We start from the raw sequence: 144,179 nt of genomic DNA, 5'->3' as shown, positions 1-144,179 counted from the left end.
GGAGAACAGCGGCCCTGACCGATCTTTTGAAAGGAAAAAAATCAGTAATGGTTTGGTGGAACACTCAGGCAGAAGAAGCCTTTCAGTCCATGAAGTTGGCCCTGTGTGGACAGCCGGTCCTCATCAGCCCCAACTTCAAGGAAACCTTCATTGTACAGACAGATGCCTCGGAGGTAGGCCTAGGGGCGATATTGTCACAAAAAGTGAATGGTGAAGAGCACCCGGTCACCTACTTCAGTAGAAAACTTATCCCGGCAGAGAAATACTATAGCGTGGTGGAGAAAGAGTGTTTGGCTATTAAGTGGGCCTTGGAATCGTTACGTTATTACTTACTCGGGCGTCAGTTCCACTTGGTAACGGACCACTCACCCTTGGTATGGATGAAGAACGCCAAGGAGAGGAATGCGCGAGTCACCAGGTGGTTTCTGTCACTGCAAAATTTCAGTTTCTCTGTAGAACATCACCCTGGAAAGTCGTAGGCAAATGCGGATGTCCTGTCCTGGGCACCCTGTATGGTGACAAATGTTCAACCCCACAAGTTTGAACAGAGGGGGAGGAATATGTGAGGCAGTGACGGGGATCGTATACGAGGGACGGTATATATCCCCCAGAGTGTGTACAGAGACCTATTAAACCTGTTGAAGTGCACTGCAGTCACAGACACACCTGCTGCTGCAATGCAGGAATGAAGGTGAGCATTGATCTGGTCAGGCTATCTGGCTAAGGCAGATTAAGTAAAACCCGGCAGGGCCTTCATTTCTTGGAGGAGGCTACAGGAAGGCAGTGGGGCGGACTCCTTTCTCCAACCCGGGTTTTCCAGTGGCTCTTGCCACAGGTCCTTTAAAAAAAACCTGCATTAAGGATTAGTGTTGTTTAGTGTTGGGACCTGCTAGGAACATAGCAGGAAAGCTTGGCAGACCTGTGTGTAGCTGAACCTACACCTGGGAAGGCTCTGCACCCGTCAGGCTCTGAGCAGCCCGGCGTGGCCGTTGCCCATGGCAACCATTGTTATGGACTTATGTTAACCTGGCTGTGAACCGGAGGACTTTCTGTTTTAACCGCGAGTGCTGAATAAAAGCTGCTTATGTTGGACTTGCTTGGGTCACTGCCTCAGTTACTGCACGGTGTGAACACCGCCGCCTTACAAACCTTAACTGGCCATGTGGTGTGCGACACATCATCAGACACATGCATACAATGCTGAAAAGACATGGGAACAGCATGGGGAAGACCTCTGGAAGCATCTCTGACTCCTAGGTCACTGCCTAAAAGTGTGCCCAACATAAGTGATCCTTGGCATATGCAAAGATGCCTTCCGCCATGCACCTGTCGTTGCAGACTTGCAACAATCACTGTCCACGTCCTTGTCCCAGTGCAGCGTTCATTTGTCCCTACTCCATTCCTTGGAGAGCAAGTGCAAGTATTCAGCCAGCCACCCACCCACCCACAGGCTGCAATACTATACTGCAAAATTTTTGACAGCTGCTTGCGCTTGAAATGTGGCCTTTTAGGTTCGTGGAGGCGGAAGCTGTCCACAATCTTATGGCGGCGGCAACCGGGTATCTATACTCGGTCCCCAGCCACCACTATTTGTCCCGGTGTAGTCTCCGCCTTCCACAAGCACGAGTCCTACAACATTACCCGTGCCCGCCCCAGTGAACTTAATGGGAAGGACCTCCTACACACAAACACGTATTCAAGTGAATGTGACCAGGGATGATACGGAGCCAGTCCACAGCTTTTTTTGCTGAGAGTTGTATTTCACCACAGCCATATTCTTTAGCTTGGTGAAAGAACTTGGGAAACCATATCTACTCCAGCTGTCATTTCTCCCAGGAAGTCCTCTAAAGCTGCTTGCACTTGAAATGTGGCCTTTTAGGCTCGTGGAGGCGGAAGCTTTTCACAACCTCATGCCGGCGGCGGATGGATGTCCAAACTCGGTCCCCAGCCGCCACTATTTCTCCCGGTATCGTCTCCACCTTCCACAAGCACGAGTCCTACAACATTACCCATGCCCGCCCCAGTGAACTTAATGGGAAGGACCACCGACCACCTACCCACAAACACGTGTTCAAGTGAATTTGACCAGGGATGGTACGGAGCCAGTCCACAGCTTTTTTAAATGAGAGTTGTATTTCACCACAGCCGTATTCTTTAGCTTGGTGAAAGAACTTGGGAAACCATATCTACTCCAGCTGTCATTTCTCCCAGGAAGTCCTCTAAAGCTGCTTGCACTTGAAATGTGGCCTTTTAGGCTCGTGGAGGCAGAAGCTTTTCACAACCTCATGCCGGCGGCGGATGGATGTCCATACTCGGTCCCCAGCTGCCACTATTTCTCCCGGTATCGTCTCCGCCTTCCACAAGCACGGGTCCCACAACATTACCCGTGCCCTCCCCAGTGCACTTACTGGGAAGGACCGCCTAACCACAAACACGTGGACAGGTGAATGTGGCCAGGGATGGTACGGAGCCAGTCCACATTAAAAATGCAGCCATAGAGTGAAGTGGAACCTTCCCACAGATTTTTCTTAGTCAGGGCTGCTTCTCATCAGGGTTGGATGGGCCCACCAGAGAATCCTCAGGTGGGCCCTGGCTTCTCCATCAGGAGAGTTCATGATAGGCACAAACTTTGCAGCTGCTATGGGGCTCTTCAGCGGGGGAGAAAGGTGGGCCCTCAGAATCAAATCCTCTGGTGGGCCCAATGTTTTTCAGTCTGACACTGCTTCTCAGTGAGAGTTGTATTTCACCACTGCCATATTCTTTAGCTCGGTGAAAGGACTGGCATAGAGGGAATCTGTATCTACTCTGGGTGTCATTTCTCCCAGGAAGTCCTCTAATGCAGCTTGTTGCAAAAGCAATAGCAGCCTGTCCGACATCAGCTCGCACTTGTCAGTGGTGCTTCAACACACAAACATCTTTCTTTGCGCCTTTAATTTCATGACTACAGAGTTGGGCAATGGCCTGATCTGCAATGTGGTTTGAGAAATAACATGCATAAGCACATCCAATCCACATTAAAAAAGCAGACATAGAGTGTCCGGGAACCTTCCCACACACTTTTCTTAGCCAGGGCTGCTTCTCGGCAGGGTTGGACGGGCGCACCAGAGAACCGGAGACTCCTCCGGTGGGCCCTAGCTTCTCCTTCAGGAGAGTTCATAGTGCCGAGGTGAGGCCATGATGATGATAGAGGCCAACATCTGCTTAGTTTTTTGTCACTTGGAATGCAAGCGCAAGTATGCAGCCAGCCTCCCATCTACCCACAGGCCGCAAAACTAAACTGCCAGATTTCTGGGCAGCTGCTTGCACTTGAAATGTGGCCTTTTAGGCTCATGGAGGTGGAAGCTGTACACAACCTCATGGCGGCGGCGGCCGGGTGTCCATACTCAGTCCCCATCCACCACTATTTCTCCCGGTATTGTCTCCGCCTTCTACAAGCGCTGGTACCTGAACATTACTGCTGGTACTTTTCTGTGGGAATCTGCTTGCCTCCTATCAGCCTGGAATATTTCCAGTAAACTATGGTATGACGCCATGGTATTAGCACTCCCTCAGCATCTTCCCAAACTTTGCACTCCTTGTGAGAGTACCCCGCGCCTCAGGGCCTGTGCGATGGGAGGGGCTGAGAAAATTCTCCCAGAACTTTGACAGTGTTCCCTTGCCTCTGCTGGATTGGGGTTGTGTCTCTCTCGCCTGTAGTCCTTGGTTGTCCAACGAACTGTGACCTCTGCCGCCAGCGTTTTCAGATGGAAATTTTTTTAATAGTTCTGCAACAAGGGCCTTCTGGTACTGCCCCATTTTTGTAGACCTGTCCACCTCAGGAATAAGAGATATAAAGTTCTCCTTGCAGTGTGGGTCTAGAAGTGTCACCAACCAGTAATGACTGTCACCCAAAATTTTGAGAACGCGAGGGTCATGGGAAAGGCAGCATAACATAAACTCAGCCATGCGTGCCAGACTGCCAACAGGCAAGACTTCCGTGTCCAAGAGGGTGACTGGCCATGCTCTCCTCCTCCTCTCTGTCCTCAGGCCATCCACGCTGAACAGACGGTATGACAGTTGTGCTGGTAGTACCATCTATAGCGCATGAAACTAGCTCCTGTTCTTCCCCCTCCTCCTCTTCCTCATTGTCACGCAATCCACGTTGGGATGAGATGAGGCTGGGCTGTGTGTAATCACCCTGTATGGTTCCTTGCTCCATCTCATCGTGCTCCGCCTGCAATGCATCCTCTTTGATTGTGAGCAGAGAGCGCTTCAGAAGACAGAGAAACACGATGGTGACGCTAATTATGCCGTCATCGCTGGTGGTGGTCAGGCTGGTCGTTTTGCTACCCCTGCTGATGCTGGCCTGGCAGGTGGTGCAAATGGCCTTTTTGGGGTTATCGGCAGAGTCTTTAAAAAACAACCAAACTCAGGAAGACCTAACAGTTGTACTGGCAACTTCCTTCGTGTTGGTGTTACGGGGAACGGTTGCCTGCCTTCTGTCTGCAGCCACCACACTGCTTCTTCCTGCCTGGGGTGCTCTGCCTCCCTCCCCCTGTGTGCTGCTCTCCTCACTCTGCATGTCCTCCTGCCAGGTTGGGTCAGTTACTATATCATCCACCACCTTGTCTTCCACTTCCGCACTCTGGTCCTCTTCCTGACTTTCTGGCAATTATGTCTCATCATCGTCCACCTCTTGTGACACTTTCCCACCGTCGCCTTCCTGTGACCGTGGCTGCTCAAATATTTGGCCATTGCTACATGCGATCTCCTCTTGCACCGCTTCAAGTGGACCGGGCAAGAGGCCCAAATCTATAAATGGAAAAGTGAACAGCTCTTCAGAGTGTCCAAGTGTGGGATCAGTTGTCTCTGGGCACTTAGCATGGTGGGAGGAAGGAGGTTCAGCGTGAGGAATATGCGGTCCAGACGCACAACTACTGAGACTTGACAGTGTGGAAGACAAGGTGTTGGTGGTGGTGGCTAAGTGACTGGAAGCATTATCTGCTATCCAACCAATAACCTTTTCACAATGCTCTGTGTTCAATAGTGGTGCTCTGCGGTCCCCTATTAATTGGGACAGGAAGGTCGAGCGAGTAGATGTGGGTGTTTGTTGTGGCACAATTTCAGCTTGCCCACGGTGTTCTCTGGATTGCTTTTTAAGCAAATAATAAGGATTAAGATCCAAAAAAAATATTCCTGGCCCCTGAGACCTGGGCCTATTTTTAGGCTATATACACTGCAGTCTGCTATATACCCTGCCTGCCTATATACACTGCCTGCCTGATATCTCTGCAGATGGATTAGTCTTCAGAAGGACTGTTTGTTGAAATGGATATGTGTTTCTACAGTAATATAGTTTGGTACACCTACACTAACTAGAAACAAGCAAATCTCTCCCTAGCTCAGCAGCACCTATCCCTACACTGTCTGATTCCGGAGTGACTGTGACGAGCATGGCGGCGCCAGGTCTGATATAGCCCTGATGACGCTGTGCGGCCAGCTAATGACTGTAATGCCACAATCAACATGACTCCGGCATTACAGTGAGTGGCAGACAATCCCTGCATGTTCATTGGCTCTGTAAAGAGCGCCAAACATGCAGGGAGGGGACCCGAGCTCCCGCTTCGCAACTCCGGAAATACTCAGCGAGCGCAGAGCATCTCGAGCAGTGAGATGCTCGGGCGAGTACCGAGCAGTAGCGAGCATGGTCACTCATCACTAATGATAACCTGTGTGGTAGATCGGCTCACTTGGTTGCACATAGAGGTAGACACAGGAACACTGTCTCTTTAAAGGGAAGGTGCCATAAAAAAAAAAATTAAAGTATTAATGTTTTCATTTTTTTTAAAAATATTATCATTTGTTTTTAACGAAGTGAAATATGAAAAATAATTTTAAAAGGTTTGGTATTTCCACTTTTAAACACTAGGGGGAGCAACTGCTGAAATTTGCCATGAAAACCTAGTGTATAACTAGCTCACATTACGACTGCAGTAAATTGGGGCTGGATCTGCTCACATGTGTGTGACCTCACTCCCCTCCTCTCCTTTTGGGTATTTGTAACAGGATAAGAGAGGATGAAGTTTAGGATCACAGTGTGGAGCCATTTTGTTGGTGACTGGCAGTGATACTGACAAGTACAGTGTCACAGAGGACACTGACCGGCAGCACCGATTCTGTTAGATGATGCTGGGATTAGATACGTGGATACTTCCGATGGGGAGAGCATTCTACTGTATGGAGTCCAATGGGGAGTGTGATCTACTGTATGGAGTCCGATGAGGAGTGCGATCTACTGTATGGAGTCCGATGGGGAGTGCGATCTACTTTATGGAGTCCGATGGGGAGTGCGATCTACTGTATGGAGGCCGATGGGAAGTGCGATTCTCTACTGTATGGAGGCCGATGGGGAGTGCATTCTACTATATGGGGTATTTTATATTTTAAGTAACAGTGCGGTCATCTGCTGAGGTTCTCCTACATGTACTATTAGGGTGCACCACCGTAGTTGTAATCAAGGTTACTTGGTTAGGGGCCCACTCAGAAGTTTCACCATCCCAAAACCCTAGCTACACTTCCGGCGACACCACTCCGTCCACTTCTATGGGAACAGTGGTGTAATGTGTGACCCACGCTCCATCCACCATATTACTAATCCCATAGAAGTGGACCGAGTGGGGTCACACATTACACCACTGCTCCCTTAGAAATGTGTAACCTTGCTCAGTCCACTTCTAAGGGAGCAGGGGTGTAATAGAATAAACGTCCAGTATATATAGAATTTCACAGTAATACATACTACATATAATAAACTTGCACCCTTTAGTGCCTTTTATGTAGCACTAAAGGGTGTTTACCCTAATAAATGGAAAAAAAAACATGTATCGCGTATGATGATGGGATTAAATACACTGGTCTGGGGAGTATCGTGCATTTTGTTGGGGGCTGCAAGTGATACTGACAAGTACAGTGTGACAGAGGACGGCCGGTAGCACTGATTCTGATAGTTGGTGCTGCTCGTTGTATCATAAACTGGGGTTAGATTTGTGGAGTGTATCACGTGTATGATTAGATACGCTTAGAGTAGCACATGCTGAGAGTAGATACAGGGCTAGGTGTAACGTATCACATTATGGGATTAAATATTGAGCTCAGTGGAGTGTGTCACTCAGGATGGGATTAGATACACAACAGCTAATGTATGGGGCAGGGTCACACATTTCTATAGGAGCGGTGGTGTAATGTGTGACCCCGCTCAATCCACTTTTATAGGAGCAGTGGTGTAATGTGTGATCCTGCTACGTCCACTTCTATGGGTATATATAGTATATATATATATATATATATATATATATATATATATATATGGCCCCATCATCATCCTCCTCCTCCTGGTATATGGCCCCCATCATCATCATCCTCCGAATATATGGCCCCCATCATCATCCTCCTCCTCCTGGTATATGGCCCCCATCATCATCCTCCTCCTCCTGGTATATGGACCCCATCATCATCCTCCTCCTCCTGGCATATGGCCCCCATCATCCTCCTCCTCCTCCTGGTATATGGCCCCCATCATCATCCCCCTCCTGGTATATGGCCCCCATCATCATCCTCCTCCTCCTGGTATATGGCCCCCATCATCATCCCCCTCCTGGTATATGGCCCCCATCATCATCCTCTTGGTATATGGCCTCCATCATCATCCTCCTCTTTCTGGTATATGGCCCCATCATACTCCTCCTTATATATGGCCCCATAATCTTCACCCTCCTCCTTATATATGGCCCCATGATCATCCTCCTCCTCCTTGTATATGGCCCCATGATCATCCTCTTCCTCCTTATATATGGTCCCATGATCATCCACCTCCTCCTTATAAATGGCCCCATGATCATCCTCCTCCGCCTTATATATGGCCCCATGATCATACTCCTCCTCCTTATATATGGCCCCATGATCATCCTCATCCTAATTATATATGGCCCCATGATTATCCTCCTCCTCCTGATATATGGCCTCATGATCATCCTCCTCCTGGTATATGACCCCATGATCCTCCTCCTTATACAGTATATGGCCCCATGATCATCCTCCTCCTGGTATATGGCCCCATTATCATCCTCCTCCTGGTATATGGCCCCATGATCATCCTCCTCCTGGTATATGCCCCCACGATCATCTTCCTCCTTATATATGGCCCCATGATCAACTTCCTTCTGGTATATATGGCTTCATATGTTCAATAAAATAAAAAACACTTGCACTTACCTTCCCGGCGATTCGACGCAGAGGTGCGTCCTGTTAAGTGTGCTCAGGGCAAGGCAGATGGATGATCTGCTTGCTGTGCCCTGAAAGGTAGGCGGTGATAGTAGCCTGTAGTGTCATACTGACAGGCTGAGATCACCGCTGGCCACCGCCGCCGCCGCCCAGCACGTACTCACCCAGAGACCTCTGCCACCGCATACTCACCCCGGGACCTCCGCCGCCTGGGACCTCCGCTGCCTGGCTGCTCCTGATTGTCATCACAGGCACTCAACAGTGCGTGCGATGACAGGGGGAAAATGAAGCCCACGCTTACAATAAAATGGCTGCGAGCTCCTCTCACAACTATGAACTGGGCAGCTCAGGGGGTGTGCCCAGGTCACAGCTAGAGGCAGAAGGAGCGGCCTCTAATGTAAGAAATAGGGTCGGTATCCGACTCCTGTCTCTTATGGCCAGGGGCTGCCGTAACTGAGGTGTGTAAGATGCTGTTTAGCTTCTTACATATCCCCCAAATAAAAATGGCAGCCCCCAGTGGCCAATGTAAAATTTAATAAATAAAAAACTAATAAAGTGATACATTTAATTTTGTATTAAAAATAATTGATTACATAATCCAAAAATTTGAATACAAAATTGAAAATCGTGCCACCTTCCCTTTAAATCTTCTGTGGTTTATTAAGAGTACTGCATAAACTACAGCAACGTTATCAAAACAAACACGGCCTTCCCAGCATAACAGGAAAAGCAAAACATAATGTATGGCACAGTCCTTGTTGCTACGTGTAACTGCCCACTGCAGGAACAAACAATTCAATGTTTAGCTTGTCTTCACATGACAATACAGTTCCAGAGCTTGTGAATCCAGGCCCACCCCACAGAAAATGCTCTAAAGGCTGGGAATTTATCCTCTGAGTTCCTCCCTTTCTACAGGTGTTTAATCACCCTAGCACTCAAGGTGGCTGATTAACCCCCTTTTATACTTCGTGTGCTGGAACACTTTTTTTATGCTTGTATTACTGGAGCTAACAAACTCAGCGCTGTACATCTTCCCTCCAGTACTTTGCCAGTGACTTTGTCACACCTGGTAAGAACCAACAGCCCATTTAATAATACAGTGCACTGACAGAAAATTCATGTTGTTTAAAATAAAAAAAAACTTTCCAAAAGTAACCTCATTAGGCTATGCGCACATGTTTTTTTCAGACAGAAGCTCTGCAAAAAAAATTTCCTGAAGCTTTTTTGTCTTGAAAAAATCAGCAGTTCTGCTTGTGATGAAGCAGCCGGCGCTGTGCAAAACAGTGACTCAAACTGACAGTGTCACTGTTAGAGGTAACATTATCCTGCTGTGACGAATGATGTGCCATATATTTCATATTAACATGCTTGCTGAAATCAAAGGAGTCTAAATGTGGACTGCATTTGGTAGTACTGTTGCCTGCCAGACTGGTACCAGTGGTGGTGGTGATGGTACCTCTGCTGCTGCTAGCGCCTCCCACATTCTTAGCTGTAGTAAGGGTTTTTTTTCCTTTTACTCTATCCTGTTTATTGCAATTGCCACTTTTTTTTACCATTTTACCATACATTTTCTCCAGCACTATCTTTTTAACCTGAATTATTCAATGTCGACAACACCATATTACTGATCAATTGCACCAAGTCTGGGACTGCTGCTGACACCTCTTCTCTCTTTCCCCTTATCACTGAATCTTTTTCTTATTTCCAGACTACTCCTCTCATTTTTTTCACTGCTGCAGTTAAACAACACATTGCTGACTGTCTGGAGTATTTATCTAATGTTTTAGGGCTTTCTTTTGCTATCTCTAGTGCTGAGCTGTGAGCGAGGCTGTGTGCACACGATGCGTTTTTCATGCATTTCCGCTGTGGAATTTCCGCAGCGGAAACGCATCAAAAACGCATGGTAATCCGCACCCCATGGTCCCCAATGGCATTCCGCAATGTCAATGCACATGCTGCAGATTTTTCCGCGGCGTTTCTGCAGCGCTCATAAATCCGCAGCATGTTCATTAATTTTGCGGAAGCGCAGCGGAAGCGCCGCCATTGACTTGCATTGAGACGCATATAATCCGTGTCTGTACATTTGTACAAGCGGATAATATGCGTTTCAATGTGCGTATGGTACGCAGTTCTGGAGGAGAGAAGACTCTCATCCAGACCTGGGTACCATTGTACCTGTAAAAAAAGGAATAAAATAAAAAATAAAGTTTATATTCACCTGTCCGGCGGCCCCTGCAGCGCTTCTCCTTCCAGGACTTGAGATGACGTCGCGGTCATGTGACCGCAGGCTGTCTCGCGAGAGCCCGGCAACCAGGAAGAAGCCAGGACGAGCGCGACAGCACACGCGGTGGGGCATCGGAGGTAAGTATAGCTTTATTTTTTTATTTTTACGGTCACACTATATAAATCCATGCCGGTTGCATGGATTTATATAGTGTGACCTAGTTGTCAAGCACTTTCCAAGTGATGCTATCGCCTGGAAAGTGCTTGTCAGTCTGCATGCGGAAACACATGCGTTAACGCATGTGGATACGCATGTGAATCCGCATGTATTCTGCAGGAAAAACGCATGCACAATCTGCTTGCGTTTTTTCTGCCAGGGAGATGCAGAAATGCTGCAGAAATTTTCTGCTTCATTTCTGCATCGTGGGCACTTAGCCCAACAGTATTCTCACTATCCTAAAATCACCCTAAGGCCACGGCCCCACTATCAGTATTTGGCCAGTATTCGATCAGTATTTTTTTTCAGGAGTGGGAGACAAAACCAGGAGTGGGTGATAAATGCAGAATTGGTGACTTGTTTCTATTACACCTTTTCCTCACCTGGTTTTGGCTCCCACTCCTGAGAAAAAGTACTGACCGAATACTGACCAAATACTGATAGTGGGGCAGGGGTTGTGGCCTTAGCCTGTGCATTTTTTGCCGCAATTTTCCAAAAATGTAGTAAAAACAAATCAATTTTACCCTGATTTTGAAAATTTCTTACAAAAACTGCATCAGAAATGTATCGTGTAAACACAGCTTGATATTGCTGTTGCATTGCCTGCCTAGCCTTTTGACAGGTTATGATAGTCACTCCTATTGGTTGTGCTATACATTGTGATGTGACTACTGTAAAAGTATTATGGGGAAACCTATGTGGTTGCGCCTAAGGTTAGGTCAGCCTATTGTGACTGATGCAATCTTCTGCAGTGTGAAAAAGGCAGTGGGCAATTTTTAGCAATTCTCTTAAATTGAGATGCAAATTGTTTGAATTCGCTGGGACCTATTGGTGTACCGCCAATTGGCGACAGGCCACGCCACTGCTATGGGGCACATGAGCCGTAGCAGCCCCATAGCAGCTGCAGCGGGCCCTCCGGTCCCCTGGCCCCGTCTCCGCCTGTTAGCACCCGCACTACTAAGCCGCCCGCCCGCACAGAATGATGGGGATGGAAGAGTCTGCTGACACTCCCTCCTCCATCATCATTACTCGTGCTCTCGGCCGTAAATGATGATGGAGGAGGGTGCGTCAGCAGACGGAATGCATTATATTGTATGCCGGACCATGGGGGTGCATTATATTATATGCAGGACCATGGAGGGTGCATTATATTGTATTAAGGGCCATGGGGGTGCATTATATTGTATGGAGGACCATGGGGGTACTCTATATTGTATGGAGGACCATAGGGGTGCATTATACTGTATGGAGGACCATGGGAGTGCAATATATTGTATGGAGGACCACGGGGTACACTATATTGTATGGAGGACCATAGGGGTGCATTATACTGTATGGAGGATCATGGGGGTGCATTATACTGTATAGAAGACCATTGGGGTGCATTATATTGTGTGGAGGACCATTGGGGTGCATTATACTGTATGGAGGATGATGGGGGTGTATTATACTGTATGGAAGAGCATGGGAGTGCATTATGCTGTATGGAGAATCATGGGGATGCATTATGCTGCATGGAGGACCATGGGGGTGCATTATGCTGTAGGGAGGACCATGGGGGTACATTATACTGTATGCAGGACCATAGGATGCATTATATTGTATTCAGGACCATGGGTATGCATTATATTGTATGGAGGACCTTGGGGAGTGCATTATATTGTATGCAGGACCATGGGGGTGCATTATATTGTATGGAGGACCATGGGGGTACATTATATTGTATGGAGGACCATGGGGGGTGCATTATATTGTATGCAGAACCATGGGGGTACATTATATTGTATGGAGGACCATGGGGGTACATTATATTGTATGGAAGACCATGGGGGGTGCATTATATTGTATGCAGGACCATGGGGGTGCATCATATTGTATGGAGGCCATGGGGGTACATTATATTGTATGGAGGACCATGGGGAGTGCACTATATTTAATGGAGGACCATGGGGAGAGCATTATATTTTATGGAGGACCATGGGGAGAGCATTATATTCTATGGAGGACCATGGGGAGTGCATTATACTATATGGAGGATTATGGGGGGCGCATTATACTATATGGAAGGCTATGTGGGGCCATTATACTGTATGCAAGCAATTATACAGTGTGAAGGTTTGTGTGCGGTCCATCATACTGTGTGGGGGCCACTATACTGTTTGGAGGGCTAATGCAGTCCATTATACTGTATGTAGGCCCATTATAGTGCATGGAGAGCTGTGTGGGGGTCACAGTTGGGGGATTATACTGTGTTGGGGTCACCATACTTTGCCTTGGGGGGTTGAGGTGGGGTACGGTAGGGTCTTTATACTGTGCATGTGGAGGAATTCACCATGGGGGTATCATACTATGTTTGGAGGGCATTTTTGTTTTCATCATACTTTATGGGGGCAATGAAAGAGGAATCTAGGACTTCAGCAGGAGGAACATTATTATGTAAAGGCCAGAAAGTTGTGAGATATGCTCTTCTGTGGCCCCGATGATTATTACATTTTTTTTTGGGGGGGGGGCAATTAGAACTTCTGTGAATTTCAAAAAATTTGCATCAAAATCAAATCAATTCTATAGTTTCTAATAATCATATGTTACACGCACGCCGCTAGGTAGGTTCAGATAGGACGAGACAGGTTTCTTTGGAATCTTGGGGGAACCGTTACTCAGCTGCAGCTTCTCTCAGGCACACGATAGATTCAATTGCTGACCAGGCATATATGACAAGAGTCTTTTTCAACAGTTTAACAGTGGAATTTAATCTGAAGCACGGCCAGTGCAATTCAGGGATATTACAGCAACAATCTTCATTACAGTACGGTCTGAGTTTCTTGAGCAATCGGCTCCAGTAACAATACAGTACTTTCTTTACAAGGCACAGTATTACAGTCTCTTCAGCAGCATAATGCAGCATACTTCTATGCATACACAACCATGGGCTTTTCCTTCACAAGGACACAATAGTACACAGCATTCTTTATCCTACATGGAGATGGAGGGGGGGAGGGTTTGATGAGGGAGATGATCCCTGTGACACAATTCCTTGCAGTCCTTATCTCCCTGCCCGATAATACTCTGCACTGTTAGTTCAGGGAGTTGATCGGACCTGAGTTTAGTCTCTCTTCTGATCTGAATCCTGTTCAGTTGCCTTCTGTCAGATATAGATAACACACCACCTTTCTCTTCGGCTTCAGCCAGACTACAATAACAAGTTCCCCATAATCACCCTGGGGCTCTGCTAAAATACTCCCTGTCTCCTGTGACTGTGTTAACCCCTCTAATTGCAGGATGCTTCTGAAGCACAATACTTCCTGTCTCCTGTGCTTGTGTTATTTGTAACAGTTGCTGGATGCTTTTGAAGAAACAGCACTACTTTTGCATGTAACGCATACTATAGTATTCTGTGCCAGGTGTAATGAACATTAGCTTCCTGTGCTTTGAGGTTGTGTTAAACTTGTGCTCAGCATCTAATCTAAAGAAAGACCAGCAGTACAAAGTACAGGGATGTAAAGAAAGAGGGCAGTAGTCGTGAGCAGTGATAAGACAGAAGGACTGTTGTCAGGCACTGTTTTCCTTAGCAAATAAATGTAGCAACAGCAAATAGATGTAGCATCAGCAGGACATAAACATGTAAATGAATTGCAAGAGACAGTGGAGTTATGGATATTCCACTAACTTCTTGTATGTGACGCGCCCCTGGGCCTGAGTCGCGCAGCGTTGCGCACGCAGGAGCCTACCCGGAGCCGGATCTGATAGGGGTAGTAGTCTCGTGGCGGTGACCCGGTCCGTGCCCAGGGAGTCAAGCTGAGTGGCAGAGTTTAGCAGAAGATGGTACGGTGTTCGACTACGCCACCCGTTGAATGCGGCTATGAGGCCGCCGCTGCAGGGCAGACCGCTGAGGCCGGTGGTACGATTGTGCAGCGTAGATGGTATAACCCCCAACGGGAGGGGTATGGCCTCAGGGCAGCCGACGTGTTTGAAGGGGGTAGCAGAATAGCATGCAGGTAGCAGGAACCACTCAGAGACGGTGCGGTGTAGTTCAGGGTCTTTACTGATGACAAAGGTAGACCCTCCCGGAGTACTGGCTAGCGATCGGGGCCTGGTCAGTCCGTGAGCAGATGGGATCTCCCCTGGCCAGGCGGAGTTGTAGGCCTCCCCAACTAATTGTACTCTTCTGGCTACCTTGCTAGAGGCGGGTAAAAGTAGCCCACGTCCCTGAGTGTACCGTGTGGTGCTCACCCGTATGGCCGGTGACTCGGGGCCTTCTGGTAGCTTCCGCTCCACGACGGCGGTGCTGGTCCCTTGCGTGTGACCGTGCCTTCGGGTTTCTTGGCCAGAGGACCTGAAATCCCCTGCCGGTCGGTTTCTGCTGCTGGGTAAGGATTAGTCCCCACAGCCTCGGACTCCGGGTCCGGTGAGAACTCTTCAATCAGGGCGAGCTCTACAGCTTCCAGCCCCTGACTCCTTTTAGCACTGCTCCCACTGAGCTCCTGATTAGAGATGAGCGTTGTTCTACTCGAACTGTTCGCCAATCTCAAATTCGAGCTGTTTTGGGCGGTGTTCGAGCCGGTCGGCGAACACGAACAATTTGAGAAAAATTCGGCTGTTCGAGGTTATGTTCGATAACTGTTCGTGCACCAAAATCATAACTGGATTTTTTCTCAGTAATGATGAAAATTAATGTTAATACGCAGTTTGAGTGTACAGCGGGGCGGGGGGAGGGGCAGGGGATGGATCTCTGCAGGAACAATGAAGATCTCCATTTTTTTTTCTCTTTCCCGCATTTGCAGTGGGGAGGTGCAATCTGTCAGCCTATCAGCAGCGCACACACGGAGCGAAGTGCTTTTTTTCACACAAGCAAGGGCATGTGTGATTGGCAGTGTATGTCACATGTCCTTGCCCTATAAGACCAAGCCATTTTCCCCGTCGCCACCATTTTCTCACTGCTGCAGCTGCGTGTTAGACGGCTCCGCTGTTGCTGTGTGCGCTATACCTTGTTAATTTCAAGCCAATTTTCGCACAAATATACAGATAGCTTGGGAGTAGGGAATAGTTGTGATTGCAGTCCTTTTAAGGACTAGGTTACAGCATTTCCTACGACTTTTATCAGGCAGGTCTGTGCTCTTAAATAGATAGATTGTGGGAGTAAAGACTAATTGTAATTGGAGTCCTTTTCAGGACTAGGTTACATCAGTTCCTATCAGTTTTTGCCAGGCAGGTCTGTGCCAGTGCTGTGCAAGTTTTTTTCACAGCATTTGGCTGAATCTAGCAAAGCTAATCCTTTTTGGCCTATTGCAGAGTGTGTTAGTCAGTGGAGTAGCCTATCTGTGTTGCAAGATATACCACCTGTGTATAGAATACCAATTTTTTTACTGCACCTAGTGAAGTAAAATCTTTTGGGCATAGCATCATTCTATTAGTCCATCTATACTGACCTCCATCAGGTTGCAAACTGAATATAATTTTTTTCTGCATCTAGCTCTGAAAAAATATTTGGGCTTCTAGCGGTGTGTGGGACTTGGTCTATTAGTCCATCTATACTGACCTCCATCAGGTTGCAAATTAAAAATAATTTTTTTCTGCATCTAGCTCTGAAAAAATATTTGGGCTTCTAGCAGTGTGTGGGACTTGGTCTATTAGTCCATCTATACTGACCTCCATCAGGTTGCAAATTAAAAATAATTTTTTTCTTCATTTATCTCTGAAAAAATATTTGGGCTTCTAGCAGCGTGTGGGACTTGTTCTATTAGTCCATCTATACTGACCTCCATCAGGTTGCAAATTAAAAATAATTTTTTTCTGCATCTAGCTCTGAAAAAATATTTGGGCTTCTAGCAGTGTGTGGGACTTGGTCTATTAGTCCATCTATACTGACCTCCATCAGGTTGCAAATTAAAAATAATTTTTTTCTGCATCTAGCTCTGAAAAAATATTTGGGCTTCTAGCAGTGTGTGGGACTTGGTCTATTAGTCCATCTATACTGACCTCCATCAGGTTGCAAATTGAATAAAAAAAATTTCTGCATCTAGCTCTGAAAAAATATTTGGGCTTCTAGCGGTGTGTGGGACTTGGTCTATTAGTCCATCTATACTGACCTCCATCAGGTTGCAAATTAAAAATAATTTTTTTCTGCATCTAGCTCTGAAAAAATATTTGGGCTTCTAGCAGTGTGTGGGACTTGGTCTATTAGTCCATCTATACTGACCTCCATCAGGTTGCAAATTAAAAATAATTTTTTTCTTCATTTAGCTCTGAAAAAATATTTGGGCTTCTAGCAGTGTGTGGGACTTGTTCTATTAGTCCTTCTATACTGACGTCCAGCAGGTTGCAAATTGAATATAATTTTTTTCTGCATCTAGCTCTGAAAAAATATTTGGGCTTCTAGCGGTGTGTGGGACTTGGTCTATTAGTCCATCTATACTGACCTCCATCAGGTTGCAAATTAAAAATAATTTTTTTCTGCATCTAGCTCTGAAAAAATATTTGGGCTTCTAGCAGTGTGTGGGACTTGGTCTATTAGTCCATCTATACTGACCTCCATCAGGTTGCAAATTAAAAATAATTTTTTTCTGCATCTAGCTCTGAAAAAATATTTGGGCTTCTAGCAGTGTGTGGGACTTGGTCTATTAGTCCATCTATACTGACCTCCATCAGGTTGCAAATTAAAAATAATTTTTTTCTGCATCTAGCTCTGAAAAAATATTTGGGCTTCTAGCAGTGTGTGGGACTTGGTCTATTAGTCCATCTATACTGACCTCCATCAGGTTGCAAATTGAATAAAAAAATTTTCTGCATCTAGCTCTGAAAAAATATTTGGGCTTCTAGCGGTGTGTGGGACTTGGTCTATTAGTCCATCTATACTGACCTCCATCAGGTTGCAAATTAAAAATAATTTTTTTCTGCATCTAACCCAGCCAATAGTTTTGGCCTAATACCACAGTTTGGCCACTCAGCTCTGCTCGGTTACCATCCATTGTTTTTTTGTGCAAACAACTCCAGAGTTGTGAATTAGTTAACCACCAAAATGAGTGGAAAAAGGCCTGCTGCTGGTGGAAAGGGGAATAGGCGTGTTGGGAAGGGGAAAAAAGGTTGTGTCCGTGGGGTAGGTGCAGAAGAAAGACCATCTTCCAGCCAAACTAAAATGTCTACTTCTTTTAGCGGACAATGTGATAAGATCCCTTTCTTACGGCCACGCCAATCGCTACAAATTCCAGATGAGGCACAAAAACAGCAGGTGCTTCAACGGATATCAAGTGCTCCTTTAAGTGGGCTCTCCTCCACATCAACTTCAACATCACAAATACTCCAGTCCTCAAAGGTGTCACCCAAATCGCACTTGCTTCCTCACAGCTCCCAAATCTCCAGCTGCCCGTCTGAGTATGAGGTAGAACAGATGGTTGAGTCTGCAGAGCTGTTTACTCATACTATAGCCTGGGAATCAGAGGTCGACTCCAGCGCTTCTGTGAATCCAGACGAGGAAATGATCTGCACTGATGCCCAGAATCTTTATGAGTCGGATCCAGGACCAGACGCAGAAGGTTCTGACCATAATGTAGACCCTCATTCCCAAACTGTAACTCCTGTTGGTGGAGACAATGAGGAAGACGATGATAAGACTCAAATACCTGATTGGAGCGACAACTTTAGTTTTTTGTCAGGGCAGGAACAGGTTGGCTCTGAGGACGACGGGTGTGATAACGCACAGGGTGATGATGATGAGGTCAGAGATCCCACTTACTGTCAACCCACAGTCAGCCAAGAGATGAGGTCAGCAGAGGAGGTGGAGGAAGATGCTAGTGACGACGAGGTCAGGTTGCGCCTTCCTGGACAGAGACGTAGTACTGGAAGCACGTCAACAACTGCATCCTCAAACACAACTCTGCCTCTCACCACAAGTCGTGGTGGCTCTTCAGGTCGCATGGGTGCTAAGCCTTGCATAGCCTGGGCATTTTTTCAGATCGATAAAGATGACCCAACTCGTGTTATCTGTAACATTTGTCAGCAAAAGCTAAGTAGAGGCCAAAAAATACATAGTTTGAGTACTTCATGCATGAACCGGCACATGGACATGAAGCATAAGTTGCAGTGGGAAGCTCAGTGTGCTACAATGCGGTCTAGCCGGCCGGGCCAACCACCGTCTGCCATATCTTGTGCATCCGCGGCCTCTTCATCCTCTGTGACTGGGGGGACAGCAGTCACACCTGTTTTGGGGCGCAGACCTGCCACCTCTTTACCCGCAACAGCCAGCGTGATTGGCAGGTCATCATTTTCTTTGGAGGTGGTAACACCAGCTGGTCTTGAGCGCTGTCCGACATCGATAGCACCACCTTTGGATCAAGGCAACCTAACATGTCCGCCTGCATCTTCCTCACAGACCGGCAGTTTGCCGGGGACACCCTTATCAACCCCGTCTAAGCACAATAGCCAGCCCTCGGTCCCTCAGATGTGGACAAGTAAAAGACCATTTCCTCCTAGCCATGAGAAAGCTAAGAGGTTGAATTTCACCATCTGCAAGCTCTTGGCTACAGAAATGCTGCCTTTCCGCCTGGTGGACACAGAGGATTTTCGAGACCTTATGTCCGTCGCAGTGCCCCAGTACCAGATGCCCAGTCGGCACTACTTCTCAAAGAAAGGTGTGCCTGCGCTCCACCAGCATGTCGCACACAACATCACCGCTTCTTTGAGAAACTCTGTGTGTGACAGGGTGCATTTCACCACAGAAACTTGGACGAGTAGGCATGGACAGGGGCGTTACATGTCGCTGACTGGGCACTGGGTAACTATGGTGACAGCAGGACAAGGGGCTGCTGTCCAAGTCTTGCCGTCCCCACGAGTTGTGCGTCAATCCTCTTTATGTCATTTTTCCTCCACTGCTTCTGCCTCCTCAACCTCCTCTCGGTCTTCCACCTGCACCCAAAGCCTGTCTGGTCATGCCACAAGCTTTCTAACTGCGCAGAAGGGATCCTGCACACCTCCTTACTATGCTGGCAGTAGGGCTCAACGTCATCAGGCGGTTTTTACATTGAAATGTCTGGGAAATGTGAGTCACACAGCTGAGGAGTTGTGGTCAGCTCTGGAGAACCAATTTCATGAATGGTTGTCTCCACTGGACCTGAAACCAGGGAAGGCCGTGTGCGACAATGCTGCAAACCTGGGTGCGGCCCTTCGCCGGGGCAATGTCACACACGTGCCTTGTATGGCTCACGTGTTGAACCTGGTTGTCCAGCAATTTTTAGCCCACTATCCCAGACTAGATGGCCTTCTGCAGAGGGCACGGTCGCTGTGTGCTCACTTCCGCCGTTCGCATCCCGCAGCTCAGCGACTTACATCTCTACAGAAGTCGTTGGGCCTGCCACTTCACCGGCTAAAATGCGATGTGCCTACCCGGTGGAATTCAACTCTGCACATGTTGCAGCGACTGTGGCAGCACCGACAAGCCCTGGTGCAATACGTTCTGACGTATAGCCTGGGCCAACGAGATTCAGAGGTGGGGCAAATCACGCTGGAAGAGTGGTCTCAGATCAGGGACCTATGCACCCTTCTGCACAGTTTTGAAATGGCGACGAAGATGTTTAGTGCTGACGATGCCATTATCAGCATGACTATTCCGGTGATTTACATGCTGGAGCACATGTTAAACAGAATTCGGAGTCAGGTGGTGGCACAAGAGGAGGTGGAGGAAGTAGAGGAGGAGGAGTTGTATGCGGAAGGGCTAACATCTGCAAGGTCCAGACGGTCGGCAGCACCAAGGCGGCAGGCATGTGAGGGTGGGGGAGATGGTTTAACCAGGGCGCATGGTAGCAGCCAAACTAGTGAGGAAGGTGCAGGAGCCCAGGAAGAAGTGGAGGACGAACTGATGGAAGACTCATCAGATGAGGGAGACCTTGATCACATTTCTGTTGTGCGAGGTTGGGGGGAGAGGACAGAGGAAGGAAGCATGATTGTTACCTCGCCACCAACACAACAGGGACTTGGTGCTCCTGGATGCGCAACACACATGAGTGCCTTCTTGCTGCACTACCTGCAACATGACCCTCGAATTGTGAGAATTAGAAATAATCCTGACTACTGTGTTGCCACACTGTTAGATCCCCGGTACAAAAGTAAATTTGCAGAAATTATTCCTGCCATAGAAAGGGATGCACGCATGCAGGAGTATCAGCAGAGACTGTTGCAGAATCTTACATGTGCTTTTCCACAAAATACCAGTGGTGCACGTAGTGAATCTCACAGTTCCAACTTGCCAACCGTGGGACCGTCAAGTGTTCAGCACTCAAACCGTAACAGAACCACAGTATCTGCTGGTAACATCAATTTTGCGGAATCATTTAACCACTTTTTTAGCCCATCCTTTGCAAGGCCACAGGAGACAAGAAGTCTGACACATAGTCAACGCCTAGAGACGATGGTACAGGAGTATCTCCAAGTAAACATTGAAGCCACGACTGTGTCACTGGACCCTTGCTCTTTTTGGGCTTCCAATCTGGATAAATGGCCGGAGCTAGCCACTTACGCCTTGGAGATCTTGTCATGCCCCGCAGCCAGCAGTGTGTTCAGCGCTGCTGGTGGTGTGCTGACAGATAAGCGCACGCGGCTCTCCACTGATAATGTAGACAGACTCACGTTCATAAAGATGAACAAATCATGGATCCGAAACGACTTTTCTACCCCTGTGTCATCCTGGGGAGAGTAAAAGCTTGATGATTGGTTAAAATCACCCTACCAACCGTTTTAAGCTTTCAAATTACTAATCATGTTTATCTGTATCTTGACTGGAAAATAATTTGGGCTTTGTAGCAGTGTGCAGCACTGATCCTATTAGGCCATCTATAATAAGCTTCACCAGATTTAAAATTAAAAATAATTTTTAGCTGCATCTAGCCCGGAAAATAATTTTGGGGCTCCGAGATGCGCAAGACACATAAGTGCCTTCTTGCTGCACTACCTGCAGCATGACCTTCATATTGTCAGAATTCGAAGTAATCATGACTACTGGGTTGCCACACTCTTAGATCCCCCAAACTTTTCGATCAACCTTTTCATTTTAATAAAGACCAAAAAAATGGTCATTTTTGAAATTATAAGCATTAGCAGGTTGTTAGAAACTGAAATCAAACAGTTTTCAACTCAAAACTTTATTCTAGGTGATGTTACATTTTCACATAGGACCCCTTGTTCGAAAGGAGCTTCTGAACTCTCTCGTCCATTGAATTTGTCAGGTTTTGGATGGTTTCTGCTTCAATTGTTTTGCATGAGGACAGAATACCCTCCCAGAGCTGTTGCTTAGATGTGAACTGCCTCCCGCCATCATAGACACTCCTTTTAATGATGCTCCAAAGGTTCTGAATGGGGTAGAGGTCAGGGGAGCATGGGAGTCACACCATAAGTTTGTCCCCTTTTATGTCCATATCAGCCAGAGATGCAGATGTTTTATGTGCAGCATGAGATGGTGCATTATCATGCAGAAAAATGATCTTGCTGTGAAATACACGGTTCTTCTTCTTGAACCATGGCAGGAAGTGCTGTTTGAGAAAATCCACATACATTATGGAGTTCATCTTTAGCGCCTTCAGGGATCCTAAAGGGGCCGACAATCTCTCTCCCCATGATTCCAGCCCAAAACATTACTCCACCTCCTCCTTGTTGGCGCTGTAGCCGTGTTTGCGTGGGGTGTCCATCAACCAGCCATCCTCCACTCCATTCATCTGGACCATCGAGCGCTGCACGGCACTCATCCGTGAACAAAACAGTTTTGAAATCAGTCTTCATGTAATGTTTGGCCCACTGGAGCCGTTTCTGCTTGTGTGAAGTGGATAGAGGAGGTCGACAGGATGGCGTATGCACAGCTGCAAACCTCTGAAGGACCCTGCATCTTGTTGTTCGGGGGACGTTGGAGGCACAAGCAGCTTCAAAAACTTGTCTGCTGCTATGACAAGGCTTTTTTGCCGCTGCTCTTTCAACCTGACGTAATTGCCTGTAGGAAAGAGTCCTCAATTTGCCCTTATCAGCACGCACACGTGTGTACTGTGAATCAGCTACATACTTCTTGATTGCCAAGACACTTTATCCTGATCATCGCACAATGTTGATTGTAGTCATGCCTTGACCTAAACACTCCACAATTTGTTGCTTCTCAGCAGCCGACACATCCTTTTTCTTTCCCATTTTGGCAGAAAATGTAGGCTGCTTAATAATGTGAGAGAGCCTTCTTAAGTAGTCTTGCCTTTCATTGGACACACCTGCCAAACTAATTAGCACAGGTGTCTGCAATTGCTTACAGTGATATAAAGAGCCCTGACACACATCACCATCAATGAGTTTAACTGACAAACAAACAAATTCTTCCCTTATCACTCCTAAACACTTTTTGCATAATAATTTGGAACGCGGTGTACATGTGCTTTTCCACAAAACACCAGTGGTTCACGTAGTGAATCTTACAGTTCTAACTTGCCAACCGTGGTCTGTATGGAATTGTTCAATAAAGGGCCCAAAATTAAGATAACATAGATGGGAGAGGTCTCTATGAATAGGAATTCCTAAGTATTTGATACCCTGTGAGGGCCAGGCAAAGGGAAAGTTGGACTGGATGGAATCCTATATGGATTTAGGGAGGGAGACATCGAGGGCCTCAGACTTCGCTGCATTGATTTTAAAATTTTACCATGTAACAAAGTGATCTATTTCAGCCATAACAGCAGGGATGGATATATGTGATTGAGTGATATATACTAGGACATCATCAGCAAATAGAGAGCACTTGTACTCGGTGCCTCCCACCTCAATCCACCTAATATTGGGGTTATGGCGAATTGATGAGAGCAGGTGCTCCGTCACTAGGATGTATAAGAGAGGGGACAGAGGACATCCCTGCCTTGTCCCATTGGTGATTGTGAAAGGTGATGAAAATGTTCTGACGCACCCCCTGGGCCTTGGGACACCCGGAGCCGGACCCTTTTTGGTGGATGCTGGTGGTTGTAGACTTCGTGGCGGCGATCCGGTTCCGTGGCTCAGGGCGGTCAAACCAGTGGCGGAACTATTTATGTGGTTTTGATGTTTAAATGTCCGACTACGCCACCCGTGGATTGCGGTCAGAGTGAACCGCCGCTACAGGGCAGACCGCTAAGGCTGGTGTTGTGGGTGCAGCAGAGCGTAGCATAACTCCCCACGGGAGGAGTATAGCCTCAGGGCAGTGTATGCGGAGGATGGGGGTGATGGTGCAGGGCAGCAGCAGTAACGACACGGAGTCAGTGATGCAGTTCAGGGCCTTTACTCACACTCACAATTCTTATTATCCAGACCACGTCTGCAGGTAACGGCTGCCCACGTCGTACTGTGCTCACCAGGTGAGGGGCTCAGACAACTCCCAGATAACTTTGGAGCGCTTCACAGGACCCCCTTTGTGTGTCCTTTGTCTGGCCTTTCTTACCAACACTTCTGTCCGGCTGCCTCGGGCCTCCTCTTGGTAAACTTGGCGCCAGTTTCCCTGACCCTATGTGGTGCCTTCCTAGCGGGTGGAGCAAGGGGCTGCGCCACATAAAATGTCAGAGCCTCCGGTTTCTAGCTGAGGGTCGTTTCCTGCCTCCACTAGTTCGGGGACCGGTCTCCCCCTTTGGCCTGACCCCTCCACGCAGGTGGATTCGGGCGTGCGGTGGCGACTCGCCCGTCCGCACCCCTGGGATCCCTTCATTCCTCGTTCCTGGAGCCTTCTCCGCTCCTCTTCCTTCCTTCTCCCTCTTGCAGGCCTGGGCCTCTGTTACTAGGCCCGCCTCCGGAGCAGAGCTCATGCAGAGCCCCTGCTCCCTGCCACTTCTGCTCAGACTTCTCTGCACTGAACTAAGATGGTGCCCACCTTTTATACTCCCTTCTCAATGCACCCAGGAACTGCTTCCTCCCTGCTCCTGCACTGCAGGGTTCCCCTTCCTCAGTGTTCCCTCCCCCCACTCCAGCCAGGGACAGGGACTGTCGTGCCCATCTCAGGGGCATATTGGTCGCCCTGCCCCACGGCAATGTGGTGTAATGCATGCAGGTGTCGGGTCCTGATCCACACTCCATCCTTATCTGAGAGTGAGATATCACACCTCTGGGTGAGGTGCAATACGTCTGTAGCAACCGAGCCCTCGGTGCTACAGTTCCATTTATCTTCAGCCTAGGTGACGTATTGTGATACAGGGCCGTGATTTTGGCTATCAAAGGGTCCCCTAGACCCCTACCCCAAGCTTTTTAAGAGAATCATATATGGCGTGCCAGGAGACTCTATGGAATGCTTTCTCAGCATCCAACGAGAGTATCTACTTACAAATTTTTAACTGCATCTAGCCCAGGAAATACTTTGTGCCTAGTAGCAGTGTCTGCTAGTCAGCGGATTATCCCGGCTGTTAAGCAAGCTACACCACCTGTAGTTTGGACACTTAATTTTTTCAAAGGAAATGCTTCGGGACCACGGGATACTTAGTGAAGAGCATCAGGAGGCACCCCAAGGCATAGGGGCTGGGACTGGCACTAGGATGCCTTGCGGTGGACAGCCGAGCTCGATCCTTATAAAAGCTTTTTAACTGCAGCAGCTTTAGTGGACGCTACTGGAGCTGGAATTACGCGGCTGCTGGCATGAGACTTGCCCTCCAATAGATCCTTGTAAATGGATTTAAAGTGTATTCATTCAAATTAGAGGGACAATTTAAATTAAAAAGCTTAGAGCTGCCTCCACCACAGGGGGGCTCTCTCGACCCACCAGCGGACAGGCACCAGTATTGGGAGAGGGGGGCTGGCCGTCAGGGTTCACCGCGGCTCTGGCACAAACCCGGCGACACGGAGGTGGCACGGGCAGGAGCGGACTGGCCGTCTCGGCTTCTCACTTTTTGGATTTTAGAAGGGCATGACATGCCTATATCTGTGTCTCCCCCTCCTTTTACTCCTCCACCTCTTTTCTTTTCGCATGACTATATGTACTTGTCACTTTTCCATGTGTTAGTTGTGTCTTCTGAGCAGTTTGTCAGCTTTTGGACACCTTTGAAGGTGTTTTCTATGTGTTTCTATGTGTTTTTGTTTGCCTGCCATTGGTTTTAACGGTGTTCGAAGGTGTTCGACGAACAGTTCGACGAACAGTTCGGCGAACACACGGGTGTTCGACGAACCGAACCGAACTCGAACACTACGGGGGTGGCTCAACACTACTCCTGATCTTTCTTTCCTATAGCTGCTCCTCTCCAGACCAGACTATGTCTCTGTCTGGGACTCCTCTTCTCCTCTTTCTCTTCTAACCCTGCCTCAGCCCCAGTCTTATATAGGGGAAGTTCTTCCCCTCCCAGGACTGGGCAGGAGGTGTGGCATGCATAGGATTCCTGGCCAGGAGACCTCCCACCTGCTCTCAGACGTAATATTGCTATTACTGTGGAAACCAGACCCCTGGGGTGCCACATTCCCCCCTAGTTAAATTTAGTACTCCGGGACTAAACATACTTTTGTAAACATAACAAGTTATAAACAGAAACAGTACAATAAAGAAAAACACATTAGGATGGTCACGGCGTGTCCGCAACCGGGTGCAGTTTTTGAAGAAAACAAGTGTGTCCATTCCACCAAAGAACAGGGAGCCGTAACCAGGTAGGGGTCTGTCCTGCCCCGAGTCTTTAACAGTCTTTAGTCCGTTCCTGGGTTACGCTCCAAACATATGTACAAAGGATTCCGGATAATCCATAAACGACACCTATAAAATAACTAGAAATACACAATTATTCACAAGCAACAATAAACAGGTAAATACAAATAAAACAGTTTGAGCACTTTAAATCCTCCAACGTACGGGCAACTGGCCTCTAGTGACCCTAGTAGACCTACGGAGCTGACTGACTGGTCCTGAGTTACAGGGTGTAGGGGCTGTCAAAGGTAAACTGGGCAGCTGTCTACGAGCTCTTTGGCTCACTAGGGGCACGGCTGGCTCACTATAAGCAGAGGGTTGATCCTCCTGGTCTGCTTGTGTGGGGTCTTCTGCCTCCTGGACCGGCTGCTCTTCCAGCTCTACCTGTTTCTCCGTAGGTACTTGAGATGCTGGTTGGAGGAAGGTGAGGACGGGTACCACAACAGCGCCATTGACTTGAGTCCAAGACCGAGGGAAGTCTCCGAGCACAGTACTGACCATATCTTCCCTTTCCTCTGCGGGTCGAGGGTCTTCCTGTTCTTCTTCAGGGTTCCGTAGCTGTTCGGGACACTTCTTCAGGTGATCTCGGGATACAATGGCTGTGGTTTCTCCTCCATCCTTATTGATTGTGCAGACTTTCGGGTTCTCATGGCTTGAGGGCAGTACAGTGTACGGGTCCTTCTCCCACTGGTCGTCCAACTTGTGGAGCCGTCTCTTCCTCTTCAAGACCTGCTCTCCAGGTACCAGGGGAACAGCGGGAGCATACTGGTTGTAAGTCTTCTCCTGTCTTTCTCTAGCTTGACAGAGACTTCGCTCCACGCTCTCCTGTACTTTCCGGTACTGCTGCTGCCTCTCTGTGTCCCAGTCTGCTTCTGGTGAAGTGTCCTCGGGTGTCAGGACTCCCATATCCAGGTCAACAGGCAGCTTACCAGGTCTTGCTCTCATTAGGTAAGCCGGGGTACAGTTGGTAGAACCTACAGGGATGTGGTTGTATAGGTCCACCAGATCAGGCAGTTTCTCAGGCCACTGACTGCGTTCTTCCAGGGGCAATGTTTTCAAAAGGTCTATCACCACCTGGTTCATTTTCTCGCAGAGTCCATTGGTTTGTGGATGATAGGGTGTTGTTCTTATCTTCCGGCAGCCATACAGAGTGCAGAACTCCTGGAAGACCTCCGCTTCAAAGGCAGGTCCCTGGTCCGTCAGCACCTGCTCTGGGTATCCGTGTGGACGGCAGAAGTGCTGCTGGAAGGCTCTAGCTGCTGTTTGAGCCGTTAAGTCCTTGACGGGGACGACAACCAAGAACCGGGAGTAGTGATCCACGATGGTTAATGCATAGACGTAGCCACTTCTGCTGGGGGTCAGTTTTACATGATCCAAGGCTACCAGTTCCAACGGCTGCTTGGTGACGATGGACTGCAGGGAGTCTTCTGGCTAGCACGGTCCTTCCTTCTTAGGTTGCATGGGCCACAGTCTCTGCACCACCTCTCGATGGTTCCTCTCATGCCTACCCAATGGAACCGCCCGCGCAGCAGGAACTCCAGCTTCTTCCATCCGAAGTGCCCAGCTCCGTTGTGGTATGCCTCCAGTACCATAGCCACGTCTCTTCTTGGCACCACTACTTGCCAGATCAGTTCATGCGTCCGGGAGTTAACCATTCTGCGGCACAACTTCCCCTTGTAAAGGAACAGTCGACTCTTCTCAACCCACAGTTGCTTGGCCTCCTCCGGAGCGTCTGGGTCAAGGCGGGCATCTGGCTGAGTCAGCATCTCCTTCACCAGTCAGACGGCGGGGTCACTGTCTTGCGTTTCCGCCCAGTTGTAATGAGGTAAGGGGTTGAACGTAGCGGATTGCTTACCCCTTACACGGTGGGAATACTGGATAGTCCCATGACGGTGGAACGCGGGGAGTTCAACTTCTTCCAGTTCCTCTGGATCTTCCCCTACGTCCGGTAGGTTTGGCATTCTGGACAAGGCATCCGCGTTGGTATTGGAGCGTCCTGCCCGGTATTTGATCGTGAACTCATAGTTGGACAGGCGGGCCATCCATCTCTGCTCCAGGGCACCGAGTCTTGCCGTATCCAGGTGTGTCAACGGGTTGTTATCCGTGTACACGGTGAACCGGGAAGAGGCAAGGTAGTGCCTAAAGCGTTCGGTGACTGCCCACACCACTGCCAGGAACTCTAGCTTGAATGAGCTGTAATTCTCAGGGTTTCTTTCGGTGGGTCGCAGTTTTCGGCTGGCGTAAGCAATTACCCGTTCTTTCCCCTGCTGGATCTGGGACAGTACGGCTCCTAGCCCGACGTTACTTGCGTCGGTGTAGAGGATAAAGGGCTGGCTGTAATCAGGGTACGCCAGGATTTCATCCCCCGTGAGGGCCATCTTCAGCTGGCGGAAGGACTCTTCTTCCAGCTTCTCCCATTTGAAGGGTGGCTTCTGGTTCTTGGCCTTCCTGGACTGGCCTATCAGGAGGTCCTGCATAGGAGCTGCCTTTTTTGTGAAACCGGGAATGAATCTTCGGTAGTAGCCTACCAACCCGAGGAACTGCCGCACTTCCTTTACGCTGGAGGGGCTTGGCCATTCCTTAATTGCGGTGATCTTATCAGGGTCGGGAGCCACTCCGTCAGCACTCACCACGTGTCCCAGGTACTGCACCTTTGGTTTCAGGAGGTGACACTTGGAGGGTTTCACCTTTAGGCCGTAGTTTGCCAGGGCTTCGAACACTTCTGCCAGGTGTTTCAGGTGGTCCTCGTAGGTCTTGGAGTAGACGATAACATCGTCCAGGTATAACAGGACCGTCTCGAAGTTTCGGTGTCCCAGACAGCATTCCATCAATCGTTGGAAGGTTCCTGGTGCGTTGCAGAGTCCGAACGGCATGCAGGTAAACTCGCTAAGTCCCATCGGGGTGGTGAATGCGGTCTTCTCCCGGTCCGCCTCTGCTACAGGAACCTGCCAGTACCCGCTAGTGAGATCCAAAGTGGAGAAGAAGTTAGCAGATTTTAAAGCAGCCAAAGACTCCTCTATCCTTGGTAAGGGGTACGCATCTTTGTGTGTGATACGGTTGATTTTCCGGTAATCTACACACATTCTCATGGTGTTGTCCTTCTTTTTAACCAAGACTAGTGGAGCTGCCCAGGGGCTACAGCTATCCCTGATTACTCCAGCCTCCTTCATGTCTCTAAGCATCCCCTTGGCGTGTTGGTAGTGTGCAGGGGGTACGGGTCGGTATCTCTCCTTTATGGGAGGATGGTCTCCCGTGGGGATGTAGTGTTCTACCCCCTTTACTCGCCCGAAGTCTAACGGGTGTTTACTAAACACTCTCTCGTACTCTTGAACCACCCGATAGACTCCCTGTTTCTGGTGTGATGAGTGGAGTCAGTTCCCAAATGTAGTTGCTGACACCAGTCCTCCATTGGTTTCTTAGAGCCGTTACCTTCCTCTGGGTGAGATGGAGGCAAGGGTTCCACGGACTGTACAGAATTTTGGTCGATGGTATACAATTTGGCTAGCGTGGCATACCGGGGCAGGTATACTTCCCTCTTCCCGATATTTATTATGCGAACGGGCACCCTCCCATGGCGTACATCAACCACCCCCCGTGCCGTCAAAATGGTGGACCTACTGTCTGAGTAGACTGGTTCTACCATTGCCTGGTAATCTCTACCTCTCAGACCAATAGCTGCCCGGCACCAAATCATCATTTCACTTTTCGGGAGCATGGCAATAGGGAAAGGGTCACACATTCTCACGCTTCCTATCTCACCACCGGAGAGTTCCACCTGTTGCCGCCGCATCAGTGCCCGGATCTCTTTTTGGAGCACTCGCTGCTGGCCGGAGCTGGCGTTCTTGGCAACCTGCTGTAAAATGAAAATCACCTCTGCAAGACAATTTTCAATCACATTAGTTCCTAGAGTTATCTTTGGGTGACTCTCGCGCTTGTCAATGTCTACAATGATCAGTCCCTGTGCTGCCAGTTCGACTCTACCGATTTTAATGGTCATCTCTTTAAATCCGATCTGTGGCACGGGCTGACCATTGCTGGCAATGATACTCAAGTCGTCGTCAGGGTAGCGGGTTATATCCGAGTCATTCCAGTACTGCTTGAAGAGCACGTACGGGATGGTGGTGACCTGTGACCCGGTGTCAAGTAGGGCACTCATAGGAATGCCATCCAGTACCACAGGCAAGACTGGACGTCCTCCCACGTATTTGTCACGTCAGTTCGATGGGCCTGGTGATCTTATTCCTGGGGGTTGGCCCTCTACCCCAGGTTGTGCCAGTTTAAAGGACAGTACCTTGCCATATGTCCGGGTTGATTGCAGCGGCGGCAGATGGGTTGTCCGTCCTCGTTGTATCGGTCGCTGTGTCTTCCTCTGGCCGGTGGGGTCCTCCTTGGTCGACGCCACGGGATGTCCTCCGGTCCGGATGCCAGCTGGATCTTCCCTGGAGCAGAAACCTGTAAAGACTGCACAGTTCGGGTTAGCGCAGCAACGCTTTTAGCTAGCTCTTGGACCTGATGGTGCAGGTCTGGAGCCGGGTCATTGTTCAAAGCCTGTGCATCAGCTCCCACAGGCCCTGCCGACAAGGGCGCCGCCTCCTGGTGGTAAGCGGTAGTAGGGCGCCTGTGGGTCACCACGCCACCCGGTGCCGGTTCTCGGAGCACCCGGATGGCTCTGTCCTTGAACTGTGCAAAGTCCAGATGAGGATCCTGTAAGGCCATTGCCCGCAACTGGGTTCGGTGGGCATTGCAATATAGTCCCTCTATAAATTGTTCGGTCAACAGCCTGTCCTCGTTTCCCACGCCGTCAGGGTCAGTCTGCTTAATGGCTCTCAGGGCCTCTTGTAGGTTTAGTGCATAGTCCCTTATATTCTCATGTGCTCGCTGTTTGCACCCGTAGAATCTAAGCTTAATCTCGGCTGAGGTGCGGGTATCAAAGGTGTCCTTCAGCCGGGTTAATATCCCTGCGACAGTCCTCCTCCCAGGTGGCCAGGACTTTACCTCCCTTTGGGCTGCCCCGGTTAGTTGGGCCACCAGGATGCTCACTTTTTGCTCTTCTGTGAGGGGGTACACCTGGAAGAGGCTATCCAGCTTTTCTCTAAAGTCATTCAGGGTATGTGACTCCCCTGAGTACTGGGGTAGCCAGGCTGCCCCCGGGATATAGGGCATGGTGAAAGGCATGACCGCAGCAGCGGCGGCGCTGGCGGTGGCTGTGGCAGTGAAGCTCTCCTCCGTATCCGACATCCTCCTCCCCCCTAGTGGACCGTGGCCTACCTTGCGATGATCCTCTTCCGTAGGCCGCGGTTCCGCAGTGGATCGTCAGGGTTGAGGACCTTCCGTCGCGCTCCTGTGACGTCGGCGTCTGCTGGGCTCCTTCCAGGACCTTACGCAACGTCCTGACGTAAGGCGGGGCTTCAGTTCTCGCGCGCTTTCAGAGTCCACGCCCCTCTTCTTCCCGCGCGGCGTCTTCAAGATGGCGTCCAACGGCGGGAAAACTCCACGGATGGCGGGAAGAAGGCAGAAGATGGCGCCGGATGGCGGGAAAACTTCACGGATGGCGGGAAGAAGGCAGAAGATGGCGCCGGATGGCGGGAGTCTTCACCACAGGTAAGTTTAACAGTCTTCTTTTAGGCACGCAGTACCCGGTGGTTGCGGGCACGGAATCCTGCCGACTACGCCAAAGTTGACGCGCCCCTGGGCCTGAGTCGCGCAGCGTTGCGCACGCGGGAGCCTGCCCGGAGCCGGATCTGATAGGGGTAGTAGTCTCGTGGCGGTGACCCGGTCCGTGCCCAGGGAGTCAAGCTGAGTGGCAGAGTTTAGCAGAAGATGGTACGGTGTTCGACTACGCCACCCGTTGAATGCGGCTATGAGGCCGCCGCTGCAGGGCAGACCGCTGAGGCCGGTGGTACGATTGTGCAGCGTAGATGGTATAACCCCCAACGGGAGGGGTATGGCCTCAGGGCAGCCGACGTGTTTGAAGGGGGTAGCAGAATAGCATGCAGGTAGCAGGAACCACTCAGAGACGGTGCGGTGTAGTTCAGGGTCTTTACTGATGACAAAGGTAGACCCTCCCGGAGTACTGGCTAGCGATCGGGGCCTGGTCAGTCCGTGAGCAGATGGGATCTCCCCTGGCCAGGCGGAGTTGTAGGCCTCCCCAACTAATTGTACTCTTCTGGCTACCTTGCTAGAGGCGTGTAAAAGTAGCCCACGTCCCTGAGTGTACCGTGTGGTGCTCACCCGTATGACTCGGGGCCTTCTGGTAGCTTCCGCTCCACGACGGCGGTGCTGGTCCCTTGCGTGTGACCGTGCCTTCGGGTTTCTTGGCCAGAGGACCTGAAATCCCCTGCCGGTCGGTTTCTGCTGCTGGGTAAGGATTAGTCCCCACAGCCTCGGACTCCGGGTCCGGTGAGAACTCTTCAATCAGGGCGAGCTCTATAGCTTCCAGCCCCTGACTCCTTTTAGCACTGCTCCCACTGAGCTCCTGATCTTTCTTTCCTATAGCTGCTCCTCTCCAGACCAGACTATGTCTCTGTCTGGGACTCCTCTTCTCCTCTTTCTCTTCTAACCCTGCCTCAGCCCCAGTCTTATATAGGGGAAGTTCTTCCCCTTCCAGGACTGGGCAGGAGGTGTGGCATGCATAGGATTCCTGGCCAGGAGACCTCCCACCTGCTCTCAGACGTAATATTGCTATTACTGTGGAAACCAGACCCCTGGGGTGCCACATATGTCTCTGTGTTCTTCATTGTCAGATCACTCCACTGGTCAGCATAGCCAGCTGAGCCAAGTGATATTTGATGGGTAAATACAGCTTGGCACTATATCTAACCGGAGTTAACATTGAGTGGAGTCCAGCAGCACCTACTACTGTATTTACTGTATTTACTGTAAATATTTCTTTTATTTCATTATTTTAGAGACTTAAACTCCTGTCAATCCTGAATCCAACATATACAAGTCAAAGATGAATAGGATGCTATGACATCACGAACAATATATGATCTGTCTTGATGTAAATACTGAAATGAAAATAATCCTTAATCTAGATATAAAATCAAGAGCTATAATCTCTCATTAGTTTTAGATTTCTGAGCTGTGAAAATTCTAGATTTTTATGATATTTACATTGGGAAGTAAAGATGCTCCATAAACAAAATTAATAAACCTATATGCAATTATATCAATAATAAAAAGAGTCATTCAGTGGACCTCCATCAGAGAGTGAAAGGGTGCTCTGAATGGCAAGATTACAGCATATAGCATGTTTAGGTCTAATGAATGAGCAATTTATCTAGCCATGAGAAATTTAAAGACTGGCTGAAAAAATAAGCTACTTAGTCACCTTGTATAATAAAAGTCATTTATATAGTATTATCAACCTATTAGATCAATGATTGGTTTGAAATGAACTCTTTCTGAATTTCAGCATACAATAGGGGTTCATTGTACCATTTATTACAATATGTACGTAGAGAGATAATTCTAATAATATCTAGATGATTATCTACAGTATATACTGTCTTGTCTCCTACCCTCACCCTGTTGGGTTCTAGTCCCTGCTTATAAACAATCTGATGGTGAAGTTCTCTTTTAGTATTGGCACACAATTCCAATCTAATTTTATACAGAGTAGCACGTCGTGTATTACACATGTTCTATGAAAACAATGACAGAAAACTGTCAAAGGAATGTGTTTGTTAAGACAGTATGTAAAATGTTGCACTTAATTTCCATTCCACACATAAATGCGTACAGAATAAAAATTTTCAATGTTGACATACTGTTGTAAATATTCTACTACACAAAAAGAAAATATTCTTAGTTCACACAAGCATTTTCCTTGGGGCATGCTGCCTTATATTATTGTTATTTTTATTTTATTTTACAACTGATCTAAACTGATTGGACAACTGATGCATAAAATTTACATTTGCTTATTAAATGCATTTCTCATCCCCCCATTTTCTTTTATGATAGCAGTCTGGCAACTAAAGAATAGAGTGAAAACCTAGTGCAAACAGATATATAGATGTATTTTGTACTAATCCATCGTCTATTAACTCTAACCCTAAAGGAGATCTATTGAAATAAAATAAAAAAAACTCTTCCTTAATGTACATAAAGAATGTGAATATCATTTATATCGTTTTCACTGATGAGATAAGATGTCCGGTATTATTTATTATTTTTATTTATAAATGGCAGTCAACATAAAACATAAAGCAGTCAACATAAAACACTAGAAAGACCTTATCAAAATGCTAAATCAAGCACAGAGCCAAGAAATTAGGTGTATAAACAATACATTATCAGTTCAAAACAATTTCTTGAACTCTTAATATTATTATCTTTTTTAGGTTTTTCCAGGACAATCCAAATCCCACATTGTGTACTATACGATTTGAACCCAACTCCCCCCCACACACACACACACACCCCAGAGTTGACACCTTGACCCTGATAAGTATTTATACTCAATCAGTAATTTTACTGTAATGTATCATGTTTGTGTCACTAATCTTGTCTCTAGTATATTATTAGTAAAAAAAGGTTTAAGCTAGAAATATTTAACTACTTTACATTTGACTTTTACTCTTAAAATGTATGCTTACTTGTCTCTTCCCTATCTTTATAGGGTATATTCTTCCGTACATTTCGTCCCTCCTTCTTTTTTCCCTCCCTAATAAATACTGTGTTCCTTCTCCTTCCTCCCTCCAACCTCCTTCCCATTTTACTCCTTATCTGGTGTCTTTATTTTTAGTATAATTTAGATCATATATTTACTGTAATAGTTATAAAAAATTGTCAATAAAAATATTTAAACAAAAAACTATTTGTTGAACACTGAGGTATCAAGTGTTGAGATATAGTATAATCTCTGCCAAGTCACCAATGAATTATCGAATTATCGGCTCGACCAGAGTTCATCTGTTTTCAAAGGGGAGAGCAGGCAAAGTCACTGCCAGACAGCTCTGGCAGTGTCTTATCTCTGTGAGAACAAAAGGATCGGGTATTAAAATTCAAACTACCCGACCCTTATCTTCCCTGACATTTTCTGTCTGGGGAGACTCAGGATGTTGCCATACACATTAGGCTGATGATGTCGATATCGGCTGATCCAGCCCACTTTAGTCTAATGTGTATGGCAATTGTATGACACAATCAAAATTAAAAAACTATAGCTGTCAGAATAAGTCCATGCAAAACCTTTTTTTCTATAACATTATATTTATTGTGTAAAAGCAGCAAAATATCAAAAACCTATGTAAAAGTGGTATCGCTGTAATCATACTGAGCCAAAGAATAAATCTGGCTTATCACTGTAACTACACAGTGAACAGCATGAAAAAGACAACAAAAAAATCCTAAATTGCTGTTTTTTGCTAGTTTTGTCTTACATAAATTAGAATAGAAAGTGATCAAAAAATGTTATGTGATCAAAAATGGTACCGATAAAAACTTCAACTCATCCCACAAAAAGTAAGTACTCACATGACTCTGTTGGCAGAAACGTGGAAAAATTATAGCTCCAAAAAAAAATAAAAATAAAACCAATTCTTGACCTGCTGTTGATTTGTTCATTCTGCCTCCCAAAGATCGCAGTAAAGCTTGTCTCACATTTATCCTGTGCTACTGTACATTGGGGTTTCCAGGTAAATCTCTGAAATCTGTGATTCACACAACTCCCCAACGGAACATTCAATATAATAAGGCAGATGGGGTTATTTTGGGTTCTGTCTTGCCTATGATGCAGTGGTGTCCATCGTTTTAGACGTGCACAAAAGTGCGGTTAGCCACAGTTTTGTGCACGTCTGAAAATATGGACACCACTCAACAGAGGCCTAACGGAGTCCGGAGTAACTCTGCGTTCCTCGATAGTGAATGGATCTGTAAGGAGTTTCATCTGAATCATGTATTTCGGAGATTTAGATGGAGCCCCTGATGTAAGTGCTCAGCGTATAGCACAGGATAAATGTGATCCAAAATGTTCTGTATTCCAAAATGCCACCAATAAAAGTTTCAACTCAACCCACAAAAAACATGTCAACACTCTGTCATCTGCTAATAGAAATATAGGGGGTTTTCATGTTACTGGTAGCACAAAGGCTCTGGAAAAGGGACATGGCTCCCACAAAAGAAATCTAGCGAAATCTGCTCTACCAAATCCTACCAAATCCAAATGCCCCCCTCCCTTCTAAGCCCCACAATGTGCCTAAACCACAGTTCGTATCCACATATTTGGCATTACAGTAGCAAGGAGAACCTCTTCCACCCCGAACCCTGCTCTGTGGCCAAACAGTACTGTAAAGTCACATATATGGTATTGCCACATTCAGGAGAAATTGTGTAACAACTTATGGGGCATTTTTACCTATTTCCCCTTTTGAAAATTAAAATCTTGGAGCTAAAACAACATTTTGGCTTAAAAAATGTTAAGATTTTTTCTTCAATGCCCAACGGTATAACATTTTGTGACACACTTGAGGTGTCAATATGCTCACTGCACCCCTAGATGAATTCATTGAAGGGAGTAGTTAGTAAAATGGGGGTCAATTATGGGGGTTTCTGCTGTTCTGTCCCCTCAATATAACATGGCACCCACAAACCATTCCAGAAAAATCTGCATTCTAATATTGCGCTCCTTCCCTCTTTGTTTTGCACTGTATCTGAAAAGTAAGTTATCGGCACACAAAAAACTTGGGGCTAAAACAGTATTTTAGTGGAAAAAATAACATTTTTAACTTACACCGCCCCATGCTACACAATTCTGTGAATATTGTGTGGGTTTAAAATGCTCAGCATACCCCTAGATGTGTAGTTTCCAAAATTGGGTCACTTGTGTGGAGTTTCTGCAGTTTTGGCACCTCAGTGGCTCTTCAAATGCTACATGGCGTTCACAGTCTATTACAGCCAACTCTGCACTCAAAAAGTCAAATAGTGATCCTTCCCATCCAAGCCCTGTCATGTGCCCAAACAGTAGTTTTCCCCCACATATGTGTATATGAGTGCGCTCAGGAGAAATTGCACAACAAATTGGGTGGTCCATTTTCTCCTGTTACCCTTTTGAACATGATAGACGCCTCTCCATTACTAACCTGGGCTTCATGTCAGCTGGCATTATAAGCTAACATCAACCCCAGCCCTATAACCCCACTTGCCACCACCACCGGGCAGTGGGCAGAGCGAGGCTAAGTGCCAGAAATCGCGCATCCTATGGATGCGCCATTTCTGGGGCGGCTGAGGGCTGGTGTTTCTAGCTTGGGAGGGGGCCAGTATTCATATATCCAGCTGTCTTCTTAGCCTTTGCTAGCTGTTAAAATATGGAGACCCCACGTCAATTTTTTTTGGGTCCTGCATTTTAATATTCAGTAAAAGCAAAGTATTCAACTGGGGGCTGATATTAGTAACCTGGGAAGCTCTGTGGGTATTACCCCCTTCCCAGGCTAAAAACATCTGCCCCAGCTGTCTGCTTAACTTCTGCTAGAGAATAAAATTACGAGGGACCCCACGCCAATTTTTTTTTTAATTCTTTAATTTTACAATAAATGACAAGTACAGTAACCAACACAGTCACTGTACTAATTATATATTATTATTTATTATTATAGCGCCATTTATTCCATGGCACTTTACATGTGAAAAAGGGGTATACATATAGTGGTGGCCAAAAGTATTGGCACCCCTGCAATTCTGTCAGATAATACTCAGTTTCTTCCTGAAAATGATTGCAATCACAAATTCTTTGGTATTATTATCTTCATTTAATTTGCTTGCAAGGAAAAAACACAAAAGAGAATGAAGCAAAAATCAAATCATTGATCATTTCACACAAAACTCCAAAAATGGGCCAGACAAAAGTATTGGCACCCTCAGCCTAATACTTGGTTGCACAACCTTTAGCCAAAATAACTGCGAACAACCGCTTACGGTAACCATCAATGAGTTTCTTACAATGCTCTGCTGGAATTGTAGACCATTCTTCTTTGACAAACTGCTCCAGGTCCCTGATATTTGAAGGGTGCCTTCTCCAAACTGCCATTTTGAGATCTCTCCACAGGTGTTCTATGGGATTCAGGTCTGGACTCATTGCTGGCCACCTTAGAAGTCTCCAGTGCTTTCTCTCAAACCATTTTATAGTGCTTTTGGAAGTGTGTTTTGAGTCATTGTCCTGCTGGAAGACCCATGACCTCTGAGGAAGACCCAGCTTTCTCACACTGGGCCCTACATTATACTGCAAAATTTGTTGGTAGTCTTCAGACTTCATAATGCCATGCACACGGTCAAGCAGTCCAGTGCCAGAGGCAGCAAAGCAACCCCAAAACATCAGGGAACCTCCGCCATGTTTGACTGTAGGGACCGTGTTCTTTTCTTTGAATGCCTCTTTTTTTTTCCTGTACACTCTATGTTGATGCATTTTCCCATAAAGCTCTACTTTTGCCTCATCTGACCAGAGAACATTCTTCCAAAACGTTTTAGGCTTTCTCAGGTAAGTTTTGGCAAACTCCAGCCTGGCTTTTTTATGTCTCGGGGTAAGAAGTGGGGGTATCCCTTTTCATTCAGACGCCGACGGATAGTACGGGTTGACACTGTTGTACCCTCGGACTGCAGGGCAGCTTGAACTTGCTTGGATGTTAGTCGAGGTTCTTTATCCACCATCCGCACAATCTTCCGTTGAAATCTCTCATCAATTTTTCTTTTCCGTCCACATCTAGGGAGGTTAGCCACAGTGCCATGGGCTTTAAACTTCTTGATGACACTGCGCACGGAAGACACAGGAACACTCAGGTCTTTGGAGATGGACTTGTAGCCTTGAGATTGCTCATGCTTCCTCATAATTTGGTTTCTCAAGTCCTCAGACAGTTCTTTGGTCTCTTTCTTTTCTCCATGCTCAATGTGGTACACACAAGGACACAGGACAGAGGTTGAGTCAACTTTAATCCATGTTAACTGGCAGCAAGTGTGATTTAGTTATTGCCAACACCTGTTAGGTGCCACAGGTAAGTTACAGGTGCTGTTAATTACACGAATTAGAGAAGCATCACATGATTTTTCAAACAGTGCCAATACTTTTGTCCACCCTCTTTTTTAGGTTTGGTGTGGAATTATATCCAATTTGGCTTTAGGACAATTCTTTTTGTGTTTTTTCATTGAAGACAAATAAAATGAAGATAATAATACCAAAGAATTTGTGATTGCAATCATTTTCAGGAAGAAACTGAGTATTATCTGACAGAATTGCAAGGGTGTCAATATTTTTGGCCACCACTGTACAAGAACAATTACAATAATCTTGAACACAATGTGACAGCGACTGGTACAGGAGGAGCGAGGACCCTGCCCTCGAGGGCTCACAATCTACAAGGGATGGGTGAGGATACAGTAGGTGAGGGTAGAGCTGGTCGTGCAGCGGTGGTTACTGCAGTTTGTAGGCTTGTCGGAAGAGGTGGGTCTTCAGGATCCTTTTGAAAGTTTCCACGGTCGACGAGAGTCTGATGTGTTGGGGTAGAGAGTTCCAGAGTAGGGGGGAAGCACGGGAGAAATCTTGAATGCGATTGTGGGAGGAGGAGATAAGAGGGGAGTAGAGAAGGAGATCTTGTGAGGATCGGAGGTTGCGTGCGGGTATGTAACGGGAGACTAGGTCAGAGATATATGGAGGAGATAGGTTGTGAATGGCTTTGTATGTCATGGTTAGGGTTTTCAACTGGAGTCTCTGAGCAATGGGGAGCCAGTGAAGATATTGACAGAGAGGAGAGGCCGGTGAATAGCAGGGGGACAGGTGGATTAGTCGGGCGGCAGAGTTTAGGATGGATTGGATGGGTGTGAGAGTGTTGGAAGGGAGGCCACAGAGCAGGAGGTTGCAGTAGTCAAGGCTGGAGATGATGAGGGCGTGTTTTTGCAGATTCATGGTTGAGGAATGTACAGATCCGGGAGATATTTTTGAGTTGGATTCGGCAGGAAGTGGAAAGGGCTTGGATATGTGGTTTGAAGGAGAGTTCAGAGTCCAGGATTACCCCAAGGCAGCGAGCTTGAGGGACTGGGGAGAGTGGACAGCCATTGACGTTGATAGATAGGTCAGTTGGGGGGGTGAATGAGATGGCGGAAAGATGATTAATTCTGTTTTGTCCATGTTAAGTTCTAGAAATTTAGCAGAGAAGAAGGATGAAATAGCAGACAGACATTGTGGGATTTTGGTTAGTAAGGAGGTGATATCGGGTCCAGAGAGGTAGATCTGTGTGTCATCAGCATAGAGGTGATAATGAAAGCCATGAGACTCTATGAGCTGTCCCAGGCCTAAGGTGTAGATGAAGAAGAGCAGGGGTCCTAGAACTGAACCTTGGGGGACACCGACAGATAGGGGGTGAGATGAGGAGGTGGTGTGTGAGTGGGAGACACTGAATGTCCTGTCTGTTAGGTATGAGGAGATCCAGGATAGGGCCAAGTCTGTGATGCCAAGAGATGAGAGAGTTTGTAGTAAGAGGGAATGGTCCACTGTGTCGAAGGCAGATGACAGGTCTAGGAGGAGGAGGACAGAGTACTGTCGCTTAGATTTGGTGGTTAGTAGGTCATTGGTGACTTTAGTCAGTGCAGTTTCAGTAGAATGGTGCGGTCGGAAACCAGATTGTAGGCGGTCGAAGAGGGAGCAGGAGGAGAGGTGGGAGGACAGCTCAGAATGGACGTGTTGTTCCAGTAGTTTTGAGGCATAGGGTAGAAGTGATATGGGGTGAGTTAGAGAGGTTAGATAGGGAACAGAGGAGGGTGAAGATGAGGTCCAGTGTGTGGCCGTCTTTGTGGGTGGGTGTGGAAGACCACTGAGTAAGACCGAAGGAGAAAGTGAGGGATAGAAGCTTAGAGGCAGCTGAGAGGGAAGTGTCAATGGGGATGTTAAAGTCACCCATGATGATAGTGGGGATGTCAACGGAGAGGAAATGAAGTAGCCAAGTGGTGAAGTGGTCAAAGAAAGTGGTGGTTGATCCTGGGGGGCGGTAAATGACAGCCAGTTGGAGGTCGGAGGGGGAGTAGATGCGCACGCAGTGCACTTCAAAAGAAGGGAGAGTAATTGAGGGCGGCAGTGGGATATGGGTGAAGGAGCAGTTAACTGAGAGGAGGAAACCTATTCCTCCACCGTGCTTGCCGGTGGGGCGATGGGTATGGGAGAGGTGGAATCCGCCGTACGAAAGTGCAGCAGGAGAGGCGGTGTTAGAGGGGGTGAGCCAGGTTTCAGTGATGCAGAGGAAGGAAAGCTTGTTAGTGATGAAGAGGTCGTGAATGTAGGAAAGTTTGTTGCAGACGGAGCGAGCGTTCCATAGAGCTCCTGTTAGAGGGACTGGGGAAGCGGGGGCTGGGCGGATGGGTATAAGGTTAGAAGGGTTACGAGAGTTTGGGATAGATAGTGGGTAGGAGGTGGAAGTGATTGTAGGGATGTGGTGAGGAGGGCCGGGATGTGGAGAGATGTCGCCGGCAGTGAGGAGGAGCAGAGAAAGCGTTAGTAGGTGGGAACAGGAGAGGGCATGAGGTGGCTGTCTGTGTTTGGAGACTGGAGACACTGACATCTTTATATCTATCTATTCTATGTGTGTATATGTATTCTCTCTATTCTATAATGTCAAGTACCACTGTGTTTTTACTGTACGCAGCTGATGAATTGCCGGGTGTCAAGGAGATGGGTGAGTGAAAATCAGACGGCACTTGCATTGTCTGGGTCCCGTGCGATTTTTTTTCATGCCCCCATTGACTTGCATTGGTGAGTCTCATCCAAGATATGCAGCAATACGCAGCATACTGTGATTTTTTTGCTCAGTCCGATTTCAGCTGAGAAAAAAAATCGCAGATGAGATGTCACTCATTGATTAACATTGGTCCGAGTGCAATCCGATGTTTTATCGGATTGCACTCATCCATTTTCCTCACATATGAGCCCTTAGGCCAGGGCCCCACAATCAGCATTTGGTCAGTATTTGGTCACTATTTTTTCTCAGGAGTGGGAGCCAAAACCAGGAGTGGGTGATAAATGCAGAATTGGTGACTAGTTTCTGCAACCCCTGGCAAAAATTATGGAATCACCAGGCTCGGAGGATGTTCATTCAGTTGTTTAATATTGTTGAAAAAAAACAGATCACAGACATGGCACAAAACTAAAGTCATTTCAAATGGCAACTTTATGGCTTTAAGAAACACTAAAAGAAATCAAGATAAAAAATGTGGTACTCAGTAAGGGTAACTTTTTTTCAGACCAAGCTGAGGGAAAAAATTATGGAATCACTCAATTCTGAGGAAAAAATTATGGAATCGTGAAAAACAAACACACAAAGGAACACTCCAATACATCACTAGTATTTTGTTGCACCACCTCTGGCTTTAATAACAGCTTGCAGTCTCTGAGGCATGGACTTAGTGAGTGACAAACAGTACTCTTCATCAATCTGGCTCCAACTTTCTCTGATTGCTGTTGCCAGATCAGCTTTGCAGGTTGGAGCCTTGTCATGGACCATTTTCTTCAACTTCCAGCAAAGATTTTCAATTGGATTGAGATCCGGATTATTTGCAGGCCATGACATTGACATTATGTTTCTTCTTTCAAGGAATGTTTTCACAGTTTTTGCTCTATGGCAGGATGCATTATCATCTTGAAAAATGATGTCATCATCCCCAAGCATCCTTTCATTTGATGGGATAAGAAAACTGTCCAAAATATCAATGTAAACTTGGGCATTTATTGAAGATGTAATGACTGCTATCTCCCCAGTGCCTTTACCTGACATGCAGCCCCATATCATCAATGACTGTGGAAATTTGCATGTTCTCTTCATACAGTCATCTTTATAAATCTCATTGGAACGGCACCAAACAAAAGTTCCAGCATCATCACCTTGCCCAATGCAGATTCGTGATTCATCACTGAATATGACTTTCATCCAGTCATCCACAGTCCACGATTGCTTTTCCTTAGCCCATTGTAACCTAGTTTTTTTCTGTTTAGGTGTTAATGATGGCTTTTGTTTAGCTTTTCTGTATGTAAATCCCATTTCCTTTAGGCGGTTTCTTACAGTTTGGTCACAGACTTTGACTCCAGTTTCCTCCCATCCGTTCCTCATTTGTTTTGTTGTGCATTTCCTGTTTTGGAGACATATTGCTTTAAGTTTCCGGTCTTGACGCTTTGATGTCTTCCTTGGTCTACCAGTATGTTTGCCTTTAACAACCTTCCCATGTTGTTTGTATTTGGTCCAGATTTTAGACACAGCTGACTGTGAACAACCAACATCTTTTGCAACATTGTGTGATGATTTACCTTCTTTTAAGAGTTTGATAATCCTCTGCTTTGTTCCAATTGACATCTCTCAGGTTGGAGCCATGATTCATGTCAGTCCACTTGGTGCAACAGCTCTCCAAGGTGTGATCACTCCTTTTTAGATGCAGACTAACGAGCAGATCTAATTTTATGCAGGTGTTAGTTTTGGAAATGAAAATTTACAGGGTGATTTCATAATTTTTTCCTCAGAATTGAGTGATTCCATAATTTTTTACCTCACCTTGGTCAGAAAAAAATTACCCTTATTGAGTACTACATTTTTTATCTTGATTTCTTTTAGTATTTCTTAAAGCCCTAAAGTTACCATTTGAAATTACTTTAGTTTTTTGCCTTGTCTGTGATCTGCTTTTTTGCAACAACTGAATGAACATCCTCTGAGCCCGGTGATTCCATAATTTTTGCCAGAGGTTGTATTATACCTTTTCTCTGATTGTTCCTCACCTGGTTTTAGCAAGCACTCATGAGAAAAAATACTGACCGAATACTTACCAAATACTGATAGTGGGGCTGTGGCCTAAATCTAGACATTTCACTGTGTAGACCTGTTTAGCACACCTGTTTATCAATTGGAGACAGGCAGCTGGTGTTGCAGCTGCTATTTGGCTATCATGTGTACCCTAAATAGCATTTCTGGTTGATTCCCTATCTTTGCGGCATTGCTAGAAACTTTTTTGTAAAATTTATAATTGTGTCTCAAATATATGGTACATGAAAAAGTGGTCCTGGCAATGAACATGGCAGTATCCGAGAAAAATACATGCCACAGCTAAAAATGTAAGAGCTGCTAACAGTAGCACCACCAGCATCACTGCTGGTACCAACCATACTGGCAGTAGTATCAAGTGCGGGTCACAATTGCCCTCCTTTGCCTTTGGCATGCATAATAGTTGGGAGGAAGTGGAGGGCCCGTCCATTTTTTTGGAAACTAAACTCCCACATGTCCAAGTTCACTATAATTGATGCAGAATACATTAAATTATACTATCTTTTGTGAAAGAATTGTATGCCCTTATCCTCAATGGAAGATATATAGCCATTATAATTTATTGATTAAAGCCATTCTCTGCTTTATACTGTTTTCATTAAAGTTTTTACGCTAGTATTTTGGCATTAAAAGCTTTGAAAAGTCGCATATTTTTGGCACAACTTGAGGACGTGATAACATTTTACGACTTTTGCCTTTCATGCCATTTTTGCCCAGCTCTGACAAAGTGGGAGGGGCTTTGATGAGGAAGGGGCGTGGTGACTGCTGCTTGTCAAATTTGCCACAATTTGGGAGTGGAGTAGAATGTGTGGTGAGGCACACACGAAGGTGTACTCCACTTGTCCAACACCCTTGACTGATGAAGAGGCATAAGCTTCTTCATGAATCACGAGCGTCTGATTCCTGCACATTCCCTCTTCAAGACCAGCGTGACTAACAATGGTCTTGATGAATTGGGCCCCTAATCTTTTTCAGTTGTGTCACTTACACCTCTATCTATTAAGCCCTGGAAGATATTTCACAAGAACAACTTTTTCCTGATTTATTGGATGAGATGGAAAGTCAGCCTATGTGCTGGGATGACATGGGGCAGGAGAAAATGAAGGGCATGATGCAAATGCCTAGCTGTGTTGCTGTCTCTAAATGCCGTGGTTGTGGGGGCACTGGTAGTGGTATTAGCACTGTAGTCACGGCAAATCTAGAGGTGAAAATTGGGCTTGTGGGCCGGGAGCTCATGGCATTTTGCCCACTGAGACAACTGTGAGCTGAGTTATGGATAATGCCTATGATGATTGGAAAGCAGATCATGGTGCCAAGGAGGTGATGTCATCAGAGGGAGAGGGTGGTAAAGTCAGCAATAAAGAGCAGAGCCGATATCTGGCCAGCAGAACTTCCGGGGAAAGATCTGTTTCTACTGCTGTCAATTCTGGAGTAAGTGATTTTGTGACTGATGTTAGTGCAGGAGGCAGGTGCTGCCACCAGTAATTTTGGGGGCCCATACTGGCAAAATTTTCGGGCCACCTTGAGACTCCACCCAAGCTCCACCCCAGCTCCGCCTCCATCCCTCGAACATTCCACAGTCCCACCGCCCACTCTTGGAAAAACTCCACTTCTGCACCATGTCCTCACCAATCACACATTAACAGTTCCCATCGAACACCAGATCACATACATAGCCAGCAGCTTTTGTTTTGGCCAAAAGATTTATTAATCCGCCACCACGACAAGGAGAGTCTTCTGGCTGGGCCCTACTCTACTCTAACCTATTAAACATTTCTTATAATACCCAATATTCTTTTTAGGTATATTATTATTTATGAAAATGTGTCACATACATTTTTTAAAATGACCAATAATACCACATACAAGGGACAAATACCACCAGACTATGACCAGATCACATATTCACATATTACCACCACATAGTGACTGAATAATACCACATACAAGGGACAAATACTGCTACACCATGACCAGACCACATATTACCACCACATAGGGACCAAATAATACCACATACAAGGGACAAATATCGCCACCCTGTGACCAGATGACATATTACCACCACATAGTGACCGAATAATACCACATACAAGGGACAAATACTGCTATACCATGACCAGACCACATATTACCACCATATAGTGACCGAATAATACCACATACAAGGGACAAATACCGCCACACTGTGACCAGATGACATATTACCACCACATAGTGACCGAATAATACCACATACAAGGGACAAATACTGCTACACCATGACCAGACCACATATTACCACCACATAGGGACCAAATAATACCACATACAAGGGACAAATATCGCCACCCTGTGACCAGATGACATATTACCACCACATAGTGACCGAATAATACCACATACAAGGGACAAATACTGCTATACCATGACCAGACCATATATTACCACCATATAGTGACCGAATAATACCACATACAAGGGACAAATACCGCCACACTGTGACCAGATGACATATTACCACCACATAGTGACCGAATAATACCACATACAAGGGACAAATACCACCACACCATGACCAGATGACATATTACCACCACATAGTGACCGAATACTACAATAATGATCATTAATAAAAAAAACAGAATACTAATGTTACCATAAGTACCATCTTTGCTTTTCCTCTTCATCCAGCGCAGACCACCATCACTTCTTCCAGCCTGTACTCGTCTCTGCATAAAATAACAGTTATCTAGAGCAGCTTACAGAGCACATTCCCCAATATTTCTCCAACTTCTACACTACACCAGATGAGGAAAAAAAAGCGACATAGTGCCGCCCTGCACAGTAACAGGACCTCTCCTCACTGAAAACAGTATCCTCAAAAATAAAATACATCACAGCAATAATAATAACTATAATTAGCCCCTACAGTAATATCTCACAATAACCATAAGAAAGAAAAATGAGCTGCACTCACCAGTCCTTAAAAGCAGTATCTTCATTCCATGAGAATAAAAAGTCCGGCAAGCCGGGAGAGCTTCCCCGCTCTCCCTGCTTGCCGGACTTTTTATTCTCATGGAATAAAGATACTGCTTTTAAGGACTGGTGAGTGCAGCTCATTTTTCTTTCTTATGGTTATTTTGGACTGTTTAAACTTTTTTATGAGCTTTTGCACCTGAAATGTTACCAAGTCCTATTTAGGTGTCTGCACTGTACATGTTCAGCTTTGCACTGACTATTGCAGCTGCTTGCAGGTGGTGCATGTTTTTCATTTTCCTCGCTGTAAGTAATATCCCACATCCTGCCCCATGTCTCCATCCTGCCCCCATTGTCTCCATTCTGCCCCCATTGTCTCCATTTTGCCCCATGTCTCACATTCTGCCCCATGTCTCCCATTCTGCCCCCCATGTTTCCATCCTGCCCCCACTGTCTCCCATTCTGCCCCCATGTTCCACATTCTGCCCCGATGTCCCCCATTATGCCCCCATGTTTCACATTCTGCCCCCAATGTCTCCCATTCTGCTCCCATGTTTCACATTCTGCCCCCACGGAGCGGCTTTTAAAAAAAAAATGTTTCTCCTTACCTTGCCGCTCTCCAGCGGTGCCGGGCTGTCCCATCACTAGGAGCACGATTGCTGGCACATGACAGTGACGTCATATGCCATCAACATGCGCACTGACATTAGCCGCCGGCCTGTAATTGGCTGGCAGCTGTTAACTATTGCTGTGCGGGAATCTTCCCGCATGGCAATAGATTTAAAGTGATCTTGGGTCCATTCTGCCCCCATGTTTCACATTCTGCCCCCAATGTCTCCCATTCCGACCCCATGTTTCAAATTCTGCCCCCAATGTGTCCCCCAATGTCTCCCATTCTGCCCCCATGTTTCACATTCTGTCCCCAATGTGTCCCCCAAAGTCTCCCATTCTGCTCCCATGTTTCACATTCTGCCACTGATGTCTCCCATTCTGCCCCCATGTTTCACATTCTGCCCCCAATGTCTGCCCCCAAAGTCTCCCATTTTGCTCCCATCTTTCACATCCTGCCCCCACGGAGCTGCTTTAAAGAAAAAAAGTTTCTACAGCGGTGCCGGGCTGTCCCATCACCGGGAGCACGATCGCTGGCGCATGACAGTGACGTCATACGCCAGCGACGTTCACTCTGACGTCAGCCGTCGGCCTGTAATTGGCCGGCAGCTGTTAACTATTGCTATGCAGGAAGCTTCCCGCGCAGCAATAGATTGAAAGTGAACTTGCGTCCAAGGACGCACATTCACTGAACCAGCAGAATGGTGCCGCTGGGGTCCGGTGAGCAGAAGAACGGGGGCCCGACAGACCCCCTCTGCTCACCGGGCCCCATACGCCAGTAACGGTAGTAATGCTCTGATGGTGGCCCTGGCAGGAGGCTCAACAGTGCAAGTAAGCTCTGGAGGTTATTGTGGTAAGTGCCAAGTCCTATGTGTGGGCATCTCGGGTGTGAGAATTCTTTTCCGAGTTGCTAGAGGATCAATCTATTGCCGTGTGCAGGCTCTGCTGTTTTAAAATAAGCTATGCACATCCTGACACACATCAACTAGGAATTGTCCATCTGCACATGAAATCGTATTAGCAACTCACATGGGGAAAGCAAAGTGACCAGCAAAATGAGCAAGTCTCAACCTGTCCTTCTCCTTCCAGTCGTCTTTCTTGTTGTCATCAACCTCATCATCATCCTCATCTACTGGTTTCCATACTCTTCCTCCTCTCCCACCATTGTGTCATCAGTTAGCCTTTTGCGTGGCCAAGAAATGTGTTTAGTTGTCCGTTTTTTCTGGAAACTAAACTTCCACATGTTCAAGTTCTCCACTATTGATGCCGAATACTCTGGATTGTGCTACCTTTTGTGAAAGAATCGCATGCACTTATCCTCAATGAAAGATATATAGCTCCTATAATTTATTGAATAAAGTCATCTCTGCTTTATACTGTTTTCTTCAATAGACATCTCCAGCAATTGGGTATACTATTTTATCAAATGTCAAACAGAATACCTCCTATTTAACTTCAGCTGGGCCAAGCGACAATCCAAGAAATATTGTGGCTGCCATATAATTAGGCAAAGTAACACATGCTTGAAGCATGGTACACACTCTAAATTTGGTAGTGCAATATATTGGAACAAAGTTGTGCTCATTGCCAGAAGGATGTGTGGGCACCTCAACAATTCTTAGGTGGAACGAATGGCCACCAGGATTTGCAGCAACTGAGTGGTATGACTGAGCCACCGGCTGATGTGCAAAACTGAAACGTGATGGAATTCAGTACTTCATATTTTACAACATCTGTGTCACGCTCGCGCCCGGACTGAATGGCGTGAGCGTGATTAGTGATCCCACTGTACCATGAACCGAGGAGTGCCTGGAGGGGCGTAACTAAGTATCAACCCGATCCGACCAAGGTCGCACAGCGGTTTAGTTGACTCCGTGAACCAAGGAGGAACCAAGGAGGAACCAAGCAGAGGGACCAGGTGCTACTCCAGGTCAGACCCCGGTCACAGTTGTTGACCCACACCGGGGAATGCAGGAACAGGCAGGTGGGTATTGGCAGACACGGCTGGTATGCAGACAGGTGGATACTGGTAAGCACGGCCGGTATGCAGACAGGTGGGTACTGGCAATTACGGCTGATATGCAGACAGGTGGGTACTGGCAAGTACGGCTGGTATGCAGACAGGAGGGCACAGGCAAGCACGGCTGGTATGCAGACAGGTGGGCACTGGCAAGCACGGCTGGTATGCAGACAGGTGGGCACTGGCAAGCACGGCTGGAGTGCAGACAGGGAGGTACTAGCAGGTTGGAGCGCAGGCTGGATAGGGTCCAGTAAAGACTGGGAGACAGGTACAGAGCCGCAGATGCGGTACACAAGCAGAGTAAAGCGAAACCGCCGGAGCGGAGGACAAGGCAGAGCAGAGAGGAACTGCTGGTGCAGTGAGCAAGCAGAGCGGAGCGAAAACCACAGGTGCCGTGGGCAAGGCAGAGCAGAGTGGAACCACCGGAGAGGTGGACAAGGCAGAGCAGAGAGGAACCGCCGGAGCGGTGGACAAGGCAGAGCAAACCACAGGTGCGGTGGATGAGGCCGAGCAGAGCGAAACCGCAGGTGCGGTGGACAAGACAGAGCAGAGCAAAACGGCAGGTGCGGTGGACAAGGCAAAGCAGAGCGGAACTGCTGGAGCGGTGGGCAAGGCAGAGCAGAGAGAAGCCGCCGGAGCGGTGGGCAAGGCAGAGCAGAGAGAAGCCGCTGGAGCGGTGGGCAAGTCAGAGCAGAGAGAAGCCGCCGGAGCGGTGGGTAAGGCAGAGCAGAGGGAAGCCGCTGGAGTGGTGGGCAAGTCAGAGCAGAGAGAAACCGCTGGCGAGGTGAGCAAGCAGAGCCTAACAGGGCTGAAGGTGCAGGCAGAGAGGACAGGGCTCTGTTCACATGGAACAGACTGGAAAATACAGGAAGATGGCTAGAAAACAGGAGGAAGATATGGAGGAAGGGAAAAGGGACAAGCAGAACCAGATACACACAAAGTACTTACTATGAAGTAGCGAGTGGACACAAAACTCTCAAACAGAAGTACAGAGACAACGAGTTGAAGTTAGGTGCAGGTTCAGATACTGCAGGAAAAGGGAAGGTACGGACATAGAGACAAACAGGTAACAGGCTAGGATACAGTTCAGACAGGAACTGCTACTGCAATGAGATACAAGAACGAGCCTGGGTATACAGCCCCCAGAGTGGCGGAAACAGACTAGAAGTCAGAGATAACAGGCCTGGGTATACAGCCCCCAGAGTGGCGGAAACAGACTAGAAGTCAGAAATAACAGGCCTGGGTATGCAGCCCCCAGGGTGGCAGAAACAGACAAGATACAAGACAAGACCTGGCAACTCAGAGGCAAGAAGCACACTGAAAGTTAGTGTTGCTCAGGCACCTCCTTCAGGGTGGAGGGGGTTTAAATATCCAGAGACTCACAGCAATAGGCTGGAGACGCATTAGGGGTGCGCCCACAGCAGCTATAAGAATCAGGAAGTAACCGGGCCGCCGCCCTAAACAGTCAGACAAGAGCCATGCACACAGCATGAACAGGAGCAAGGTTTGCAGGCTGGACTGATGGGTAAGATTGCGGTCTTGCATGGTGGGAGGTGGTGCACTATGCAAGTACGCCACCAGGGATGTTACAATCAGTATAAGCAACATCAGATGGTCGGTGACATGATGGATAATATTATGCAGCAGGCCCAGGCAGGTTAATTCTGAGTTGGCCCCCATGTAGAAAATTTCAGGAATTCTCATGGACTTGAAGACATTGACAGAATGGTGTGCCTGATCAAAAAAGACTACGACGGATAATTATAGGACAGTTTTTTTTTCTTTTAGAAAGCATGAAAAGTCTGTCTATGCATTGTGTTATTAAACAGGCTGTTGGTTACCTACTGTAAATAACCACTTACCCTTAGTGAAGATCAGACGGCTGTATAAATCAGAGTGAGATTGGAATACAGTGCACGGACTGGCCTGCGGCTCTCCCGACCCGAGCGTGACAGCTGCATATATTTCTAGGCGTGTCTGACTCTGCCCAATAGCCAGATATGTTGAGGTCACTTAGAATTATTAGGACTGTGTTTGCATTAAATAACTCAAAAGGGTTTAAATTCAGTCCTAGGAAACCTCAGGGTGTTACACACATCTTTTCCAGGCAGTTAGCAGTATTGCGATTTGCTGTGAATCGATTAGCTGCAATCAAATTTTATGAAAAATTCATCAACTCCAGCTAATTTGAATTTCAAAAGATTCGATAATCTCTAAATATTTTGGTTATTATGTTATTATTATGTCTTATTTTGTTTTAAGGATAATTCAGTTCATGATGTAAAATGTTTTATTTCATTACAGATGAAAAGAAATGTGCAGTGACACATAGTAACGGGCCAAATGTAAACTCACCGAGCACAGAGCTCAGAGTACTGTGATTCTCAAGCAACTGCTTCTGTATCTAGCCAATGGTCTTGGAATGTCATGACGTCTTACAGATGTCATGGGACTTCCTGTGTCAGAAGAGGATGACAGAGGTGATACTAAGAAGCATGGAATATGAAGAATAAAAAGGTGCTTCTGAAGCCAAAAATATATACATACCTTATCCAGTGTGGCATGGATGCACTGTGCTTCAACGTCACAATAATATGTCTATAACATTCAGAAAAAATATCCAATACGTATTAATATTACTCCTTTCCCCTATGTTTTCTACCATTCATATTAGCTCTTTCATTTTCCCTAAACATGTCTATACAAGTATGCCTTACACCCATGTTTCAGCATAAAAGCTAAGGCCAGTTTCACTCAAGCATATTATGTATGCACTTTTGGTGCCCATATTATGGTCTAGCGTTCAGCCTGATTGCGGGTTTAATGAATTGTACTGACAGCTGTTTTAAAAATTAATTATTCCACAAGATAAATTTTTGTTGTTGTCCCTAAGGTTTAAAATACTCCCAGTGGATCACCATCTGGATCTATTTTTTTTTCTACTCAGCTACACCAAGAACCCCCTTAAATATCACAGGGCCTCCCACTATATGTTTGTCATTTGGTAAGTGATCAAAAATATCTCCTATTCACTTGAATAAGTGATAAGGTTCAGTACCTGGCTGCCAATTAACCAAGCACAGATACACTGTGTGTTCCCCATACATTGCTTATACCTAGAAACTCCTAGAGCAAATTTCAACTGATCCGCTGGGGTGCAGGGTGTTCCCAACCGTACCCTCTTCATATGATCTCAAATTGATAGGATAGGTCATCAATTGTACCTTTGTGTCTTGCTTCCTTATAGATTGGAGTCTAAGGGGTAACGTTTCTCCTTGTGGAGAGTGACAAGCCAAGCCTGGCATGTCAGAGTGAGGAGACTTATAAGCCATGCATGCTCCTATGGGAAATTAAATATGCAAATTGTCTCTTCAGAGAGGAAAATGACTAAAACTGTAGCACCACCTATTGGAATCAGCGATTCTAAAAGTCATTGTCAACTCTTTAATGAGCCCTGCAATATGACTTGGAATAAAAGCCAAACCAGAATCTCAATTTGCAGACATGTTGTTTTTCCGGGGTGTCGCCCCTCATCAGTGCAAAGTACAGTTATATGAAAAAGTTTGGGCACCCCTATTAATCTTAAGCTTAATGTTTTATAAAAATTGGTGTTTTTGCAACAGTTTGATATATGCAATAACTGTTGGACACAGTAATGTTTCTGCCTTGAAATGAGGTTTATTGTACTAACAGAAAATGTGCAATCTGCATTCAAACAAAATTTGACAGGTGCATAAGTATGGGCACCTCACCAGAAAAGTGACATTAATATTTAGTAGATCCTCCTTTTGCAAAAATAACAGCCTCTAGTCGCTTCCTGTAGCTTTTAATGAGTTCCTGGATCCTGGATGAAGGTAGTTTTGACCATTCCTCTTTACAAAACAATTCCAGTTCAGTTAAGTTTGATGGTTGCCGAGCATGGACAGCCCTCTTCAAATGATCCCACAGATGTTCAATGATATTCAGGTCTGAGGACTGGGATGGCCATTCCAGAACATTGTAATTGTTCCTCTGCATGAATGCCTGAGTAGATTTGGAGCAGTGTTTTGGATCATTGTCTTGCTGAAAGATCCATCCCCTGCGTACCTTCAACTTTGTCACTGATTCTTGAACATTATTGTCAAGAATCTGCTGATACTGAGTGGAATCCATGCGTCCCTCAACTTTAACAAGATTCCCGGTGCCGGCATTGGCCACACAGCCCCAAAGCATGATGGAACCTCCACCAAATTTTACTGTGGGTAGCAAGTGTTTTTCTTGGAATGCTGTGTTTTTTTGACGCCATGCATAACGCCTTTTTGTATGACCAAACAACTCAATCTTGGTTTCATCAGTCCACAGGACTTTCTTCCAAAAAGAAATTGGCTTCTCCAAATGTGCTTTTGCATACCTCAGCCGACTCTGTTTGTGGCGTGCTTGCAGAAATGGCTTCTTTCGCATCACTCTCCCATACAGCTTCTCCTTGTGCAAAGTGCGTTGTATAGTTGACCGATGCACAGTGACACCATCTGCAGCAAGTTGATGCTGTGTAGCGCCGGCGTCCCTGCCCTCTGCTAGGCAGGGACGCTGTTCCTCTCACCTCCCTGCTCCGTGCCCGGCGTCCTCCTCCCGCTCTGCTGGCAGCGCGCGCTCCTTCCCGGCCACTGTGCTTAGGGCGCGCGCGCTCTCCCTCCCTCTTAAAGGGGCCGCACGCACCGTCCTAAGGAGTCCCCGGCCAATGGCCGGAGGACTTCACCATATATAAGGCACCTCCTCCAAAATGGAGGTGCCCGAGCAATGTTGTTGCACTGTTCACTACTCTGCTTCAGCCCTCAGGTCCCATTGCCAGTTACCTGCCAGATACCTGCCAGATTCCTGCCAGCTTGCTGTCTTATTCCTGCCTGATATTCCGCTACCTGCCTGCTAGCCTGAGGTCCGACGGTCTGCCTTACAACTCCTGTCAGTCTGTCTAAGGACCAGCTTGCCCGCTCACCTGGGAGCGCACTTCAGCTACCTGCCTGCTTGCCTGAGGTCCGACGGTCTGCCTTCCAACTCCTGTCAGTCTGTCTATGGACCAGCTTGCCCGCTCACCTGGGAGCGTACATCTGCTACCTGTCTGCTAGCCTACCTGGAGGCTCCGCCGTCACGTGCTGTGACCACCTGCCTGTCCAGTGACTCCTGTCCGCTCACCTGGGAGCGCTCATCTGCTGCCTGTCCGTTAGCCTACCTGGAGGCTCTGCCGTCACGTGCTGTGACCACCCGCTTATCCAGAGACTCTCGCCCGCTCATCTGGGAGCGCTCATCTGCCGCTTGTCTGTTGGTCTTCCTGGAGGCTCCGCCGTCACATGCTGTGACCACCCGTTTATCCAGAGACTCTCGCCTGCTCACCTGGGAGCTCAAGTCTACCATCAGCCGCCACAGGTCGTACCAACCCTTTACCCAGAGACTGTCCCGGTCACTTGCCGTGACTGACCATCTGCCCGTTCACCCAGAGACTGCCCCAGTCACTTGCCGTGATCTCCTGCCCGTTCTTCCAGAGACTGTCCCGGTCACTTGCCGTGACCATCTGCCCGTTCACCCAGAGACTGCCCCAGTCACTTGTCGTGATCTCCTGCCCGTTCTTCCAGAGACTGTCCCGGTCACTTGCCGTGACCATCTGCCCGTTCACCCAGAGACTGCCCCAGTCACTTGTCGTGATCTCCTGCCCGTTCTTCCAGAGACTGTCCCGGTCACTTGCCGTGACCATCTGCCCGTTCACCCAGAGACTGCCCCAGTCACTTGTCGTGATCTCCTGCCCGTTCTTCCAGAGACTGTCCAGGTCACCTGCTGTGACTGCCTGCCTGGTCGCCACCCGCTCCCTTACAAGGACCGCCCCCTTGTATAGTAGCTCAGAGGTTCCGCCTCCCAGACCCGTTACATGCTGCAGCTCTCTGGAGGTGGTCTGAGGATTGTCCTTGACTGATCTCACCATTCTTCTTCTCTGCCTTTCTGATGTTTTTCTTGGCCTGCCACTTCTGGCCTTAACAAGAACTGTCCCTGTGTTCTTCCATTTACTTACTATGTTCCTCACAGTGGAAATGTTAGAACCTTGCTCTTAGTTTTTTTTTCCTTTGCTGGTCACATGACCTTGTTGGCCTATTTAATCCTGCTCCGCCCTTCTGGCTTTGCTGGACTTCATTGTATATCTACTTTCTAGCTAGCCTGTGCTCTGTGTCTTGCTCTGTTAGTTTGCTTGGTCTACTGACCTCTATGTTCTATATATTTTGTTTGTTCGTCTGTCTGCTACTATTTCTGTTAGGAGGTGTCCCATATTCCTCCCAGTCCTTAGTACTTGTAGGGATTCCTTCCCCACATCTATAGGTCTCCGTACAGACTAGCTTAGGATTTTAGCAGGTCTGATCGCAGGATCAGGTCCCCTGTTACATCGTAGGGATTAAGCTGAGTTCTATCGTAGGGACAGATCTCCTCTCTTTCCTTAGCTCTGGTAGCAGAACATAACAGTAAGTCCAGCCTTTAATCAAATGACCAGATTTTCCGCAATAGAAACACAAGCCTTCAGAAAATCGACGGTCTTTTTCTTGAGAGCGAGGTGCCACCGATCCAATCTCCATCGGTTCACCACTGTTAGTACACACATTCTCATAACCAGAAACTGACATAGCAGAGGATTTGCTCTCATTAACCCTTGCACGCAGTCTTCTATCCACCCGTATAGCTAATTGCATAGCCTGTTGCAAATCTTCAGGTGTAGGATAAGCAATTAGCAGGTCTTTAACCCTTTCACTGAGCCCAGCAAGAAATAGACTTTTCAGAGCAGAATCGTTCCACCCTGCTTGAGTAGACCAACGACGGAAATGAGTACAATATTTTTCCACATTACCTGATCCCTGTTTTAAACGTCTCAACTCAGTCTCAGCTGATGCGACACGGTCAGGATCATCATATAATAGTCCCAAAGCAGAAAAAAAACTATCCACTGATCTGAAGCATGTATCACTAGGTTGCAAAGAAAAGGCCCACTCCTGAGGCTCTTTGCGCAAAAGTGACATTATGAACCCTACGCGCTGGGATTCATCCCCAGAGGACTTAGGTCTCAAACGAAAATACAATAAGCAAGCATTTTTAAATGAAAAAAATTCTCGGTGTTCACCAAAAAATAAATCCGGCAAACATACCTTAGGCTCCAAGAAATGTGCTCCAGGACAGTTACTCACGTGCTGACGGAGCTCGGCCACCTCCAGAGAGAGTCCCTGCAGGCGATGAACCAAATCCTGAATCTAATGGCCAGACAGAAAGGAAAAACCAGGATGTTGAGCAGTTCTTGCGTTGTTTTGTGGCAGACAATCATGAGGGGTGGTCTGAGTTTCTGCCACTTGCTGAATTTGCTCTGAACAATCATACATCTTCTTCTGCTGGTTGTTCGCCTTTTTTTTGTTGTTCTGGGAGACATCCGTCGTTTGGGTCGTTCTCCAAGTTGGGATCTGCCGTGCCTGAGGAGGAGAATTTTTCCGGTGATTTGGAGAGAGTTTGGACGGATGTGCGTGGTAATCTTCAGGAGGCCAACAGAAAATCTAAAGACTACTTTGATAGGAAACGACAGGAGGTTTTGTTCGCTGTTGGTGACATGGTTTGGTTGTCCTCTAGGAATCTGCGGTTGAGGATTCCTTCAAAGAAATTGGGTCCCAAGTTTGTAGGGCCCTTTAAGGTGCTTCAGGTTGTCAACCAATCTGCTGTTAGGTTGGAGGTTCCTACCTCCTGGAGAATTAATCCGGTATTTCATGTCTCTCTGTTGAAAAAAGCTGTTGTATCGGATTGTGACGCCTCTGCCTCTGTTCCTCCGGTGGTGGAGGACGGGGAATATGAAATTTCTCGCATCCTTAACTCTAGACGGTATAGAGGTAGTTTGCAGTATCTTGTGGCCTGGAAAGGTTTCGGTCCCGAGGATAACTCTTGGGTGAGGTCGGATGATGTTTCCGCGTCCAGACTTATCAGAGCGTTTCACAGGAGATTTCCTGATAAGCCTGGTCCTAGGGGATCCGGAGGATCCTCTTAGAAGGGGGGGTACTGTTAGAACCTTGCTCTTAGGTTTTTTTTCCTTTGCTGGTCACATGACCTTGTTGGCCTATTTAATCCTGCTCCGCCCTTCTGGCTTTGCTGGACTTCATTGTATATCTACTTTCTAGCTAGCCTGTGCTCTGTGTCTTGCTCTGTTAGTTTGCTTGGTCTACTGACCTCTATGTTCTATATATTTTGTTTGTTCGTCTGTCTGCTACTATTTCTGTTAGGAGGTGTCCCATATTCCTCCCAGTCCTTAGTACTTGTAGGGATTCCTTCCCCACATCTATAGGTCTCCGTACAGACTAGCTTAGGACTTTAGCAGGTCTGATCGCAGGATCAGGTCCCCTGTTACATCGTAGGGATTAAGCTGAGTTCTATCGTAGGGACAGATCTCCTCTCTTTCCTTAGCTCTGGTAGCAGAACATAACAGGAAACTGACAGGTTAAATCTCTGAGACAGCTTTTTGTATCCTTCCCCTGAACAACTATGTTGAATAATCTTTGTTTTCAGATCATTTGACAGTTGTTTTGAGGAGCCCATGATGCCACTCTTCAGAGGAGATTCAAACAGGAGAACAACTTGCAAGTGGCCACTTTAAGTAGCTTTTCTCATGATTGCATACACCTGGCTATGAAGTTCAAAGCTCAATGAGGTTACAAAACCAAAAAAAAGTGCTTTAGTAAGTCAGTAAAAAGTAGGTAGGAGTATTTAAAACAAGAAAATGATAAGGGTGCCCATATTTATGCACCTGTCAAATTTTGTTTGAATGCAGATTGCACATTTTCTGTTAGTACAATAAACCTCATTTCAAGGCAGAAACATTACTGTGTCCAACAGTTATTACATAGATCAAACTGAAATAGCTGTTGCAAAAACACCAATTTTTATAAAACATTAAGCTTAAGATTAATAGGGATGCCCAAACTTTTTCATATAACTGTATGAGATCTGATTTGGATAGGTGAGACTATTGTAAGCTTCAGATAAATGCCATCACTCCTTTTATTTAAATTGTTGAATTAGGTATTACTCTAATGTTTATATGTACATGTCCACTTTGAATTATAAATTGCTGCGGAATATGTTGGCGCTACATAAATAAAATTATTATCATTATTATTATTTGTTTAGTTCCAGACCTTTAATATTGTTGTTGTTGTTATTATTATTTATTTCAGAGCACCATTGACTCCATGGTGTTGTACATGTGAAATCAGTCAGAATTAATGTTTTTAATTATTCAACCTAAAAAAATGACATTAATGGATTACATTGTAGGATTGCTGCTTCCAATAGGTGGCGCTATAGAGTTCAAGTCCTCTTTTTCTCTGAAGAGGCAATTTGTACATTAATGGAAAAATGTTTTCAGTCTTCCACTGAGCGGACAAAAATATTGAAGTAATATGTTTTTATTGTGCAAAAGTAGAAAAAAAAACTAAAGAAAATAAGTTAGGTATTGCCATATTTGTTCTGACCCAGAAAAGTTAGTGACATTTATTCCTGACAATGAACACTATACAAAAAAACAAAACCGGAATCATTGTTTTTCTGTTGAGCTCATCCTTAAAAAAAACATTAAAAAAAAAACTATTTCAAGTGTCATATGTACCTCAAAACGGAACCAATGAAAATTACATCTTATCCTGCAAAATTCAAGGCCTTACATAGCTCTGTCATAAGAAAAATAAAAAAGATATGGCTCTCAGAACATGGCGACACAAAAACAAATTAGTTTCTTTCCAAAAGTGTTTTATCAGCGTAATAGCTTCAGTTCCATAAAAAGGAAGAAGAAACTATAGAGAAATTGCTTTTTTTTTCAATTTCCCACAAAATAAACTAATACTATTTTTCAATACATTTTATGCACCCTAAAATGGTGTTGTTAAAAAGATATAAGTCAACTGAAGATGAAGTCAACAGGAGGTCAAGCTAGTGGAGCCATAATGGTATCTACTTATCCTTGTAATGAGGTCTACGGGTAGATACTAGTAATGTAGTATTTTGGCCAGCACTCTTAAAAATGTATTTATCCAAACTAACGTTTTTCACTGATTCATAAGATTCAAAAGGCGTCCAATAGATAACTGACTAGATCATATTGTTTTCCACTCCAATACATAAAGATTCCTCTTACGTGAATGTCACAAGTTGAACTCCCACTAATTGTCGTTTGCCAAGAAATAAAGAATATAGAAAAGCTAATATAACTAGATTGGCATCCATCTTTTCCAATTCCCCAGATCTCCTGATTAATTTAAATCATACAGTAGATCATGCTCCTTGCGGGTGGAGAGGAGCTCTGCCTGTGATAATTAACCTGTTAACTGCCACTGTCAAACTCTGACAGCGGCAGTTAAGATGTGACGCATCATTCCATGTGCCCATCGGCGCTCCCATGACGTGATCGCAGGTCGCCGATGGGTTGCTATGACAGCTGAGGGTCTATTGATGACCCCTGTGCCTGTCATTATAGAGCTCCTATGAAACCCTGCCTGTGGCCAGGCTTCAAAGGAGACAGTGACTTCTGCTATATAAAGTGATGCTGTGTCATTGCTGTATATAGCACAAGCGATCAAATGATTGCAGTTTCAAATCCACTATGGAGACTAACAAGAACAGGGAAAAGTAAAAAAAATGTTTTAAATTCTATGAAACATATAAAAAAACCCTAAAAGTTAAAATCCACCCACCTTTTCCCCCATTAAAAATAAAGATCTTTAATTTTTTTATAAAATTCACATATGGGGTATCGCCGCATTCAGAAAAGTCCAATGTATCAAAATATAAAAATAACTAACCATAAACACTATGAACGAAAACTAATTCAAGAGCACCAAAATTATGCTTTTTTTGGTCGCTGCAATTCCACAAAATGTGCTGTAACAAGCGATCAAAAACTCACATCTATCCCAAAATGGTATCAATAAAAACTTTGTCTAGCCGCGCAAAAAATAGGCCATCACGCAGCTCCATTGACAAAAAATAAAAACATTTCGGGTCTCGGGAAATGGCGACACAACCTCAAAAAAAATGTTTTTGCAAACTTCTGATTTTTTTTCACCACTAAAATAATGAAAAAACTGGACATGTTTATTAACTGTACTGATGAGCAGAATAATATTGTGAGGTCATTTTTATCACAAAATGTACGCTGTGCAAACAATTCCCAAAAAGCAATGCCAGAATTGGTGGGGTTTTTTTTCTCCACTTGGAATTTTTTTCCAATTCTCCAGTATACTTGTCCTGTAAAAACCAAGCCCTCATATGTCTATGTGGACAAAAAAATAAAAGAGCTTTGGCCCTGGAAAGAAGAGGAAGTAAAAAATGAAAACGGAAAACAAAAATTGTCCCCTTTGTGAAGGGGCTAAAGTCTAAGCTTGCTTCAAAATCATCATTCTAGGCAGCACATTGTCATGCTACTGTGAACAATGATATTCTATGCACACAGAACAAACATGAACGATCAGAACTTCTATGTGCACATGGAAGTGTGGTTGGCTTAAAAATCATCATTCTATGCAGCACCTGACTAAGCAGGGAATGGACCACTGATAACAATGATGTTGTATGATATTCTATGTTCACAGAATGATCATATACAATCATTCTGTGCTCTTGGAAGTATGGTCAGACTGTTCAAATAGAGTATTAGGCTATGTGCGCACTTTGAGTATTTGATTTCTGCAAGGTTTTTGCATCTCTTGGCAGCAAAAAATGTGCGTTTTTGCAGCGATTTTGATGCATTTTTGACTTCGGTTTTTTAAGCATTTTTTTGTACAGCATTGAATGTTTTTTGGAGCTGAATAAAGTTATTTGAAAAAAGAAACATGGGACATCGCTTTAACCCTGGGATTACCATCGGATCTGGGGTGAGTATATTGGTTAATTTAAATGATTAAAACATGTGTCTGTTTTATTTCAAATAAAGTGTTTTATTCTCGGTGTATGTGTTTATTTAACTGTTTACTTACAGGTTTACTAAAGAGGGTGTCTGGCTGACACTTCTTGATTACTAAACCTAGTGCTTGGTGTCAGCGACATCTAATCCCATTAAAATATGAAGTGCCATTTCTGGGGCAGCTGAGGGCTGCTATCTTTAGCCTAGAAAGATGCCATTAGGCCAACATGCTCCCTGGCTATTAATAACAGCTCACAGCTGTTTGGTTAGCCTTTGGGTACGTCCCCACGATCAGGAACCAGCAGTGCTTTGGACACAGTGTATTTTCGCTGCATCCAAAACACTGAGTGCTAATGCCGCACTTGTTTTGTCAGTACATGCGGATCCACCACATGTAATGACAATTCAATCGGTCAAAATCCGCAGCGTCTCCACTACAGAAATTGACATGCTGAGGGTGAGTTTACGCATCATCAAAAACAAGCACAGTGGGCATGGGATTTCTTATAAATGAAATAAAATGAAGATTTAAATTAAAAAAATGGCGTGGGTTGCCGCGTCATTTTCATAACCAGCAGAGAGCAAGCTGACCACTGGGGGCTGATATTACTAGCCAGGGAAGGGGCCATTAGCCAAAAATGTTCCGTATTAAGAACAGCCCACAGATGTTTGGTTAGCCTTTACTGGCTAGATTACAAGGGGACCCCAGAAAAAAATGACGTAGGGTCCCCCTATAAAATATAACCAGCAAAGGCTAAACAGACAGCTGTGAACTAATATTAATAGCCAGGGAAAGGGCCATGGATACTGGCCATCTCCGAGGCTAATAATATCAGACCTCAGCGGCCCCAAAAATGGAGCATCCATAAGATGCACCAAATCTGGCAGGCACTTAACCTCCTCTTCCCACTTGCCCTGATGTGGTGGCAAGTGGGGTAAAAGGGGTTGGGGTCCATGTCAGCCTTGTATTGGCAGCTGACATGAAGCCCAGGTTAGTAAAGGAAGGGCGTCTGAAAAACGCCGCCATTACTAACCCCATAGTAAAGATTTTGAAATAAACACAGGACCTGAAAAAAATCCTTTATTTATTTGAAATAAAAGTCCACACAGTTTTAATCATTTAAAAATAAAAAACACAGTACACTCATCTAACGCCTAATACCCTGAAGCCATTGTCCTCTGTAAAAAACAGAAAACAATAAACAACAAAAATACTCACCCAATGCCCATTCCATTTGAAGCCATTGTCACCTGTAAAAAAGCAAAAATAAAGAGGCAGCAGCTGTAGTCTCTCATCAGCTGACGCCTGTGACCCATGGTCAATTCTTATTCTTTGTGCGTTTTTGCCACGTTTTTGACCCATTAACTTCAATTGAGTCAGTCAAATACGCAACAAAAATGAACAGCAAATCTGAAAACATTTTTATACCTGTATTTCTGCTGCGGATTTGACTGACTCAATTGAGGTCAATGGGTGGAAAACGTGGCAAAGAATTGACATGCTGACAGATTTAAACGCACTGCAAATCCTGACAGGAAAATTCTTGATCATGTGCACAGCACTTCAGGATTGTCATTAAATTAGCTGCCACAAGGATTCCCTAGCATTTTTGGCCCAATTCCATGGGGAAAAAACACAGCGAAAACGCACCAAAAAAGTACCGTGTGCACACAGCCTTAAACGACCACCGATCAGCTTACATGTAGCTGATGGCGGCTGTTTAACAGTCGCAATCGAGACGTGTAAATGCAGGATCCATTACAGATTTAGGCAAAAATAGAAGACAAAACAGCAAAAATACCAGGCCAAATATTCTATTTTCATTTTGTAATTCTAATTTTTTTTCTATTTTTATTCTATTCTATTTTGTAAGTGAATTAGTATGGCCTTAATAGGGCAGGAGCTTGATATTTTATGTCTGAAAATATTAGCGGAACTCATAGCCTAGAACAATATCACTTAGCATTCACGTTAGACACAGGATTTTCTCTAAATACAGCACATTATATACCGACAAACACCATGTGTACTAATCGCTAGAAGTTCATTGTAATGTGCACCTTGTATCTCTATCCTGTTGTTTGTGGGACCACTGATGACGCTGTGATAATAGCACAACATGTCGGTTTGTCGACAGTGTATGTAGGTTTTTAGTTAATCACGAGATATACTCTGCATGTGACGCGCCCCCTGGGCCATGTTCAGGGGATACCTGGAGCCGGATCTGGATAGGGGTAGTAGTCCTTGTGGCGGTGACCCGGTCCGTGCCCAGGGTGTCAAACTAAGTGGCAGTCTATGGCAGTAGATGTTAAATTGATCGACTACGCCACCCGTTGATCGCGACTCTGAAGCCGCCGCTGCAGAACAGTCCGCTGAGGCTGGTGGTATATCAGTGCAGCTTTGTTGGTATAACCCCCAACGGGAGGGGTATCGCCTCAGGGCAGTGTTTGTGGGAAATGATGATGTGGGTGTCCCAGGACTGATGGTGCCGGTGCGGTAATCAACACAGAGACGTGAAGTGCGGTTTCCAAGCTTTACTCACTTTTGTTGTTCCGGTCACTTCGGCCAGCAGTGACCACCCGAGCCGTGCTGCATCCACCAGGTCAAGGACTCGGCCAACCCCCAGGTATCTCTAGAGCGTGGTCCAGAGCTCCCCTTTCTGCCTTTCTACCGGCCGTTCCCACCAGGGATCCACCTTTGTCCGGCTCCCTCGGGCCTCTTGATGGTGAAACCTTTCCCGGCTTCCCTGACCCTATGCGTGGTCTGCCTTTCTGATGGATGTGGTGGGGGGTCGTGCCAAAGCTTGGCCGCGACCTCCGGTTCCTGGTTAAGGATTATTCGCCTCTGCCAGCTTGGGATCCGGTACCTCACTGTGCCAACCCTTCACCCTTTTTGGTCACTCATGGGTTCTCAGGGCTCCCTCTCTTCCTGTGCCTCTGGGCCCTTCTGTCTCCTTCTTCCTGAAGCCTGGCTCTGGAGCTGGGCCCAGCCGGAGCCACAGCTCCCTGTCAGCCCTCTTGGATGAGCTCCTCTCTGAACTCACTCTCCTGACAGACTGCCCCTGTCTCTAGATGGTGCCCACCATATATACTCCCTCTATGTGTGAGCCCAGGTGACTAGCACCCAATGGGCTCCTACCTCTATGTCCAGAAGCCCTCCCCTATCTGTCCCTACACTACTGGGATGTTCCACCCCCCTCCCCACTCCAGCCAGGGACAGACACTGTCGTACCTGCACATTCACCTAGTGGGAGTACCATTGATCTGTCCCCCGGAAATGGGGTGAATGTAGTGCATGCAGCCTACTGAGCTCAGTCCCACACTCTATCCTTACCCGGGAGTGGAATACCACACCTCTGGGTTGAGGTGCAATACCCCTGTAGCAACCGAGCCCTCAGGGTGCTACATTCCCCCCTGGTAAACCACAGCACGTCCTCGGGCTGTAAAAGAGTAAAACAAACAAACATACAAAATTTTTAAAATGCTCTTACATATAAAACATAACTATAACTCATCCCTTTATGGGAGGTACTCTACTTTCCAATAAACATCATTAAATATTTGGCTAATGCCACCGGAACTCTTTTGTAAACACTTCAGTTTCACATCATTAAACATTCTTGACCACACGTCCTTGGTCTCTGGCCACTGTGCAACCTGTGACCAGGTAAAAGTGCAACAGTCATTAATTTTTTCATAGAAAAAAAAACAAAAAACAGTTCCTTATAAAACCGGTAGGGGGCGCCTTAGGAAGCGCAACTATTTACAGAATATGGCCGCTCTCAGTCCTCGGCCAGTGGGGATAAGGGATGGCTGCTCACAGTCCTCAGCCTGGTTAGGGATGGGGACACACGGGTAACAATTCACTAGTCCCAACGGGGACCATATTTTAATTAGCAGCAGCCCTTGTACCCTAACGGGTAACTATTTACAGTTCCACTTTACCGTACTTCAGTAACGGCGTCCTCCTGCTCCTTCTCGCGGGTAGTCTTCAGACCCATCCGGGTCCTCTTGTTCCTCTTCATACCGTAGCTCTTCCTCGGTCAACCGGTGCACATGAAGAGCATATGGTCCCTTAGCACACTGATGCCGGGTGAAGGTGACCTCGTCACCCGGGTAAAGGTCACGTCCTCGGTGTCCCTCCGGCAGATGACTCTCGACATCTCTGCGGGTGACAAAGCCGTCGCCGGGGGTTCTGTGATCCCTGATAAAGCCCCAACCGTGCTCCAGTTGGAATTTGATTACGGTCCCGATGGCGCGGGGACCGTGGGCTGCACGGGGGTTTCGCCGGGTCCGGCGTTTCTGCTCCGCACTTTGGACTTGCAGGCGCTCCTCGCGGACCCGCCTCTCTCGCCGTTCCCTGTCGAAGACCTCCAGTTGTTGCCGGCAGCACTCCGCACGCTGGGCTGCGGCCGCCCGGGTCTCTTGGGTGAACCCGATGAGGTTTTCTCCAGTGGGGTCCCATGCGAACTGCGCCTCCTCCAACGGGAGTGGGGTGATCTTGGCGGGCGCCGGAGCCGGAATCAGGGACTCACACAGAGGCCATTCCTTCTGGAGTCGGGGAGTGGTGTACTCCGGAGGCCACACAAAGGGCTGCCCATCCGGGCAAGTATGCTGGGCGAACAAGTCTTCACCCAAGGGTAGCACTTTGGAGGTCGAGGGCGCGGTGGTGGCAGCGGCGCCCGGATTCACCAGGCCTTGCGACCAGGCCGATGGCTTAGTGGAGGTAGAGGGCGCTGTTGGAACTGCGGCGCCCGGGGGTACTCGGCCTTGTGACCAGGCCGGTGGCGTTTCCTGCTTGGCCATGCTCTGGATTGAGGCGCATGTCGTCACAGGGGGCGTGGCCGCGGCTCCTGCCGCTTGAGGCCTAGTTTGGAGCGGTGGCGGTGCAGTAACGGGCACGGTCGGTGGGATTTCGGGCTCTGCGACGGGGAGCTGGGGCAGGCTTACGGCTACTAGGCTTGGGGTGGTGACGCCCCCTTTACCTGCTTCCGTCTCTTCATCTCCTTCCACGGCGTCGTCTCCGGCCTTTGTCCCTCCTGCACCATCCTCAGAGGCAGACAGGCTCCTCGTCCCGGGTGGCGTTCTTTGCTGGCGGGTTCCAGCTTGCAGGGCCATTTCTCTGCTCCACTCGGCCAGCACTTCTTGCTGCACTCGGGCCATCCTCCGAGCCAAGCCCTCCAGCACGGTCTGTGCATGCTCCCGATCTTTGGGAAGCTGTGCCAGGATCTCCACCAGGCCTTCTGGGGTGGCGGCCTGCAACAGGCTCCTGACCACAGGGTCGGTGCTGCCTGACTCTCCCTCCATCTCCGGGTGCGATCTCTCCAGACTCCTCCAGGCTGCACCCATCCTCTCTCTCTTATCCTTGATCCGCCCACTTTTTGGGTGGTCCCGGGGCAACTTGGTGATTGTCAGTTCCAGGGGCAGCCCCCCCACGCTGATGGACATTTCTACCATTGCAGTCTCTGCTGGTGGGGGCGGTCCTCGCTTTTGGCGCTCTTCTGGGACCAGGCCCACGATGGGAGGTGGTCTCTTGCCATCCTCTGGCACGCCCATAATGGCGTCCGCTCTGCCAGGGCGGGAAATCGCCCAAGATGGCGGGAATCGTCTCCTGATGGCGGGAAACTCCGTGGATGGCGGGAAAAGGCTGCAGATGGCGGGCAAACGGCGGGAACCGACCCAAAATGGCGTCCGATGACGGGGACCCTCCGGAACTGGCGGGAGACTTCTCCTTACGGTACATTTAAACTTTTCCTCAGGCACGCAGTACCCGGCAGTTGCGGGCACGAGATCCTGCCGACTACGCCAAAATTGACGCGCCCCCTGGGCCATGTTCAGGGGATACCCGGAGCCGGATCTGGATAGGGGTAGTAGTCCTTGTGGCGGTGACCCGGTCCGTGCCCAGGGTGTCAAACTAAGTGGCAGTCTATGGCAGTAGATGTTAAATTGATCGACTACGCCACCCGTTGATCGCGACTCTGAAGCCGCCGCTGCAGAACAGTCCGCTGAGGCTGGTGGTATATCAGTGCAGCTTTGTTGGTATAACCCCCAACGGGAGGGGTATCGCCTCAGGGCAGTGTTTGTGGGAAATGATGATGTGGGTGTCCCAGGACTGATGGTGCCGGTGCGGTAATCAACACAGAGACGTGAAGTGCGGTTTCCAAGCTTTACTCACTTTTGTTGTTCCGGTCACTTCGGCCAGCAGTGACCACCCGAGCCGTGCTGCATCCACCAGGTCAAGGACTCGGCCAACCCCCAGGTATCTCTAGAGCGTGGTCCAGAGCTCCCCTTTCTGCCTTTCTACCGGCCGTTCCCACCAGGGATCCACCTTTGTCCGGCTCCCTCGGGCCTCTTGATGGTGAAACCTTTCCCGGCTTCCCTGACCCTATGCGTGGTCTGCCTTTCTGATGGATGTGGTGGGGGGTCGTGCCAAAGCTTGGCCGCGACCTCCGGTTCCTGGTTAAGGATTATTCGCCTCTGCCAGCTTGGGATCCGGTACCTCACTGTGCCAACCCTTCACCCTTTTTGGTCACTCATGGGTTCTCAGGGCTCCCTCTCTTCCTGTGCCTCTGGGCCCTTCTGTCTCCTTCTTCCTGAAGCCTGGCTCTGGAGCTGGGCCCAGCCGGAGCCACAGCTCCCTGTCAGCCCTCTTGGCTGAGCTCCTCTCTGAACTCACTCTCCTGACAGACTGCCCCTGTCTCTAGATGGTGCCCACCATATATACTCCCTCTATGTGTGAGCCCAGGTGACTAGCACCCAATGGGCTCCTACCTCTATGTCCAGAAGCCCTCCCCTATCTGTCCCTACACTACTGGGATGTTCCACCCCCCTCCCCACTCCAGCCAGGGACAGACACTGTCGTACCTGCACATTCACCTAGTGGGAGTACCATTGATCTGTCCCCCGGAAATGGGGTGAATGTAGTGCATGCAGCCTACTGAGCTCAGTCCCACACTCTATCCTTACCCGGGAGTGGAATACCACACCTCTGGGTTGAGGTGCAATACCCCTGTAGCAACCGAGCCCTCAGGGTGCTACACATGCATAAGTATACATTAGGGAGATAAGATAGATAGCTTTGAAAGAAAGCTCCAAAAGGGAAGAATTGAGTTGGGCTCTTTTGTGAAGTACCTGAAAACAAGTATATAAGTGAAAGAATTATCAAATGATGCAGAGGCGGATACTGGTAGAAATCGGCTTCTGTGCAAGAAATGTGTATGGATCCCCTTCTCATAAAAAGGCTTTAATTTTTTTATGCCCGTAGGCCTGCATTAGGGAAAAATAATAAAGCAGAGTTACTTATCCTCCCTGGTTTCAACAATGCTTCTCCACTACTGCACCGGTCTTTGTTAACACGCTGCAAAAAAAGCAACACGGGACCGATGCAGCCAATCACTGGGCACAGCAGCTTGTGCTGTCCACCTCAGCATGACTGAGCCAAGTGCTGGCTGTAGTAGTCCTGTGTGTTGCAGTTATGACGTCACCATTCCAGCCTGCAAATAAAGACCATAGCAATAGGAGAGGGAGCGTTGGATCCGGGGAAGATGAATAATTCTGATTTAATTATTTTTCTCTAGTGCAAGTGACGCGCCCCCAGGGCAGTGGGGTACTCGGTGTCCGGGCCTATGGATGCTGGCGGGGAATATGTCACAGTGGCTGGCCTGGTCCGTGGCCCAGGGCGGTCAACAAAAAGGGGATAGTTTATATGGGATTTGTAGTTTGATCGTGACGCCACCTGTGGTTTCTGGTAATTTGTACCAGCGCTGGGGTACCTGTTGTAGCAGGGTGCCACATTCCCCCCTAGTACAATTCAGTACTCTTGGACTGAAGCATTTTGTAACAGGTTACAACAATAACAATAATTATAATAACAATAATAGAGTTATAGTATGTCCCGTAACTAGGTGTCCATTTCACCTATGAAAGTGTAACAACAGGAGAAACATGAGGGACCTGCCTGAAAACCTTCAACGTAGGCCCTGGGCGTGGCTACAGGGCATAAGTGATCCAGGTGTTGGACCACGTCTTCGGCCACGCCAAACGGGTTTTTGTTCTGTGGTCTTATAAGGGGCACTTTTGATGAGTGCAACTATTTACAAGGACAGTTTTTGGCTGCTCACAGTCCTCAGCCTTCAAGTCTCTGTACCCTGACGGGTAACTACAGGCACACATTAATTTCAGTTTACACAATAAACAATAGGCAATACCTAACTGGGTAACTATTTATACTTTAGGCATTTTGTATTTTAATCCCTAAACCTGGCAGGGATTTGGCCTTGTGTGGACCTTCGTAGCACTGGGGTGTTACTAGTGTCTGTTCATGCACTCTCTGTTAATCTAGTAGGTGTACGTGCTGGTAGATTCTAAAACTGCCTTAATCTCTCTATGGGACTGGCAAGTGCACTGATTACTGGGCCTTCAGGCTCTGCTTCAACGGTTGATCCTCCTCTTACTGGGGACTCTTCCTGTTCCTGAGCAGGTTCTTCCAGAGCTCTCACAGGTTCTTCTTGTGGCTGATAGAAGTGTATCACGGGTATAATAACTGCTCCATCAAGTTGAGGCCAGTCCGCAGTGAAATCTCCTAGAACTGTGTGAAGCACATCTTCCTTGGGTTCTTCCGGTGCTATAGGAGGTACTTCTTCCTCTGTTGTCTTCAGTAGACCTGGGCACAATTTCAAGTGGTCTCTTGAGACTGTTGCGGTTGTCTTACCTCCATCTTTGCTAATCAGGCAGGTTTTACTGTTGTCAAAATTGGAGTTTAGCACAGTGTAGGGCTCTCTTTCCCACTGGTCATCGAGCTTGTGACCTCTTCTTTTCCGCTTTAGCACTATCTCTCCAGGTGCCAAGGGTTCTGCTGGTGCGTGTTTATTGTACTGTTCTTCTTGTTTTTCCCTTACTCTGTTTAGACTGTCTTCGACACAGGCCTGTACTCTCCTGTACTGCTCTTGCCGATTTGTATCCCAGTCTTCAGTGGACATATCTGCTTCAGGTTCTACCACTCCGAGTTCCAGGTCCATGGGCAACTTTCCGGGTCTAGCTCTCATGAGGTACGCTGGGGTACAATTAGTAGAACTCACAGGTATGTGATTGTACAGATCTACCAGGTCAGGTAGTTTGTCTGGCCACTGGTTCCTTTCTTCCAAGGGTAAGGTTTTCAGCAGGTCTAAGACGATGTTGTTAATTTTCTCACACAAACCATTGGTCTGAGGGTGATACGGCGTAGTCCGGATCTTCTTGCACCCATACAGATGACAGAATTCTTTAAACAGCTCGGCTTCAAAGGCAGGGCCTTGATCCGTCAACACTTTGTCCGGGTATCCATGGGGCCTGCAGAAGTATGCTTGGAACTTTCTTGCTGCAGTTTCTGCTGTCAGATCCTTGATCAGTGCATAGGAATAGCCTGACCTGCTGGGTGACAGCTTGACGTGATCCAGAGCGACAATCTCCAGGGGCTGGGTTGTTTTGATGGACTGCAAGGGTGCTTTCTGGCTGCCGTAGTCTTTTCTTCTGAGGCTACAGGGCCCACAATTCCGGCACCACCTCTCTATGGAACTCCGCATTCCAACCCAATAGAACCAGTCCTTCAGCAGGGTTTCCAGCTTCTTCCAGCCAAAGTGACCTGCTTGATCGTGGTAGGCCTCTAACACCATCTGGATATCTGTCCTGGGTACAACAATCTGCCACACCATTTCATGGGTCTTGGGGTTGACATATCTTCTGCACAGCTTCTCTCTGTAGATGAACAGCCGGCTTCTCTCATTCCACAGGTGTTTAGCTTGTGGGGGAGCATCCTTCTCCAGGTGAGAACCTTCTTGGGTTATCAGTCTTTTGATGAGGCTGACAACCGGGTCACTGTCCTGGGTCTCCTTCCAGCTGTGATGAGTTAGAGGGTTCAGCGTCCTTCCATGACGTCTTCTGGTGGCGTGTTTCTCGTGGACCACTCCGCTTCGGTGGAAAGCAGGTAATTCAACTTCCTCTAAATCATCCACTTCATCCCCGGTGTCTGACTGGTGGGGCATCCTTGACAGGGCATCGGCATTGGTGTTCTTGTGACCTGCCCGATACTTAATGGTGAACTGATAATTCGACAGTCTGGCCACCCAACGCTGTTCCATGGCTCCCAACCTGGCTGTGTCCAGGTGTGTCAAGGGATTATTGTCAGTAAAGGCTGTGAATTTCGTTGAGGCTAGGTAATGCTTGAACCTTTCAGTGAGAGCCCAGGCCAAGGCCAGGAACTCCAGCTTGAAGGAACTGTAATTCTCCGGGTTCCTCTCAGTAGGGCGAAGCTTCCGACTGGCATAAGCAATAACCTTTTCTCTGCCGTTTTGCTTCTGGGACAACACAGCTCCCAGTCCCTCGTTGCTGGCATCGGTATACAACAGGAAAGGCTGGCTGTAGTCAGGGTAAGCCAGGATTTCTTCACCAGTTAGGACTTCCTTCATTTCTGCAAAGGATTCAGCCTGTTCCTTATCCCACTGGAATGGGGGACTTTTACCTCTCTTGGACTGTCCTACCAGGAGATCTTGTAAAGGTGCTGTCTTTTTGGTGTAATCCTTTATGAACCTCCTGTAGTACCAGTCCCAGGAATTGCCGTACTTCTTTGATGCTTCTCGGTTTAGGCCACTTCTGGATGGCAGTGACCTTCTCCGGGTCTGGTGCTACTCCCTCTGAGCTGACTACGTGTCTCAGGTACTGAACCTTCTGCTTGAGCAGGTGGCACTTAGAAGGTTTTAGTTTCATCCCATACCGGGACAATGCTTCAAATACCTCCGCCAGGTGCTTCAGATGGTCTTCATACGTCCTCGAGTACACGATAACGTCATCCAGGTACAGCAGCACTGTCTCAAAGTTCCGGTGTCCCAAGCAACACTCCATCAGCCTCTGGAACGTTCCGGGGGCGTTGCAGAGCCCAAACGGCATACTGTTGAATTCGCACAGTCCCATCGGGGTGGTGAAGGCTGTCTTCTCCCGGTCTTCCTCAGCAACAGAGACTTGCCAGTACCCGCTAGTGAGATCCAATGTAGAGAAGTAATTGGCAGATTTTAGTGCAGCCAGGGATTCCTCTATACGGGGCAAAGGGTATGCATCCTTATGTGTTATTTGATTAATTTGTCTATAATCTACACACATCCTCATACTACTGTCCTTCTTTCTGACCAGGACCAGGGGAGCTGCCCAGGGGCTACAGCTATCCCTTACTACCCCTGCCTTTTTCATGTCATGCAACATTTCCTTGGCTTTTTGGTAATGTGCTGGTGGTACGGGTCTGTAACGCTCCTTAATGGGTGGATGGTTACCGGTGGGTATGTGATGTTGTACCCCTTTAACCCTTCCAAAATCAAGTGGGTGCTTACTAAACACATGTTCATATTCCTGAACCACTCTGTAAACACCGTGTTTTTGATGGACAGGAGTGGCGTCAGTTCCAACATGGAGCTGTTGACACCAATCCTCCAGCTGAGCTTCGGAGTCATTGTCCTCCACTGTATCTGGTGGGGTCAAGGATTCCACTGTGTGTATGGCATCATTATCCACAGTATACAATCTGGCAACAGTGGCGTATCTTGGCAATTTAACTTCCTCCTCCCCACAATTTAGGAGACGTATGGGTACCCTCCCATTGCGTACATCAACTACCCCTCTAGCAGTTAAGAGTGTAGGTCTGTGCTCTGAGCTAATGGGCTCCACTATCACCTGCTAGTTCTGTCCTTTGAGACCTATTGCTGCCCTAAACCAAATCAGCATCTCACTCATTGGGGGAATCACAATGGGTATCGGGTCTGTCACCCGTACATTACCAATCTCACCACCTGTTAGCTTTACCTGTTGCTGGTACAGGAGGGCTCGAATCTCTCTCTGGAGCACCTTCCTCTGCCCTGGTTTGGCAGTGTCAGCAATCTGTTGGAGTAAAAACAACACTTCTCCCAAACAGTTACCAACAATATTTGTACCAAGTATCATATGCGGATTGGTATCACCAGGATTAGATTCTATGACAATTAGTCCTTGGTCCTTTAGTTCCACTCTCCCCACCTTCACTGTCACGTCCTTAACCCCTACTAAGTTAAGAGGAAGGCCGTTAGAGGCATACACAGAGAGGTTCGGGGCTGGCGGGTGGAGTTCATCTATGGACCAGTACCTTTTGTAGAGGACATCAGGTATGATGGTTACCTGTGAGCCGGTGTCCAGTAACGCAGGTGTTGCTATGCCGTCCAGCACGATGGACAGGAAAGGCCTTCCTCCTACGAACCGGTCGTACCAGCTTGTTGGGCCTGGTTGAGTTACTCCTGGGTGTCGGCCCTCGGCCCCAGGGTTTGCCCGTTTAAAGGACAGTTCCGCGCGGTGTGGCCTGCCTTGTGGCAACGGTAGCAGATGAAGTCTCCTGGAGGGCGACGTTGGTCGTTGGTCCTCCCACGGGGTGGCGTTGTCCACCTACGGGGTGGCGTCGTCCTCCTTCTTCTCCTCATCCAGGGGACATCCTCAGGACTGTTGGCGAGTAGGATCCTTCCTTCCGGCTCAGGCTCCGTCTGTAGCTGCAGGGTGCTCAGGACAGTGGCCAGGGTTTTACTTAGCTGACGCACTTCAGAGCGCAGGCTGTCCAGCTCACTAGGGGGCACTGTTTGCATTTTTGTTTCAGCCGTTAATGAAGGAGCAGTGGGTGCTGCGGGCACTGGGGTGGACCCACCCTGGTAACGCTGGATAGCAGTATCTGATGGCTCCAGGGGCTGCAGACCCTTAATAGCCATGTCCTTCAGGGCGTCAAAGGTGGCATTTGGATGATCTAAGGCCCACCACCTTACGGTTCTGCTCTCCTCCTGGGACCTCAACCCCCGGATGAATTGTTCTGTCAGCATTTTATTCTCATCTTGTATGCTGGCTGGACTAACCTGTTTCAGGACCCGCAGGGCTTCCTGTAAGCGCCAGGCATAGTCCCGGATACTGTCCTCAAGTTTCTGGGTACAGTGGTAGAACCTCATCCGGAGATCTGTCTCCGTGCGGTTTTCAAAGACAGTTTGCAGTCTCTTAAAGATAATGGATACTGATTCCTGGTCTGCGGCTGGCCAGGTTTCAACTTCCCGCTCTGCGGCACCAGTCAATTGTCCCAGCACAACAGCGGCTCTCTGCTTACCAGTCATTGAATACATGTCTAATACACCGCATATCTTTCTCTTGAATCCAGACAGGGTGTCTGGTTTGCCATCATACTGGGGAAGCCATTTTGCTCCAGGGATATACGGCAGGGCCATGGGTATTAACGGAGTCACGACCCCTGCTGGTGGGGCGGCCGCTCCGGCCTGAGCAGCGCCGGGCGCAAGTTGAGCATCAGGAGCGTTATCCGGTGCTCCGGCGTCTCGCTGGTCGTCGGCCATGGTTGCGCCACCCTAGTGAACCGTAGCCTACCTCCTGTTTCTTTAATCGGGTAGGCCGCAGCTCCGCAGACGACGGTCTCCTTCCAGGACCTGACGCTTCCAGGTGCTGCGTCAGAGCGCGAGGCGGGGCTTGAGCTTCGCGCGCTTCTAGCAGTCACGCCTCTCCGATTCCGGCGGTTACGCCCCTCTTCTTCCCGCTCGGCGACGCGTTAATGGCGGCGATGTTCACCACAGTTAAAACACAGTTCAATTACGGCACACAGTACCCGGTGGCAACGGGTACGAAATCCTGTTCGTGATGCCAGAGATGACGCGCCCCCAGGGCAGTGGGGTACTCAGTGTCTGGGCCTATGGATGCTGGGGGGGGATATGTCAAAGTGGCTGGCCCGGTCCGTGGCCCAGGGTGGTCAACAAAAAGGGGATAGTTTATATGGGATTTGTAGTTTGATCATGACGCCACCTGTGGTTTCTGGTAATTTGTACCAGCGCTGCTGCAGACCTCTGAGGCAGTTGATAGGCAGCTAGGATGGAACAGCTCCCCACAGGTGGAGCGGGCCTCAGGGCAGTGTATAGTTTGACGGTGGGTGGTGATGCTGGGGCTTGTAGTGCAGTCGGGATGGCGCAGCAGGAGTAACTGAGAGAGACAGGGGATTCACTTCAATACCTTTACTGGTGCGGATGTCAGGTACGGTCCAGGGTACTCGGTAGGAAGGGTTCACTTCAGGACTTCTCCCCAGTGAGCGGGTATAGGGCCTCCTGGTCCGTGTCTCCCTCTCTCTAAGCTCCTGGCCAGCCTGCAACTGGGCCTAGCTTCTGTGTCGTGTTGCTCTCTTCACCTGTCGCTTGGTAGTAGGACCTTCCGCTGGCAACCACTATCCCTGGACACTGGGGCCTTCGTGGTTCCTAGTCCTGTCAAGGGTTTAGCTTCAGGTCGACCAGGGACTTGTAGTCCTCCTGGTATGTCGGTGATCCCTACTGGGTATAAAGGACCCTGTAGGCACGGACCCGGTGTCCGGTTCGTGTCTTGGGGTGAGCCTATGATGCTCCTCTGCCCCCTCAACTCCTTTCTCCTCTCCTCTTTGCCTCCGGCCACACTCGAGGCCCTCAATACAGCAGCAGCCGTGCTGCATCTTCACTGCTCTCAGCGTCAGCATGCTCTCTCTCAGACTGAGAGACTAACTGAACTGCCTGGCTCCACCCTCCATATATATGTCCCTAACAGGGCTCCCTCTGGTGGTATCAGGTGGAAGGGTGGAGGTGTTTGTATGTAGTGAGGGCCTCTTGTGGAGAAGTCTGTCCATGCACCCTTTTGGGTCCTGTGGTACCTGTTGTAGCAGGGTGCCACACAAGTGTAAAAAAAAAATTAAATGGAAATGTAAGAAGGTGTGACCTAAAAGACAAGAATCCCCAGCACTGGGTGGCATTTGTGTGAGAAGACTGCCATCTACAGTCCAAATGGGACCCTGTGGAACCGACCGGAAAAGGGAGAGTTTCAGGAATGAAGAGTTAGGATGGAACACCGGGTCAGGTGACCTTGATGACGCAGTTCCCCGATATAAAAATTCAGCATGCCAAAACAGGAGCAGATTTGGTGCCAAGTGAAGGAAAGGACAGGACGTGTATCAAGGGAGATGTTGAGGCCGAGGTGACAGAAAGCATGAGGCAACAAGTTGTGGCACGCTTGGAAGCAGAACCCCAGGCGCCAGATGAATCCCAGAATCTAGACGACACCGGTCAAGGCCTGAAGACCCGATCTACACCAGGCAAGTCCTGGAGCCCCAACGACACTGGGCAAGGCCCAAAAAACAGATCTTTGCCGGTCAAGACCTGGAGTCCAGACTACGCCAGTCAAGAGCCGAGGCCCTGCCCTCATCCCATCGGGTACAAGAGACATCCACTGTTGGTCAAGCACGAAGATCCATGAGGAGACTCCGCTCTGGGGTGGATGCCTGTGGTGGTGAATGGGAGGCGCGAGTGAGCCAGGCCATTGCTTCCAGCACTGACATTCAGTACAGGGGTTGGTCGGGACTAGTACAACAGACAAAGTGGGGGCCGATTGAAGCAAAGGCGGCCCAGTGAGCATTGTTAGACTTTTCAGTAGGACTTGCGGCCTAGCGGGAAGAACTGGAGACCCCCGTTAGGGCTTGTGTTAGAAGAAGAGATAGTATGGTGACTTTTGTGGTTCTGTGGTTATCACTGTTGTCAGAAGAGAATGTTATAATAGTTGGAATGAACCTGAGGATTCATTGTATATCTGATATTGTGTAATTCATGCTGCAATTACTCTGTTTGGTATTATTTACTGTTGCTATAGTTACCACAATTTCCCGCCACATCAGGCAAATATATAGTGTCACTGGTTACTTCCGCTTTGTGTTTGTCTGTGCATTGCATCTGGTGAACTGCTAACAGAAAATCCTTTTAAGTAACACATTTCATTACAACATAAATATGTTAGACGCATAAAAAAATCACAGTACACAAATCACAAGGTATAAGTACAAAACACACTGTTCATGGATCACACCAGTGCAGTGAACACATCAGACACATCAATCAGGCATACAGCACATACCACACACACATCACCCAAGCATAGCGCACACATCACACAAACACAACACACACATCAAGCACAGTGAACACATCAGACATCTCATCCAAGCAGACACATAACACAAGAACAGCGAACACATCTCACAGGCACAATGCACACATCAGACATGTGACCCAAGCACAGCACACACATTACCAGCACAAACATCAAAAAATAAATAAAGCACATCAAATAAACACAGCGACTATATCGTACAAGTCACACAAGCACAGCACACACATTGTACATGTCACAGAAGCTCACATCAGTCACATACAAACAAGCACAAACATTAGATGTGTCACACATGCATATCACACACATCACAAGTACAGTGTATACATCACACAACCATAGCCACACATTAAACATGTCACACAACCAGAGCAGACTATAGCATTGGCGTCTCTGCCCCCTGGTAGGCAGAGACGCCGTTCCCCTCACCTCTCTGCTCCGTGCTCGGCGTCCTCCTCCCGCGCTGCTGGCAGCGCACGCTGCTTCCCAGGCACTGTGCTTAGGGCGCGCGCTCCCTCTCTCTTAAAGGGGCCGCGAGCGCCGTCCTAAGGAGTCCGTGGCCCATTGCCGGAGAATCTTCCATATATAAGGCACCTCCTCCAAAATGGAGGTGCCCGAGCAAAGTTGTTTGCACTGTGTCTTCCTGTGCTTCAGCCCTCAGGTCCCGCTGCTAGCCTGACTTCTCGTCCTGCCTGCCAGCCTGTTATCCGCCAGTTACCTGCCTGTCACCTGCCTCGTCTGTCAGACCGCTCACCTGGGAGCGTCCACCAGTTACCTGTCTGTTACCTGCTGTCTCCGTCAGCCCGCTCACCTGGGAGCGCCCGCCAGTTACCTGTCAGGTATCCGCCTCGTCTGTCTGCCCCCTCACCAGGGAGCGTCCACCAGTTACCTGCCTGTCACCTGCCTCGTCTGTGAGACCGCTCACCTGGGAGCGTCCACCAGTTACCTGCCTGTTACCTGCTGTCTCCGTCAGCCCGCTCACCTGGGAGCGCCCGCCAGTTACCTGTCAGGTATCCGCCTCGTCTGTCTGCCCGCTCTCCTGGGAGCACCTGCTTGCTTTCTGCCAGCCTGCCTGGAGATCCTGCCGTCACTTGCCGTGACCTCCTGCCTGTCTACCCAGAGACTGTCCCCGTCACTTGCCGTGACCACCTGCCTGTCTACCCAGAGACTGTCCCCGTCACTTGCCGTGACCACCTGCCTGTCTACCCAGAGACTGTCCCCGTCACTTGCCGTGACCACCTGCCTGCTTACCCAGAGACTGTCCCCGTCACTTGCTGTGGCTACCTGCTTGCCTTCCCTGGGAGTCCCCCGCTTCCTTACAAGGACTTCCCATTTGTATTGCAGCTCAGAGGTTCCACCTCCCGGCCCCGTTACACAGACAAAGACACACAAAAGCAGAGCACACACATCAGACATATCACACAAGCACTGCTGCCAGGGGCTCACCTGGTGAGATAAATTCTCTAGATCATGGTGAACAACATGGACCAAAGGTGACTGCACAGCGGGCAGGACTAGCCAGATGGCACGTGAATCAGTGAGGTCCAGGATAGTAGGGTATGCAGGACAGCAGGCAGACAAGTGGAGCAATAAACATTAGATTACACACAACAAGTACTATAGACATACACAGAAACTGTAGATGTATAGTTAGTTCAGGACATGAAGTAAACAAAAGGTTAAAGACAGTTGTATGCTATCAGCAGACAGATGGTCCTTGGCAGGAAGGTAGGCAGGAGTGATCATAGAATCATAGAATGGTAGAGTTGGAAGGGACCTCCTGGGTCATCTGGTCCAACCCCCTGCTCAAAGCAGGATTCACTAGATCATCTCAGACAGATGTCTGTCCAGCCTCTGTTTGAAGACGTCCATTGAAGGGGAACTCACCACCTCTCGTGGCAGCCTGTTCCACTCATTAATCACCCTAACTGTCAAAAAGTTTTTTCTAATATCTAATCTGTGTCTCCTCCCATTTAGTTTCATCCCATTGCTTCTAGTCTTTCCTTGTGCAAATGAGAATAAAGATGATCCTTCTACAATGTGACAGCCCTTGACATATTTGTAGACAGCTATTAAGTCTCCTCTCAGTCTTCTTTTTTGCAAGCTAAACATTCCCAAATCCTGCAACCGTTCCTCATAGGACATGGTTTGCAGACCAGTCACCATTCTGGTCGCTCTTCTCTGAACTTGCTCCAGTTTGTCTATGTCTTTTTTAAAATGTGGTGCCCAAAACTGTACACAGTATTCCAGATGAGGTCTGACCAAAGAGGAGTAAAGACCGATAATGACTTCACGTGATCTAGACTGTATGCTTCTGTTAATACATCCCAGAATTGTATTTGCCTTTTTTGCTGCTGCATCACACTGTTGACTCATGTTCAGTCTATGAGCTATTAGTATACCTAAGTCTTTTTCACATGTACTGTTGCTTAGCTCTATTCCTCCCATTCTGTATATGCTTTTTTCATTTTTATTGCCCAGATGTAGTACTTTGCATTTTTCCCTGTTAAAAACCATTCTGTTGGTTGCTGCCCACTGCTCCAGTTTATTTAGGTCTTTTTGAATCCTCTCTCTCTCTTCTCTAGTATTAGCTATCCCTCCTAGCTTTGTGTCATCAGCAAATTTAATCAGTTTACCCTCAATTCCTTCATCTAAATCATTGATAAAGATGTTGAACAATACAGGTCCCAGGACGGAGCCCTGTGGTACCCCACTTGAGACATTCATCCAGCTGGATGTGAAGCCATTTACAACCACCCTTTGAGTCCGATCACTAAGCCAGTTATGAATCCACCTAACAGTTGCCTGGTCCATTGCATACTTGGTCATTTTTTCAATAAGGATGGTGTGAGATACTTTGTCAAATGCTTTGCTGAAGTCAAGATATACTATATCTACAGCATTTCCCTGATCCACCCAGTCAGTGATTCTGTCATAGAAGGAAATTAAGTTAGTCTGACATGACTTGTTAGTTACAAACCCATGCTGACTCTGGTTAATCACTTCATTCTTATCCATGTACTTACATACATGTTGTTTAATAATTTGTTCAAAGATCTTTCCTGGTATAGAAGTCAGACTCACCGGCCTATAGTTCCCTGGGTCCACCTTCTTCCCCTTTTTGAAGATAGGAACAACATTTGCTCTTCTCCAGTCTTCTGGGACTTCTCCTGTTCTCCAAGAATTTTCAAAGATTATGGAGAGTGGTTCTAAAATTTCTTCTACGATCTCCTTCAGTACTCTGGGGTGTAATTCATCTGGACCTGGAGACTTGAACTCATTTATGTTAGCTAAATATTCCCTCACAATCTTTCTGTTTACAGATAACTTGGATTCCTCTATTCCTTTAAAAGGACAGTGAAGATCAGTTGATGTTACATTTTCTTTCTGAGAGAAAACAGATGCAAAATAGGAATTAAAAAGTTCGGCCTTCTCAACATCCTCTCTTACCATTTCTCCATTTTCATCCTGTAAAAATCCTATAGCATCTTTGACTTTTCTTTTACTTTTGACATACCCCCAAAATCCTTTTTTATTGCTTTTGACATCTCTTGCAAGCCTTAATTCATTGTCAGCTTTAGCTAACCTGATACGTGCCCTACAGGATCTGCAGACTGCATTATAATCTTCTTTAGATATGCCTCCCTCTTTCCATTTAATAAACATTTCTTTCTTTCTTTTTAGCATGTGTTTAAGTTCTGTGTTCATCCATCCTGGTTTCCTTAAATGCTTCCCATTCTTCCTACTTTTCGGGATTGTTAACGATTGTGCTTTGAGAATCTCATTTTTAAAAATTTCCCATCCTTCCTGGACATTTTTGTCCTTAAGGACATCCAGCCATTGGATCCCTCCTATTCTCTTTCTGAGTCTCTTAAAATCTGCCTTTCTAAAATCTAACCTTGAAGTCTGAGTCTTCACATGTCTTCCTCCTCTAGTTATCCAAAATTCTATAATAGCATGATCGCTGCCTCCTAGGGTCCCAGCCACCTTTACCTCCTCAACCATTTCCTCCCTGTTTATAAGGATTAGATCCAAAGTAGCAGATCCCCTTGTTTTCTCCCCTACCTTTTGGAAGATAAAGTTGTCAGCAAGAGAGGATAAGAATTTGCTTGACCTGTTAGTTTTACTTGAGAGAGATTCCCAACAAATGTCTGGATAGTTGAAATCTCCCATGACCACTACGTCATATTTTTTGGAGAACTTGGTCATTTGATACATAAAGAGTTCATCCATATCTTCAGCTTGCCCAGGTGGCCTGTAGTAAATGCCTACAATGGTGTCCTTTCCGTTGTTCTCTCCTTGTATTCTTACCCAAACAGTTTCCACAGAACTCCCAGTCTCTGAAGCTTTAATCTCTGTGCAGATATACGCTTTTCTAACATACAATGCAACACCTCCTCCTCGTTTATCAAGTCTGTTTCTTGCAAATAAGTTGTATCCTTTTAGCCTTGTATTCCAATCATGTGTATCGTCCCACCAAGTTTCAGTGATTCCAATGACATCATATTCCTTTTCCTGCATTAGTAGTTCCAATTCTCCTTGTTTGTTGCCCATGCTTTGTGCATTTGTATAAAAACATTTTAGTTTGTGATTGGTTTCTCTTCCTCCCATATTTTTATTATTTAAATTGTTTTGTCTTTGTTCTTCCTTTCCACTTCCAGTAGCAGAGATCTCAATAGTATTTGTCAGCTGTATGGCTTTTTCTGGCCTTTTGCTTCCCTTCCCACATTGTTCTAGTTTAAAGCTCTTCTGATGAGTGTAGCAAGGCGACTTCCAAATACATGTTTTCCAGTCTTCGTAAGGTGCACCCCATCTCTAGCAAGTAGTCCATCGTATAGGTAATTCATTCCGTGATCCAGAAATCCAAATCCTTGTTGACGGCACCATCGACGTAGCCAGTTGTTCACCTGTAGAATCTTATTCCACCTCATTGTTCCATGGCCATCCACTGGGAGGATGGATGAGAAGACCACCTGCGCTCCCAATTCTTTCACTTTCTTGCCTAAGTCTTCAAAGTCACTGCAGATGGTTTCCAGGTCCTTTCTTGCGGTGTCATTTGTCCCCACATGTATTAGCAGGAATGGGTAGTGATCTGTAGGTCTGAAGAGTCTTGATATCCTGTCAGACACATCTTTAATTTTTGCTCCTGGAAGACAGCACATTTCTCTTGAGGTTATGTCTGGTCTGCAGATAGCGGCCTCTGTTCCTCTTAACAGGGAATCCCCCATGACCACCACTCTCCGTTTTTTCTTCACAACATTCTCCATCCAGGAGGATTCTGAGGGCTTACAAGGTTATTCATTGCTGGCAAAGTCTTATTTTGCTGTATTTCTTCATGGTTCTCCTGCGTGAGAGCCTGGTACTGGTTCCTGAGCAGTATGGGTGCTGACTGCCTCTCGATCCTCCTGCTTCTGTGGGTCACATGCTTCCATTCCTCTGTTTCGTCAGGTGCAGTTCGAATTTCTTCTCTTTCTGAATCATGAAGAGATAATTCTGCTCTGTCTAAGAACTCTTCACCTTCCTTAATGATTTTCAATGATGCACGTAGCCAAAGTGACTACTTGTTATAAAGCAGACATACACAGTAGCAGCAGCATTTGTAGTGTGAACAGCACTACATAAGAGTTTGTTATGCTTACAGGAGGCAAAAGGATAACTACATATCAGAGCCAGAAAGTAAATGCAGATAGTTGAGAAACAAACTGTATTTGCTGAATAGATGATTGCCAGCTGAGAGAAATGTATGGTGAGGAAAACACCAAAGCACATGGCAACTGAAAACAAAACTTATTGAATACTTAGATACATACAGCTGTCTGAGTTGGCCTTAAAGAAGCACACCTATGAAACTTTTTATGCCCTAAATCTTTCTAAATGTATATGTAATGTAGTATTAGTGTATTAACATATTTAGTGATCGGCATCTTCCCCAGTTTCAAGCACTGCTCCGGGTCTTCACACTCACGCGACTACAATTCCGACTTGCTGGATGACATTGGGGTTTATATATGAGCCAGAAGTCGAATTACAATGTACATCTATGGAGCCTCGTGACTTTTGGCTCACACATAGACCCCAGATATGGCAATATGGAATAGAAGTCATGCGAGTCAGAAGCGGACCAATGTTAGAAACTGGAGAAGACAGTGATCCATGTGTGTCACCCTGGCCTGGATGCCACAAAATGTAATGAAGCGGTGTCTGAGAGCAGGGGGGAGGTTCTCTAGTCAGGGGAACATTAGCATGCAGTACCTCCTGTCTCAGGCCAGTAGGGGGAGCAGGCTGCCCCTATAAAAGCTGGTGCTGGGGGCAGGGTTAGGGAGAACTGGATGACCTGTCTCAGCACTGAGACGTGTCCCGGAGCAGAGCAGGGACAGAAAGTTGTATTGCACCTAAGAGGAAGTGTGGCAGGAGGAGAGCCACAAGCCAGAGACAAGAGGCGAAGTGAGCCTGTCTTGGCAGATAAAGGACTTAATTTACCAGACTTTGGTGTCTGAGGCTGGGAGGATTCCACATCCCACAGCAGATAACCAGTCCGCAGGGGACTGTATGTTCCTTGGCCTAAGAAACCTGGAAGCTCTGCCACAACAGAAGGGACCAGTAAAGCCGTACCAGGCTGGGAGCAGAAAGGAACCCACGTCGCAGGCCATACAGGTGAGAGTACACGGAAAGCTCGGAAACGTGGGCTGTTACCCTATAAGGAGGAGATAGCCAGAAGGAGCACAGAAAGCACGGTAGGCCTACACCCTCACCCTGACCAGGGCCAATTTCCCCATTGCTCTCAGACATCCAGGTCCCCTCCTAGCCGGGACTGTTTATGGGTCAGTTTACCTGTTTTAGTAAAGGCCCTGGACTGCACACCTCATCAGCCCCAGCGGTCTGCATGCAGCGGCGGTTCCTAATAACCGCAATCCACAGGTGGCGTAGTCGGACATAATCATCAGCGCATAACGGACTACCACTGGCCTGACCACCCTGAGCCACGGAACCGGGTTGCCACTACTACTCCCATCGTTCCCCTACTGCCCGGATCCGAGTGCCCTACGGCCCAGGGGGTGAGTCACATGAATATATTACCGAACTTACAGAACACTACATATACCTTTACACAGGTTGAGGCAATAAAAAAATTTGTTGCAGTGGTTCTTTAAAGGAAGTCTGTACCCCACAAAATGCATTTTAAATGGGCTATACCGTGCTGTAGGGAACTTACCACTTATGAAAACCATACTAGCACTGTACCTGTTATTGGTACAGTGCCTGATAAAATAACTTTTAATACGCATAGCTCCCAACGATCCCGGATCCAGCGGGACAATCTCAGATTTGAGTCACTGTCCCAGGCAGTGGGCCATGTGTCCCGCCTTCCCCTGATCAGTGAATTGCAGCGTGAGCAATGACCCGCTGAGCTCACACTGGGCAGCGCTATACAGGTGACCCGACAGTGCTGCCAGCAGTTGAGGGGCTGCAGTGACCCCTGAAAAGACAGTAGCGGTTTCTACTATCTGTATTCTCTTCTGCAGGCACATAGAGCTCAATGAGCTCTGTGTGCTGAATAGAACCTTCCACACAGCCAAGTCTTCTATTATATCATGCGGTCATATGATCGCTGGGTCTCTGCCTGACACAAGGCTGCTGGGTCCTAGCTCAGTCAGATCAGCTCTACCAGTGACTTAGCACTGGATATTCCCATGTAAAGCCCCCGTCTCACATAGCGATCTCGCTAGCGAGATCGCTGCTGAGTCAAGGTTTTGGTGACGCAACAGCGACCTCACCAGCGATGTCGCTATGTGTGACACTTTGCAACGATCAGGCCCCTGCTGTGAGGTCGCTGATCGCTGCAAAGTGTCCTGGACCATTTTTTGGTCGTTGGCCTCCTGCTGGCCGGCACACATCGCTGTGTGTGACCAGCGGGACCAACGATCAGGCTGGTAACCATGATAAACATCGGGTTACTAGGGGCACACGCGCACTTAGTAACCCGCTGTTTACCATGGATACCACTCTGCTACGGTGAACGGTAACCTCCCGCGCACGGTAGCAGAGTGGTATCCATGGTAAACAGCGGGTTACTAGGGGCACACGCGCACTTAGTAACCCGATGTTTATCATGGTTACGAGCCTGCTCCTGCTTCAGCAGCAGGCTGGTAACCGGGAGCAGGACATCGTGGAACGATTCTTTCCACGATATCGCTGCTCCCCTGATCGCTGGTGAGCCTGCCTGTTTGACAGCTCACCAGCGATGTATTAGCGACGCAGCAACGATCCCTGACAGGTCGTATCGTTGTCGGGATCGCTGCTGCATCGCTTAGTGTGACGGGGCCTTAAGGCTATATTCTCGTGATGAGCTTTTGTTGCGTTTTTGACGCTGCAGAATTTCTGCACCTATTATTTAAATTAGGTTATTTGCATTTTCATTGTGTTTTTGTGTGTGTGTTTTTAACATGCATTTTCATTGCGTTTTTGATACTGTGGATTTTGTCTCGTTAGTGTGTCATGCTTTAAGTCAGGGGTGGGGAACCTCAGGCCCACAGGCCATTTAGGGCCCTCCTCGACCTTTCATCTGCCTCCCCCACAGTGCTTGGGCTGGCCGCTGTATTTTGATGGCCACCGGCCCATTCATTTCTTCTTCCTCTGTGAGCATGCGCACACAGTGTATGCTACTGAACGCTGAGGCGCGTGCAATGAAAGATTATGTCCTGACATCAGCGCCAGCGTCAGGACGTACTTTGTGAGTGGAGTTAGAATGCAATTTGTACGGCCCCCGAAGGATGGTATAAATATCCAAATGGCCCTTTGCAGAAAAAAAAGTTCCCCACCTCTGCTTTAACCCTTTCGCAACCTTGGGTTTTGTCGTTTTTGCTTTTTCGTTTTTTGCTCCCCTTGTTCCCAGAGCCATAGCGTTTTTATTGTTTGGTCAATATGGCCATGTGAGGGCTTATTTTTTGCGGGATGAGTTGTACTTTTCAACGCCATTACTAGTTTTACCATATCATGTACGGGAAAACGGGAAAAAAATTCCAAGTGCGGTAAAATTGCAAAAAAAGTGCAATACCACAATTGTTTTTTATTTATTTTTTTTACCACGTTCACTGAATGCTAAAACTGACCTGCCATTCTTATTCTACAGGTCATTACGAGTTCATAGACACCAAACATGTATAGGTTCTTTTATACTTAAGTGGTGAAAAAAAATTCCAAAATTTGGTAAAAAAAACAAAATAGCGCCGGGCTGACGTTTTTATTGATAACATTTTGGTGTAGATCCGATGTTTTGATCGCCCATTATTGCATTTTATTGCAATTTTGCGGCGACCAAAAAACGTAATTCTGGCGTTTAGAATTTTTTTCTCGTTACGCCGTTTACCGATCGGATTAATTCTTTTTTTATATTGATAGATCGGGCAATTCTGAACGCGGCGGCGATACCAAATATGTGTATGTGGGGTTTATTTTTTATTATTTTATTTTGAATGGGGCAAAAGGGGGGTGATTTAAACTTTTATATTTTTTTAATTTTTTTAATTTTTTTAAAAACTTTTTTTTTTCACTTACTGCATGCTTCAATAGTCTCCATAGGAGACTAGAAGCAGCAGTTGTCTGATCGTCTCTGCTACATACAGGGGACCAGCAGATCCCCTGCATATAGCAGAATTGGTCCTGTGCTATGAGCGCCGACCACTAGATGGCGCTCATAGCGACCAGATCATGATAACCACAGGCGTCTGCTGCAGACCCTGGGTTGTCATGCACGCCCATCGGCGACCCGCGATCACGTGACGGGGTCGCCGGTGGGCGGAGCTTAGGACGCGCTTCCAGGAAGCGCGCGTTAAATGCCGCTGTCGGAGATTGACAGCGGCATTTAACAGGTTAACAGCCGCGGGTGGATCATGATTCCACCCGCGGCTTTTGCGAGCACATGTCAGCTGTAAGAATCAGCTGACATGTGCTCCGTTCAGTGAGGGCTCAGCGCAGCAGCCCTCACCGAACGGGCAGTACGCAAATGTGCGTACTAATACAGGATGGGCTCTAAAGGGGTTAAATAAAGCTGCTTTGTTTTTGATACTTCCTGGTATTTGCCTTTGACAAAACTTTATTGACATACTTTGCAGCGGAGTACATGCATTTCTGATGTGTTTTGTCTGCGGAAACGCACTAAAAACGCATGTGCATTTCTTACCTACGGAATTTCCGCACCTAATGTTAGTCTATGGGGAAATTCCGCACAGAAAACTCAACGTACCCGCAGGAGAAATTGACATGCTGCAGAGGTAAGTTTACGCTGCTTTAAAAAAAATACAGTGGAAGTGAGATTTCTATTAATCCCATCCACTTTGCTGGAACTGTAAGACGGTGCGTTTTTGACCCAGCAAATATACACAGTGTCAAGAATGGACCAAAAGCTCATTGTGGGAATGTAGCCTAACTGAGGCTTTCAGAGATGTCTCATGTACAGTGGAAAATACGTACAAGTAAAGATAAAATAAATATACGTCCCACAGAGATTTGCTATGAGTTCTTGGGGGACAAATTATATTAAAAAAATAATAAAATCTATCTTTATATCTCTCTTATCACATCTATCTATCTATTTGTTTATGTCTATGTATCTAAGAGTCATCTATCTATTTATCTATCTATCTATCTATCTATGTGTCTATCAGTCTGTCTGTTTATCTGTCTAATAAAATAAAGAGCCCACCCCCTATAATATAACATTACGACACAATAACATTTTATTACATATGTTAGATTATGTTAAAGGGACTCTGTCAGCACAGAATGACTGTTCAAACCAAGTACGGGTGGTCGGTGCATCATGTCGTGGCCAATCATTTAAATACACCTTCACATCTGCTTGTTTTCCATCTATCTCCACCCTTTTCTGGCTCTATAAAGCAAGAGCTGTCAATCAACGAAGGGAAGGTGGAGATAGAGGGAAAACAAGCCGATGGGAAGGTGCTCTTAAATGTTTGGTCCCACCAATAATGCACTGAGCACCTGTATTTGGTTTGAACAGTTATTCTGTGCTGACAGTAAGGTCATTACAGCAGCCAGGCACCTTCATAATGCTATTAACTTACAGATTAACACTATATTTGCAGGTTATTAGTGTTATCTGACCTGACAGGTTCCCTTTAAATGGCAAAAAACATAATTATTAATATGTATTTACACAATCATAATAACCTATAGGTATTCCTATTAAGACTCTCCTATCTGCCCTCCAGGACACACTGTGACAAAGTTCTTGCCATGGTCTGAGGGCAGAGAGGAATTCTGAGGAGACTACCTGAGAGCAGAGAGAAACGCTGAGGAGACCGCTTGAGGGCAAAGACGAATGCCGAGGAGGCAGTCTGGGGGCAAAGAAGAGCACTGAGGAGACACCCTGAGGGCAGAGAGGAGCGCCGAGGAGATGGCCTGAGGGCAGAGAGGAGCACCGAGAAGATGGCCCTATGGCAGAAAGGAGCACCGAGGAGACGGCCTGAGAGCAGAGAGGAACATCGAAGCTACGGCCCAAGGGCAGAGAGTAGAGCTGAGGAGATGGCAGAAAAAGGAGACACCCTGATGGCAGAAAATAATTCCAAGGAGATGGCCTGAGGGCAGAGAGGAGCGCTGAGGGAAAGGCCCGAGGGCAGAGAAGAGTGCTGGGAGGCTGCCGGAGGACAGAGAGGAGCGCCGAGGAGACGGCCTTCAGGGTAGAAAGGATGACTGAGGAGACAACCTGAGTGTGGACTGATAGGAAAAGAAATATAGGAATTCAGGTTTGAAATATTATGGACACCTGGACAGAAAATTGATGGACTCATTACAGTCAAAGGGGTTGGTTGAGCTCTGCTGTGTGTTCCATGACATATCTGTCCTCAGCTGTTTCCCAATGTTCTGCTCCTAAATTGAACAGAACAACAAAAAGGTTTAGCAGTAGTGTGAACACAACCTTCAAATGGTTGTCCATTGCTTTCTAAACTTTTCTTAATAAGGCCAGATAAGAATTAAATGGTAAATGGGTGTGGCTGTGGTTAAGGGTGTTGCCTAAAATTTTGCCAGGGCACTCTAGACCAGCACTTTTCAGCCATGAGTAGGCCCCAGAGCATGCGCAGTGAACTCTGGGGCCATCTCGCAACTGGATTCATCGGCCTAGACTGAACAACGAGCCGAAGATGAGCACTATGGAGGTATGGAGATCTGGACAGTGGACAAAGAGTAGCAGGGGCGGCCAGAAACGATAGCAGTGAAGTATATATGACGCGCCCCCTGGGACATATTCCTTTTTGAGGGGAATACCCGGCACCGGATCAGATGGGGGGTTGTAGTCTCCGAGCGGCTGAGACCCGGTCCCGTGCCCAGGGCGTCAAGCTATGTGTTATGTGGCAGTCCTTACTGATGTTATAAGAGTTCTTTTGTGTCGACTACGCCACCCGTTGTAATGCGGTCACTGTGGCCGCCGCTGCAGCAGGGTCCGCTGAGGCTGATGGTGGATGTGCAGCTTGGTGGGATAACCCCCAACGGGAGGGGTATAGCCTCAGAGGGGACAGGCGCAGAGGATGGGGGTTGTGGTGGTGCGGTGCAGCCGGCAATGAAGACAGACTCGGGTTGTGCAGTTAAGGGAGTTTACTTACTGCGGATGTTTCGGTCACTCCAGCTGTTAGTGACCACCCGAGCCGTGCTGCGTCCACCAGGTCCTGGATCCGGCCAACCCCCAAACAAGTCCGGAGCGTGGCCCTGAGCTCTCCCTCTGTCCTTTCTTCAGCCGTCCCCACCAGTGATCCACCTAGGTCCAGCTCCCTCGGGCCTTCTGTTGGGCAACCCTTGGCCTTAGGTTCCCTGACCCTCCATGTGGTATGCCTTCAGGGTGGATGTAGTGGGTGGCCGTGGCAGATGCTGCCCACAGCCTCCGGTCTCTGGCTAGGGATGTTTTTGCCCCCACCAGCTTGGGTTCCGGTACCCTTGTGCTGACTCCTCACCCGGTGCTCTAATTTGGGTTCTTGGGTCCCTTCAGTCTTCCCCCTCTGGGTCTTTCTCTTTCTTTCTCCTCTCTCTCTCTCCAGGGCTGCTGTTTCCTTCTCTGCAGCTGACTTGTTCTCAGCGTCTGACCCTGATCTAAGCTGGTGCCCTCCTTATATATCCCTCTATGTGTGAGCTCAGGTGACCAGCACCCAATGAGCTCCTATCACTACCCAGACTGCTCCCCCTATCTGCCCCTACACTACATGGGATGTACCACCCCCCTCCCACTCCAGCCAGGAACAGGCTCGGTTGTACCTGCACATTTCTAAGTGGGAGTACCGTCGGCCTGCTCCTCTGGAATGGGATGTATGTAGTGCATGCAGTCTATCTGAGCTCAGTTCCACACTCCTTCCTTACCCGGGAGTGGAATATCACACCTCTGGGTTGAGGTGCAATACCCCTGTAGCAGCCGAATCCTCAGGGTGCTACATTCCCCCCTGGTAAATCACAGCACGTCCTCGGGCTGTAAGACAAAAACACCAAAACATACAAAATTTTTATATGAACATATAAAACATATAAACATTATATATAACTTTTCATATAAAACATTCTCGTAGACTTCTCTGGTTTCAGGTTCCTCCTCCGGACACTGTGCAACGTGTGTCCGGGAAAAGTGCGACAGTCTTTCTAGAAAAATGGTTTCTCCTATAAAACCGGTAGGGGGCGCTTTAGGAAGCGCAACTATATACAGGGAAAGTTGGCCGCTCTCAGTCCTCGGCCAGGTAGAGGGTAGGGAATGGCTGCTCACAGTCCTCAGCCTGTAGGATGTAGGGGTTAACGGGTAAACAGTTCACTGGTCCCAACGGGGACTATTTTAGCAGCAGCAACAGTTCCAGTTCCAGTTCCTTTATACCCCGTTTGGGTAACTATTTACATCACTTCTCGGCCGCACTCAACGGCGTCTTCCTCCTGCTCTTTCTTGATATGGTGTTGCTTCAGACCCGTCCGGGTCCTCTGGCTCCTCCTCTCCGTACCGCAACTCCTCCTCCGTCAAGCGGTGTACGTGGAGGGCGTAAGGTCCTTTGGCACACTTGTGCCGGGTGAACGTTACCTCGTCACCGACGTAGAGGTCACGGCCTTTGTGACCCTCTGGCAGGTGGGACTCGACGTCTCTGCGAGTCACAAAAACGTCACCGCGGTTGTTACGGTCCCGAATAAAGCCCCACCCATGCTGCGGGTTGAACTTTATCACTGTCCCGATGGTGCGGGGACAATGCGCTGCACGGGGGTTCCTCCTAGTCCGGCTCTTCTGCTCCGCGCTCTGGATTTGGGCCTGTTGTTCTCTGACCCGCCTCTCCTCCCGTTCTCTCTTAAACTCTGCCAGCTGTTGACGGCAACACTCTGTACGTTCAGCTGCGGCTGCCCGAGTTTCTCCGGTGAACCCCATCAAATCTTCTCCCGTGGGGTCCCACACGAATTGGGCTTCTGCTAGAGGAGGCGAGACCCGAGCCACGGGCTTCGGAGCCGGGATTAGGGGCTCACACAAGGGCCCTAGTCTTTGCTGCCGCTCCAGCTCAGGGTACCCTTCGGGCCAGATGAAGGGCCGCCCGTCCGGCCATGTGAGCTGGCCGAAGAGGTCCTCCCCCAGGTGTGGCACCCTTGGTATTGCGGGCGCGGGCGTGGTGGTGGTGGCGCCCGGGTTGCCCAGGCCTTGCGGCCAGGCCTGGGGCACCTGGAAGGTGAAGGGCACCGTTAGGACGGCGGCGCCCTGGGCTACCTGGCCTTGCGGCCAGGCCGGAGGCTCCGCGGAGGTAGGGGGCGCTGTTGGTGGTGCGGCGCCCGGGGGTACTAGGCCTTGCGACCAGGCTGGTGGTAATTCCTGCTTTGTCACGCTCCGGGTCGGGGCGCGTGACGTCACAGGGGTCGCGACGGCGGCTTCCGGTCGGGGCCTAGTCGGTGGCGGTGTCATGGCGGTCTCGGGTACGGCCGGGGGACCTTCGGGCTCTGCGACGGGGAGCTGGGGCAGATAAGCGGTCTTCCGGTATGGGGTATAGGCGTCCCCCTTACCTGCTGCCATGCGTCTCGCTCCCTCTTCTGCGCCGTCTCCGGCCTTGGGTCCTCCCGCGTCATCCGCAGAGGCAGTCGGTGTCTTCTTCCAAGGGAGCGGGTTCCGTGGACGGGCTCCAGCTTGCTGGGCCATCTCCCGACCCCACTCCGCCAGGATCTCCCTCTGCACTCGGGCCATCCTTCCCGCGAGGCCCTCCAGGGCACTCCGCGCGCACTCCCGATCTCGGGGAAGCTGCGCCAGGATCTCCGCTAAGCCTAGCGGGGTTGTTGACTCCAGCAGGCTCCTGACCATCGGGTCGGTGCTGCTCTGCTCTCCTCTTTCTTCTTTTTGCAGGCTCCTGGCCAGCGGGCCGGTGCTGCGCTGCTGCCGCTCCATTCCCGGGTCTACTCTTCCTCTCCTCGACTCCGGGTGCTCTCGCTCTGGACACCTTGCCTCCGGGTGCGCTCGTTCTAGACTGCTCCAAGCGACACCCATCTTTTCTCTTTTCTTTCGTCTCCTCCCACTTCGAGGGCGGTCCCGGGGCAACTCGGTGACTGTCAGCTCCAGGGGGAGTTCTTTCACGCTGACAGACACCTCCAGCATCACAGTCTCTGTTGGTGGGGGCGGTTTCCACTTTTGGCGCCATTTTCTGTCCTGGCCCACGATGGGAGGTGGCCTCCTGCCCTCCTTTGGCACGCCCATAATGGCGTCCGCTGCTCTTCCAAGGCGGGAAATCTGCGGTTTTGGCGGGAATCGCTTCCCAGTGGCGGGAAACTCTGCAGATGGCGGGAACAAGCTGGAAATGGCGGACAATCGGCGGGAAACGACTGGTGATGGAGTCCGATGGCGTGGACCCTCCGGAACCGGCGGGAGACTTCTTTCTGAGGTAAACTTGCACTTTTCTTCAGGCACGCAGTACCCGGGTGTTGCGGGCACGTAATCCTGCCGACTACGCCAAAGTTGACGCGCCCCCTGGGACATATTCCTTTTTGAGGGGAATACCCGGCACCGGATCAGATGGGGGGTTGTAGTCTCCGAGCGGCTGAGACCCGGTCCCGTGCCCAGGGCGTCAAGCTATGTGTTATGTGGCAGTCCTTACTGATGTTATAAGAGTTCTTTTGTGTCGACTACGCCACCCGTTGTAATGCGGTCACTGTGGCCGCCGCTGCAGCAGGGTCCGCTGAGGCTGATGGTGGATGTGCAGCTTGGTGGGATAACCCCCAACGGGAGGGGTATAGCCTCAGAGGGGACAGGCGCAGAGGATGGGGGTTGTGGTGGTGCGGTGCAGCCGGCAATGAAGACAGACTCGGGTTGTGCAGTTAAGGGAGTTTACTTACTGCGGATGTTTCGGTCACTCCAGCTGTTAGTGACCACCCGAGCCGTGCTGCGTCCACCAGGTCCTGGATCCGGCCAACCCCCAAACAAGTCCGGAGCGTGGCCCTGAGCTCTCCCTCTGTCCTTTCTTCAGCCGTCCCCACCAGTGATCCACCTAGGTCCAGCTCCCTCGGGCCTTCTGTTGGGCAACCCTTGGCCTTAGGTTCCCTGACCCTCCATGTGGTATGCCTTCAGGGTGGATGTAGTGGGTGGCCGTGGCAGATGCTGCCCACAGCCTCCGGTCTCTGGCTAGGGATGTTTTTGCCCCCACCAGCTTGGGTTCCGGTACCCTTGTGCTGACTCCTCACCCGGTGCTCTAATTTGGGTTCTTGGGTCCCTTCAGTCTTCCCCCTCTGGGTCTTTCTCTTTCTTTCTCCTCTCTCTCTCTCCAGGGCTGCTGTTTCCTTCTCTGCAGCTGACTTGTTCTCAGCGTCTGACCCTGATCTAAGCTGGTGCCCTCCTTATATATCCCTCTATGTGTGAGCTCAGGTGACCAGCACCCAATGAGCTCCTATCACTACCCAGACTGCTCCCCCTATCTGCCCCTACACTACATGGGATGTACCACCCCCCTCCCACTCCAGCCAGGAACAGGCTCGGTTGTACCTGCACATTTCTAAGTGGGAGTACCGTCGGCCTGCTCCTCTGGAATGGGATGTATGTAGTGCATGCAGTCTATCTGAGCTCAGTTCCACACTCCTTCCTTACCCGGGAGTGGAATATCACACCTCTGGGTTGAGGTGCAATACCCCTGTAGCAGCCGAATCCTCAGGGTGCTACATATATATTTTTTCTTTTTAAACTTTTGCCAGCCTTCTAATTCTCAGCAAGATGGCAGGCCCAGCTGGGTGCCATTTTGCTGTATTCATGCGGAACAAATTGTAAAAAGTCTATATTCTCCAGAATGTGTAGTTTTGTAAAATTCGAGTAGAGCACTTGGATGAATTCACCCATCACTAATTGCTATTGAGGATTAGCTAAAAAAATGCAATAAATTAAAAAAAACTAATCTATATATTAAAAAAGTAATCTATTTACTATATTAATCTCTGTAAATGTCTTTTATTGTAAATATACAAATGAAAATATATTTTTTATTTATAAATTAATAAAATGTAAGAACAAATTTGTAGCTTGAGATGGTTGGATTACAGGATGTAAGTGTAATATATTAAGGCCTCCTTCACATGTCCATGTTTCCAGTACATGTGGTATCCGTTTTTTTCACAGATACCACTCGTACTCATTGTAACCTATGGTGTTATGCACATATCTGCTTTTTCCGGCAGCATGGATGACAAAGGCCAATATAAGTCTACGAGTCCCTGTGCATCCGTGTGCTGCCCGTCTTTAACACTGCAAAGTATGGGAAAAGCTTTATAATTTATTTATTTTTTATGGATACTGGAAAACATTGATGACACACATGATGGCAAAAACGGACACACTGATGACGCACTGGTGGAAAACACTGATGACACTGGTATGGGTTTTTCAGGAATTCTTAAATGGGTTTTCCGACACTTTAACATTGTTTAACCTAAATTTAGGATAGGTCACCAATATCAGACCAGTGGAGGTCTGACTCCTGGAATTCTCACTGATCGGCTTAGTGATCAGGACGTAGTGTTTCAGTGTTTTCCAACCACTGCCTATCACATTTTTTAATGGCTGTGCCAGGTACTGCAGCTCCTGCACCTTTATCACATGAATGATGAAAATGCAAAGATGCAAAGAGTTTGACTCTCTCTGATCTGATATTAACAACTCATCAATATCAAAATCTCAGAAAACCCTCTTAAGGGGTCGCTCATACGAGCGAATAAATCGGATGAGTGCAATCCGATAAAAAAAAAAAATCGGATTGCATTCGGACCAATGTTATTCAATGATTCAGTGCTCATCTGCGATTTTTTTATCAGCTTGGATCAGATTGCGATTGGGCTGATAAAAAAATCGAAGCATGCTGCGAGTGGATGCGAATCTCGGATCGAAAACGCCAATGCAAGTCAACGGGTGCGAGAAAAAAAATTGAGTGTGCCATGCGATTTTTACGCACCCATTTCATCAGCTGAGTACAGTAAATTCACAGCTTGAACCGTCAGAATAGAATAGATAGAATAGATGTCAGTGAGATATACATTGGGTACGGAAAGTATTCAGACCCCTTTAAATTTTTCACTCTTTGTTTCATTGCAGCCATTTGGTAAATTCTAAAACGATCATTTTTTTTCACATTAAATTACACTCTGCACCCCATCTTGACTGAAAAAAAAGAAATGTAGACATTTTTGCAAATTTATTAAAAAAGAAAAACTGAAATATCACATGGTCATAAGTATTCAGACCCTTTGCTCAGTATTGAGTAGAAGCACCCTTTTGAGCTAGTACAGCCATGAGTCTTCTTGGGAATGATGCAACAAGTTTTTCACACCTGGATTTGGGGATCCTCTACCATTCTTCCTTGCAGATCCTCTAGTCCCGTCAAGTTGGATGGTGAACGTTGGTGGACAGCCATTTTCAGGTCTCTCCAGAGATGCTCAATTGGGTTTAGGTCAGGGCTCTGGCTGGGCAGTCAAGAATGGTCACAGAGTTGTTCTGAAGCCACTCCTTTGTTATTTTAGCTGTTTGCTTAGGGTCATTGTCTTGTTGGAAGGTGAACCTTCGGCCAAGTCTGAGGTCCAGAGCACTCTGGAAGAGGCTTTCATCTAGGATATCTCTGTACTTGGCCTCATTCATGTTTCCTTCAATTGCAACCTGTCGTCCTGTCCCTGCAGCTGAAAAACACCCCCTTAGCATGATGCTGCCACCACCATGTTTCACTTTTGGGATTGTATCGGGCAGGGGATGAGCAGTGCCTGGTTTTCTCCACACATACCGCTTCGAATTATCACCAAGAAGTTCTATCATCATCTCATCAAACTAGAGAATCTTATTTCTCATAGTCTGGGAGTCCTTCATGTGTTTTTGAGCAAACGCTATGCGGGCTTTCATATGTCTTGCACTGAGGAGAGGCTTCCGTCGGGCCACTCTGCCATAAAGGCCCGACTGGTGGAGGGCTGCAGTGATAGTTGACTTTGTAGAACTTTCTCCCATCTCCCTACTGCATCTCTGGAGCTCAGCCACAGTGATCTTGGGGTTCTTCTTTACCTCTCTCACCAAGGCTCTTCTCCCATGATTGCTCAGTTTGGCTGGACGGCCAGGTCTAGGAAGTCTTCTGGTGGTCCCAAACTTCTTCCATTTAAGGATTATGGAGGCCACTGTGCTCTTAGGAACCTTGAGCAATGCAGTAATGCAGAAATTCTTTTGTAACCTTGACCAGATCTGTGCCTTGCCACAATTCTGTCTCTGAGTTCATGATTCTCATTTGGTCTGACATGCACTGTGAGCTGTGAGTTCTTATATAGACAGGTGTGTGCATTTCCAAATCAAGTCCTATCAGTTTAATTAAACCCAGCTGGACTCCAATGAAGGAGTAGAACCATCTCAAGGAGGATCACAAGGAAATGGACAGCATGTGACTTAAATATGAGTGTCTGAGCAAAGGGTCTGAATACTTATGAACATGTGATATTTCACTTTTTATTTTTTAATAAATTTGCAAAAATTTCTACATTTCTGTTTTTTTCAGTCAATATGGGATGCAGAGTGTACTTTAGAGAAAAAAAATGAACTTTTTAGAAGTTACCAAATGGCTGCAATGAAATAAAGAGTGAAAAATTTAAAGGGGTCTGAATACTTTCCGTACCCACTGTATAATCAGTGCAGTGCCTGTGTAGTTTACTGTACTTGTATCTATTTAAAAAACGAATTAATTAAAAAAAATGGTGTGGGGTTCCCCTAATTTTTATTAATCAGGTGAGGGAAAGCAGACAGCTGAGAGTTGGTCTTATTAGCATGGGAAGGGGGTAATAAACATGGAGCGTCCCAGGCTATTACTATCATCCCACAGCTGTCTGCGTAGCCTTTACTGGTTATTACAGGGTGGGGACCCCAAAAAAATGATGTGGTGTCCCCTCTATATTTAATAAACAGCAAAGTCTAAACAGACAGCTGCGGGCTGATAATAATAGCCTGGGAAGCTACCAGACAAAGAACACCAGCCCTCAGCTGCCCCAGAAATGGCGCATCCATTAGTTGTGCCATTTCTGGTGCTTGGCCTCAGCTCTTCCCACTTACCCTGGTGCATTGGCAAGTGGGGTAATAGTTTTGAGGTTGTTGTCAGCTGGTTAATAAAAACTAGGGGGACCCCACACCATTTTTTCCATTTATTTATTTTTTAAATAAATTCAAGTACAGAAAAGTACACACGCAAGCACTGATTATATATCTCAATGACATCTACCTATCTATACTATATACAGTATATCATTCTTTTATTAGTTAGAAAACTATCTTGAAATGACAGAGAATTACTGTATGTAAAAGCTGATGTTAAAAACGCATTGTATACGGATTTCATACGTATGTCAGATGGATGTCAGACAGATGCTACTTGCTAAAAATCGCATTGTATTCACATGATATTCGCATGACACTCGTTCTACTTTTCTGGATCAACATCAGACCGAATTTTTAAATGCTACAGTGACTCCAGTCTTAGGGTATCTTTCACCACAATATAAACAGGATCAGCAATCTAAAAAATAATGACCTCCAATGCTCCACACTTGCCATATCCAACAGTTTTTCTTGTAATTTGTACCACATAACACCATTCTGCCATAATTGTGCTTAGCATAATGCAAACATTAAAGTACTCATATAATATGTAGTATTTAAATGGATTCTGTCATCAGATTTTTGCTGCCTATTCCGAGAGCAGCATAACGTAGAGACAAAGAGCAGCATACTATAGAGACAGAGACCCTGATTCCAGCGCTTACTGAGTTGTGTGCTGTAGTTTTGATAAAATCACGGCTTTCAGAAGTAGACAGTGTACACAGAAAGCTGTCAATCAGTAATGTGGGCGGGATTATGCATAGCTCAGCATTTAGATAATGGTAGATCTTCAGCAGATAAGAGTGATTTCATCAAAACTGCAGCAACAGCCCCATAAGAGATACAGCACTGGAATCAGGGTCTGTGCCCTACATCATGCTTCTCTCAGATGGTATACCAAAAACCAGGTGACAAATTCCTGTTAAATAATGACCCCTTAAACATTTTTACATATGGAAGTAGTGGTATGGCTGTAAGGCTTGACCCCAATAAAATCGTTGCCTTTTTAATAGATTTTCGATGTGCCAATCATGAGAAATATAGCACAGAAGAAGCATGCAAATTAGTCTGAAAGTGCAAAGGAGGCATGTCAATGAACTTGAAAGAAATTCAAGTGTTTTGACTTCCTGGCAGTCATGGTCTTGCCAATTTCTGTAAATTCATGGACAGTCTGCAAAAAATGGGTGCTTTTTTTCTGCTACCCATAGCACCCAGCAAAAATAGCACTGTCCGTGAATTTTGTTCTCTGAAGACTGTACTGGCCATGCGCTGCATATGAAGTACGAACACACTAACAGCCATACTGACCAGTCAGAAGAGGAAGGAGTGGACTAGGGGGAGGAGCACGTGCTCTTTTATTGTCTTCAGTTTTTTAATTTTGAGCATGGTCTTCTTTTCAGCAAAGGAATGGGAGTCAAGGGGAAACAGGTGCAAAAACCAGGGAGTCTTGACAAGGTAACTGTGAGTAACCAACTTCGTTCCCATCCATCATGATGTATGTGTTCTGTCTTTTGCCGTACCACTTCACAGTTGCACTTCCCTTGTCCTATGTGCTGGGTAAAATTCTTAGTATTGGCACTTATAATGTACATAAATAAACTGCACAGTACATTTCTTTTGTACTGTATGCCGCATGAAATTCTCATCAATATTATTTGCTCCTAGACTACAGCTACATGGCGACTTTGTCAACGTAGCTGTAGTTGCCGTAGCTGTAGTTGCCGTAGCTGTAGTTGCCGTAGCTGTAGTTGCCATAGCTGTAGTTGCTATAGCTGTAGTTGCTGTAGCTGTAGTTGCCATAGCTGTAGTTGCTGTAGCTGTAGTTGCCGTAGCTGTAGTTGCCGTAGCTGTAGTTGCTGTAGATGTAGTTGCTGTAGCTGTAGCTGTAGTTGCTGTAGCTGTAGCTGTAGTTGCCGTAGCTGTAGTTGCTGTAGCTGTAGTTGCCGTAGCTGTAGTTGCTGTAGATGTAGTTGCTGTAGCGTCTCAGAAGAAAGATCGGTGCATAACAAAGCCAATCATGTTTTAGCTAACGATCTCACAGGTCCATCCACCGCATCATCATGTGTCTTCATTAGACAAGCCTCCGATCTAGCTAAAACATGATTGGCTCTGTTATGTACCAATCTTTCTTGGGAGATGCACCAACAACTAACTACAGCTAGTGCTATTGCTGAATATCAACATGGGAGGACCCTCGCAAGTTTTAAAAGTCTTTGCAAACTTGTGGTGCACACCATAACCCTTTAGCCCATTGATAACACTGTGAAACATGTCGGAGGGGGGCCTCCGATCTTTTATTTTATTTGCAGTCAAAGGGACATTATTTGTCAGCAACACTGCAGGCACACTATCTACTACTCACAATCTAATACTGATTGCTTTAGAGATCACATTACATCTACACATCTGTCACATTATATAGCATCGGCGTCTCTGCCTCCTGCCACTGCACACAGCTTCCCGGGCACTGTGCTTAGGGCACGCGTGCGCTTCCTCCCTCTTAAAGGGGTCGCGCGCGCCGTTCTAAAGCGTCCCCGGCCAATGGTCGGAGGACTGACCCTATAATAAGCACCTCCTCCTAAATGGAGGTGCCTGTGCAAGGTTGTTGTTTGTGTGCTAACACTCTCCTCAGCCCTCAGGTTCCTTGCCCGCCAGTCTGTCTAACAGTCCTGCCCGCCAGTCTGTCTAACAGTCCTGCCCGCCAGTCTGTCTAACATTCCTGCCCGCCAGTCTGTCTATCAGCCATGCCCGCCAGCCTGCCTACCTACCCGGAGCACCTGCCAGATTACCTGCCGTGCCCGCCTGCCTGCCTACCCGGAGCACCTGCCAGATTACCTGCCGTGCCCCCCTGTCTGCCTACCCGGAGCACCTGCCAGATTACCTGCCGTGCCCGCCTGCCTGCCTACCCGGAGCACCTGCCAGTTACCTGCCGTGCTCGCCACCTGCTCGTTTACCCAGAGTACCTGTCTGGCTATCCGCCGTACCCGCCTGCTTGCCTACCCGGATCACCCGCCAGCCTACCTGCCGTGCTCATCTGCTGTACTGGTCAGCTCCAGTCATCTGACCCGTGGGAGTCACCTGCTCTCACACAAGGTCGGTCCCAGAGTGGCACCTGGTTCACATACCCGGTCCCTCCTTGGTTCACGGAGTCGACTAAGCCGCCGTGTGACCTGGGTCGGTCCGAGTAGGCACTTAGTTACGCCCCTCTGGTCCCTCCTTGCATCAAAACACAGAGGTTCCACCACCCTGACCCGTAACACATTACATCTACACATCAGCTGGCAGGCTAAAATAGATAGGTTATTATAACCACTTTAGTGTGGCAGTATTTTTCATATACTGGCTTTCTTTAGAAATGTATCTTCTATTATTTTGACTATTAAGTTTATACAGTATAGAGAGACATAGATATGTTAATCAATATAATAAAAGTTACATTTTATATATTCATTAGTTGGGGGAGGCAAGATATTATTTGTCCAACACTGTGCTTTATATACCAAACCACCTTCTGTAGGTCCAAATTATTTTCTTGTGTATGATAGATTCCTTTTAAACTGACAATTTTTAATATAATTTTTTTTAGGATAGTTTCACATCAAAACAACTTAAAGTGAACCATACAGCTAATACTTGCTGTCCAACCCAGTGGTCGGCGCTCATAGCAAGTGAGCATTTCTGCAACACATAGCAGGGCTGAAGCCCTGCTGTGTGTAACACAAGAGATCAGATGACCGCAGCTTCTAGTCTCCCATGGAGACTATTGAAGCAGGGAAAAAGTAAAAAAAATGTTTTTAACATTTTTTTAAAAATATAAAAGTTCACCCCCCTTTCGCCCCATTCAGAATAAAACAATAAAAAAATATACATATACAGTACAGACCAAAAGTTTGGACACACCTTCTCATTTAAAGATTTTTCTGTATTTTCATGACTATGAAAATTGTATATTCACACTGAAGGCATCAAAACTATGAATTAACACATGTGGAATTATATACTTAACAAAAAAGTGTGAAACAACTGAAAATATGTCTTATATTCTAGGTTCTTCAAAGTAGCCACCTTTTGCTTTGATGACTGCTTTGAACACTCTTAGCATTCTCTTGATGAGCTTCAAGAGGTAGTCACCGGAAATGGTTTTCACTTCACAGGTGTGCCCTGTCAGGTTTAAAAAGTGGGATTTCTTGCCTTATAAATGGGGTTGGGACCATCAGTTGTGTTGTGCAGAAGTCTGGTGGATACACAGCTGATAGTCCTACTGAATAGACTGTTAGAATTTGTATTATGGTAAGAAAAAAGCAGCTAAGTAAAGAAAAACGAGTGCCCATCATTACTTTAAGAAATGAAGGTCAGTCAGTGCGAAAAATTGGGAAAACTTTGAAAGTGTCCCCAAGTGTAGTTGCAAAAACCATCAAGCGCTACGAAGAAACTGGCTCACATGAGGACCGCCCCAGGAAAGGAAGACCAAGAGTCACCTCTGCTTCTGAGGATAAGTTTATCCGAGTCACCTTTGTGCGACGCAGAAAAGGTGAATGGATGAACTCTACATGCCTGGTTCCCACCGTGAAGCATGGAGGAGGAGGGGTGATGGTGTGGGGGTGCTTTGCTGGTGACACTGTTGGGGATTTATTCAAAATTGAAGGCATACTGAACCAGCATGGCAACCAAAGCATTTTGCAGTGGCATGCTATTCCATCCAGTTTGCGTTTAGTTGGACCATCATTTATTTTTCAACAGGACAATGACCCCAAACACACCTCCAGGCTGTGTAAGGGCTATTTGACCAAGAAGGAGAGTGATGGGGTGCTACGCCAGATGACCTGGCCTCCACAGTCACCAGACCTGAAATCAATCGAGATGGTTTGGGGTGAGCTGGACCACAGAGTGAAGGCAAAAGGGCCAACAAGTGCTAAGCATCTCTGGGAACTCCTTCAAGATTGTTAGAAGACCATTTCCGGTGACTACCTCTTGAAGCACATCAAGAGAATGCCAAGAGTGTGCAAAGCAGTCATCAAAGGAAAAGGTGGCTACTTTGAAGAACCTAGAATATAAGACATATTTTCAGTTGTTTCACACTTTTTTGTTAAGTATATAATTCCACATGTGTTAATTCATAGTTTTGATGCCTTCAGTGTGAATATACAATTTTCATAGTCATGAAAATACAGAAAAATCTGTAAATGAGAAGGTGTGTCCAAACTTTTGGTCTGTACTGTACATATACATATATTTGGTATCACCGCATTCAGAATTGCCCGATCTATCAATATAAACAAATAATTAATCCTATCGGTAAACGGTGTAATGAGAAAAAAATCAAAATGCCAGAATTACATTTTTTGGTTGCCGCAACATTGCAATAAAATGCAATAACAAGCAATCAAAAGATCGTATCTACCCCAAAATGGTATCAATAAAACCTCAGCTCAGCGTGCAAAAACTAAATCCTCATCCTGCCCCAGATCCCGAAAAATTGAGACGCAAATTTTGGATTTTTTTTTCACCACTTAAATAAAAAACAACCTATACATGTTTGATATCTATGAACTCATAATAACCTGGAGAATCATAATTGCTGGTCAGTTTTAGCATTTAGTGAACATGGTTAAAAATAAAAAGAAACAATTGTGGAATTGCACTTTTTTTTGCAATTTCACCGCACTTTGATTTTTTCCCTGTTTTCCAGTACACAATATGGTAAAATCAATGGTGTTGTTCAAAAGTGCAAGTCGTCCCACAAAAAAACAAGTCCTCACACGGTCATATTGCCCGGAAAATAAAAAAGTTATGACTCTGGGAAGACAGTGAGCAAAAAATGAAAACGCAAAAAAGGAAAAAAACCAAGACCGTTAAGGGGTTAAAGTATGTTTATATCTGAAATTCCGCAGCGATTCAGAGTCAAACATACATGGCAGAAATCATACAGCCACTGCCTGTTACATGCTGGCTTTGGATTGGACAGCATGTGTCATCTGTCAGGTCCCTTTAAGACACTATATTGTAAGGGGACTCCAGCTCCTGTGATGTAGACCAATTGTCACATCTGCTCATGCACGGCCATCCAGGTGGATCCATAACCATGATCACAGTCAAATTAGTGTTTAGTGATTAGATCAGCTGTCTACCACTGAAGTCATCATTTTCCTTCATTTCAATGCAGAATGTCCCTGGAAATCTCTTTATTTTCAGCACTGACCAAGTATATAGTACAAAATATCTCTTTTGCAGCCGTTATCAACTAGTTCCTCTGTAAAGAATAAAAAAATCTTTTATAGAGAACCTAATGCAGATGCAGTTCTGTTTAACTAGTGTGATGGCTTAACACTGACAAAGACTGTGTTCATCTTTATGTAATGATTTTGATGATCATTTAATCATTTTTTTGTTATTTTAGAATATTATAAAAGCATATTTTAGAATGCTTGCTTTTCTGCGTGTAGACAATACAACTTGGTCATTTTCTGTAGCCAATTTTTTTTTTTAAGCAATCTCTCTGTATTTCTTCCATCCACATACAACTAATTGTTACATTGCTATTCATTAACATTATCCTTTGCAGGCTAATTAAGAGAAGGAGGGGGTGGATGGGCTGCCTGAAAGATTAGTTAGTGACTCTAATGAAGTTTTTATAATTATACTTTTAAAAGATTTGAACTGGTTTGTATTAAATAAAAATTAACTATAAACGGTTGGTGAAGGCAGTGTGTTATGGAGGATGGGCGCACATTGATTACTATTAAAAGGGAGGGGTGCAGGCATTATGCCTAATTAACAATGTTTGAGATGTTGGTAGCAAAATCCTGCCCCCTTCTGTACTGACCCTGCTGACAATAAAGTGTTAATGTTCAATATTATCAAAATTTTTATGGGAGTAAAGGAGGGATGAATATCCGATAAAGATTAAAACTTGAAAATATCTGTTGTTAAAGGGTAGTTCATGACATCTAACAAAATAAAAGTGTTATACAGACATAGATCTCCTCTTTCTACTATGCCGTTATAAAACGTTAATAGTAATAAGTGACATTCAGAGCCATGGATACTCTAGTGTGGCACTCTAAGTAATTTGCAAGCTACAACATTGTTGTGCGTATCAAGAGCTGGATTTCTTGCAGCGCACAAAAATAATTGAATTAACTTGGAAAGCCCTGTAATTAATGGCTATTATTAGCACTATAATTAGACCTCTTTATTTAAAGTTTCCTTCCTATCCTTCTGGTTAGAAATTTAATGGTTACCCCCTGCAACCTTTCTCTGTGTTCAGAGGGAGGTACTGGATGTTTTACCCCCACACTTAATCAAAATGGATTGCAATTAACTAATTATAAGCTGATAAGCTGAGAATTTGACCATCTTCACTTAGTTTATAGTTCCGCTTACAAGGGACTTCAACAATTCCCATTTTTTCCCAATTAGCTTACATTGTAAGAAAATGAGCAGAGGCGACCCACCTTTCAAAATTTGAAATATTTTCAATGATTGCACTCATCTTGTTACAATAAATAGGTGTGTATATATATATATATATATATATATATATATATATATATATATACAGTACAGACCAAAAGTTTGGACACACCTTCTCATTTAAAGATTTTTCTGTATTTTCATGGCTATGAAAATTGTGCATTCACACTTAAGGCATCAAAACTATGAATTACCACATGTGGAATTATATACTTAACAAAAAAGTGTGAAACAACTGAAAATATGTCTTATATTCTAGGCTCTTCAAAGTAGCCTCCTTTTGCTTTGATGACTGCTTTGATCACTCTTGGCATTCTATTGATGAGCTTCAAGAGATAGTCACCGGAAATGGTTTTCACTTCACAGGTGTGCCCTGTCAGGTTCAATAAGTGGGATTTCTTGCCTTATAAATGGGGTTGGGACCATCAGTTGTGTTGTGCAGAAGTCTGGTGGATACACAACTGATAGTCCTACTGAATAGACTGTTAGAATTTGTATTATGGTAAGAAAAAAGCTGCTAAGTAAAGAAAAACGAGTGGCCATCATTACTTCAAGAAATGAAGGTCCGTGAGTCTGAAAAATTGGGAAAACTTTGAAAGTGTCCCCAAGTGCAGTTGCAAAAACCATCAAGCACTACAAAGAAACTGGCTCACATGAGGACCGCCCCAGGAAAGGAAGACCAAGAGTCACCTCTGCTTCTGAGGATAAGTTTATCCGAGTCACCAGCCTTAGAAATCACAGGTTAACAGCAGCTCAGATTAGAGACCAGGTCAATGCCACACAGAGTTCTAGCAGCAGACACATCTCTACAACAACTGTTAAGAGGAGACTTTGTGCAGCAGGCCTTCATGGTAAAATAGCTGCTAGGAAACCACTGCTAAGGACAGGCAACAAGCAGAAGAGACTTGTTTGGGCTAACGAACACAATGAATGGACATTAGACCAGTGGAAATCTGTGCTTTGGTCTGATGAGTCCAAATTTGAGATCTTTGGTTCCAACCACTGTGTCTTTGTGCGACGCAGAAAAGGTGAACGAATGGACTGTACATGCCTGGTTCCCACCGTGAAGCATGGAGGAGGAGGTGTGATGGTGTGGGGGTGCTTTGCTGGTGACACTGTTGGGGATTTATTCAAAATTGAAGGCATACTGAACCAGCATGGCTACCACAGCATCTTGCAGCGGCATGCTATTCCATCCGGTTTGCGTTTAGTTGGACCATCATTTATTTTTCAACAGGACAATAACCCCAAATACACCTCCAGGCTGTGTAAGGGCTATTTGACCAAGAAGGAGAGTGATGGGGTGCTACGCCAGATGACCTGGCCTCCACAGTCACCAGACCTGAACCCAATCAAGATGGTTTGGGATGAGCTGGACCGCAGAGTGAAGGCAAAAGGGCCAACAAGTGCTAAGCATCTCTGGGAACTCCTTCAAGATTGTTGGAAGACCATTTCCAGTGACTACCTCTTGAAGCTCATCAAGAGAATGCCAAGAGTGTGCAAAGCAGTCATCAAAGCAAAAGGTGGCTACTTTGAAGAACCTAGAATATAAGACATATTTTCAGCTGTTTCACACTTTTTTGTTAAGTATATAATTCCACATGTGTTAATTAATAGTTTTGATGCCTTCAGTGTGAATGTACAATTTTCATAGTCATGAAAATACAGTAAAATCTTTAAATGAGAAGGTGTGTCCAAACTTTTGGTCTGTACTGTATATACACATAGCTATATATAGATATAGATATATAGATACATGTACATATGTGTATTTTACATGTATGTATACACAGGGTAGTCCAAAAGTAGGTGGACAGAAAGTGTAATAAGGTTATGAAGGGGGAGATTTATCAAACATGGTGTAAAGTGAAACTGGCTCAGTTGCCCTTAGCAACCAAGCAGATTCCACTTTTCATTCCTCACAGACTCTTTGGAAAATGAAAGGTGGAATCTGGTTGCTAAGGGCAACTGAGCCAGTTTCACAGATCTAGTTTTCACAGATAGATCTCCCCCAAATCTGTTTTCTTTTCAGATAATTCAGATAACACATAATGGCAAATAAGTTAAATACAGATCAAAGAAAATGGATTTTAACAGAGTATTGGAAATCTCAAAATGCTGAAACCGTTAGAGCAAATTGGGTTGAAACATTTGGTACTCAAGCCCCAAAGAGACAAACCATTTATCGCATTCGTGACAAATTCAATGCCACTGGCTCAATCCTTAATGCTCCAAAAACTGGTCGACCCAAAACAGTCTGTACAGAAGATAACAAACAACTTGTTGCTGAAAAGAGTCCAAAAAAGTCCACCAGAAGAGCCTCTTTGGAATTGGGAATTTCACGAGCTTCTATCATGCGAATCCTGAAATCTATTGGGTGGAAAGCTTATCGTCCACGTCTAATTCATGGTTTATTGGAGGATGATCCAGACAGGCGGCTGCAATTTAGTGAGGTTATGCTTAACGAAATTGAAGAAAATCCAGTAATTTTAGATAACATTATATGGACTGATAAAGCTTCTTTCAAATTATCCGGCCATATTAACAGACATAATTGTATTTACTGGTATAATGAGAACATGCATTTAACATTAGAGCAACAACTAAATGAGCCTTGTGTCAATGTTTGGGGTGGTATTTCAAGTTTTGGTGTTTTAGGACCAATATTTTTTGATGGAATAGTCACAGGAGATAAATATCTCAAAATTCTAATGAATCAAGTTGTTCCCCAGTTACAGCAACAGCCTAATTCAAATAACCTTTATTTCCAACAAGATGGGGCCCCTCCACATTATTCAAGAGTAGTCCGCGAGTATCTTGATGAAACATTTCCTAATAAATGGATTGGCCGAAGAGGTCCACTTGATTGTCTGGCACGTTCACCAGACTTGAACCCAATGGATTTTTTCTTTTGGGGAGTACTCAAGGACAAAGTTTATAGTCGAAAACCAAAAAGTGTCAGTGATTTGAAAAATTACATAAGAGATGCATTTCAAGAAATTAATACCCAAAGAGACTTTTGCAAAAAAGTTTGTCGAAGCGTAAGAGGCAGACTTCAAAGCTGTGCAAATTGTAATGGAAAACAGTTTGAGCACCTGCATTGATAAAATTTAAAGGCTTTTGTATTATTGTTCGGAATAAAATTTAATTGTCAATGTTATGCTTGCGTTAGTAAATACAATTTTATATATAAATCAAAATAAATGTTATTATTTTCTGGCCACCTACTTTTGGACCACCCTGTATATATGTATATGTACATATATACACACATATATCATAAGAGGGAAAATCAGAAGCGGTACCAAAGGACCATTGGCCAAAATATCTTGTTAAGAAACAAAACTGACAGAATTCCAATGGTCTGGGGTGAAAAGGTTTATTTGCCTATATCAAAAGTACATGCTGGTCAGACGAGACCAAAGTAGAACTTTTTGGGCTATATGTGAAACGCTATGTGGGGCAGAAAACTGACACTGCACATCACCCTGAAAATCCCATCCCCACTGTCACACATGGTGGTGGCAGGATCATGCTATGGGGATGCTTTTCTTCAGTAGGGACAGGGAAGCTGGTCAGAGTTAATGAGATGATGGATGGAGCTAAAACAGAGCAATTTATGAGGAAAACCTGCTAGAGGCTGCACAAGACTTGAGACTGGGGCGTAGGTTCACCTTCCTCCAGGACAACCCTAAACATACTACCAGAGCTACAATGGAATGGTTAAGATCTAAGCATATTCATGTGTCTGAATGGCCCAAAGTTCAGACCTAAATCCCATTGAGAATCTGTGGCAAGACTTGAAAATTGCTGTTCACAGATGATCTCCATCTGATCTCACTGAGCTAAAGCTAGTTTGCAAAGAAAAATGGGCAAAAATGTCAGCCTCTAGATGCACAAAGCTGGTAGAGATATACCCCAAAAGACTTGCAGCAGTAATTGCAGCGAAAGGTGGTCCTCCAAAAAATTGACTCATACAAATGTACATCACAATTTTTCAGATTTATATTTTTAAAATAATTAGAAAACCATGTATCATTTCTTTTACATTTCACAAATACATTCTACTTTGTGTTTGTATATCACATAAAACCCAACTAAAAAAACATTTACATTTGTGGGTGTATTGTGAAAAACTGTGGAAAAGTTAATTAGCTATGAATACTTTTTAAAGGGACTGTATATACACAATAGATAAAAGAAAGTCAACAAACTCCTGTTAAAATGGCAATTTAATGTAAAAAAATCATACAAAGAAAAATAAATTCAGAACTTTTTCCACCTTTAATGTCTCTCATAATCAATTCACAATCTGAAATCTTTTTGGGTTGAAAAAGGAAAAACTAAAATAAAGTGGTTGCATAAATAAGCACGCCCTTACACTAATACTTTGTTGAAGTACCCTTTGAATTTGTGGCAGCATTTAGTCTTTTTGTGTAGTAATCTATCAACAGGATAAATCTATAACTGGCAATATCTGTCCACTCTTCCTTGCAGTTGCTTTGCAAATCTGTCAGATTGCGAGAGCATCTACTGTGTACAGCACCCTCTGCAGGTGAACCCACAGATTTTAAACTGGATTCAGGTCTAGGCTCTGGCTGGGCCATTCCAAAACTTTGATTTTCTTCTGGCAAAGCCATTCTCCTCTTAATTTTCAGCTTTTTATCAACAGCGTGAAGGTTTTAATGCAAAATTGACTGATATTTGGAACTGTTCAGAATTTCCTCCCCAGTTACAGCGGCCTAAACTCAGCTCCAATGCATAATGCTGCCTCCATAATGCTTCATTGTGGGTATGGTGTTTTTTCAGGAATGCGCAGTGTTGGCTTTGCCAAACAAACCTTTTGGAATTATGAACAAAAACTTCAACCTTAGTATTATCAGACCAAACCATGTTTTCCCTCCAGCTTTTACCAGACTTGATGTAGGTTTGGCAAAACATAGCCGGGCTTGAATGTTTTTCTTTGTAAGACACAGGCCAGACATAAGAAGAATATGGTACATTATTGTCCCTTACATGCAGTACACAACCAGTATTTGCCAGAAATTCCTATATCTCATTTAAAGGTGGTTTGGGCCTTTTGGCAGTCTTCAAGACCAATTTTATTCTTGTCTTTTCATCAATGTTTGAAAGGCGTCCAGTTCTAGGTGATGTCACTGTTGTGCCAAATTTAAGCCACTTCTTGATGACCATCTTCACATTGTTCCATGGCATATCTATTGCCTTGGAAATTTATACCTTTCTCCTGACTAATAACTTTCAACAAAGAGATCCCTTTGTTGAGTTGTAAGCTGTTTACAGAACATGGCTTTTGCTGTAAAATGCAGCTAAGAAAATGTCAGGAAAATCCTACTAGAAGAACTAAACTTTATCTGGGATTATTCAGAATCAATGTAAATGATGGCACCTGTGTACTGACAGTTATCTAATGAGTTTAAATGTGGTTTGATAATTCTAAACACAACCACATCCCCAATTACAAGAGGGTGTTCATACTTCTGCAACCATATTAATTTAGTTTTGTTATTTTTATTTCCCCTCTCAAAATAAAATAATTTCAGTTTGTTTCTCAATGAATTTATGCAGATTATGGGTAATATATATACACTATAATACTATATATACACTAAATAAGATAATTCGCGCTGAGCTGCTGGATAAAAAAGGAAAGAAGGAGTAGGAATAAAATCAATAAAAGATCAATAAAAAAGAATTTATTTACGTAAGATTAAAATAGGATTAAAATGCGTAAAGAATAATTTATGTAAATAGTAATTTCTAGAACCACTTCCAGAAGGGTAGATTGGATATGAGAGACATGATGAAGTCCATTTGATAGTAGAAAACAGCCAGGATTGTCAGAGTGGTCAATAGGTTGCAAAGAGCGACCCTGGATGGAAAAAAAGGTGCGTGGGTTAGAGTGGATCAATGCTCCAATTGGTGGGCTAATAAAGAGCAAACCAATGTATTACCTTATTGACTGTAAGTTGCATTTCCTAACTATTTGTACCTAATGCAGTTTTGCCGGTGACTAGGTGTGCACAGGCACCTAGTATACAAAAGAACCTCAATTATATGTAGACAAGAAAGGGATTGTATCGTAGGAAATTAATCTGACAATAGTTACCTGATATGAGGGTTCTATATTTTTATCCTAGATCAATACTTTAAGATGACAGAGGAATCTTTTTGAAAAGTAGAGCAAATAATTCACCTGAAGGGATAAAGAAGGTGGTAATAATAAGTTAGAGCAGGTGTAGGTATGCTGACCAGTTCCACTATATCATACCTAATGTGCCTGATGATTATTCGTTTGGTGGCGTTTTATTCTTCCCTAGGCTGGCTCCAGTGTAGGCTATCTGCCACGGTTCTTTTCTAGTTTATAAGGTAATTCCTATTCGTTAGGTAGGTGGAAGGACCCGGTATGCCAATTGTCAGGCAGGTGTAGCAAAAACCATGGTCCTACTGGTGCCAAGAATAATAAGTGACCAATGACATTGCTGACGTTGGGAATTGCCTGATAAGTCCATTCCTTCATCCTGCAGCAAGATACGAGATGTGCAGCATCTGAAACAACGGATACTGGAAGCCTGTGCTAGCATTTCTTCTGCGGTATTGCTATCAGTGTGTCAAGAGTGGGAGAAGAGGGTTGCATTGACAATCCAACACAATGGGCAGCACTTTGAACACATTTTATAAGTGCTCATAAACTTGTAAAACACTCATGAAAGAACAAAGCTACATTAAAACCAAGCACACCATTGTTTTTCTTATGAAATTCTCAATAAGTTTGATGTGTCACATGACCCTCTTCTCATTGAAAAAAATAAAGTTGGATCCAAAATGGCCAACTTCAAAATGTCCGCCATGGTCACCACCCATCTGGAAAAGTTTTCCCCCTCCCATATACTAATGTGCCACAAACAGGAAGTTGATATCACCAACCATTCCCATTTAATTTAGGTGTATCCATATAAATGGCCCACCCTGTAGAATGAATTAACTGAGAATCCGTCAGTGAGCTCATCCTCACTGGAGACTTTGTAACTCTTTTGTCTGGCTTTTTCTGGGCTACTATCAGAAAATACATTTATTGCATCATCATGATGGTTAGGAATTCCAAGATGAAGTTCAAATCCTTGAATCTCTCAGGGCCAAATTGTTGTTCAGTTTTTGTATTTTTTGCTGGTCTTCCAATAAAGTGAACTTTTTATCAAAGATTCGTACGCTAAATACAGAAAGCAGAACATGGCACTCTGTCAAGATCTGAGCAGTTGTTGCAGAGACTGAATCATCGATCATGAAGTATAGATCCACAAGGATAATCTCCCATTGGATTATGTATCAGAAAAGTTCTTTGTATAGACTGGCGTGTTTGAATTTTTTGATATAAGTTGAAGTCACAATTTAAAAGACATAGACATGTTCAGGGCTATTTTTTTTATTAAAGGGGTTGTCCACTACTAGGACAACCCCTTCTCAATCTGAATGTTTGCCCCGTTAAATTAAAAACACTTATACTCCCCTCCCGTGCTGGTACCGTCCCAGTGACGCGCCCCTGGGCCTGTGTCGCGCTGCGTTGCGCACGCGGGAGCTTACCCGGAGCCGGATCTCTTGAGGGTTGTAGTCTCGTGGCGGTGACCCGGTCCGTGCCCAGGGAGTCAAACTAAGTGTGTGGCAGTCTTGGGAGATGTTGTTTCTGTGTCGACTACGCCACCCGTTGATTTGCGGTCACAAGGCCGCCGCTGCAGAACAGTCCGCTGAGGCCGGTAGTATGGGTGCAGCGATGTGGTATAACCCCCAACGGGAGGGGTATGGCCTCAGGGCAGCTGGTGCGGATGATGGGGGTAGCAGGAACCACTCGGAGACGGTACGGTGTAGTTCAGGGTCTTTACTGGTGACAAAGATAGACCCTCCCGGAGTACTGGCTAATGATCGGGGCCTGGTCAGTCCTTGAGCAGATGGGATCTCCCCTGGCCAGGCGGAGTTGTAGGCCTCCCAAACTGACTGTACTCTTCTGGCTACCTTGCTAGAGGCGGGTATAAGTAGCCCACGTCCCTGAGTGTACCGTGTGGTGCTCACCCGTATGGCCGGTGACTCGGGGCCTTCTAGTAGCTTCCGCTCCACAACGGCGGTGCTGGTCCCACGCGTGTGACCGTGCCTTCGGGTTTCTGGGCCAGAGGACCTGCAATCCCCTGCCGGTCGGTTTCTGCTGCTGGGTAAGATTAGTCCCCACAGCCTCGGACGCCGGGTGCGGTGATAACTTCTCAGTCAGGGCGAGCTCTGCAGCTGCCAGTCCCTGACTCCTTGTAACACTGCTCCCACAGAGCTCCTGTTGTTCTTTTCCCATAGCTGCTTCTCTTCTCTGTCTCTACTTCTGGCATGGCCCAGGAGCTGGGCCCAGCCGGAGCCACAGCTCCCTGTCAGCCCTCCTGGCTGAACTCTCCCTTTGAACTCCCTAACCCTGCCTCAGCCCCAGGTTTATATAGGGGAAGTCCTTCCCCTCCCAGGACTGGGCAGGAGGTGTGGCATGCATAGGATTCCTGACCAAGAGACCTCCCACCTGCTCTCAGACATAACATTGCATTACTGTGGAAACCAGACCCCTGGGGTGCCACACCAGCAGTGTCAGAACTCGCATTCATGTGACTCAAGTGAGGTTGTTATGTCTCGCAAGCCCTGCACCCAATCAGCACTGGCTTCATTGTCCCCGTCTTCAAACATATCGAACATCAACAGGAAGTCAAAGAGCAGCCACAGCCCGGCCTTCCTCTAAATGTTCAATTTGTCCGAAAGCAAGGACAGTGAAACCAGCACTGATTGGGCGCAGGGCTCACATGACGTAACAACCTCATATGAGCCCTTGGAACACGAGTGCTAACACCGCTGGAACAGCGCCGGCACGGGAGGTGAGTATATGTTTTTTATTTTAACGGGGGAAAACATTCAGATTGAGAAGCGGTTGTTCTAGTAGTGGACAACCCCTTTAAATCCATGTATTTTTAGTTAAACATTATTTCACATGTAAAGCGCCATGGAATAAATGGCGCTATAACAATAAATAATAATAATAATTACACCAATAAGGTTTTATTTCAAATGTCTTTTTCAGCCTCTATTCTCACTTTCCACAGTCTCACTTTCCACAGCTGTGAATCTATCAGTGAATTTGTTCTTAAAGCAAGTTTGTAACTGTCAAGGTATGTTCACACATCACATTTTTCTCAGTATGTTTTTTGCCACAAAAAACGCAGCACTTCACTGTTGCAGCAAAATGAATGAGATTTCTGAACTCTCATGCACATGCTGCTTAATGTTTCCTTGCAGCTTTGAAGCAGTTTCAATTCTGCAGCATGTCAATTCAGCGTTTTCCACTCGTTCTAATGAATGGGATAATGAATGTGAAAAAAACGCATCAGAAAAGCACTCAAACACATGGCAAAGCGCATGCTTTTATGCAGCATTTTTCCTGCCAAGAGACCCATTTTTGATGCAGAAATGTCTGCAGGAAATACTCTGCACTTACCCTTATGTTTGTTTTACTGAACTTCTCTAAGTTCATTTATGACCACAACAAAGTTGAACTGAACTCTGATGCATTCATGAATTAGCTGATAGGAGTTAAAAAGAACATTTGAAGTGACTTTGAGGGGCCTTCATGACAGAAAATACCCAAAAGTGGCACCATTCTAAAAACTGCACCCCTCAAGGTGCTCAAAACCACATTCAAAAAGTTTATTAACCCTTCAGGCACTTCACAGGAATTTTTGGAACGGGGAAGAAAAAAATGAACATTTTACTTTTTTCATAAAAGTGTTACTTTAGACCCAAATATTTTTTTATTTTTGCAGGGGTAACAGGTAAAAATGGACCCCAAAATTTGTTGCGCAATTTCCCCTGAGCACGCAGATACCCCATACATGGGGAAAAAGCACTGTTTGGGCACTCGGCAGGGCTCAGAATGGAAGTAGCGCCATTTGACTTTTTGAATGTAAAATTTGCTTGAATAATTAGCGGACGTGATGTTGCATTTAGAGAGCTCCTGATGTGCCTAAACAGTGGAAACCCCCCATAAGTGACACCATTTTGGAAACTAGACCCCTCAGGGAACTCATCTAGATGTGTGGTGAGCACCTTTAACCCCCAGGTGCTTCACAGACGTTTATAACATGGAGCCATGAAAATAAAAAAATCTAACTTTTTCCACAAAAATGATCTTTCAGCTCCAAATTTTTTATTTTCACAAGGGTAAGAGGAGAAAATGGAACCTAAAAACTGTTGTGCAATTTCTCCCGAGTACGCCAATAAACGATATGTGGGGAAAATACACTGTTTGGGCGCACGTCAGGATTCAGAAGGGAAGGAGCACTGTGTGTGACTTTTTGAACTCAAAATTGGCTGGAATCAAGAGCGGACGCCATGTCGCATTTCGTGAGCCCCTGATGTGCCTAAATAGTGGAAACCCCCCACAATTGACTACAGAATTTGATAACATTAGGTTATCATATTGAATAAGTTGTCATTAGTCTTAAGTGCAAGTGCTCGCTACTTGAGTTTGAATTGGGTACTCAGGTATGCACCATGTATCACGGGTGCTCGAGTGACATTCTCGAGTTCCTGCCACGCATGTTTCACAATTGTTAGACACCCAAAAAAAACATACGGGGATCGCTCGTGCATGGCAGGCGATCCCAGCAACTTTTTTTGGGCCGCAAAGCATATGGGGCAGAGACTCAAGCATGTCACTCGACACCCGCAATACTCAGTGCATACCCGAGCACCCGATGCAAATTCAAGTAGCGAGCACTTGCGCTCAACTCTGGTTGCCATATCGTCATCGTTTTTTTTTCTTTACTTTTGATAAAATCCCAACCCTAACACAACCCCAACCCTAACCCTAGCCCAGCCCTAACCCTAGCACAACCCTAACCCCAACCTTAATACAACCCCAACCCTAACCTTAGCCCAACCCTAACCCTAGCCCAACCCTAACCCTAGCACAACCCCAACCCTACCCCTAGCACAACCCTAACCCTAGAGTTTATTTTTTTATGCCGTTCCTCGTGTGGTATAAGTGATTAGATGACTTTATTCTTCGGGTCGGTGCGATTACAGCGATACAAGATTCATATCAGGTTTTTATGAATGACAGCTGTCACACGCTAAAAGACGCTTTTTTTTGCAAAGACTAGTTTTTGCATTGCCATATTTTGAGAGCTATAATTTTTCCATATTTTAGCCGACAGAGTCATGTGATGGCTTGTTTTTTGCAGGACAAGTTGACGTTGTTATTGGTACCATTTTCAGGCATGTGACATTTTTTGATCGCTTTCTATTCCGATTTTTGGGAGGCAGAATAAACAAAAAACAGCAATTCCAGAATTTTTTTTTTTTTTTTTATGCCGTTTCACGTGTGGTAAAATTGATCAGGCAGCTTTATTCTTCGGGTCAGTATGTTTACAGCGGTACCGCATTTATATTGTTTGTATGTTTTGGCACATTTACACAATAAAAACTATTTTCTAGAAAAAATAATTTTTTCGGATCGCTTTATTCTGAGAGCTATAACTTTTATATTTTTCGGATGATGGAGCTGTATGGCGGCTTGTTTTTTTCAGGACAAGATGATGTTTTCAGTCGTGCCATTTTTATTTACATTCGTCTTTTTGATCGCGTGTTATTCCATTTTTTGTTTGGCGGTATGATGATAAAGCATTGTTTTTTGCTTCGTTTTATATTTATTTTTTTTACCGTGTTTACTAAAGGGGTTAACTAGTGGAACAGTTTTATAGGTCGTTCCGGATGCGGCGATACCAAATATGTGTACTTTTATTGTTTTTTTTTTTTTTTAATAATAAATAAATAGTATGGGTACAATATATTTTTATTTTTGGGGGATTATTTTTTTCATTTTTTTAAATATTTTTACAATTTTTGTTTAATTTTTTTTTTCACTTTCCTACCCTTTTTGTTACTTTTACACATTGTCCCACTATGGGACTTTCACTTTTTGCAGACTGATCGGTTGTATAGCATAGAGAGCAGCAGCTCCCTATGCCATGCAGCATGTCAGCACTGCACACAGGGGAGACATTACTTTGGTCATGCACTGCGCATGACCAAAGTAACTCCCTGCCTTCTGGTGACCCGGATGTTGTCATGACATCGCTGGAGGCAGGAGAGGAGGTGAGTACCGGTGCTTACCTCCCACCTTGCACCCGCAACACTGCGATCAACTTCGATCGCAGCATTGCGGGGATTAACGTTCTGGGAGTGGTGCGGGACGTGAGTCCCGCACGGTGCGGGCGCGATCGCATTATGCGTAATAGGATGTAGCTGGTCCATAAGTCCCAGGGCACAGCTACGTACTATTACTGACGTCGTCGGAAAGGGGTTAAAAAGCCCACAAAGTTGTTTGTATTCTGTATATACTTATATTAGCGGATTATAACCTACAGAGAATGTAAATGCGTATGTTTTTACCTTTTGCTGTTATAATGCGGCACCAGCCATTGTGTCTCTTTCCTCATTTATACATGCACAGATCGGCTACACTTTGCCAGAGCAACAAGATTTTTTGGTTCTAATCTTTACCATTAGTGAGTAGTGTTGAGCATTCCGATACTGAAATATCGGGTATCGGCCGATATTCGCGGTATCGGAATTCCGATACTTAATTCCGATACTTTTACAATATCGAATACCGGAATCGGAAGTTCCCATAATGCCTGCACTCTGCAGTGTCTCTGAAGGATGACAAGCTGGATGGCTCACGTCATCCAGCCTGTCATCAGAATGCCATCCCAGCGTGGGAGAATTCTCCTGATCGTTTAAAAGCCGGCGGGCGGTAAAAAGCCGCCGGCTTTTAAACAATCACACAGCCCCATACTGCTTCCCCGCAGCCTACCACCCCGATCCTCCGCTCCCCTCGCCACCTCCCATCCCGATCGTAAGTTAGGACCGGGCGGGGAGCGCAGCACCAAGGAGCGGGGAGCGAAGGACCCGGGCGGGGAAGCCGGCAGTGAAAAGACTTCACCGCCGGCTTTCCCGTTCTGTGCTGCGCTCTCCCGCCGGTTATTTCAAATGAACAGCTGAGGTATCAGGTGATGCTGATCAGCTGTTCATTTGAAGTCGCCGCGGTGCCCTCAGAGGGTTCATGTGAGTTCATGCTTGACTGCATTGCATGAACTCACATGAACTTTCCCACGGCCGCACAGGTCAGCCTCACCTCCCAGACGATCAGCCCGTCATGATTGGTGTGTGCGGGTGTCTGTGCGATGTCTGCGGGTGTGTGCGGGGTGTCTGTGCGATGTCTGCGGGTGTGCGCGGTGTCTGTGCGATGTCTGCGGGTGTGTGCGGGGTGTCTGTGCGATGTCTGCGGGTGTGTGCGGTGTCTGTGCGATGTCTGCGGGTGTGTGCGTGCAGGCAGACATAGGCCGATGTGACACTACTACTCCCATCGGCCTATGTCTGTCCCCCGTCCACTCGTGCCAGCAGGATCAGCTCGATGGGAGCAGTAGTTCCCATCAGCCTGATCCTGCTATTTAAATTGCCCTACTGTGTCCCCAATACATTTTAAATACATGTCATTGGTGGCCAGTGGTTACCTAAAATAAATTAGTTTATACATTACCTGTCCCCGCCGATCGCCACCTAAAATAAAGTAAAAAATAAAAAACTACACCTATACTCACCTAGACACCTAATTCCCCGAAGCCATCGATCTCCTGTAATAAAATATAAAATAATAAACCACAACCTTATCCTTACCCCTCCGTAGTAGTCCACGAGTGTCCCACGATGATCTCCAGTTTAGAGCAGCCACATAGAATGTGACCGCTCTGAACCGCTGCCGCCGCTAGAATGATGGGGCCGTAAAGCAGCACCGTCATTGCATAAGCGGGTTCGCCGGAGTTCAGGCAGCGCTGCTCCGGTTAGCTCCTTTACGGCCCTGCTGTATCGTGAGAAATTCCCACGGTACAGCAGTGCCGTAAAGGAGGTCTCCGGAGCTGCGCTGCCTGAATGCACTCCGGTGACCTCAGTCAGTGGCTCCCACTGCCGGGAGCGGACGTGTTCCCGGCAGCGTGAGCTTACAGCAGCCATGCACAGCTGTCACCATCTCCAGATGTGACAGCTGTGCATGGGAGATCAGCGCAGGAACGTGGACAGGTAACTATTTTTTTTTAGTAAACTAAGAATTAAATAAAATTGTGTGTTTTATTTCAAATAAATTATTTTTTTCTGGGTGTAGTGTGTTTTTTCTTTTTAACACTTTGTAGGTTAGTAATGGGGGTGTCTTATAGACGCCCATCATTACTAACCAGGGCTTCATGGCAGCTGGCGCTGACATGAACCCCACCACTATTACCCCCTGCCACCGCACCAGGGCAGCATGGAAGAGCGAGGCTAAGTGCCAGAGTTGGCGCATCCTATGGATGCGCCATTTCTGGGGCGGCTGACGGCTGGTGTTTCTAGCCTGGGAGGGGGCCAATATTCATGGCACCCTTCCTGGGCTATTAATATCAGCCCCCAGCTGTCCGCCTAGCCTTTGCTAGCTATTAAATTAGGGGGGACCCCACGTAATTTTTTTGAGGGGGTCCCCCATTTTAATAGTTAGTAAAGGCTAGGTATTCAGCTGGGGGCTCATATTAGTAGCCTGGGAAGCTCCGTGGGTATTACCCCCTTCCCAGACTTCAAACATCTGCCCCAGCCATCTGCTTAACCTCCGCTAGGGACTAAAATTAAGGGGAACCCCACGCCAATTTTTTTTTAAATAAATCCTTTATTTTAACACTAAATGACAAGTACAGTAAGCAACACTGTCACTGTACTTCATATATATGTGACTGACATGTTTCTATCTATCTAATCTATGTGTGAAGCTCTATTCTGTCTGTTATAAATTGTCGGGTACTGCAGCTGAATTGCCGGCCGGCTTTTTTAAAGAGAGAGTGCATGAAAACACAATTATTTTTTTAAATAAATCCTTAACACTAAATGACAAGTACAGTAAGCAACACTGTCACTGTACTTCATATATATGTGACTGACATGTTTCTATCTATCTAATCTATGTGTGAAGCTCTATTCTTTCTGTTCTAAATTGTCGGGTACCGGTGTATGCCGCTGCTGAATTGCCGGCTTTTCATGTAATACATTCTACATTATTCTTGGTTGTTTTACTTCATGTAGAATTAACCTACAAGGAAAGAAAGGGTTTATTTTCATTCCGATATTTGTGTCCCATTGACTTGCATTGGTTTCCGGTATCGGAATCGGCGATATCCGATACTTTTTGGGTATCGGTCCGATCCAATCCGATACGATATTTCCTGATATCGGAAGGTATCGCTCAACACTATTAGTGAGATGTTTATGTTAGATATGGCTTATATAGAATGATTTATTGAATGATTTCTTGTCTTTGGGAGTCTGCTGCCGACTTACAATTTTGTAGATCTGGGCATTCACTACCTGAAGTAATGGAAGATAAACACCAAATACTCTCCGTGTCCACTCATTTATTTCTTTGTTTTTTAAATACTTTTTTTATTGAATTTTCTAAATTAACTTAAATTCAAGCATCTTTTAAAGCATGGATAAAGATACAAGTTTTCTCATCAAACAAGTTCACAAGGTACATCTTCAAGATATGAAAAGGTCTAAGATTCATCAGATCAAATAATCACATTATACGTGATGATTCAAAAAGGAAGTTGGAAAATTATAGCCTCGGAATTCATAATCGAGAGAACATAACACAAATTAATTAACATGAAAAGACTCGCTATCTATCCAAGTATTATCTATACACTACAAATATTGATAGCCATCTCCATTGGTGACATGGCAGATGTCTAGCAGTTAGTCCAGTTCTGTTCAGATGCCGACAACATATCCTCGGCTATGGACTACAGTGATGTGATATCTCAGGTTGTTCAGATCTTGTGACTGTTGGGGCAGATGCACAGAATCCTAGATGGAGCCCCACAGAAAGAAGTCACAGTGTGTTAGCTCTGGTGATTGTGGACGCCAGTGCAAGACTGGTGAATTGTTTCCGACCTGGCCTATCCAACGTCCAAATGGAAATGTAGAGGTGCTCCATCATGCTGGTAGACTACAGTTGGCCGAGCTTTCTCTATCTTTGGCATAAGCCATTCCTTTAACACATTCAGCTAAGAGTGGCCAGTGACAGTATCCTTTACAGTATCATTTACAAAATTTATTCTGAAAGTTTCACAGACCCTGTTATTGCAAATTTCAACAATCAAAAAAAAAAATGAAAGCTATGCTGTGATTGGCTGCTATGGACCTCTAAGCCAGTTTTGCTTAAATTTTCAATCACTGGCCATTTACTACTGTTGTTAGTTTAACTACGGGCCTTTTCTTTTGCACCATCCTTTTTGAATCACACTGTAGATAAACAGCCTGGACATCATACTGTGATTTTAAAAGGAAATAAAAATAAATGTGGTTTGATACTGGAAATGAAAATAGCAAAGGGTAAGAGGTGAGTGTGTGTGGGGGGGTTCAAGTGTGTAAGCTAGCAATTATTGATAAACACAAACTCCAATGATATAGACATTAGGGGGTTGATTTGGCAGAAAACTGGGGTAAAACACTTTGAATACTACCACAATCGTTGTGCAATGTGAAGTTACACAGAAATTTTGTGACTTTTAGCGCTTTCACACCAGTTTGAAACAGCTTCACCAAAATAGGCGGAGCTGAGGAGATATCAGGATGGGGTTTGGCCATGTCTGTCCATCAAATTCAGTAAAAGTGTTGACGTTTCTTTTGCCAGAAATGCTACTCCAGTCCCTGACTGGAGTAGCATTTCTGATAAGGCACGTGGAGGCGAATGCCGTTGGGAGTTAATTATGTGCCATGCGCCTCTTAATGAAATTGCCATATAGTACTACAGTGAGCCCTTCATTAAGACTGGTATGCGCACTGCCAGTCTTAATGAATCGGCCCCAATGTGTATAGTCTGTAAGGTTTCAATGCAAATTCAGGGGAGGAGTCGAATGTCTCAAGAAAAACATATGGTTTCTAGTTTACAAAGAGGACAGCTCGCCCATGTGCTAAATACAGTCCACTACTTGTAGCCTCAGTGCTGCCGTTGACAGAGCAAGCTGGTACCATCAAGGTAGAATCAGAGATTTTGCTGCTTACGAAACCAAGCGAAACAACTTTGAGTAGGCTTTGACATGCATGGGAGCAGAATGTTTAAGCAGAGAGCCATTGGTGTGGGACAGACCCAAGTGAGCTGTTTCTAATAAAGCTGAATGGCTGGGCTGCTCCACCACAGATAGCTATCAGCCATCTCAAGCAATTTTTTAGCCTTAGATAAAGTCATAATTTTAAGTTTTGCAGGGGTAAAGCACAACGTTGAGATAAGTTTTAGAAAATCATCTTGTAATTGCATGCAGCTTGATACTCCATGGGAGAGATTATGAATTGAAAAAAATCTCATAGTCTGTTAACTCTTTCACCACCTTGCGAATTTACATTTTTGTGTTTTCATTTTTTGCTACCCCTCTTCCCAGAGCCATAACTTTTTATTTTTTGATCAATTTGGCCGTGTGAGGGCTTGATTTTTGTGGGATGAAATGTACTTTTAAACATCACCATTGATTTTACCATATCGTGTACTGGAAAACAGGAAAAAAAATTCCAAGTGCGGTGAAATTGCAAAAAAAAGTGCAATGCTAAAACTGACCTGCCAATATGATTCTCCAGGCCAATACACAGATACCAAGCAAGTATAGGTTCTTTTTTATTTAAGTGGTGAAGAAAAAACTCCTAAGTTTGTAAGAAAAAATATGGTGGAATTTTCCGAAACCCATAACGTCTCCATTTTTTGGGATCTGGGGCTGGGTAAGAGCTTATTTTTTGCGCGCCGAGCTGAAGTTTTTATTGATACTGATTTGGGGTAGATACGATATTTTGATAGCCTGTTATTGGATTTTATTGCAATGTGGCGGTGACCAAAAAAACGTAATTCTGGCATTTTGATTTTTTTCTCGTTACACCGTTTACCGATCGGATTAATTTGCTTTATATTTTGATAGATTGGTCATTTCTGAATGCGGCAATACCAAATATGTGGGGGTTTTTTGTTTTATTTTGAATGGGGCAAAAGGGGGTGATTTGAACTTTCAAAGGAGATCAAAAATGACAAGCACGGGGGTCTTCTGAAGACCTCCAGCTGTCATGCCAACCCATCGGCGCCCCGCGATCACGTGATGGGGGCGCCAATGGGCAGGTCTTATGATGCGCATCCAGTTTGCGCGAGTTAAATGCTGCTGCTGTTAGGGGCACATGACAGTTGGTTAAATCAGCTGTCATGTGCTGGGAAAGATGCGGGCTCAGCGCTGGAGCTCACATCAAAGGGAGTGAGAAGACCTTGGACGTACCTATACGTCCAAGGTCGTAAAGGGTTTAAAGATGCATTTAAATTTGACTCTCATAAGGAGATATACTGTCTCCTAGAGCAGTGTCCTTCAGTTCCAGGCCTCAAGGCCCACCAACAGATCATGTTTTCAGGATTTCCTTAATGTTGCACAGGTGAAGGAATTACATCCTGTGAAATACTAAGGAAATCCTGAAAACATGATCTGTTGGTGGGCTTGAGGCCTGGAGTTGAGCAACACTGTCCTAGAGGGTAGACCGAGAGCTTGGAAATGACTATAGACCCCAGACAACAAATTAAGCTACAGTATGCACGTTTACTGGTTATTCATAATTTAAAGACCATGAGCACTCTAGAGGCAGTATGGAGATTTAACAGTGGGATAAGGTTTAAATGGAGGATAGGGGACTGGGATATGTTCAAGTACATTTTTTACAAGTAAAGAGAGTAGTCCTTGTCTCTTGGAAAAGTCCAAGCTTGTTTAAGTGCAGTTCTATGTCTTCAAGTCTTCCTAGTGGCGAGAGGAATGAAGAATGTTAAGAGAGAAGCAATTCCCAGTCTGGCTTTCTAGTGTAATTGGTTATGTTAATGCAGGGGTGATTTCGGGGACACCAAAGTAAGGACCATATAGAGATGGGACCAACTTATTGGTTTATCTTCTCGCTCATTTCCACCGCTCAAGCCACATGATTTGTATCATAGTAAAATTACTAGTTTGGAATATCAATATCTTCTAACTTTTTAGGGAAATAAAAAATATTGTGGCTAAATTAAATATATGGAGTGCACAAAAAAGGAGTATTTAGGGCTTAGAAGTTTAAAGGGGTGGTTTGAAGTCTAAAAAAAGGACTAACTTAGCCCCTGAAACGAGCGTCAGATAAAGAGCAGACACAGGGGTTGTCACAGTTTGGGATACAGGATAGGTGATAATTTGCTGACCGCTGGAGGCCCCACTGCGGGGACCATAGGTGGTTTATACTGAGGGCACTCTGGGCTACCGCCCAGGGCCAAAGACTCTCGGGGGGTTCCATGGCCATACGGCCCTCACTACAATATTTTCTGCGCCAATGGTGGCATACATCTCCAGATAAGGAGCTTTCCTGAAGCTCCACTGCAGGCAATACAGAATGGCAGCGCATCTCCAGGGGAGCTCCCATCACCTTTTCTGCCCCAATCAGTGCTGACGCGATTATGGTGTTACAGTAAAATTAATGAAATGGGGGTGGGAGAGCGATGTTGAAGTTGGTTTCTTATTAGTCCAGTTTCTTATTTGGGGCTGAAGTTGGTTTCTCATTCAGCAGCTTCTTATTCGCAACATTTTCTTTTTTGTTTTTTTACAGGTTTAATAACAAAAAGAAAAAATCACAATAATAAAATTCAATGCGGTGATAAGCCCTGATGTGAATACAATTTAAAATAGCTACAAAAGCTATAAAAGTGGCACAAAATGGACATTAAAGTAGTCACTGAAGGATGTTATTTAAAGACACACAGATAAGGCTGCCTCTTATCAAATTCTGATCACTCCAGCCTGGCCCAAACAGATTCTGGGCATCAGAGCTGGCATAAAAGTGGGCAGACAGTCAATTTTCACAATTTGAATAAGTAACTGGTGTTTTTAAAGGGTTAAATTACTTTGGTCCACTGATCTTACACCACTAATAGACAGATAGGTATTTCCCACATCAAAAATAGATCACTCCAACCAGGCTCAAACGTGTTCTGGGTATCAGAGCTGTTATCAAAGTTGGCAAATAGACAATTTTCACAGATTTGAATAAGTACTGTAGTTGTTTTTTTAAAGGGTTAAATTACTTTGGGCCACTGGTCTAACAGAACCATCACACAGAAGACTAAGACATCAAAATCATTTTTCTTGAGGCTGGCTGAAGTGGTTTAACCCTTTCAATAACACCCTTTACTGCCATTATTAGAATTTATAGCTGTTTTTAATTGGAGTCACATCAGGACTCATCACAGCATTATATTTTATTATTGTGATTTTTTCTTTTTGTTGTTAAACCAGTAAAAAGACAAAAAAGAAAATTTTGCAAATAAAAAACTGGACGAATACAAAAACAACCTCAGCATTGTGGTGGTAGAGAGGAAATTATAATTACTTATCATGCATGAAAATGATCTTGCTGCGGAATGCATGGTTCTTCTTCTTGAACCATGGAAGGAAGTGCTGTTTGAGAAACTCAACATACATTATGGAGTTCATCTTTACCCCTTCAGGGATCCTAAAAGGGCCGACAATCTCTCTCCCCATGATTCCAGCCCAAAACATTACTCCACCTCCTCCTTGTTAGCGCCGTAGCCGTGTTTGCATGGGCTGTCCATCAACCAGCCATCCTCCACTCCATCCATCTGGACCATCGAGATCATTTCATGCATGATAATGCCCCGTCTCATGCTGCACATAACACATCTGCATCTCTGGCTGCTATGGGCATAAAAGGGGACAAACTTATGGTGTGGCACCCATGCTCCCCTGACCTCAACCCCATTGAGAACCTCTGGAGCATCATCAAAAGGAGTGTCTATGATGGCGGGAGGCAGTTCACATCTAAGCAACAGCTCTGGGAGGGTATTCTGTCCTCATGCAAAACAATTAAAGCAGAAACCATCCAAAACCTGACAAATTCAATGGACGAGAGAGTTCAGAAGCTCCTTTCGAACAAGGGGTCCTATGTGCAAATGTAACATCACCTAGAATAAAGTTTTGAGTTGAAAACTGTTTGATTTCAGTTTGTAATAACCTGCTAATGCTTATAATTTCAAAAATGACCATTTTTTTTTGTTCTTTATTAAAATGAAAAGGTTGAAAACTCTGCTGTGCATAATAATTTGGAATATGCATTTTGAGTGCAGTTTGAGTTTTTTATTTTTTTAAAAATATACTGTTATCATAGGCAGTTTGTACAAAAACCTTTCAATTGTACTCTAATAGTTATTTGACTGGAAAATTACAATGACTGCAATTCATATAGGTAATTTGGGAAAATCTGAGAAAATATTATTTGCATAATAATTTGGAACACAGTGTAGAGGGTGGAGTGAGAGAGAAGAAATTATAATGGATTGAGGATGGGAGAGAGGGCATTATATTATAATGATTTGAGGATGGGGTGGGAGAGAGGACTTTATATTATAATGAATTGAGGGTAGGGGGTGGGAGAGAGGACATGACAATGAATTGGGGGAAGGGGACATGTAAATATAATGAATTGGAGAGGCAGGAACTATATATGTTTTACATATATGTCTTATTTATACGTTTACTTGCGGCACTAAACTACCACCAATCGGTAAACTATTACCGACCGCAGTCGTTTTCTGCAGTCTGTCTGATTAAACAGGCTATTAAATGATGCGCACTGAGCGATCAGTCCTATATTATATACTATTCCCTGTTGATATATATCTAGCGCTGTCATTTATTACATAGCCTTCTCTTTTGTTATGTATAGCGCAGTCTTGTATTATATAGCGTCCCCTTGTTATATATAGCGCCGTTTATTATTATATAGCATCCTCTATTTATATACCACTATGTTATGTATAACGCTGTACGTAAGTGAAGGGAATTTTGTGCTGTCTCTGTCATTTTGCATCTGTAGATGAGCACTAAAGCTCCTGTGTGTTAATCACATGACCCATCACATGATCTCTCAAAGGGAGCCATGTAACATGTCACATGATACATTGGGTGTTGGGAGAGAGCCATGCCCTCTGCCCATGGTTCTGGCTACTCTTACTCCGCCCTGGCTGTGACCCACACCAATCCAGATTAGGACTCTGAAGTTCCCCCTTTTAAATGGAATTCCATCTATTGTCTATCAGACTGTCTCTCTCTGGAAGACCAATAAACAGTGAATGGAGCTATTAAATGAGACAACCCCTTTGTCACGCAAGGTGTGGGAAAGACTTAGTGCAATACAAAGGGAAGAGGGAAAGGGAGCCCAGACTCTAGGGAAAGGGAGGAGTGAAGGCCTCCTAGGCTGATCTATTATCACCCTGTCTCCACTAACATCCCTATATTGGTTCTTCACCAAGGGGGATGTTAGTCGAGGGGGATGAGCGCTAGTCGATCCCCACTGACAACTAAAGACAACAAGGTGGAACAAACAAGGGAAGGTAGCTTAGCTTTGAGTCGACTTCAGAGAGATGAACACCCGTCCTCCTAGCTCCAGAGAGGAAGAAGTAATGCACTTGCTCTGAGCCTTCACAAGGGATAATGTATCGCCGGCACCCCCCTCTAGCAGACAGCAGGTATTTATACACCCAGGCCAGGGTGTTAATTAGCTAGAGGAAGGTAGCCGCTGAGTCCTAGAGAGACAGCCTCTAAGAAGGTTTCTGCAATGCCAAATGAAGAGATCTCCTGCAACCAACAGCAGGGTGACTGTCTGTCACTTCTGACACACCCGTGACAGTACCCCCCCTTCTACGAGTGACCTCTGTACACTCAGGACCTGGTTTCTCAGGATAAGAATGAACGAACCAACCTGGGAGTGTTCACCTCTGATACTGAAACCCACATCCTCTCCTCTGGACCATGACCCTTCAAGAGCACCAAGTATTGTAGAGAACGATGTTGGAGACGAGAATCTACAATCCTCGAAATATGGAACTCCAGATTACCATCAACCATTACTGGGGGCGGTGGTAGAGGTGAGGGCTCAAGAGGTTCCACATACTTCTTGAGTAAGGACCTGTGGAACACATTGTGGACCTTAAAGGCCCGAGGAAATTCAAGACGAAATGCTGCTGGGTTAATGACGGCGGTTATTTTATAGGGACCAATAAACCTAGGTCCCAACTTCCAAGAAGGAACTTTCAATCTTATATTCCTGGTAGACAACCATACAAAGTCATTCACATTCAGGTCCGGACCTGGCAAGCGTTTTCTGTCAGCTATACGTTTATACCTGTCTCCCATGATCATTAAATTACTCAGAACACCCTGCCATACCGAGGAGAGCGACGAAGCAAATCGCTCCTCCTCAGGAACTCCCGAAGCTCCTCCCCCACTAAAGGTACCAAACTGTGGGTGATAACCGTATGCACCGAAGAACGGTGACCTGCCAGTGGATTCTTGACGATGATTATTAATGGCAAATTTTGCCAGCGGTAAGTAGGATGCCCAATCTTCCTGATTTTCAGAGACGAAACACCTGAGGTAGGTTTCCAAATTCTGATTGACACGCTCGGTCTGTCCATTCGACTGAGGGTGGAAGGCAGAGGAAAAGGACAGCTGCACCCCCAGCCTTCCAGAACTTGGAAACAAACTGGGTCCCCCGATCTGACACCACATCGGAGGGAACCCTGTGAAGCTTCACAATCTCATTTATGAACACCTGAGCAAGTGTCTTGGCATTTGGAAGTGCAGGTAATGCGACGAATTGAAACATTTTACTGAACATATCTACAACCACCAAAACCACCATTTTGCCTGCAGAAACCAGTAGGTCAGTAATAAAATCCATGAACAAGTGTGTCCATGGCCTACTAGTGATAGGTAGCGGAAGAAGAGTACCAGACGAACGGATATGTGAAACCTTAGAACGCGCGCAAATACTGACGCGCCCCCTGGGCCGTGGGGTACTCGGTAGCCGGGCCGGTCGGTGCTGGGGGACATCACGGTGGCAGTGACCCGGTCCGTGACCCAGGGCGGTCAATTAAAGGGAAAGTGAAAGGGGGATAACGTTTTTAGAGATAATGTTCGTGACGCCACCTGTGGTATGAGGCTATATGTGGCGCCCCTGCAGGTTCAGTCACCACAGAGGTACTGCATCTCACCCAGAGGTGTGGTACCCCACTCTCAAGTATCTCAGGAGTACTTAAATGGGACCCCATTCTATTTACCTTTCCCGGTCGTCTCACTGCACTGGCTCTCGCCCTCCTGCCCTGCGCCTCACAATCAGTGTCCCAAGCCAGTGGCCTCGGGCCTTGTTGAGCGACGTGCAGTCCCCTGGACTCTATGCGGCCTTTTCGGCAATGTAATTGTGGCTGTTGGCTGCAGCACCTTGAAAATGTCGCAGCGTCCAGTTGTCTAGCTGAGCCTGGTTGTTCTCCACTAGTTAGGGGCCGGTCACCTTCTGCGGCCTGATCCCTCCACGTCAGCATGAATTCGGGCGCACGGGTGGCCTCTGCACTCACCGTGCCCCTGGGATCCCCTCTGATCCTCCTGGAGGACTTCTCACTGCTCCTCTCTTCTCTCTTTCCTTCTCCTGGGCTTCTCTCACTGGGCCCTGCTCCTTTCTCCACTCCTCCTGAGCAGAGCTCCTCCTGGGCTCCTGCTCCCAACTCCACTGTGTACTCTGAACACTCCCAGAACCTTCCACCCTCTCTTTTATACTCCTACCCTCTGTGCTCCACTGATCTCCTTCCTCCACCCAACTCCTCTACCTAGTTCGACCCTTCAGCTAGGGACCAGGGACTGTGCTCTCCCTTAGGAGCAAACTCGCCCTTCCCTACTGAAGTGGAGTGTATTGGGTGTGTGGGTCCTGGGTAGTACTCCTTCCTTACCTGAGAGTGGAGTACCACACCTCTGGGTGAGATGCAGTACCTCTGTGGCGACTGAACCCGCAGGGGCGCCACAATACTACAAGTAGATACGTGTTCAATCACATCCCGATGCAATGCCGGCCACCAAAAACGACGAGAGAGGAGGTCCTCGGTTGCCTTACCACATGGATGCCCAGCAAACACAGAGTTATGATGTTCCTTAATTACTTTGCGGCGCATATTAGATGGTACAAATAACCTTCCTGAAGGGCAGGAGGCAGGGGCGTCCCCCTGAGCCTCCAACACCTCACCCTCCAGTTCAGGATACAGTGCCAAGATGACTACCTCTGTAATATCCGGGCAGGGTTCTCATGGTCACCACCACCAGGGAAGATAGCTTAGCTTTGAGTCAACTTCAGAGAGATGAACACTCGTCCTCCTAGCTCAAGAGAGGAAGAAGTAATGCACTTGCTCCGAGCCTTTACAAGGGATAATGTGAGTATCGCCAGCACCCCCCTCTAGCAGACAGCAGGTATTTATACACCCAGGCCAGTGTGTTAATTAGCTAGAGGAAGGTAGCAGCTGGGTCCTAGAGAGACAGCCTCTAAGAAGGTTTCTGTAATGCCAAACGAAGAGATCTCCTGCAACCAACTGCAAGGTGACTGTCTGTCACTTATGACACACCCGTGACACCCTTTCATAATAGATTTGGAGATTAAAACCATATTTTACTATATTTGCACATGCTTTTGAAGGTAGTGTCTTCATCCCTGGTTCATCACTCCTATAATCTGTCACTGGTAATTTAAATAGGTGAGTTTCAAGTAAGGCAACACATGTAATTTTCCATTTATTCAATAGATTAGTGTAACAGTAAGTGAAGATGGTCAGATCTGGCATGATTAAAATTTGCAAAATGGCTGATTTTTTTGTAACTTGTACTTTTGGCTTGAGAAAGGCCTACCATGGCCGAAACGTTGCTTGATTCATCTATCTCATTTGTAACTACTGTCAAATGCTTTTAAAGACAGAATAAAAGTTATATTTTATCCATTTGAGAAGTTTTCTGGTGCCTCAGATTTCCTTGGATTTTGAAGCTGATTTAGACCTTGTGGGGGTCAGTCTGAGCCTGCACAGAGTGGCCTTTGGTGCAGGAGAAACATCTACTGGACTCAAAAAATTTGCAAATTCCACCAGACTTTCCTGGGAAATTCGATTAGCAGCATAATAAACATAAAATGTAGAAAAAAAACATCTGATAATCACCTCGTCACTCACCTCCACTGCTCAGTGTCCACCATACTGTCCCAGTGGCTCTTCTTATCGTCACCACGTGCTGAAAGCTTAGGCATACAGTATTCACACTATGCCAGGACTTCTGACTGCGACTAAGCCTTGGTCGTCCTGAGCCTTGTTATGTATGGAAGTCCCGGCCTAGAGTGCGCGTCGTAAGGTCATGGTGCACACGACCTGATAACGTGCATCCGCAGAGATGTCTCATGCCTGGTAGCTGCCAGATTTCCCAAGCTAGCTTGGAGAGGCCTACGGTTTCAGCGCACGGTGGATGGAAGAGGAGGCAGAGAGGGCCGAACAGGAATGTGTGTGCTGCAGAGGTGGCCAGGAGGTAAGCTTTGAGGCGATTATTAATTTTAAAACTTTTTTTAATCTTTTGCTGACGCCATGTAGTTCAGCAAAATGGTAGCTAGCCGGTCACCATCTTGCTGGATTTGCATGGAGCGAATTACAAAATAATCTGCATTCTGAAGAATACAGATTTTTTTAAAAATTCAAGTAGAATTCAATTCCACTTGAGTCATTTTTCCCTTCTGAACAAAGTGACCGTGATAAAGTAGATCAGCAAGTTGATGTTAGCTAAGAACCTCAGCTATTTCACAGTAGATATACAACACTGCCCGTATATTGTGATATTACCAGTGATGTTCTCATTTGTAACAGAGTATCTATAATTGGATAATTTCTCAATTGCTCTGCGTTCAAGGTCTGCTGAGTTTAGCCTGTAAAATCAGGACCTCATTTTACTGAGGATTTCTTTCTTGTATCCCATTACAATCTGGTGACAGTTATTGTCCACACCCACTCTTTTTCCCAACACAATGATTTTTATAATTTATTTCAAATGTAAAAAAAATTCAGAGAATTTATCTAAAAATGGTAAAATGTTCCAACATCTATTCATTTCAAGGGAATCTGCCACAGTAAAAACAGCCCTGAACTGTTATTTGGATAGCTGAAGAGACACAAATCCCAAAGATGTAAGTATTAACTCTGAACTGAGCTTCACTCCCCCTGCTGTAAGCGACCAATGCTCTGCATGATAAAGAAGCATCCTGGAGTTTTGGACGCCAGTCTTAATGATGGGCATGTAGAAGTAAGATGTGCCTAATCCATTAGGAAGGGCATGCCACTTCAAATCTATGATGAGCGCTTTGTCGCATCTCGCCATAAATGATACTCCAGTTGATGACTGGAGTAACTTTTCTGCTGTAAGGTATGTAACACCTTCTTATGAATTTGCTGGGTGGGCTTTGTCATGCCATATCCTGCCCCAGCTCCTGCACATCTTCGTCCAGCTGGACAATACTGGTGTGAAAACGCCAAAAGACCGAACATTTTTGGAACATTTGAAGGTGTTTTATACCAATTCTGGTATAAACACTTTGATCAAAGAGGGAATATCCCAGTAGCAGCATTCATCTGTTATTTTACTAAGTAAATAGAGAATTTGAAACAACCTGCAGAACAATGCATCTACAACTTTTTATATGACTTTATGGCTGTTACAGAGATCCAAATCTTCTGTATAGTCATGGGGGGAAATTCATCATATCATTTATGACAGAGTTCAGGCAAAAACATTTTTGGGCTACGTTTACTTGTTCATAACTCAACTTCTACTCTCTTTACAACAGTCCCATCACTTTCTTAAAAACTAGTTGGCAAGACTTAGTTAGAGGGAGCATGGTCCAGCCCAGCTCAACAAATTCCCTACATTTTATGTCAGAAAGTGATATAATTTATACCATACATCTACTAAAGCTCATATCTCCAGTAGGTTTCAGATTCTACCGCCTGGAATTTCTAAACAATGTACCAAATTCGTGACAGCACATGCCTCTTAATAAAGTTGTTGAATCTATTACAGCAGACTTTTCTTCAACACCAGTTTTTATGGATCAACCCCATTGAGTTAAATTAGACTATTCTGGTTTCCTGCAGTTGACCATAGAGAGAGATGATTTTTTTTAAAATTATTGAATAGAGTTAAATTACTGTAAGTTTAAAAGAACATGTAAATAGTATGCGTTACGCTACTGAGCTCCCCCTAGTGGTGACCGCAGAAAGTTATTTCATAATATATGCAAAGGATTTGGAGCACTGTATAAGGAAAAATGGAGATCTGTCTGCTATACAAATATTAAGAAATCAATCAGCACAGAATATTTGGCCTAAATGGCATTGGACATTCACTGTAACACTCTTTATTCCCTAGAAATACATCTACAATTACACTTCTCTATAAAACATACAAAGAGCACTTAACATTTTAAATAAATCAAATAGCATTAATCTTGTAAACTGCGCTAAACCATGGACCAAGATCAGAACGGTGCTTCCTGCCTTACATGTCTGCATTATATAAAGAATAAAGTAACGGTCTATTGTATATTGTTCTTTCAGACTGTTGCAGCCTGGTTTTCCTTTTTTAATGATACATGTGTGAGAGACTCATTTGCACACTTATACTGTGCATATTGCTATCCATTCACAGCTATAAGATCTCTAGCACAGTGCAGGGAGGTTAATTGTCCTGTGTCAGCCTCTGTCCCTTTCTATGTCCCACGCTCTGTGTTGTGGCAACAAAATGTGCCCTGTGCTGAAAGAGACAGGATTGGGGAGGGGTGGATCTGGCATTGGCAGGCTTTATCTAAGACCCTCTTACACAGAAAGCAATTGGTTTGCAATAGGCATCAAAAATGTGTGCCTTTGATGTTGATATAAAAAGAAGTGAGAGACTGGAGGGGATATGTCCTGGGTGCTGAGGATTTAACCCTCTCCCACACGACTCTGAACTTCGCTCGCTCCAGAAGTATATACTGACTCATTCTTTTCAAACGCTAGATATGTATAATGAAATCTTAGGTACCCGCTTCTATAGAAGACCCTCAAACCTTTCAAAAACGTCTAATGAAAATATTTACATTATTTACACTCCTCATATTCTATTCTTCCTTTCCTAATACATACACTAAATGTAACAACTGGTTTTTAACTTGTCAGTTTAAGTGCAAGGGACAGCCAACAACAATCAGCCATTAAAGAATATAAAAAAGGATTGTGCAGCATTACAGATAGAACAGGGTAAGTCCTATTCACAGCCTCTTGTACACACTCTGTGTCTTTTTGTGTACTCTCCATTCTTTCTTGTAATTTTTGTTCAACTTATAAAAAAAAAAGCTGTTAAATCCCCTTGTTTAAATCCTCTCAGCCCCCTATACCTCCCCGCTGCATCTTCCTTACTCACAAAGGGGCAGACCAACAGGTCAGAACAACTTCATGAATGGGGAGTGATGAGGGAGGCTGGAGAGGGAAGATCATGTAGAAGGTCTGTGAGAATGGCATTAACCATATATACAATAAAAGTATTCAGTGTACACTTTTACCTGCAAGTACAACGTTATATACTGTATAACATTTAGAATGCAGATGATAGCGGTCCTGAACAGTAATGGCTGTATACACAATTCACATGCCTGACTGCAAATTCCCCCTGTCACTAAAATGACTTAAAGCGAATCTCCTCCTCTGCCTTCTGTGCTTCATGTGGATGATTCTTCCTACGTCATCCACACAGGGTCCCCGGCATCGTGCTCCTGCGCAGAAGTAATTCTCTTCCCTGACCATGGCATAGTAAAGTACTGCAGTGCGCATGCGCCGGGGCTCTTTGACCTTTCACGACGCAGTCGCACTGCGGTACTTTGCTCTGCCCTCAACAGGGCAAAGAAGTGTGCCTGTGCAAGAGCACAATGCCGGGGAGACTGTGTGGATGATGTAGGGACGTGCCATCCACAAGAAGCAAGAAGGAGGACGCGTCATCCACATGAAGCACAGAAGGAGGACGACATCGAAAGAAGGGAGGCGCCAGACCAGGACTAATGACTAGTGTTGAGCGAATTTGATAACATCTGTGTGACAGCGTGGCAAATCAGGGATGTTCATGGGTGGAGCCAATTTTTTGGCGTGAACAAGCCGGAACCCCGAACACGAACACGAATTTGAAATGCCGAACAAATTCACTCAACACTACTAATGACACCCATCAGACCAGACCGCCCAGTATAATAAAACATCTTTTTCTAGTCTTGCAGCTCAGGTTGGGGGCTTACATACAGCATTACAGAATGCTGCATATGAGGGCTGAAAGGTGGTGGTCTTATCTCATATGGGAAAAACTTTACAGGTTACCTTTAATTGATATAACACAGTTTTGTTTGACAATCCAACTAATAAATGCACACAAACTTTAAATTTTTCCCCCATTTTAGATCCCTATTAGTGAAAAAAGGTTGTATACACTTAAATGGACCAAAAAGGCCATATTATAGGTTACTGGGGTTTGTGAGGCACAACTTGTATCTGGTAGACGGCTGTTACTTTAGTTATCAACAGTGCCAAAACACAGATGTGAACAGAACCAATTTTATACATTGTAGTCTTTGATATTTAAATGTTTATTAATATCTACGTAAATAACAACTGTTGTATATTAATTTAACCCCTTTGCAACCCATGACGTCTTAGTACGTCATAGGACTCCTCCCCCGTTTCAGTGAGGGCTCCGGCGCTGAGCCCGCACTGAACCGAGCACATGTCAGCTGATTCTTACAGCTGACATGTGCCTGCAACAGCCGCGGGTGGAATCGCGATCCACCCGCGGCTGTTAACATGTTAAATGCCGCTGTCAATCTCCGACAGCGGCATTTAACGCGCGCTTCCGGGAAGCGCGTCCTAAGCCCCGCCCAACGGTGACCCCGTCACGTTATCGCGGGTCACCGATGGGTGAGCATGACAACCCAGGGTCTGCAGCAGACGCCTGTGGTTGACATGATCTGGTCGCTATGAGCGCCACCTAGTGGTCGGCGCTCATAGCACAGGACCAATTCTGCTATATGCAGGGGATCTGCTGATCCCTTGTATGTAGCAGAGGCGATCGGATAGTTGCTGCTTATAGTCTCCTATGGAGACTATAGAAGCATGCAAAAAGTGAAAAAAAAACGTTTTTAAAAATATAAAAAATAATTAAAAAATATAAAAGTTTAAATCACCCCCCTTTCGCCCCATTCAAAATAAAATATTTTTTTTAAAAAACCCTACATAGACATATTTGGTATCGCCGCGTTCAGAATCACCCGATCTATCAATTTAAAAAAAGAATTAATCCGAACGGTAAATGGCGCAACGAGAAAAAAATTCTAAACGCCAGAATTACGTTTTTTGGTCGCCGCAAAATTGCAGTAAAATGCAATAACAGGTGATCAAAACATCGGATCTACCCCAAAATGCTATCAATAAAAACGTCAGCCCGGCGCGCAAAAAATAAGCCCTCACCCAGCCCCAGATCCCGAAAAATGGAGACGCTACAGGTCTTAGAAAATGGCTCTAGTTTTTTTTTTTTACCAAATTTTGGAATTTTTTTTACCACTTAAATATAAAAGAACCTATACATGTTTGGTGTCTACGAACTCGTAATGACCTGGAAAATAAGAATGGCAGGTCAGTTTTAGCATTCAGTGAACGTGGTAAAAAAAATAAATAAAAAACAACTGTGGTATTGCACTTTTTTTGCAATTTCACCGCACTTGGAATTTTTTTCCCGTTTTCCCGTACACGATATGGTAAAACTAGTAATGGCGTTGAAAAGTACAACTCGTCCCGCAAAAAATAAGCCCTCACATGGCCATATTGACCAAAAAATAAAAACGCTATGGCTCTGGGAACAAGGGGAGCAAAAAACAAAAACGCAAAAACGGAAAAAGCTCTGGTCCTTAAGGGGTTTTTAAAGAGTAATTTTTTATTTTTATTTTATAAATCAATTGTATATGTGAAAATAAGAAACTTTGTATGTATGTTATCAGAGAAATTTTCTTCTTTCACCCCTTATTTTGATTTTTACTCTAAATTCGTGGGGAAAATATTCCGTGAAGACAGATTTTCCCATTACTGAGATAGAAGGTGCCAGTTGGTGCTTTAAAAATACTATGGAGAAAGGAGAAGCAAGTGGAAGGCAAAGATATTCTGCTGAACGCTCTCCTGAAACAGTTACAGTTCTCCATAGAACTTTGAGCACCAACTGTCATTTCCTATCTCCGTAATGGAAAATCTGTCTTAACCCCTTCCCAACACGCACCGTATATATACAGCGCTGCGGGAGCTGCATTACCGCAAAGCGTCATATATGCGCGGGCTCATGCTGAGTGCCGCCGCAATCATGTGCGGGTGTCAGTTCTATGTGAGAGCTGACACCCGGCAGCAATGCCCACGAGAGAAAAAAAAAATGAAAAAAGTACACATATTTGGTATCTCCGCGTCCGGAATGACCCGATCTATAAAACTGTCCCACTAGTTAACCCCTTCAGAGAACATCGTAAAAAAAAAAAATGAAAGACAAAGCAAAAAACAATGCTTTATTATCATACCACCAAACAAAACATGGAATAAAACACGATAAAAAAGACGAATGTAAATAAAAATGGTACCGCTGAAAACGTCACCTTGTCTCACAAAAAACAAACTGCCATACAGCTCTGTCAACGGAAAAATAAAAAAGTTACAGCTCTCAGAATGAAGTGATGCAAAAATATATTTTTTTTCTAGAAAATGGTTTTTATTGTGTATAAGCGCCAAAACATAAAAAAACTATATAAATGTAGTATTGCTGTAATCGTACTGACCCAAAGAATAAAGCTGCCTTATCAATTTTACCACATGCGGAACGGCATAAAAAAATTGTTCATTCTGCCTCCCAAAAAACAGAATAGAAAGCGATCAAAAGATGTCATTTGCCTGTAAATGGTACCAATAAAAACGTCAGTTCGTCTCGCGAAAAATAAGCCCCCACATGACTCTGTCGACAGAAATATGGAAAAATTCTAGCTATCAAAATATGGCGAGGCAAAAACTTGTTTTTACAATAAAAAGCGTATTTTAGTGTGTGACAGCTGGCAATTATAAAAACCTGATATAAATATGCTATTGCTATAAATGCACCGACCTGAAGAATAAAGTCGCCTAATCACTTATACCACCAGTAACACCATAAAAAATAAATTAAACTAATTCTTCACCTGCTACTGATTTGTTCATTCTGCCTCCCAAAGATCGCAGTAAGGCTCGGCTCACATTTATCCGGCGCTCCGTGCTGAGGGCTTACACCAGGGTTTCCGTGTAAATCTGTGAAATACGTGATTCAGACGAAAACCCTAGAGGAAGATTCCCCATAATGAGGCAGATGGAGCCAGTATGGATGCCGTCTGGCTTATGATCTGGCAATGTCCGTCTTTTTATTAGGAGTGTATAAAAGTGCCGTCGGCCACAGTTTTCTGCACTTCTGAAATGAAGGACGCTGAACAGAGGCCAGACTGAGTCCAGAGTAACTCTGCTGCCTTATTTTAGTGAGGATCCCTTGGAGGTTTCATCTGAATTACAACACTCAGAGATTTAGATGGAAACCCTGATATAAGTGCTCAGCGTAGAGCGCAGGATAAATGTGATCCCAAATGTTACATAAAATGTTCCCAATAAAATCTTCAACTCCATTCACAAAAAAGCAAGTCCCCACTCAGGTCCGTCATCTGTTAATGGAAATATAGGGGGCTTCCACGTTTTTGGTAGCACAAAGGCTCTGGAAAAATGAAATGGCACCTCGCCCTCCAAAAGAAATCCAGTGAATTCTGCACTCCCAAATCCAAATGTCCCCCTCCCTTTTGAGCGCCACAGTGTGCCTAAACTGCAGCTAGCGTCCACATGTGTGGCATTCCTGTAGCGATGAGAGCCTGCCTAATTTACGGGTGCATGTCTCCAGAAGCACGTGTTGGGCATAACGTACTGGTCACTACAATGTACTGGTCACTACAATGGCAGGTTGCAATCTTCACTTAGCAACATCCACTGCTGATTGTTTCTGGAAAACACCCATTCATATTCATAAAGGGGTATAATTTCCAATGGGATCACTTGAGGGGGGATTCTACTCTTCTAGCACTTAGGGCCTATCTATATGGAATCCGCAAACTATTCTAGGAAAATCTGCACTCCAGGAGGCAAACAGTGTTCCGTCCATCCCAAGTCTCGCCGTATGGCTAAGCAGTACTGCACCACCACATATCGGGTATTTCTACATTCAGCAGAAATTGTTGAACACATTTTGGTGCCATTTTTACCCATTTCCCAGTGTGAAAATGTAAAATCTGGGGCTAAAACAAAGTTTTGGTGGTAAAAATGTAATTATTTTTTCTTCACTGCCCAAAGGTATAAAACAGGGCCCTCAAACTACGGCCCGCGGGCCACATGCGGCCCGCGGAGGACTTTTATCCGGCCCGCCGGGCTGTGGGCAGAGGAGAGCGGTGTCAGCGCCCGCCCTTCCCCCCGCTTTCTCAGAGCCCCGGCAGCCCGATACTTACCTCTCCCCGTGTCTCCGCAGATCCGCTGTCTTCCTGGTCTGCGCTCCCTGTGAAGTTTCAGGTCAGAGGGTGCGGTGACGTCTTTCCACCCCTGAGCCGTCACAGGCAGCGCAGAGCGGGAAAACGCCGGAGACGCTGGAGTCCGGACCTGAGCAGCGGCAGCAGGCAAGGAGGGAGGTGAGTATTGGATTTTTTTTTTTAATGTATGGAGGCATGGGACATAATATTAGGGGTGACATCCTGCATGTGGCATTATATGGGGGGGGGGGTGACATCCTGAATGGGGCATTATATGGGGGGGTGACATGCTGCATGGGGCATTATATGGGGGGTGACATGCTGCATGGGGCATTATATGGGGGGTGACATCCAGCATGGGGCATTATATGGGGGAGTGACATCCTGATTGGGGCATTATATGGGGGGGTGACATGCTGCATGGGGAATTATATGGGGGGTGACATCCAGCATGGGGCATTATATGGGGGGGTGACATCCTGAATGGGGCATTATAAAGACAGGGGAGTGATATCCTGCATGTGTTATTATATGGGGGGGGGGGTGACATCCTGAATGGGGCATTATATGGGGGGGTGACATCCTCAATGGGGCATTATAAAGACAGGGGAGTGATATCTTGCACGGGGCATTATATGGTGGGAGAAAGGGAAATCCTGCATGGGGCATAATAAGGGGGGAACAGCCTGCATAGGGTATTATAAGGGGGAAACAGCCTGCCTATTGAGGACCTATGCTGCCTATTCGGGACATTTACTTGTCTTTTGGGGATATTTACCTGCCTATTGGGGACCTATGCTGCCTATTTGGGACATTTACCTGCCTATTGGGGACCTACGCTGCCTATTGGGGACATTTACCTGCCTATTGGGGATATTTACCTGCCTATTGAGGACCTATGCTGCCTATTGGGGACATTTACCTGCCTATTGGGGATATTTACCTGCCTATTGAGGACCTATGCTGCCTATTGGGTACAGTTACCTACCTATTGAAATACCGGTTGATTTAACTTTACTTGTTCTTCATTTTAAATATTGTATTTGCTCCTGTATTGTTTTTTTACTACAAAATAAGATATGTGCAGTGTGCATAGGAATTTGTTCATAGTTTTTTTTAAAAACTATATTCCGGCCCGCCAATGGTCTGAGGGACCGTGAACTGGCCACCTGTTTAAAAAGTTTGAGGACCCCTGGTATAAAATGATGTGATACACCTGTGGTGTTAATATGATACCCTAGATGAATTCATTGAGAGATGTAGTTTGTACTCTTTGGGCTCTACCAATGTGACATGGCACCCTCAAACCAGTCCAGCAAAATCTGAACTCCAATATGGCACTTCTGCCCTTCTGAGCTTTGCACTATGCCTCAAAAGTGGGTTTCGACCACATATGGGGTATCTGTACTCAGGAGAAATTGCACAAAAAATTTTGTGGTCCATTTTCTCTTGTTACCCTTGTGAAAATGAAAAATTTGGCTCTAAAAAATATTCTTGCGGGAAAAATTAGATTTTTTTTATTTTCACGGCTCAATGTTATAAACTTCTGTGAAGCATCTGGGGGTTCAAGTTGCTCATCACACATCTAGATAAGTTCCCTGAGGGGTCTAGTTTCCAGAATGGTGTCACTTGTGGGGGGTTTCCACTGTTTAGGCACATCAGCAGCTCCCCAAATGCAACATGGCGTCCGCGACATAGTGCCTGCTAATTTTGCCAGCAAATTTTACATTCAACAAGTCAAATGGCGCTCCTTCCCTTTCGAGCCCTTCCGTGCGTGCAAATAGTAGTTTTCCTCAACATATTGGGTGTCAGTGTGCTCAGGAGAAATTGCAAAACCCATTTTGGGCTCCATTTTCTCCTGTTACCATTGTGACAATAAAAAAAAATGGGACTAAAGTAAAATTTTTGTGAAAAAAGTTAAATGTTTATTTTTTTCCTTCCACGTTCCATTAATTCCTGTGAAGCACCTGAAGGGTTAATAATCGTCTTGAATGTAGTTTTGAGCATGTTGAGGGGTGCAGTTTTTAGAATTATGTCACTTTGGGGTATTTTCTGTCATCTAGACCCCTCAAAGTCACTTGAAATGTAATGTGGTCCCTAAAAAAATGGTTTTGTAAATTTTGTTGTAAAAATTAGAAATCGCTGGTCAACTTTTAACCTTTATAACTTCCTAATAAAATAAAATTATGTTTCCAAAATTGTGCTAATGTAAAGTAGACATGTGGAAAATGTTATTTATTAACTATTTTGTGTGTGATATATCTCTCTGATTTAAGGGCATGAAAATTAAAAGTTTGAGAATTTAAAAATTTTCACACTTTTTCTCCAAATTTTCGATTTTTTCTCAAATAAATGTAAGCCATATCAAATAAATGTTACCACTATCATGCAGATATGTCACGAAAAAACAATCTCAGAATCAGTGGGATCCGTTGAAGCATTTCAGAGTTATTATCTCATAAATTGACACTGGTCAGAATTAAAAAAAATTGGCCTGGTCAGGAAGGTGAAAACAAGCTTCGGGATGAAAAGGTTAACTGAAGAAAGATTTTACCCAAAAATTGAGAATTTTGAGAGTGAGAATTTAGTTGTGGAGAAGAAAAAAGATGATTTCTTTGATATGATATACTACATAGATTAGTTTCACATGTACTATTATTAAAGCCAATTTATTGTGTACACATTTATGAATGATTATTTATTTGATAAAGGGGTATTGTAGGACTTTTTTCAGCATTGTATAACCTGTAAGCCCATATTAATAGTTTATATAGGTCACATGTGGTGACAGATTCCGTTTAAGCTACCGCCGATCGGATCATTCAAGATGATTGGTTAGTGTAAATGCACCAGCAGAGTATGCTCACATGTAGCGCGTTTTTGATGCACTTTTTCCTGCATGAAAAATGCAGGCTATGGAAATTATGCACTATTTATGTGGTTTTTAACACATTTTTTGGTGTTTTTTATGCTAAGCCATTTTGATCTCAATGAAGAAACTCTGCATCAAAAGAATTGACATGCTGCGTTTTATAAAAACGTACTATTGGTCAATGATTGCTAGGAAAAAAAAACACTATGAACTAGATTTTAGAACTCTCATTTATTTTACTGTTACTTTAAATCACTGCAGTTTTTTTCTCTGCACCAAAAAAGGTACAAAAAAGTCGGATAAAAAATGTTAAGTGTGAACAAGTTCCTGCTATGAAAAGAAGTCAACACTGTTGAGAGTGGGATGTTTTCAGTGCCGCTGTAGGGACTGTGTTGTAAGACCTGTCTTTGGCGGCGCACTAGTAATTAAAGGTCTTGCATAATTGCCAGTTTTGCTCCCTGGTTAACTCTTGGCTGTGATTTTCAAGTATCTAAGCTGGTTTTAATAAATATACCGCATTATAGAGGATTCTATTAACCCCTTCAAGACAAATGACATACCACTTAGAATTATCACCAAAAAGTTCTATCTTCGTCTCATCAGACCACAGAATCTTATTTCTCATAGTCTGGGAGTCCTTCATGTGTTTTTAAGCAAACTCTATGCGGGCTTTCATATGTCTTGCACTGAGGAGAGGCTTCCGTCGGGCCACTCTGCCATAAAGGCCCGACTGGTGGAGGGCTGCAGTGATAGTTGACTTTGTAGAACTTTCTCCCATCTCCCTACTGCATCTCTGGAGCTCAGCCATAGTGATCTTGGGGTTCTTCTATACCTCTCTCCCCAAGGCTCTTCTCCCACGATTGCTCAGTTTGGCTGGACGGCCAGGTCTAGGAAGACTTGAAGACTTCGGGTGATCCCAAACTTCTTCCATTTAAGGATTGTGGAGGCCACTGTGCTCTTAGGAACCTTGAGTAATGCAGAAATTCT

Source organism: Phyllobates terribilis, unplaced genomic scaffold (assembly GCF_046119375.1).
Source record: "Phyllobates terribilis strain yellow unplaced genomic scaffold, ASM4611937v1 Scaffold_1__5_contigs__length_1240528914, whole genome shotgun sequence".
In the NCBI taxonomy this organism is placed as follows: Eukaryota; Metazoa; Chordata; class Amphibia; order Anura; family Dendrobatidae; genus Phyllobates; species Phyllobates terribilis.
The sequence above is the reverse complement of the archived record's forward strand: the minus strand, read 5'-3'. Positions refer to the sequence as shown.